Here is a 125,004-nt window from a genome sequence, read left to right as displayed (position 1 = left end):
TGGAAGGTTATACCATGTTCATAAATTGAAAGCCTCAATATTACAAAGCTAACAATGCTCCCCAAATTTAGAAGATAAATACAATTGTAATTAAATCACTAGCAGAATTTTATAGATATGTTGAAATCGACAAATGACTTCTAACATTTATCTGGAAATACAAAAAACCAAAAATCACCAAAGCAATCTTGAACAACAACAAATGCTGGATAATTTGCACTCCTGATATTAAACTTACTGTAAAGCTACATTAATTAAGACAGTATAAATTGCCAGAAAAATAGAGTAGTAGATCAAGAGAACACTATAGAATCCAGAACCTGAAACATACATATGAGGTCATTTGATTTATGACCAAGGGGCCACTCCCTGCAATGCAGTGGGGGAAATTATATAATTTTCTACAAATGATTCTGGGTCAGTTGGATAACCATGGAAAAGTAAATCTTTATTCCTGCCTTATAACATACACACGCAAAAATCTGTCCCAGGGGGACTGTAGATCTAAATGTGAAAGGTAAAACAATAAAGCTTTTAGGAGAAAATATATGAGAATATCTTCATGACCTTGTAGTAAGCAAAAATTTCACAAATAGCACCTAAGAACTAACTATAAAGTTTAAAATAATTTCTATTCATCAAAGGAACAGAGTACAGAAATAGACCCCCACAATAGGGAGTCAACTGATAGGGGGTCAACTGATTTTGGCAAATATGCCAAGATAATTTAATGGGGAAAGGAAAATGTTCTTAATAAATGGTACTTAAATCACTGAATCACCATATGAAGGAAAAAAATGATCTTCTACTCCTACTTCAAATTTTATTAAAACAGCAACAACAGCAACAAAACTAAAACTAAAACAAAGCTAAAACTAAGCGCGGATAATGGCCTAGTTCTTTATATGAATGCTGGTTACAGGGTTGCATGTACATTGTAAAAATTTTCCAAGCTGTACACTATCCTTTTCTACATGTGTCCTATGCTTCTATTTTAAAAAATAGTATATATGTGTGTATGTGGATAGATAGATGATAGAGAGATAAATAGAGAGATGGATTGATTTTTTTTTTTTTCTAACTTCATATACCATCATTACATACTGTCTGGAATCCACACCCTAGTTCCACAAAGTTGGAAGTTATCTAGAAGTTATCCCCTCCCTTAACTTTAGTAGTATTTATTTGTGCCATAGTCTGTTTGGGCTGCTATAACAAATAAACCACAAACTGAGTGGCTAATGAACAAAAATTTCTTTCTCACAGTTCTGGAAGCTGGAAGGTGCTAGCATGGTCTGGTTCTAGTTCAGGTCCTCTTCCAAGCTGCAGGCTGCTGACTTGGGGCTGTGTCCTCCTCACATGGTGGATGGGGTGAGGGAGCCCTCTGGGGCCTCTGTTATAAGGGCACTAATCCCCTTCATGAGCCCCCCACCCTCATGACTTCATCATCTCCCACTCCCCACTTCCTAATATGATCACCCTGGGCATGAGGTTTCCAACATATGACTTTTGGGGGAAGACAAACCATCTGTAACAACTTGTAACAACTTTATGGTATATCCTACTTTTTTCCCTGTAGTAACATTATCAGGGACAGATTTTATTTCCTCTCTAGACTGTAAATGTTTCCATTAAAGAGAGAATAGCGTTTTGGCCAGAGCCACTGCTAGGTGATGTACATGTTGAAGGGTGAATGAAACTTTTATTTTTAAAGCAAGCCCGAAAACCTCAGTTGTATTTTCTTTTTAAGCAGTTGTCATAGCATTGAAACATTTATGATGAAAAGAATTGCTGACAATGCACAGTGTGAATTAATTTCAGGCATAAATTCTATTTTAAAGATTACTTATATGTAGCACATATGCATTTCAATAAAGTGACATACTGGTACAATTTTTTTAACAATTGAATACTGATATATTTTATTTTTTAATTAAAATGTGTATCTGAACCTGAAGCAGTGGTTTCTACTGGTGTGTGGAAGAGAGAGAGGCATTATGATCTAGCACTCAATACATTTACTGGATACATGGACTCCTGTTGCATGTGCACATTAAATTGTGACTATTTTTCTATCTTCCACTTCCCTCACTAGCCTGGGAGCCCCCTGAGGACAGGGACCACATCTTAACCATCTCTGCATGTCCAGTATCAATTCCACATCTTTACGTGGCACATAGTACTCTCAAGTTATATATAAACTCAGAGTTTTGATGGATAAATAAATAAAACTAACTGAATTACCTGAAATCTAGAGATCTTCCTTTTAAGCCCAGACCAGCTTTGAACTCTTGTATGCCTAACAAAGTAAGAAGATATTTCTTTTCCTTCCTTCTTCATCCCCAGCCTTTCTACCCACACCAATAGCAATGATAACATTAATACTGCTATGTAAATTATAATTCCTATGTTTAATCCTCTTCTTATCGATTATTTTCTCTTCTTATCACACAATAGATTACACACTGTAGTGTTACAAAACAAAAATGAGAGCTCTTTTGGGAAACCTTGCATCTTTGGTGTCCTGCACGTCCTGGTATGTTGAACATAAATATTCAAGATTCTCCAGGGTTAACAGACCCCACATCAGTGTCATGCCCATCATGAACCCTGCCCTTTAGATTGTTCATCTCTCTAAATATTTCAGGATTTACAAATACACCTTCTTTCAAGTGAACTCCAGTTGGCTGGTAGGGATATTCTGAGGTCCTGTACTGAGACAGATATGGGGGTTACCTTCAGTCTCAGCAGGACAGAAAGCTATAATCAGTTAGGAAGGAAGGATCACTTGCTATCCCCTTTCCGTGTGTTTTAATTATTTAATCCCAATGTGAAAATTGAAATAGTCATTCATTTATTCATTAGTTTTTCCACTCATTCAAGAGTATTGAGCACTGACTACACCGCACCTCTAATAGCCAAGATTAGAGAACTAGCTAAGTGCTCTAGAACATTTACTCATAGGGCCTTTTGAATCAGATATTCTTTTTGTGGTTTGTACAATCGCTTTAACAGTGTTAATGAGTGATATTTCAGAGTGCATCCCTTTGCTAAAAAAACCCCACTATTGTCTTTTAGACATTATGCTATTTCATTCAAAGCTGTTCTTTCCTTTGCAGGGCAGGGCGGCCACAGGGCACTCAGAAGAGCCAGCCCTGTTGGAAGGCATGCTGGGTAGAGTAAATGCTATGATGTGGGTAGTTTATTTTGAAAACCTGGTACACTTTACCAGCTGAGAGTTGGTTACTGCTCCCTGAAGCCAAATTTATTTTCATTTTCTTGTACTATTTCCCATGCAACTTCCCATTGAAAGAAATAACAAGAAACGATATTTCCCGGGGGCCAAGTCAGGCTCTCAGAAGTGAATATTTGGATAGATAAGTCTGGCCCCACACCCCTCAGATCAAACGACATCCCTGCTCTCATCTAAATTTGGCCAATTTTGACTTGTGAATGTCAGTATTTCAGAGTTTAGGATGTTTTTCTGGGCGCTGTCTTCAGATTCATTCCTCTCAAATTAAGTATCTTTTTTCTCCAAGTGGAGATGTTGAAAATATTGCCCAATTATTTCCTGGGAAGATATGATCCCCTAAGTGTTTCTTAAAGATTTGGTTAACTCTTGAAATGACTGCTCTATCAAACATTTGTCAATGTAATTAATTCATTTTCCTGATTTCATAGGTGTGATATCACACGTACAAATTATAATATACAGATCTTCTTCCTAGCAGGGAGCACCATGTGTTTAGCACGGCAATCTATTACGCCACATACACATTATTCATTAACACTAATGGACATCGTGTGCATAAAGCCGCACTCATTAATTAGGAAATTAAGCCCCCTCGTGTATAAATAAATCACAACCCCAGCTATAGAAAGGCACTTATTCTTATCTTTAAATTTGTACTTTAGCGCTTGTCTAATAAATGCAATTGGACTGTTCTATATCTTTTATTGTAGCAAAGATTTAGCTATGCTGGGTACAAGTTCCATGTCCTAAACTTGTCCATTTCAAGCCCAACACAGTGCAGGCCCACATCAGAGATACTGTGGGTTCAGTTCAAGACCATTGCAATAAAGCAAATATTGCAATAAAGTGAGTGAAATTGTTTTGTTTGTTTGTTTCCCAGTGTGCACAGAAGTTATGTTTACAGTATACTGTGGTCAATTAAGTTTGCAATATCATTATGTCTAAAAAAAGCAATGTATGTACCTTCATTAAAAAAATACATTATTACTAAAAAATGCTAACCATCATCTGATTTTTTAGCAAGTCCTAATCTTTTTGGCTGGGGGAGGGTCTTGTCTTGATGTTGATGGCTGCCGACTGGTCAGGACAGTGGTTGCTGAAGGTGGGGCTGGCTGTGGTCATTTCTTAAAACAAGATACCAATGAAGTCTGCTGCGTTGGTTGACTTTTCCTTTCACGAACAATTTCTCTGCAGCATGTCATGCCATTTGATAGCCTTTTACCCACAGTAGAACTTCTTTCAGAATTGGAACCAATTCTTTCAAACTCTGCCACTGCGTTGTCAACTAAGTTTATGTAATATTCTAAATCCTTTGTTGTCATTTCAACAATCTTCCCAGCATCTTTACCAGGAGTAGATTCCATCTCAAGAAACTACTTTCTTTGTTCATCCATCAGAAGCACCTCCTCGTCCATTCAAGTTTGATCATGAGATGGCAGCAATTCAGTTCCATCTTCAGGCTCCCCTTCTAGCTCTCTTGCTGTTTCCACCACATCTGCAGTGACTTCCTCCACTGGAGTTGTAAACCTCTCAAACTCATCCATGAGGGCTGGAGTCAACTTCTTCCAAACTTCTGTTCATGTCGATATTTTGACCTCTTCCCAGGAATCATGAATGTTCTTAATGGCATCTAGAATGGTGAATCTTTTCCAGAAGGTTTTCAATTGACTTTGCCCAGATCCATCAGAGGAATCACTGTCTATGAAAGCTTTACCCTCACAAAATGTATTTCTTAAATCATAAGGCTTGAAAGTCAAAATTATTCCTTGATCCATGGGCTGCAGAATGGATGTTGTGTCAGCAGGCATGAAAACAACATTCATCTCGGTGTTCATCTCCATCAGAGCTCTTGGGTGACCAGGTGCATTGTCAAAGAGCAGTAATATTTTGAAAGGGATTTTTTTTTTCCTGAGCAATAGGTATCAATAGTGGGCTTAAAATATTCAGGAAACCATGTTGTAAACAGATGTGCTGTCATCCTGGCTTTGTTGTTCCATTTTTAGAGCACAGGCAGAGTAGATCTAGTATCATTCTTAAAGGACCTAGGATTTTCAGAATGGTGAATGAGCATTGGCTTCAACTTCAAGTCAGCAGCTTCGTTAGCCCCTAACAAGAGAGTCAGCCTGTCCTTTGAAGGCAGGCATTGACTTCTCCTCTTTAGCTCTGAAAGTCCAACATGGCATCTTCTTCCAATTGAAGGCTGTTCCATCTACATTAGATATCTGTTGTTTCGTGCAGCCACCTTCATTAACTCTCTCAGCTCGATCTTCTGGATAATTTGCTGTAGCTTCTACAACAGCACTTGCTGCTTCACCTTGTACTTGGTGTTACAGAGATCATTTCTTTCCTTAAACTTCAAGAATCCACCTCTGCTGGCTTCAAACTTTCCTTCTGCAGCTTCCTCACCTCTCAGCCTTCATAGAATTGAAGAGTTAGGGCCTTGCTCTGGATGAGGCTTTGGCCTAAGGGAATATTGTGGCTGGTTTGATCTTCTGTCCAGACCGCTCAAACTATCTCCATACTCCACAATAAGGCTGTTTCACTTTCTTATCATTCATGTGTTCACTCAAGTGGCACTTTTTATTTCCTTCAAAAACTTTTCTTTTGCGGGCGCCTGGGTGGCTCAGTTGGTTAAGCGACTGCCTTCGGCTCAGGTCATGATCCTGGAGTCCCGGGATCGAGTCCCGCATCGGGCTCCCTGCTCAGCAGGGAGTCTGCTTCTCCCTCTGACCCTCCCCTCTCCATGCTCTCTCTATCTCATTCTCTCTCTCAAATAAATAAATAAAATCTTTAAAAAAAAAAAAAAACTTTTCTTTTGCATTCACAACTTGGCCAACTGTTCGGCGTAAGAAGCCTTACTTTCAGCCTATCTTGGCTTTCGACATGCCTTCCTCACTGAGCTTAACCATTTCTAGCTTTTGATTTAAATTGAGAGATAGATGACTATTCCTTTCACTCAAACACTAGAGATCATTATAGGGTTATCAGTTGGGCTAATTTCAGTATTATTGTGTCTCAGGGAAAAGGGAGGCCCAAGGAGGGGGAGAGAGGTAGAGAAACTGCCAATTGGTGTAGCAGTTAAAACACACATAACATTTATCAGTTAAGTTCGCCATCCTATACCGGCCCAGTTCATGGGTTCCCCAAAACAATTACAATAGTAAAATCAAAGCTCACTGATCACAGAGGACGTATAATAATAACACGTATAATAATAATGTAAAGTCTGAAATACGATGAGAATTCCCAAAATATGACACACAGACACAAAATAAACAAATCCTGTTGGAAATATGGTGCCGACAGACCTGCCTGACACAGGATTGCCCTACGCCCCATACAAAAAAAAAAAAAAAAAAAAACGCAACATCTGCAAAGTACAATACAGCAAAGGCAATCAAACAAGCTATGCCTATAGTCTTAGAACTGTTATCCAGCACTTGGTCATTAATGTTTCCTGCCAAAAGACACACGGTTAAATTGGGCAAATGTTTTGCAGGCTGATAGTGATGCACGTAGGTCCTATTAGTAGGGAAAACTTTTGGTTGACTTTCACGGGGGAAAACAAAAGGCTTTTGAACTCAAAATGCCACCCTCACCTGTGTGTTTCTGTCTGAAATGGTGAGTAAATTACCATCCGTCTCTGTGTCCTAATATCCTCAGCTGTAAATGGGACAATAACAGCACCTACTTCACCAGGCTGTTGGGAGGATAAAAGAAATAATGACACGAAGTGCCTGCCACAACCTGGCAAAGCTGGGCAGCAATCAGAAAAGGAAGCTGAGATGTTCCACTGATTAACTGAAGGCACTCCAGTCATGAGAATGAGGCCCTACTATGTGTCAGCCACTCTAAGTGGTGCTTTTCTTACTGGGTCCCAAGCAATCCTCCCAATTCTAACAGACAACTATCATTCTTCCCATTGTATACATAAAACAGCGTTATAGTTTATAGCCCTCCGGCCCAGAGGTTAAGCAGCTCTCTTCAGGCCACACAGATTTTGGCCCCAGGATTCTGTGATTAAGGTCTGTGCTCTTCTTCTGATCAGAAAAAGCTCAAGAACAAAAGCAAGAGAACTTTGGTTCCAGAACAACAGCCCAAACCCCATAAATCGCCACGATCTCTTTTTCGTAGCGTCTCAGAGAGTTTTTATAGATAATAGTTTTCTAAAACTGGATGCCATTTTTAACAATATCACCAAGTATGGATAGATTGGGGGGGGTTGAAACTAGAATATTAAGCATCTTGAGAATGAAATAATAAAAATTCATTATCAGAGCAACTTCAGGACCGCGCATGCAATCTCAGCTCAAACTTGCCTTGCTTCACCCATGAGGGGAAGAGATATCCAGTCAAATTCTTCTATATGTTTGTTGAAATTTCCTGGTAAAATGGCAGAATGCCTAACCTAGTTTAAAAAAAAAAAAAAGGGAAAGAAAAGAGTTGGTTTGGAATACAAACTGCAGAAGAACAAGTATGCTTTTATCCGCATTTATAGAGAGATTTTTAAAATGTTTACTTGTAATATGATTAGTGTTTGAAAAGATTTATCTAGTATAAAAATAGTTTTAAAGTTGTAAAAAAATGTTTTAAATAAATAAGAGGCTCTGAGAACCATCTAGCATTTACAACATTGTTAGTACTGATTGAAGTGTCATTTTAGAAATGCTTCTAAAATTTCCTGCATAAACTAGTGCCCTTATATGTCTATATAAACAGTTTCTCCCTTGCAAACAGTCTGTATTCTTGGCTCTTAACAAAGATGAATACCTTGAACAGGGGATTAGTATTAGCATTTCTTCAGCAAATGGTAAAAATTCATTATGACCTTCTCTTTTAATCTATCCCTACATAATCTACTTTATATTTGGACCCAAGAAAATAGTGTAAGAATTTCCATGGGGAGAAGAAAGTGGCATCTTATTGTAAGTCAGAGAGATTTTTTTTCCATACAGGAATGGCTACCCTTCCTGTATGCAAAAATTAATAGAAATATATTCTTTAAAACTTTACAGTTTTAAAACACGTATCATCTATATGCAAATATATAGAGGACATTAATACTTTCTATTTTTTTCTCAAAATAATTTCTCATATTCTTTGATTTTGTATTTGTTACCACTCAGAATACCTAAGATTCTAAAATGCTGGCATTCTGAAACATAACCATTAGGAGAGTTGTTACATATTTAATTTCATGCTCCACTCAGCATAAAGCAGTTGTGGGATTACAGACCAAAGCAAATTAAGTGGCTTCTTAGATAATTTCCTGCTTAATTGAAAGCAGGTAGCTTTTTAAAAGTAATAATTGACATTTGTTTCAAATGATTGTAAGGTTATTTCTTTTTTTAATACATGGTTGTAGGATAACTTTCTGCTGAGTCCAAGCACAGTGGGTTGGGATCCCTCCCTGCCCAGAGTCTAAGGGACATGAATGCGACTTGGTGCTGACAGCCAATAATTGGGAGCACTCCATGAAGGTACGTGGATGTGGGGACACGGGGGCAAGGTGAGAAAAAAAAATACACACACACATACATATATGTACAGATAAATAGAGAGATGATAGATAGATGATAGATAGATAGATATTTACCATTGACATGTATTAATAGATTGGATTTCCTTTCTATCATGCTGCTTAACTCTTAGCATTGGTTTAATGCTAGCAAGTGGTCTATGATGCGGTTGGTACCCCAGTTCATATCTAACAGGTCTTCCTCATTACAGTATAAAACTGGCCATCAGTTGTGATACATTCTCCCTGCTGGAGACATAGTCCTAGCAGTGAATGTGAGCATACCAATAAGGAAAGATGAAAGCAATCAGTTTGACGTAAATGCCTATATAATGAGTGTAACTACGGAGTTCTGTTTTGTCAGGAGTCAGTTTTCAGATGTTTTCATATATATTGAACCTGCTAAAAAGCTTTTAAATTACAGAAAAGGGAAAATGCTTTCTTATTCCCTAGATTTAATAGAAAAACACAGACAGAGAGAGAGACAAAGACAGAATAGACATGGAGGGGAAAAGGTATTCTTCAGAACCAAACATTTTAAAACACTCAAGGGAAAAATATACACTGAATTTTTACATTCATCAATTGCCATGGTGATTCATGCAAGTAACAACGACATCCATGCCCTGGAGCTATAGGATAAGGGCAAAGAGATGCACTTTGGGTCTTTGCTAAAAGTCTAATTTGCCTGCAGTCTCTTTAGGCCCTGATTCTATTATCAGTGCTACTTTAGATCACTGTGCATAGTCAGCCTGCACTTAGAACCACTAGCTAGGCAGTTAGAATGCAATGTATTAGCAAATCAATTTTTTTCAATACTTGTAACCATCCTGTAGTACTGAATGCTTAGCTTCCCATTTTTGCAGAATTCCCAGGAACGTTTTTCTAGTCATGTGCCAAAGGTCGAAGGAAGGAAGGAAGGGAAGAAAGAAGGAAGGAAGTGGGGGAGAGAGTATGAGACCGTAGGAGGGAAGGAGGGAGAGGGAAATGAAGCAGAAAGAAAGAGAGGGAGAATTGCCAGCAGAAGAGCCTTGAGTGAGTCATTTGAGATGTTCACCAGCTATTCCAGTTTTCCATTTTCTTGGCATAGAGTAAAACTACACTTCCCAACCTACTTGAAGTTGGGCATGGTAACGTGACATGCTTTGGTCATTAGAAGATGAGCTCAATAGAGGCATATCACTGCTAAGCAGAAACCTTTCAGAGAGACGTAAGATATATCTGCTTCCCCACTTCTTTGTGGCACAGCAACAGACAACCCTCCAGAGGGTAGAGGCTCCATCAGCCTTATTCACATTTAGAAGAAAAAGACTTGGAAAAAAAAGACACAGAGCAGTGTCTTTAGCCAACACATGATGGACATTTAGCAGAAGCAAGAAATAAATCTTTGTATCTCTAAGCAACTAAGATTTTACTTTAACATAACCTACACCCCAACTAATACAATGAGTGATGGGAGAGAAATAAGAGCTCCACTTATTACAGTGATTACCATAAAGTTGAAAGGAGAAACAAAAAACCAAAGATGGTATATGAGGATATGGAGTTCTACAAAGAATACGAAACTAAAAATTCAAATACTAGCAGTAACTTACTGGTCTAGATGCTAAGAACAATACTAACAATTCTATCAGGTGCCCCATTATGTAGGCAGATGGTAAGGGGATATGAGTTTTGAAACTGAGGAGGTTATTTTACCTCCTCGCTGCCATATTTTGGCATCCTTCCAACATTCCTTCCCTTAGTGCTCTATAAGTTTTGAGGAATTCCCGAAGGAAAAATCAATAGGAGTTGCTTGTCGCCTAAAAAGATGATACCTGAGTTTCTGAATTAATGGAGGTGCTGTTTAATGAGACAGAGAACACAGATGAGTGGGGGTATCTGGACATGTTGAGATTGAAAAGCCAGTGACACATCCAGAGAGACATCCCAGGATAATCAGAGACCCACTACATGAGTCTAGAGCTTAAGGGAGAGATTTAAGCTGAAGACATAAATTAGGATATTCTAGCTTTTTCAGACTACTTTGAATTGGACAAGATTATCCAGAGTCAGTACACAAACGAAGAGGAGGGCAAAACCTCAAATTACATCAACATTTAAGGAACAGGTAAAGAAAAGGAACTCTCCAAAGAGAATGGGAAAGTAAAGTGAAGTAGGAAGAATTTTACTTAATGAAACTTCTGCCCTTCACCTCTAACTGTTCTCCCAGTCCTTTAATTACCTTCTGTCTTGGATCAATAAAAAATAAAAAACATTTTAAAAATCCACATTTCTATTTTTACAATGGTATCTTCCCCAGAAAGATTACTGAGTCTATTACTGAGTCTGAGGTTAAAAGGCTTCCAGGGTAAGTCCTCTGATTCAAGAACCCAGCCCCAAGTATTTAGCTTCTATAATCACTATATACAAGTACTATATTGAGCATGACCAAGGGAAGAACTACCTAATATTTAAACATACATGTTGGTCTTGCTCTGTGATATATCTTTCACATATAGCATATTTAATCTCAAAAATATGGTGAATTAATTTTTACTGACTTTTAAAAAGCTAAAAAACTTGCCAAAAATCTCATTATAATATAGCTACTCTGCTTCCAAAAGTCTTACCCATGCCACCAGGCTCAGCTGCCTTCCAAAGAATAAGGTGTTGTTCCCTCCTTGAAAGTATTTTCAATGCTGGCCAAGAGAAAAATCCACTTATGTTAGAATTATTTGAAAATAGTCCCAACCCTAACAGAAATAGAAACTGAGACCCCTTCATAATCTACAATGTTAAACAGATAGGCATAGCTCAGTGGTTCTCAACTCTGACTATATTTTTTTAGAATCACCTATGCTGCTTTTAGAAAACACTGGATCTTCTGTTTCCAGAAAGATGGACTAGAAGCACTTCTCTGTATTACTCCCACTAAGGACAACTAAAATCTCTAGGCATTATGTAAAAAAATAAATAAATAAACACAAGAAGACTTAAGACAAGGCAAAGAAAAAGAGGCAAACGAGCTAGGGAAGTTGGCACCTAAGGAACAATATGCAGTACATTCCCTGGGCTTTCTTTTTGCCTCAAATATCCCAGATGAAGTGCTAGAAAGCTGGCAATCCAGAAATGTCAGAAAGCACAGACCAAAAAAAAAACCTCAACAAAAGCCTGCTCTCTCTAGGCAGAGGACAAGGGGGCATTGTAGCCAGACAGAGAAAATGCTTACTCCAAATACCACAGAGAAAACTGTGGCTTCATCCTCATCCCCACCAGCAAAAACTGAGTGGAAGCCTAGACTTCTCCCCTTGCCAGGTACCCCAACACTCTTACCTGAGTGGTGTCAGAGAAGGAACGTAGAGAGCCAAGACTCTCATCCCCGCAAGGCAACAGGGGGACTCCCCAGTGGTGTCCATTGAAACTGTGTGAGGAGCCAGGACATGCACTCCACTCAGAAGTAATAAAGTTTTCCTTCCTTCCCCACTGGAGAGGTGTCAGAGAAGGCTTACTGGAGGGTCAGGACTTTCACCACCACTCAGCAATAACAAGACCACCCCAAGTCTATAATGTCAGTGGAAGCCATGTGGGGAACAGTAATGAAGCCCTCATGCCCAACAGAGGCCTAGTGGGGAGCCAGAACTCCCAATGAAAGGCCCATTCCTTTCAGATGTCAACAGAGGCATGGATTTCCACCAGACAGCAACAAGGCAGCACCTTTCTCCCTCTCCCTCAACCCTACGTCCTCTGCCAGATCTGTGTTAGAGTCCTTCAAACACAGAAGTTCTAAGTAAGATCCAGAGTCTCAACATAATACCCCAAACATCTAAGTTTCAATAGAAAATCACTCTTCATAACAAGAATCAGAAAAATCGGGCACCTGGGTGGCTCAGTCATTAAGCGTCTGCCTTCGGCTCAGGTCATGATCCCAGGGTCCTGGGATTGAGCCCCGCATCAGGCTCCCTGCTCCGTGGGAGGCCTGCTTCTCCCTCTCCCACTCCCCCTGCTTGTGTTCCCTCTCTCGCTGTGTCTCTCTCTGTCAAATAAATAAATAAAATCTTTAAAAAAAAAAAAGGAATCAGGAAAATCTCAGCTTGAATGAGAAAAGAAAATTGATAGACACCAACAGTGATGACAAAGCTGTTGAAGTTATTGACCACAGATTTTGAAGCAGCCATCAAAAAATGTTTTAGTGAGCAATTATGAACATGCTTGAAACAAATAAAATAGGAAGTCTCAGCAAAGATAACAAAGATATAAAAAAGAACCAAAAGAATATTGTAGAAATGGAAAATACAGTAACAAAAAACGAAACAAAACAAAACAAAAAGTCCAGTGGATGACCTCAACAGCAGAATGAAGGGACAAAAGAATCAATGATTTTGAACATAATAACACAAATTACCCAATCTGGAAGATAGAAAATAGACTTTTTAAGAATGAGTTGAGCCTCAGAGACTGGTAGTACAATAACAAGACATCTAACATTCACATCCTTGGAGACCAGGAAGGAGAATAGAAAGAGGATGTAGCTGAAAATGTATTTAAAAAAAATAATGGTTGAAAAATCCCCCAATTTGGCAAAAGGCAATAACTAACAGATTCATAAAGGTAAGTGGACGACAAGAGGGATAAACCCAAGGAAATCCACACCAAGGCCCATTATGGACAAACTTCTGAAAACTAAGGAAAAAAAATAAATCTTTAAAATGTCAAGGAAAAAACAGTATCTTATTTACAGAGGAAAAATAACCAAAATGACAGCAGATTTTTCATGCAGAACCATGGAGGCCAGAAGGAAGTGGTACAATATTTTTCAAGTCTTGAAAGAAAAGAACTGTCAAACGCAGAATTTTATATTCACCAAAAATACCCTTCAGGAATGAAGGGTAAATCCAGGCATTCTCAGATGAAGGTAAACTAAGATCATTTGTCACAGCAGACCAACCCTAAAGTAATGGCTAAAGAATTTTCTAAACAGAAAGGAAATGATAAAAGAAGGAATCTTGGAATGTCAGGAAGGAAGAAAAAACAACAGAAATAATAAAAATATGGATAAATGCATAAAAATATGGATAAGTGCACTTGAGTTTTATAAATAATATTTGACTATTGAGGCAAAAATTATAACACTATCTTTTGCAGTTCTAAATGTATACAGGAAATACTTAAGAAATTATATTGCAAGTGGAGGAAGGTAAAAAGATATACAAGAAATTTCAGCATATCACTTGAATTGGTTAACTATTAATACCAGTAGACTGTGTTATGTATATACAATGCAATTCTAGAGCAACCACTAAAAATGCTATTTGAAGAAATAAACTCAAAAACGCTATACATAAATCAAATTGGCATTTTTTAAAACTCAAGTATCCTGCGGGAAAGCAAGAAAAAGAATGCAGATAAATGAGAGAACAAACGTAAAATAAAAATAAGATTGCAGACTTGTCATAATATGTCAGTAATTACATTTAATGTAAATGGTCTGAATACACCAAGTAAGGAAACAAGATCAACAGAAAGGATAAAAAATAAAAGAGATGACCCAACAATATGCTGTTTACAAGAAGCTCACTTCAAATATACTGATACAGGTAGGATGAAAGTAAGGATGGAAAAAGATATACCATGCAAGCATTAATCAAAAATGAGTAAAAAACTGGCTATATTAACATTAGAAAAAATAGAATTCAAGCAAGAAAAATCGTAAGGGACAGAGAAGGATAGGACATCACATAATAATAAAAGGGTTGATTTATCAAGAAGACATGGTGATTCTAAATGGCATGCACCAAATAACAGAGTTGCAAAATATGTCAACAAAAATTGATATAGGCAAATGCACAATTATATTTGGGACTTCAACACTCCTCTCTCAACCACTGATTGAACAATTAGACAGAAAATCAGTAAAGGTGTAAACGAACTCAACAACACCATCTTCCAACAGAAGCTAATTGACACTCTGCCCAAGAAGAGCAACATTCTTTCAAGTAACCACAGAACATACATGAGGCTAGATCAGATTCTGGGCTGTGAAACAAACCTCAAGGAATTTAAAAGAATTAAATCACACAGAGTGTATTCTTTGATAAGAATGAAGTCAAACTAGACATCATTAGCAGAAAGATAACAGGAAAATAAACCACTTGGAAACTAAACAACAGCCTTCTAAATAACCCAAGGGTCAGAGGAAGTCTCAACAAGAATCGAAAAACACACTGAACTGAGTGAAAGTGAAAATATAACATACTAAAAATTTATGGGAAGCAGCAAGAACAGTGCTGAGAGGAAAACTTTTAGTACTGAAAACATATTAGAAGGCAGGAAAATTCTCAAAAATCCAAGATCATATCTCAAGAACCTAGAAAAGAAAGAGTAAAATACGCCCAAAGCAAGGAGAGGGAAGAAATAATAATAAGAGTAGAAATCCATGAAACTGAAAACAGAAAAATAGAGAAAATTAGTGAAACAAAAAGATAGTTCTTTGAAAAAAATAAAAAATAAAATTGACAAATCTCTGGCAAGACTAACAAAGATAAAAGAGACAGGACACAAATTAATAATATTAGGAATGAAACAGTAATATCTGATATCACTACAGATCCTGTAGACATCAAAAGAATAATAAAAGAATACTACACACATAAATTTGACAACTCAGGTAAAATGAACCATTTCCTCAAAAAGCACCACTAATCCCAACTCCCACAATATAACATAGATATTATGAATAGCCCTATACCTATTAAGGAAATTAGATGTGTAATTTTCAAGTTCTAGGAAAAAAAAAAAATCTCCAGGCCAAGATGGTTTCATAACAAAATTCTACCAAACATTTAAAAAAAAAAAGAATTAACACCAATTACTATGCACTTTCTTCCCTACAATAGAAAAGGCAGAACACTTTCCAGTTAATTTTAGGAAGCCAATATTATCCTGATACCCAAACCAGACAAATACAGCACCCCCCCAAAAAAAAGAAAAAAAGAAAGAAAGAAAAAGAAAAGGACTATAGTCTAATATCGCTTATGAATATAAATGCAGCAATCCTTGACAAAATATTAGCAAATGGATTTTAGCACTATGTCAGCTCAGAATTATATACCGTGACCTAGTGGTATTTATTCCTGGGATACAAGGATGGTTCAAGATTTGCAAATCAATCAGTATAATCTATCAGGTTTACAGGCTAAAGAAGAAAAGTCACATAATCTTACCAACTGATGCAGAAAAAGTTCTTGACAAAATTCAATATCAATTCATGATAAAAACTCTCAGAAAACTAGGAATAAGGGGAATTTCCTCAAATTGATTTTAAAAAATTAAAAAATAAACCTATAACTAACACTGTACTTAATGATGAACAACTGAATGCCTTCCCTCTAACATCATTTCACCATTGCTACTCAACATAGTACTGGAAGTTCTAGCAAGTACAATGAAGCAAGAAAAGGAAATAAAACAAAGAACAAAAACCCCCTATTTGCAGATGACATGATTCTCTATGTAAAAAAAATCCCAAAGAATCCAAAACAAACCAATAAACCAACAAAAAACCTACGAGAACAAATAAGTAAGTATAGCAAGGTCACAGAATACAAGATCAAACATACAAAAATCAAGTAAATCTCTACATACCAGCAGCGAGCACATGTTCAGAAATTAAAAATACAATTAAAATACAGAAATTAAAAAATACAATTAAAATTCAGAAATTAAAAATACAATAATGTTTGCAATTGCCCAACAAGGTGAAACACTTAGGTATAAATCTAATAAACATGTTCAGAACTTGTATGCTGAAAACTACAAAATGCTAATGAAAGAAATCAAACAAGATCTAAATAAGTGGTGACTTATTTATATATTATACTGCATTGTATTATACTGCAGTCTTTTTTTTTTCTTTTTTTTTTAAGATTTTATTTATTTATTTGACAGAGAGAGAGATAGCGAGAGCAGGAACACAAGCAGGGGGAGTGGGAGAGCGAGAAGCAGGCTTCCCGCCGAGCAGGGAGCCCGATGTGGGACTCGATCCCAGGACCCTGGGATCATGACCTGAGCCGAAGGCAGACGCTTAACGACTGAGCCACCCAGGCGCCCCACATACTGCACTCTTAAGCTGGGAGACCTCACATAGTAAAGATATCAATTCTTCCCAAATTGATACGTAGTTTAAACACAATACCTATCAAAATCCAAGCAAGGTTTATTGCAGATATACATAAGATTATTCCAAAATTTGTATAGACAGGGAATGGAACTAGAATATATAGATATATATTCTCTCTATTTGTGTATATATATACATACACACACACACACATACACACACACACACAGACACAAAGGAACCTCAGAGGAACCAGTCTACCCAATTTTAAGGCTTATTACATAGCCACAGTTGTCAAGATAGTGTGGTTATTAATAGAGAGATGGATATACTGATCTATAGAACAAAACAGAGAAACCAGAAATAGACTCCCTATAAATATTACCAACTGATTTTTGCAAAGGTGCAAAAGCAGTTCAGTGGGGAAAGGATAGTCTCTTTCAACAAACTGGATATTCATAAGCAAAAAATGAAACTTAATCTAAACTTCACACTTCATATGAAAATTAAAATGGATCATGGACTCACATGTAAAATGTAAAACCATAAAACTTTTAGAAGAAAACGTAGGAGAAAACCTTCAGGACCTAGGACTTGGTGGAAAATTCTTAGGCTGGACACCAAAAGCATGATCTAGAAAAGGAAAAATCAAAAGATCAGATCTCATCAAAATTAAAAACTTTGCTCTCCAAAAGACCTTTTTAAGAGGATGAAAAGACTAAGACAGACTACTTGTAAACCAAACTTCTGATAAAGGACTCACATCTAGAATTTCTGAACTCTCAAAACAATGGTAACAAAACAAACAATCTAATAAGAACATGGGCAAAAGACATGAGGATACATTTCATTGAGGAGGATATGTGACAGCAAATAAGGACATGGAAAGGTGTTCAACATCACTAATAACTGGGGAAATGCAAATTAATAATACCACAGCGAGACATCACTACATACCTATCAGAATAAACTAAAAAGTACTGACAAGGATGGGAGAAACTGGCTTTCTCGGGCATTGCTGTTGGGAAAGTAAAATAGTACAGCATTCCTGGAAAATAGTTTGGCAGTTACTTAAAAAACTAAACATATACTTACCATATGAGCCAGCAGTCCCACTCCTGGGCATTTATCCCAGAGAAATGAAAACTTATGTCCACACAAAAACCTTACATACATGAATGTTCATAGCAGCTTTATTTGTTAATAGTCCCCAAAAAGGAAATAACCACAGTGTCCTACAATAGGCAGATAATTAAACAAACTGTGGTACATCCATACAATGGAAGACATCTCAGGAATAAAAAGGAATAAACTGTTAATACATGCAGCAACTTGTCTGGATTTCAAGGGCATTGAGTAGGAAAAAAAAAAACTCAGGTCATAAGCTTATAAGAATGAATTTATATAACATTCTCAAAATGACAAAATAATAGAGATGGAGAATAGATTAGTGGTTGCCAGGGGTTAGAGATGGTGTGGGGAGGGAGGTGACTATAAAGGGATAACATGAGGAAGCACCTTGTGGTGTTGGAATAGTTCTGTCTGCATTGTCATAGCAGTTACAGAAATCTACAGGTGATGAGCTGACACAGAATTGCAGGAACACTTTATAACAAAGTCAATTTCCTGATTTTTATTATTGTACTATAGATAGATAAAATGTAACCGACAGTGGAAAAAAAGGAAGTGTAAATAGGACCTCTCTGCACTATCTTGCCAACTTCCTGTGAATCTACATTTCAAAAGAAAACTTAAAAAAAAAAAGTAGATGTTGGGGGACCTGGGTGGCTCAGTCCGTTAAGCATCTGCCTTCAGGTCTCTGGGTCCTGGGATCAAGCCCTGCATCAGGCTCCCTGCTCAGTGGGGAGTCTGCTTCTCCCTTTCCCTCTGTAGCTCCCCCTCCTTGTGCTTGCTTTCTCTGTCAAATAAATAAATAAAATCTTAAAAAAAAAAAAAAAAGTAGATGCTGAGGCCACACCCCAGATCAAGTAAATAAGAATTTCTAGGGAAGGAACCTAGCTGACAGTATTTTTTCAAAGTTCATGGGTTAATTCTAAAGTGTGGCTAGGATTAGGAACCACTGGCAGCTAGTGCCATTCCTGAAACTACAGGTGAGCGGCATACCTGTAAGTCTAGTGGGGGAAATGAAGGGGACAACTAAATATGCGATCTATTTTAAGTCTCTTGAGGGTTTTTTTCCCCCCTAATGATGAAACCTGGCATTTAAGTTGAATCCAAATAATGTGGATGGGATAATCAGTTATCCATTATGTTATAGACCATTTTATACAAAATGCCAAACCTGATAGACTGTTCTTTGGATTCTAAAGCATTTGGTATCAATGTTACAATTTTAAAATGCTAAGGAGCAATTACAATCACATTTAAATATGCAGCAATTTTAGAAAATTAATGTTTCACAGAGTCCTCATTTTTGATGGGTAACAAAATGAGTTCGAGGGTTTTTAAAAAAATTTTTTTTAACAAACTGCTGATGACTACCAACTGTAACCCTGGGGAACATATGACAAGTATTTCCTATCTTGACCATGAATTCTAATATATTAATTATTTTTATTAATGATCGTCAACCATTGCCTGGTGGCTCTTTGTAATGAACTATTTGGGAAGTGTGTTGAAGACATAGAATCCAAGGGTTATTATGAGCCAATAAATGACATCCTGACCAACTAAATGCCTTGTGCCCTTACACCATAATCAAAAGATACTGTGCATCTATTCAGCCAGGCCAGATTTAAAGTTTTTAGGAAAGAGTCCTCTGCCTTCAAAGAGTTTAAAATCTGTTTGAGGACTAGACAAAATATATAAACTTAAATAACAAAGCAAAGAAGGATATGCTGAAATCTGGGGCCACAGTGCTTGTTTTCACTGGAGGTATTTTTAGAAGAGGTGGGAAGGGAGTTTGCATCTTCTGGGCTCATTCATCCTGCAGATAAGCAGCTTCAACAATGCAGATTTATCCTATCTATGGGAGGGTTGCCCTTAGTTCCAAAAATGCAGCTGTTTTGAAGCAAGAAGTTTGGCCTAAAAAGTGAAATGAGGCATAAGGAATCACCTCCCACCCAACTCTGGTCAAGTTATGTCTTCTTTCCCCCCTACCCTCAGGGTTTAAAGATTTTTGGATGGGAATAGGGAGTGACGGTGGGAATGGGTTGCTTGCGGAACTATTTGCCTTACTCCCAAACCACCAATCTCTTCCATCTCTTCTTTTTCCTCCTCCTCCTTGTTCTTTCTCCCTAGCTCCCTCTAAATAGGATCCTCACATACTCTCCATTCTAATTTACAGCACTACAATTTCCCAGATTTGGGAAAGATTTATCCATTTGGAAGAGTTCATTCCCAACTTTAAGTTTCTAACTATCGTGAAGTCCGATTTAAAAGCAAAATAAGAACCACCGCGTTTTAATAGGGGATAGTGTGAATTCTTTTAAAGAAAGTTGTTTTGTGATTGTGGGAGGTAATCAACACCTACTCAGACATTCTTCCCTAAGACAGCTGAGGTTTATCATTTTCGTTATTATGGCAATGAATTTTTCCTCCTTTGCTTTATGCCTTTTGGCATGAGCCTCGACTCTGCAGGTGTTAGCACTGCAAGGGCTGAACCCAACCGCCAGCAGTCTGCCGAGCCTAGCATGGGATGCTGCCCAGCAAAACACAGAGCCCAGGGAGACCGCGACAGAGAAAGGGCGCCTGCAAGCGCGCTTCAGAGGAGACTGGGACCACAGCTCTAGAAAACTACAGCGAGTGCATTTCCCGGCAGGGGGAACCCGCAAGAGTCTGAAAAGAGAGAGAGAAGGAAAGAAAGAAACCCACCCCCGCGCTCTTAAGCCCAGCGCGAGCAGCAAGCGCTCGGGCTGGCTGAGCCGCTCCAGCTGGAAGTCATTGTGCCGGCTGGCGTCTGCGTTGTCAGGACGACCGCCCGGCCGGCGCCAGCGGAGGGGGGAGGCGGGCTCGGTGAATGGGTGACGTCACGCGGCCGGCGCCAGGCAGTCTGGGCGGCCGAGCCAATGAATCAGCTGTCGGGGGGAGGCGGCGAGGCGCGCGGGAGGAGGTGCAGGAATGCGCCGCGAGCCGCGCGGCCTGGGCGGGCGGGAGGCGCCTGCGCCTGCGCCTCGCCCCGCCCCTCCCTGGGCGGCCCGGGCGGCCCGGGCTCGCCTTCCCCGCGCTCCCTGTGCCTCGCGCGGGGGTTTGGCTCGGCGGCTCGGGCCCTGCTCTCCGCCCACGGGCGCGCGCCCTGCCGGGACGCCCGCGAGCTGGGCCTGGCTGGGTTAGGGAACATCGGCTTTCCACTCGTTGCGACTGTGCCACTCACTCCAGAAAAGGGGAAAACCAAATAAAACTTGCCCTTGTCGATAAAGTGAGCTTTGAGAGTGTTGATGAGTTAATTCACTGTAGCCTTAACTCTGTGCTCTGCCTAGTGCTGGTATCACTAGAAAGGAATCAGGTTTGGAAAAGCTCAAAATTGCACGGGGAAGAAAGAAATGTAAAGACTTCACGATTCAGGCTTGGAGCCGATTGCCTTTACTTCCATTATTCCACTGTGCTGTACTATACAGTGCTTTTGAGGGTCTAGAGGACAAGTGCTTGCCTCCAAAGGGTTCCAGTATTTCAGCGCTTCTTTGTTTTGTTTTCCCTCCGTCTTGCTGTCTGTTACAAGACAGTGACCTCCAGAAGACCAAGTACTGCGTCATGGTCATTTATGTATCTCCAATATTTAGTGCTCTCAGATGCAGGACTCTAAATGTGATGGATCATCTACGATGCGAGAGCGAATGATCTCTGAGTAAAGGCTCGGGTAAAATGAATACCCTTGAATTCCTAACCATCTATTTGAGGTGCTTACTTACTGGTTTTTGGCGGTGTCCAACACTGATGATGCGTTGTTACTGAAACTGGTAAACTGGAGAGTGTGCCTGAGTATTACAGAAGATGTTACCTCTGCCCACCCTGCTGTAGTCATTTCTCTTTCTGGGTCTCCCGTTTCTTCGTCTGTAAAAGAAGGTGACCCTGTGAGATGTTCTCTTAAGACCTCTAAAGTTCTATAAGCCCATCATTGTATTTATCAACCTTTAAAACTAAATTTTGAGTTCACTATTCCTCTACTTGCATTTGGTAAACACGATGATTACTCTTTCAACCAAACAGTTCAGGGTGAACTGCTATGTGAATAGAAAGTATTAGAAATTTTAGTTAAATATTTTTAAAGTTGGAAGATAGGATCCCAGACCTGAAAACATTTCTTAAGCAAGTAAGAAATAAACTTGAAAACAAAAAGGGGGCGCCTGGGTAGCTCAGTCAGTTAAGGCTCCAACTCTTGGCTTCAGCTCAAGTCATGACCTCAGGGTCCTGAGATCACTCTCCGAGCTCAGAAGGCAATCTGCTTGAGTTTTTCTCTTCCTCTCGCTCTCTCTGCCCCTCCCCCCTGCACTCTCTCTCTCTCTCTCTCTCTCTCAAATAAATAAATCTTTAAAAAGGTAGAAAGAAAGAAAAAGAAAGAAAGAAGCTAATAAACTGTTATAACAGTTTAGGCCAGTGCATCTCAAAGTTAGATGTGCATTGAATCACCTAGTATCTGGTTGAAATGCAGACTCTGGTGAGGCCTGGGATTCTGGATGTATGTAACAAGCATCCAAGTGATGCTGGCCCATGGATCATACTTTGAGTAAAGAGGGCCTATACTACAAAGTACTAAGGAAATCCTAAAGTAAGAATATGATGGAGATAAAATGCTAACATTTCCCAATGGTGAACTTGAGCCAGGTGACTGAGAATGTGGTAGGGTGAGGGGAATGAAAACACTTCCAGGGGAGCAAACAACATTAAAAAAAAAAAAAAAAAATCATTGGAGGGAAAAGAGCATGAATTAAGTAAGGCAGTGGAGAGGATTTTGTTTGACTTCCGTTAGGAAATACTTTAGGGAACTACAAAAGATGAGATTGGTTATTTACTGGTGGGGTGGGTAGTACGACAATGAACTAGGGAACTTACAGTTTCAGAGCTGAAAAGAACCTCAGACGTTATCAGTCCCAACAATTTGGTGTAGATGAAGAAACTGAGCAACAAAACGATTTCATTAGGTGATGGTACAGTTTAGGGTGGAAACCAAGCTGAAGAATTTAGATTGCATACATTCTGTAGACAGCCAAGTCCTTGATAGAAGGAAAACCATTTTTATTGTGGTGCAAGGTGGAAACAATGAAGGAAAAATGAAAGCAAGAGAGACAGACCAATAGGAAATAATTTAATAATCCAAGCGTGGGTTTTGGGGTAAGGTCTGGTCTAGGGAGATTAGGAAATAAAGGGAAAGGTTTAATCTGAAAAATTTTGTTTGTGCATAAATTAAATGGCTGGAAGCAGCTGATTAAGTCATCTTGTCCTATAAGAGAATTCCCTCCATCCCTCTCCATTCTAACACAATGATTTTCAACCCTGACTCCACATCAGCATCACCCCTAGGAGCTTTAAAAAAAAAAAAAAAAAAATAGGAATGCCTGGGCTCCACCCCACATGAATTTAATCAGAATCTCTGGGAGTAGAGCCCTGGCATCAGTATTTTTAAAAGCTCCCCAGATGATTATAATGTGCAGCCAGTGTTGAGAATCACTAATCTGATACACAGTTACCAGCTCATTTCATAGACCTCATTTCTGTCCCTGAACATTTCCCAAGTGTTAACTATTACACTGGCACTAGATCACTTTTAATACTTGGTGTGTTTTGTGGTGGGTTTTGATGTTTTATAGCACATTCTCTAAGCTCAATGTCTTCTACCCCTCCTTAACTGCCATGACTTAGTTGTGAGCATATCCTGATACCTCTCATTGGCAAGAAAAGGAAAAGTGATTTGGCATATTATTGGATGGAAATGATAGACCCGGTTTATGAACCTATATGGTACCCTAGCATGACAGTGCCTTGCCTTGTAGCCATTTTATTTGATTTTACCATTGCTTTAATAATCTACATTAACAGGATCAATCTTTAGGATTAATCTTTAGGATTAGAGCTGATGAAAGAGGTAAGTACTTAAAATCACTACTTCAACTCTTGGAACTTTTGAGTCTTCTCTCAAAAATGATTTTAGTTTTTGCCGGAAAAAAAAATATTGTGAAAGTGAGACGTTCTTGTGGCTTTTTCCTTGATGACTAACTTAACTTTTAAACCTTCAGTGACTCATTTATTCTTCTAAAATTAACTGAGTACCTACTATGCGTCAGGTACTTTTTCAGGCCTGAGGATGCAAAGAAGGAAAAGCATTTTCCATGCACTCAAAAAGGAACAGATAAGCACAGTTAATTTCAGATATTCTCTTTATTCAGTTTGGACCCTTAACAGGTCCTTGGCTTTTCCACAGGATCTTACAGTTCCATTTTATGAGTACTTTATGAAATTCTTTCAAAAACCAAATTATAGAGAATATTCTCTCTCTCATTCTTTTCCTACATTTGCCTAATTTCCCAATTATACCCCACAAAAGTCACTATTATTAATTTTTGAGATATCCTTCCAGAGTATTTTAATGGGAATATAAGCAGATGCAAATATATTCATATTTTCTCCTTTTTTACACTGTTCTCTATCTTTTTAAATTTTTTTAAAAAGATTTTATTTATTTATTTGATTGAGAGAGAGAGAACGAGAGCAGGAAGACAAGCAGGGTGAGTGGGAGGGGGGAGAAGCAGGTTTCCCGTTGAGCAGGGAGCCCAATGCGGGGCTCGATCCCAGCACCCTGGGACCATGACCTGAGCCAAAGGCAGACACTTAACGACTGAGCCACCCAGGCACCCCTGTATCTTCTTAAATTTAAAAGTACTGGTGGGGGAGTTCTTTTTATATCAACCATATTCTTTTTCATTTTGTTCTTCCTCCATAATATTCTGTTGTCTGGAAGTACCATAATTTATCCTACTGCTATTGACAGTGACCTAGTTTATTCTTTTATTACAAAGCTACATAAATAACCCTGTATCTGTGTCATTTTACACGTATGAGTTTATTTGTTTTTGTTTTGTTTTGTTTTTTTAGCGAGAGAGAGCAAGTGGGAGGGGTAGAGGGAGAGGGAGAGAGAGAACCCCAAGGAGGTTCCAGGCCCAGCATAGAGCCCAAATTGGAGCTCGATTTCATGACCTGGAACCATGACCTGAGCTGCGATCAAGAGTCAAATGTTAAACTGACTGAGCCACCCAGGCACCCCTGTGCGAGTTTATTTGTAGGGTAAATTCCTAAGTGAAATCACTAGGTCTTTAAAGAGTACATGTTAACATTCCCAAGTGTTTCCTTAAGATAAATTCATAGGCATGAGATTGCTAGGTTGAAAGGTATAAATATATTTAAGGTTTTTGATACTTACTGACAAATCATCTTGTACCACTTTATTTTCTCACTCTGAAACCTTGCCTGCACTAGAAACTATTTTTCATCTTTTTTAAAATAAATCTTCGTTCACTTGATAGGTAAAGAATGGTGTGCATTTGTATAAATATATATATAAATAATATGGTATACCATTTAATTATATATATACATTAATATGCATTTCTATAGCTATTAGTTTGACCTTGATTTCTTAAGTTTATTAGCCATCGCATGATCAGGGACTTGTTTGTTCATTTAGTTTGTCCAATTTTGAAGAATTTCTATTTTTCTTGTTGATTTGAAATAAATAGCTTATATTTCTTTCTTTTTTTTCTTTTTAAAGATTTTATTTATTTATTTGACAGAGAGAGAGATAGCGAGAGCAGGAACACAAGCAGGGGGAGTGGAAGCGCGAGAAGCAGGCTTCCTGCCGAGCAGGGAGCCCGATGTGGGACTCGATCCCAGGACCCTGGGATCATGACCTGAGCCGAAGGCAGATGCTTAACGACTGAGCCACCCAGGCGCCCAGCTTATATTTCTTAATATAAATAATAGCTTATATTTATTAGCCCCTTACCTTGTTTAGGTGCTGTGCTAAGCATTTTTAATTGATTTTGTGTATTGTAAATATTTTATCTGAGTTTGATATGTGTCTTTAATCCTTATTTAAACAGCATTTCCACTTAAAAACCTATAGAGGCTTTAAAAATCATGTGATAAAATCAATCGATCTTTTATGGTTTTTGTTTGTTTGCTTTAACACATAAAAAAGCCCATGCCACTCCAAAATCAGAATAGTATTCACCTTTATCTTTTTCTAGTTCCTAAGGATTTTAAGTAATGTTTAAAACCCAAATCAACCATAAATATGAGTACATAACTATGAGTACTTAACAAATGTTTTATGCCTACAATGTAACTATCTTTTCTGTCTTAAGAAAATTTTTGTATCCTTTTTTAAAAAAAATTTTTAAGTACAGATAACTAGAAAAGGGAGCAAAGGGGGACTAAGATCATCTACTGTCCCATAAACCTGAGACAATGCTTATTAACATTTAGAGCAAATCCAGTCGGTTTTCTATACATAAATATATACACGCATACACACATATTAGTTTTCTTTTTTTACAAAAAAATGGCATTACACCATGCGTGTACTTTGTGCCTGCTTCCCCCACCCCGCCCCACCCCACCCCCTTTAGCCACACAGGTGAATATCTTTCTATGTCAGTGACTCTACCTTCTCATTATTAGTAATCCATTGTATGGTGGAGAACTCCCTGATGAGATAATTTCAGGTCCAAGAGAAGGGAGCCTGGGCAGAAGCATTCCAGGGAAAACCTCACCTGTCTATTGGATGTTCATCTGGCCAGAATTTCCCGCAACAGTTTCAACCTACTATTTCTCAAAGACTTCCAGTTTCTTTGAGGGCCTAACTGCCAGCAAAAAAAGAAAAAAGAAAAGAAAGAAAGGGAAGAAAGAATAAAAGGCTAACATAGTGGTCAATCATTAACCCGCCCCCACAAGAGAGACAACTGAGAAAGAAAACACAAATCACTTCCTTTGCGAGGCATGGTTCAAAATATTCTTCTAGACTTGTGTGCCTCCTTTTGCTTTCCCACACCAGTTCTCTTCCCCCTACCAGTCAACACACACATCTCCTTTCAGATAATTTTAAACGTATGCCCCTTATGTATTCCTTAACAAAAATAATGACATGAGTTGCTCTCCCAGAGATCTGACCTGAGGTTTGTTCTAGCTGTAGTACTAGTATAGACCAACCCATCAATTATGAATGTATTCATGTGTGTGGAGGCAATAGTAAGCCAGTGATAATGTTACCTTATTCTGGAGACTTACCCTTATAAATAAATAATGAGATGTTTCTGCGAAGTGCCTTTAGCAAAGGCAGGGGAAAACATTACTTCTCAGACTGAACATTTTAAAGATTAAAAACTGGTATTAAAAAAAACTGATACCAAAGTTTTCTCAATTAGATATAAACAATTTGGGCGCCTGGGTGGCTCAGTTGGTTAAGCGACTGCCTTCGGCTCAGGTCATGATCCTGGAGTCCCTGGATCGAGTCCCGCATCCGGCTTCCTGCTCGGCAGGGAGTCTGCTTCGTCCTCTGACCCTATCCCCTCTCAGGTGTTCTCTCTCTCTCAAATAAATAAAATCTTTAAAAAAGATATAAACAATTTATGTGAAAAAAAAGGAAACAAAATGAACTGGAAATTCTATAAGGCTAAATTGGGTGGCCAAAGTTCTCTAGCTGCGAGAATAAAGTCAAAGTGAACAGATCAGTCTAAAATAGATTCTTGGATACACAGGGAAATTTATCTACCTCCACGTATCTTATGTTGTACATTAAAAATAAATAAATTACACTTAAAAATTTGAGGTAAAGATATCATTTGTGATACAATGCTACATTCTTACCTATTAAATATAATATTGAAAATTACTTTCAATGAGAATGATAAAACCCAGCAATATATATGATAGATTTGTTATTATTAAACCATCATCTTTTTTTTTTCTTTCAACTAACTCCTATTAAGTTTATGTATTAAGCTAGATATTCAAGTCTAGGAACTAATTCAAATAGCTTCATGAAGTAGAACGAGTGCTAGCTTCCCAAGCAGATCTGTTCTCTACTGTATATTCTAGTCCAACTGCTAGCAAAGTAGAAAATGCTCTGTGGTTGCCACTAGAGGGCAAATAGCCTCCTGGACTTCTCTCTGACCAAAGCATCTCTGCAGGCAGCCAAAGTTTCAATGTCTCATAAACCTAGTTTTAAATCTGGCACTGCCAACTTCTAATCAACCCACAGTCTCAGCAAGTGAAGAACTTTTTAAGTCAAGACTTTAAAATGGACTCTTTTACCATTTTACCAAGTGGATAGATCTCTTGCCTGAGTGCACTAACTCCTGACCTTCTTATCCTAACCCTTTCCAATCCAGGTCTTAAACCTCGCTGCTCTGCCACCAAGGTGAGCTAATGCCACAGCATTCAACAGCATTCTTGGACCTTAGAGTGGCATAAGACACCCTTTCCAATCTGTCCGATTTCTGCTTACCTTTCCAATCTCATCTCTTACCGCTCCCTGATATTCCCTCTACTACACTGCACCACTTTATAATTATTGGCAGTTCCTTAAATATACCATGTTACAATTCCATGCCCCCATGTCTTTGTTCAGGCTATTTTTCTATCTGGGATGTTTTCCAAGACTTGGTTCAGCTATCACCTGTGAGAAGCCTTATAGTCTCTGCTGATCCCTTTCTTCCCCTTCTTCTTCTTCCTAAGCAATAGATTTAGTGTCTCCCTCCTCCAGCATCTTGCACACACTCTATGTTAACATTGCTAACTCTACTATTGGGATTATGTCTGGCAGAGTAGGAACATTCATTCTCAACCGTTTTGTCTTTTCTTTGCTGCATTAGAAATTGTTAGGAGTTCTGGAAGGATGAAATACGAACACCCCCTCTCCTGTCCAGGAGGCAGATTCCAGCAACTGTGGTTTTTGAATACTCTGCTCTTTCTGCCCTTCAATAAGGAGGGACAAGATTTCTGCTGATAAAAATCTGGACGTCATTGCTACTTAAAAGAAATGACTAGGGTTTTAGTCATAAAGAAATATTTGGAATCTGGAGAGACTGAGCTAGATTGGAAAAGGTTTTCAGAGGCTAAACATTACTGCCCAGAGTCAGGAGAGGGGTCACAGCCACGGCAGGGAGGTGCCCAGTGAGTGGGCTGGGGGAAGAGCCCCAGGAGGGGCGCGGTGGACATGTGCAGGAGCCGTAATGAACTGATTCTGCACAGCCCCCACCGGGGAACCATCTAGTTGAATGGGAGTCTTGCCTCTACTAGACAAATAATCAGGGGGTGTGATCCTCAGCCTAGGATTAAGTCTTTTTTCCCCCCACGCATAAACAAACCACTCCTCAAAACTATCGAAGATCATTGAACACAAGAAGTGTCTGAGAACCTGTCACCTGACATGGCCACTAAAGGTAATGTGGTAATCTGGGTGGGATCCTGGGACAGAATCAGGGTATTAGATGAAAACTAAGTAAGTGTGAATAAAGTGTAGACTTTTGTTAAGAATAATGATCAGGATTGGTTCATTAATTACAATTCTCTATATATCTTACTAAAGTAAGATGTTAACAACGGGAAACAGTGTGTGGGGTGTATGGAATCTCTGTATTATATTATCCAATGTCTCTGCAAATCTAAAAGTGTTCTAAAACGGAAGTTTATGAAGAAGAAACAAGGAGGAGAAAGAGGAGGAAAAAGAGAAGGGGGAGGAGGAGGAGAAGAAGAAGAAAAAGGAAACACACAAAAAACCAAAAAACCCTAACCTGTCAAAATGTCTCCTTCAAAACTCCCAGGACACTGGAAGAACCCAAAACACCTGTAGCCATGAATTCTATATGTGCAGGACCAATTCATGCTGATATCCCCAGTGCCTGGTTTTATTTATTTATTTATTTTGAAAGATTTTTATTTATTTGAGAGAGAGAGAACACGAGCAAGGGGAGGGGCAGAGGGACAAGCAGACTCCCTGCTGAGTGGGGAGCCAGACGTGATCTCCATCCCAGGACCCTAGGATCATGACCTGAGCTGAGATCAAGGTCAGATGCTTAACCAATTAAGCTACCCAGGCACTCCCACCCCCACCCCAGTGCCTGGTTTTAATATTTAGTCAATGCACAGCTGTTGAGTTAAAATTTCTTTCCAATAAGGAAGTAGCAAAGGGTAGCAAAGAGAATGTTTTTCTTCTGCTGATACATAAAACTATAAAATATATTTTGTTTGCTTAAGTTGATAAAACAATTTTGTAGGGCTACCCAGTTCAACAGAGTTTGCCCTGACATTTAGAAAGAATGTTATAAGACAAACTATTATCTTAGTGCAGAAAAAAAAAAAAATCAAACTCCATTCTTTAAGAATGTTACCATTTTTCCAATGTTCACCTGGAGGAAAACCATCCTTATAATAATGAGATGTTAAAATTGAGGCAGAAACTACATAGAGATCAGGTATAAAATATCTAAATAGTTTTAAGTAAAGAATGAAGGTTCAATTTCTTTTTCATATAAAAGGAAGCAAACATATTAAAATTCTCCTAAGTACTAATATTTGAAGTACATACAGTGAAAATAGAAAGTGCTCATATATTTTTGATATAGAAATTGTTCTCTTGTATGTTTTTTTAGTTTAGTGAAAATCTCTTGGCAAATGATACTTATCACAAATAGCATTTCTTCTATGAGGGATATTTCAAAATAATTTGGAATATAGACATTGTATTTTTAAATTTTGCATATCTCATGATATTTGTCTTTCAATATGGCAATATGGTAGACATTTACACTTAAAAGAAGGTGTAGAAGAGAGGAAAGATGGCCAAAAAATAAAGGTTTCAAATAACAAATTCAAAAGTGTTTCTTCTGCCAGAGTACTGTGCATTGACTGAAACAGTTGGGGTCTTGCTGATGACTCAGGACTCAGCTAAGCTGTCTTGCTTATCACAACGGAGGCTATCAACCACACAAATATAAAGCTGTAACCCTCTCTCCTTGGCAAGTAAAAAAAAAAAATAGATTTTTAGTTTGAACAGACAACCCATACGGATATTTTTGATATTCTGTGAGAAAAGCAAAAAGGTCATTTTTTGGTACTCTCAGAATAAATGTAAATCAATGATGTTTCAAAATACACTTGCTTCCAGGTATAGATTAAAATATATTCCAGGTAATATATTAAACTATATTAATCCCAGAAGATGCTAATTAATTACCTGAGATAGATGTGGTAATTAATCACATGGGATGAATTCTCCATTTCTCTCTTAAAATCACTAAGAGGAATAAGTAAAAGGAGAGAGTGAAGAATGCATGTGATTAGAGGCAACCGAGTGGAAAGAGCTCTAGGTCGTATAGAGATGGAAAAGGATGGAGAGGAAAGAAGAGTGGGTGGAGTCCTTACCTGTACCAACAGCTCTATGAGTGAAATATCATGCCTACTCTATGGGCCTACTGTGTTTGGGAATTTTTTAATGCATTTTCTAATGTTCTAACCAACTTCAACAAATTAATGATTACCCATATTTTAGAAATGAGGACTGTGACATTCAGAGAGTTTAGTAACTGGTCCAAGGTCACCCCTCCCCAGTCCAGTAAGAAGTAGACCCCAGTGTCAAACCTAGATCTATTTGATTCCATAGATTATGGAACCTACTATACCATCCCTCTGCATTTCCCTGTCAGAATGTTTCAGGTATGATTTTAGATTGGAGATTTTGGTAAAATTCATTCATATTTGTTAGGACTATTGAAAGTCTAAACTCATTATTGAAGCTAATTGAACTGTATCAATTCCCTCATCTTTTTTGATCTAAAATCTTTGCTATCCTTTCTGGTCCATAAAGAAAGATTTCATTACTTTTGCCAAATGCTTCCTGCTATATACCATAAGCCAGGGCAGTCTGGTACTATTATGGGTGGAGTGGCTACACCCAGAATGTTCAGAGCATTACTCAAAATCTGATTTCCTGTATCTATTTTTATGGCTCAGATAGTTTTAATTCTGTAAATTTCTTGTGGTTCATTATTATTGTTTCCAGTCTTCTGTAGATATTTTTCATCTTGTCTTTTAACTTCTTAAAATATGAGTGGTTGGGGGCACCTGGATGGCTCAGTCGTTAAGCATCATGCCTTTGGCTCAGGTCATGATCCCAGGGTCCTGGGATCGAGCCCTGCATCGGGCTCCCTGCTCCACGGGAAGCCTGCTTCTCCCTCTCCCACTCCCCCTGCTTGTGTTCCCTCTCTCGCTGTGTTTCTCTGTCAAATAAATAAATAAAATCTTTAAAAAAATATGAGTGGTGGTTGTTTTAATGTCTGTGTATGAAAACCCCATTATGTGGATCACCTGTGGGTCTGTTTCTCTAGTCTTATTTTCTTCTGGATTTTGGTGACATCTTGTCTCCTTGTTTACCTGGTTACAAGGCACTGTATGTGAAATTTGTAGAGAGACTCTTAATGCTGCTGTATTCCTCCAGAGAGAATGTGCATATTCCTCTGAGAATTGATCTATTTCCAGCTCACTGTTGTTTCTAGGGATAGCCTTTCTGGGTCCAAATTGACTTCCTGAGGTATTTACCAAGATCCCTCCTTCTTGGCAAACATTGACCTCTAATTTTTGGTCTCCCACTTCCATGAATCTGTCTAAAGCTTTCTCAGATTGCATCCTCTCAGCCACAGATTTCAAAATCACCTTTAGGGAAAAGTAGACCCAAATATCAGGTTCACCTCTAAGGACTTTCATCCTCTGTCAGATCTTGACCTTACAATTCTTCATGCCTTGCTGGTTCTGCAATGATTTTAGATTTTTTATTTTTGTATTACTTAGTCCAGCTTTTCTAGCTGCTCTTGGTGGGAAAGTAGGTCCAAAACAACCTGGTCTGTCATTCCTGGAAGTGGTTTTAAATACAGTATTGATTGTGGGGTTTTTTTAATTATTTATCGCCAATATAAAAATACAGTTTCCATTAAAAATTGAGATATTTGACTTCTCATAAAAAAAAAGTTATAGCAAACTGACCCCAATTTCCTGCATGTTAGCAATCTGTTGATTGGGGTAAGGGCTGTCACCTTGAGATGGATCAGGCATGATTCTATTTCACAAGGCTTTCCAACATCCTAGTTTATTACACCAGTCACCTTTGTTCATTTCTGCTACTTGCCTGTCCCCTAATGACACTTGCTTTTGTGACCCCTGGTTCCAGCGACTATTTATAAATTTGCAACAGGGATCCAAAAAGGCTAAATCAAGTTCTTTTCCCAGAAAATTAGCACCCAGCAGCAACAGATTTGTTTACCCCCATTGATAACCCTCAGAATTAAAGAAATTTCTGTCCACAGACTATGGTTGAGGTAAATCACACAACATCATTTTTATAATGTATTCTGCAACAAGTTTGCATCCATAAACATCTCTCTTACTTGCTAACTCACAAATTTTGATTATCTCAATCATCACCAAGCAACTCTAATCCATATCAATTGCTTAAAGACTTACAATTTCTTCTTTAATTGAGTCTCATTTCCTTGTTCCCTCAGTTGAACTAATTAAGTGTTTGTGCATTGAATTTTGCAAAAATTAATTTGGGTGATGTGAACGTTTGGTTTGGGGGGAAAGGTCAACTTTCTCATGCATTCTATCCGTGGCTAGCAAATATTCATTCTGTCTCGTATCCATCAAATATATTTGAGCAGACACCCTGTGCCAGACACCGTGCTAAATGCTGAAGGTGCCAAGATGAATAAGACACAGGCCCCGGACCAGAGAAGCTCATTGTAATGGGAAGACAGACACAGAAAACAATTTTTGTAACACTCCAGAGTGACTATGATAATGGAGTTATAAACAAATAGCTATGGGAGTGATTAGGTATGTCTGAAGAGTAGGAAAAAACAAAACAAAACAAAACAAAACAAAAAAAAACAAGGCTTTTCAGAAGAAGTAGCGTTTCAACCTGCCATTAAAATGATGATTTAGGTGTTAGTCAGGTAGAGAAGAGGAAGGTCTTTATGGTTTCTTGCGTAAACCATCCTCCTCCAAAGCTCCCTCTGGTTTCCCTGCCTCAAATTCTTTCCTCTAGCACTCTGTTCTCTAGACTGACCTTTCCAAAGCAAAATCAGAGCATTGGTTTCCCATCCTCTTCATGATTAATTCAGACCCCTCAGCTGACAACCAAGGCCTTTGTCATTTTGACCCCTCTCCCATACATCCAGTCCCAGCTCCCACCATGTGTTCCAGGCAGGCCATGAACACTCAAAAGACCACGCTACCTCATGCTTCCATGTCATCTGCATGAGTTTCCTTTGTCTCATCATGGCTTCCATGCTTTCTTGCACAGTATTCTAGGAATACCTCTATTAGCACCTGCCCACTGTGCTGTGAAGCCTGATTATCTTACCTGGGTTCATTTAAAAGACTCAGAGGTCTATATAGCTCAGCCCAGGGCTTAGCACAGAGAGGTTCCCAATATCTGTTGGGGGTGAATGAATGAATCAAAGAAACATTGTGATGTTTCCTGTAGCTATAGGTCAAGGGAGAATGGATAAATTGGAAGGAGATGAAATACACCAGGTACTATCTATGTATGAAGGTAAATATATCCCAGAGTATTATATACCACATTTTCCTTTAGATGATACTACTACATCTCTGAGATACTGTCCTTCACTTAAATCCATAGTGTTTCATGGTAAACAGATTTTTCAATATTTTGACTTAAAAGAACCCTTGTTATATTCTGATAATAAAGGAAAATACGAGATGACTGACAGCAACATCACAAACATAAATGGCTTGAAATAAAACATAATGATGGTTACATCCTTAAAGTCAAGGTTTCTCCAAGGCTTACATCTGTGCTATTTCTATTTACTCTTCCTCATTCCAAATCTCAGTTACTATCCCTTAGGTCTAAGGTCTTAATAGCTCTAACTCTGGTCCTAATTTTCCTCAACAGTTGGGAGTTTTAGAGACCGTTTAGTATCTTGGATTGGATCCTGGAAAAGGAAAAGAACATTACTGAAAAACCTAGTGGACTCCAAATGAAGTCTGTAGTTAATAGTAAAACAAGGTTAAGTTCTTATTCATCACAAATGTACCATAGTTTTATAAGATGCTATCCCCTGGGGAAACAGCAAAGGTTGCACAGGGACCCTCTGTTCTATCTTTGGAACTTTTCTGTACACCTAAAACTATTCCAAGTAAAAGGTTCATTTTTTAAAAAAAAAAGTTGGTGTGAGAAGAATTATGTTCAGAGCATATAGAGAAATCAAATTCACTGGAAGATTGACCATGGGGTAATCCTACAGGCTGATTGGTCTTAGGCACCTGAAAAATGCAGGGTATTGATGGCTTCCTTTATAAACATCCTTCCGTGCCTCTCTTTGCCTTCCAGACTGACTGGCTTTTAGATTTGTATTTGTTTTTTTGTTTGTTTGGTTGGTTGGTTTTGTTGTTTTGGTTTTGCTGGTTTGTTTGTATTTTTTATTTAAATTTCAGTTAGTGGATATATAGTGTGATATTAGTTTCAGGTGTACAATTCAGTGATTCAACACTCCATACAACACCAGTACTCATCACAGCAAGTGCATTCCTTAATTCACATCACCTACTGTATTTGTATTTCAGGGAAAATTCACATGTATCTTATTTTTTATGCTTATTGTCCTCACCTAGAACTGATACTCCAAGGATCCCTCATTAAGCTAGAAATGTCACTGGGAAGTAATCCATGCTCTTTCAATAATAACACTAAATAAAGAATAGCAAAAAATAAAAACATTTACAGTAGAAATTCTTTGGTAGTGCATTTCTCTTTTTTCCTTTTTTTTCTTTTTTGGTAACAGTAATTCATGTTTCATGTTGTGGAATTCATGTTGTGAAAAATTCAGGAAGTAAAGACAAAAAATTATTTCGTTTTTATTGTTAAAAATGAGTACTTAATTTGATAAATAAGAGGAAAAGGAAACATTTGGTGCATTGTCATTATATGGCATTTAAGGTGACTATGGAAACAGAATGAAATGCTAAATTATGTTATGATAAGCAGATGTTTCTAGGTAACGTCAGGTAAACAGTACACAACTTACTATAGCAGGAAGCACTTTTTTTTTTTTTTTTAAAGATTTTATTTATTTATTTGAGAGAGAGAGAGCATGAGGGGGAGAGGGTCAGAGGGAGAAGCAGACTCCCCGCCGAGCAGGGAGCCCGATGCGGGACTCGATCCCGGGACTCCAGGATCATGACCTGAGCCAAAGGCAGTCGCTTAACCAACTGAGCCACCCAGGCGCCCTGCAGCAGGAAGCACGTTTTAACCAGGTTACTCCCATGGTTTGCTCCTATACAAATACGATCTGCATAACTGATGACCAAGAATTTTAAACATCCAGTGACTTGACAACTCAGATAATTAGCAAAACTAGCTGCATAATTTGCATTGTAGAAAATCTAAGTCTAATGATAAAGTTAGTAAATGATTCATTCTTCCAAAGATCACAGGCCAGTAAAGGGGCCTCTTCTCCCCAAAGCCACCAAGAAGAAGCCTTCTCTCCAAGAATATGAGAAAATACCATGTTCATAAATGGGATTCTGAAATCCACAGGCAAAAAGGATCAAATAAAGGAGGGACAAGAGGGAAAGACTTAAATGGGAAGAATTTCGTTTGACCCCTACAAAGCAGATGGGCAAGTGAGGAGACCAGACCCATCACCCAGAGCTTCCGGGTGGCAGTCAGAGCTGTTTCCTGCTGGTCGTTGGGGAACTGTAAAAATACAAGTGACCTCATGGACCACCTGGCAGACACCTGATGGGGCTAGTCAGGGGTGAAAGGAGAGTGACAGATAAAAGGTGTTCTAAATGACAGATCTCCGAGTCAACGTGGGCTGGCTGCAGACGGTGCTCGGAGATCTGTGGGTATGCCTACCAGGTATCCTTTAATCGACAGTCACTCTCTTAGAGCTCATACACTCATTTCATGTATCCTATTTACAAGGAAATCCTTGTAATGATGAATAAGAACAAGAGGGAATTCTTTTTCTTCGAGATTAAAAAAAATCCTTCTACGATGCCTTCTTCCAGTTGGAAGGTAGGCTCTTTGGATAGTTGCATCAACTCCATCAAAACACAGAAAAACAAAATTTCTCCTTGGAAGAAGTTAGTACACGGTCGGTCCCCTTGCATACTACATTTAGAAGCAGGAGATTTTTTTTTTTTTTTTTTTTAATGCAAACAGATATGTCTCTGTCTGAATACATCAAATTAAAAAGTCTTCCTTTTTTCCTGTGCTTGCTGTCCCAGGGTACAAAAGATAAACTGGAAGATGAGGTAGATAAAGCAGCTCCCATTCCTAGTGGGTTTTTTCCCTGGTGAGGTTTCTTCCAGCTTGTACTGTATTAACCTGCCTAAGGCGCTCCCTGCCCTTTGAAGCTATTTCTTCCCTTGGCTTCCATATTTTCACTGGTCATCCTCCTCGCACTATTTTCTGCTTCTTCCTCATCTCCCCAACCTTTGAGCATTGAAGTGATACAAAAACATGATCCCTGGACCCTCCCCTCTAGTGACACTCTCTCCCTAGATGATGGTATCCAGTCTCGTGGTTTACACACCCTTCCTGTGGAGATGATCACTCCCAAATATGTATCACCAGCACAAACATCTCCCTTGAACTTCAGATTTAGATATTCAGTTACCTAATCAGAATCGCAATTTGGATGTTTAGCAGGCATTTCAATTTCATATGGGTGGAACTAAACTGTTCTTGCCCCAACCCAGCTCCACACGCAGTTCTCCACCAATAAATGTCAACTCTGTCCTTCCACTTGTTGAGATAAAAAATTACAGAAGTTTTTCACTTCTCTTTCTTCTGACAACCCACATTTATTCCATAGGCCATAGTTTCAAAATATATCTAATTACTTCTCACCACTTCTGCTGAATCAGCCGAGTCAAAGCCTGGATTATTAAAGTAGCCTCCTGCCTACCTCTGTCCTTTTGTTCTAGAGAATGGTGTGAACACGGCTGCCTTGGGCTCTCCACTGACCATTGCTTAAAAACCAGCCTTGCTATTATTCTTCAGGAAGGTAAATCACGATGGCTCACAGCCTAACTCTTTTTGAAAACAACACCCCAAACGAACAGATTAATGAATTAATCACAAGGATAGAGTACTGGAGTTGCACAGAACCTTACGGATCCAGCAGTTCTAGCCTCTCATTGCACTGACAGATGGGGAAACTAGGATGAGATAAGCCTATCTTATCCATTGTATAAGCCAGGTATAGCCAGGACTGCGGGTTAGGGTGGAGGTCTTACCACGTCTCCAGAGCTGGGAAGCAAAGGAATGGGTTTTTCAGAATATCTTGCAGATTGTAAATCACACATCCCCCCCATTAGCTGATGTTTTTCTTTTTTGCTGTACATATTTAATGTATAACAACTTGATGAGCTTGGTGATAACTATACATCCATGCAACCATCATCACTATCTACGCCATAAATATATGTATCACCCCCAAGTTTCCTCCTGTCCTCTTGATTATTTTTTTATTACTATTATGTGTGTGTGATAAGAATACTTAATGTAACATTTACTCTCTAAGTAAATTTTTAATTATACAGTACAGTGTTAACTATAGGCACTATGCTTTACTACTATCTGTAAATCTCTAGAATTTATTCATCTTGCATAACTGAAACTTTGTGCCCTTTGATTCTATCTTCAGTAACTTATTAATTATATGTCACATGGTTCTGCTTTATAAAAGGATATTGTTATAGGTAATTTCTGTTTTAAGATAAATACTAGAGTTAGTAATATGTTTTTCATGACTTCTAATTCTGTTGAATTTTGAGATATTTTAGGGAGTGAGCTCATGTTGTTCTCACCAAACTCTGTGAAGCGTTTTCATTGTCAGGAAAAGGGCTCCACCCTCCCTTTTGCTAGCTACTATCAACAGTAATACCAAAGCTGCGATGGTGGTTACTCTGGACTGGGAGTTCTCCTCCAAAGTGAAACTTGGCTGGGGAAATGCTACTCCTCCTTTCACTCCTAAGAGCCTATATTTGGAGAACCAGTTTACCCTGCTCATCTTGGTTTTTTTATATTTATTTTTTGACAATTTCTCTCCCATGGTTAATGCCTGGTTTAGTTCTAAATTTGAAAATGCAGCATGCACAGGAATACTAATATTGACATGATTCGTGTTCAGACCTCTGAAAATGAGTAGATAGGATATTGACATAGTTATAGATACAGATTATTAATCTTTTTGCCCGATTCACCTTTTTTTCTTTTGCTCTTTTAAAGTTGTTAATCTACATTTACTCTGTTGATTGCATCTGCTAACTAATTTCACTCAGTCCTTCATTTTGGGATACCTCTGAGGATGGTGAGAATTATATATCTATATGTGAAGGCATCTCAGAGTGTCTAGTGTGTAGTCACAGTTCAATAGATGGTAGCTACCATGTGCTGTCACATCATCGACCTCTGTCTCCACTTTGTTCCCTCCCCAATTCATTTCCATTCATTTCTGCACATCTAACTCTCGAAAAATTCTGTCTTGAATTATCTACCTTTACCCTACAGGCTCGAGGATATCTCATATGTACAGTGTTTGTTTTGTTTTTGTTTTTTTTAAAGATTTTATTTGTTTATTTGACAGAGAGAGACACAGCGAGAGAGGGAACACAAGCAGGGGGAGTGGGAGAGGGAGAAGCAGGCTTCTGCTGAGCAGGGAGCCCGATGCGGGGCTCGATCCCAGGACCCTGGGATCATGACCTGAGCCGAAGGCAGAGGCTTAATGACTGAGCCACCCAGGCGCCCCTACAGTGTTTGTTTTTTTTTAAATTTATTATTCTACTCACTGTTGACTAGACCAGTTATTTTTCGAAATGTGGTCCTTGAATCACCACATTTGAATCACCTGAAGCAGAATGAGGTAAGGGGTGGTTCTCGGATATCTGTATATAAAACAAGGATGCAGGAGATCATTATGCGCACCATTTGGGAACCAGCATTAATCTTTCAACCCTACTGTTTCATCGATGCCATCACTTTTGCCAGTGATTTTTAAGATAGTGAAAAAGAGATTGATCTTACCACATCCTTAAAGTAACCCATATTTGTAGAGTATAATTCTCTAGAACTTACTGATCAGAATAAAATACATATTATGATTAAAAAGATTTAAATCTCCAGAAGAAATAGAAGGACCTAATACAAATTGGTAGATATTGAATGAATGATAATACAATGGATTCAAGCCCCCCCAGGTTTAAGTGCCTTTGGTATTTGAAGAGATGAAAGAGTGAATGCATGCAGTGCCCTAAATTGTGAACTCCAGGTGACATCATTTATAGGGAAACTGGCTATGATTTCCCTGCTTTAATTAGAAGATGAGTCCAATGATGTGTTGTTGTATATGAGGTGAGTTGTTGCAAATCCTTTCCAACTATATAGACACTCTACTTCCTGAAAAAAAAGTCAATAAAAATGTGGAAGATAACCAGGATTTATCTGTGCAATAGGACTATGGAGTAATGAGACTAGTTTTCTTGGATGACTTATGGAAATCAGAACTGATAATAAAGATTCATACTTTGTATTTCAAAAATGCAGCCACTACATGAATATAAATGTCTTCCACGTTACAGATGAGACTCTTGTGCTACATGGTAATGTACAAGGCTTGCACAAAGCAAACAGGATGCTTTAAAATAAGTGCTGAATCTCTTGCAAGATGAAATATTTCTATTATTGACATAGGTCAAGTACCTTCATCACCAAGGTACCTGTTTAGCTCTTTGCTGTCTGTACTAAAGCGGTGTTAGGCATTAGAAAGTGAAGACCAGTGAAGCATTTTACTAAAACTATAATTGCAAAGCTAATTGGAGATTGCAAATTAAGAAGGAATAGCATGCACAGTGACAGAAGAATGTCATGAAATCACAGAAATTTACATTTGGAAGGGACCTAGATAATTTCCACTCCAACCTTCCACCCAAATCATTTTATTCTGCTTTAAATATGTGAATACAGGGAAAATTCTACGGGTTTACCTAGTAAATATTTGTATCACATTCTAGCAACTCTCATTAAAATAGCTCATTCATTCAAAATACCATCTCTAATGTTTTTTGCCTTTTTGTATTTACTTTCCTAAATGTCAGACCTGGATTCTTGCCCCACCCCTCATATTTTCTTTTCTATGTGATCTCTGAAAAGTTTGATCTGAGGTATTATTTGCTCTGTTAGTGTCCAGATACTTCCCAATCACTAATCCAAATTCTTCTGCTGATTATAAGTAGCCCTTAGTTAGCATGTTACAATCATTGGTAGAAATATAAAAATTAAATATCCAAGAGGAAAAGCCATATTGATTTAGATGTGTGATTTTTATTCATGACAAGGGAATGAGAACTAACAGGGAGACCTTCAGCCAGTTTCCCTCCTCTGCCATATACGATCCCATAAGCAAGTTGATGGTCTATTTAGGAATGGTCTTTGGAGCTGGCTCTCATACCTGCTCCACTTGCCTACTCACCTCTAAAATCTGGAGATAGAGCTGTGGCCAACACTTCTTCACATTTTTTGAAACAAGTCTAAGTTTGATCAAGACCTAGAACAGATAACACTCTATTTTTTTAGGTTACCCAAGGCAGAAGGAAGGAAGAGATCCCTTATTACGCCTGCAGTAAAGACCTTAGCACCACCATTTTAGTAAAATGATAACCACACTTCCTCAGTTCAGCAGGACAGATATAAAGATGCATTGGGAACCTGGTGGCTCAGCAAATATACTATGACAGGATGAAAAAGAGTGCTTTGCTTTTGTGATTTTATGTCCTTTCAGAAATTAAATAATGGATTTCTGACCACCCAGATTATAAAACTGCTGTCTCATCAACATGTTAAACATTAATCATATTACAATCGAGACAATAAAGAATCATCCTTATACTAAAGACATTTCTATCCCAAGACAATTTTGCCCAAATAAATGATTATATTAGTGACATTGTTATAATAGGCATTTCTAAACTCATATCGTTGAAGGGGACCTTTATACCTACTTGACTTACATAGTTCTGTGCTTGGTTGTTCAATAAAATAAATGAATACCTGAATTTCCAAAAAGAAACTTGATAAAAATTGTCTTCTCTACTTCCTTATTCCTCGTTTACATTTTACCAATAGGACAGGCAGTTTATCATTTGCTATTGGATTACAGTAGGGTGGTGACTACGGAATTCAAAAGAAAATTGGAATAAAAGGGTTTGGGTCAATGTGGGTGAATATAATGATTAGTTGGTGTGCAGAGAGGACATAAACTTCATTGTCAAAATTGTTTGCAACTGCATTTAAATTCAGGTTGTAGGAGATGATTGAGCAAGAAAATAAAGAATTGAAAGAAAGGACTGAGAGGCTCAGCCTAGAAATGAACCCTTAGTAGAGAGAGAACCAACAGAACCAACATGTCAGTAGCAGAAGTACTGACATGATCCTACTCATGGTACCCATAACAGTTCCGGGGCTCACTCATGCAGCCCACATGCTCTGCTTTCTATCCCATGATGTCTCCTTTCCACCATTTCCCTCCCTTGAGAAATCTCCAACAAATTCATAATTTAAAGTCTTAGCAACTTTTCTAGAGCTTTTTTTGTTAAGTAGACCAGAACCTTCCTGGGATGTCAGCTGCTCCAGTGGATCCACCATTACTTGGCTCCAACACTTCCTCTTCTCATTTCAACAAGCCAACCACTCTCTGAATATGTGGGAAATCTGCAGGTCACCTCTGAACAGTTCTTCATTAGGATGTCATCCTGAGAGATGGTGCCGAGCCACCTGAGTAGCCACTTGAGCACTTCCCAATAAATCTCCTTATTGAGCCATAAAAAGTAGCAAAAAGAACTGGCCTTGCCTTAAGATGTTTTGGTAGTTGAAGATCCATCCCGACACAGCTTGAAGAGAACTGCGCAGTAGCATGCCAACAAATGCAAACCACTGTATAATACTGAGTTAAAAGAAGTGCATCAGATGTGATGAGAATACACAGCCAAAAGTTGGAAACAATACAAATATTTATAATAGTTTGTTAAATGAGTTATGGCATGTCCACATAATAGACTACCATGCAACCATAAAAATGATGACAAAGACAAGTAACTATTGATAGGAAAATGTATCCATGCCATATAAAGTGAAAATTAGGTTTCCAAGAAGTATGCATTGCATGTCAAAAATCTTTGCTCGAGAAATAATATCTATATTCACAGTGTGGTTATTTCTAGGTGTGGGTTATTTTCATCTTTATGTTTTTCTGTAGTTTCTCAATTACCTTGCAATTTTTATATCCTTCATTATAAAATGGAAAGTCAATAAAGTGACTTGTAAATAATTATAGCAAGGGAATTCATGATCAATAGCTTCGTGGATGCAGAAGCCATGGTTTTTGAAGGAACTGGTGGTTGCAGATTGGGAGAAAAGAAAGTGAAAAATGGTTTTGAAGGGAAGAGTATGAAGAGATGAGGAAGAAAAGTACTAGTCAAATGTAAAGCAATGGATGTTGAGTGTTTGGACTGAGGCAGGAAGAATGACAAGGGAGACCCTTGCTTTTCACTCCTCCGAGCTTCTGCTTCTGCATTGCCACTACCTGGAAAGCCTTCACCACTGAAGAAGTCATCTTTCAGGATCGAGCTCAAGTCACTCTTCCTCTTTCAAGCTTCCTTTGACCCAGGCTTTGGTTTTTGCCTCCACAGTAGCCCATACATGCCTGTATTATGGCACAGAATGCGTTGTATTTCATTAATGAATTTTTAATTTGTGTAAGCCATCATCTCAACAGTAAGTTCCATGGGGGCAAGAGACTTAACTTTTCTTGAATGCAGTCTTGTCATATAACAAATGTACAATACATATGTTGTAGGCTTGACTCGAGTTGACTTGAATCGAAACCGTTTTGGAGAAGGATCAGTTGACAGAGAGCCTTAAAAGTAAGGCTGAAAAGATCGGTTTTATATAATTCATAATGTAGAAATTTTAAGCATATATCTCTTTGGGATATTAGGATGCTTTTCCTAGAAGTTGGATAAAAAGAAAGCTTTATGAGTCTTCCAACTGTGTTCACCAGAGATCAAGAGTCGGCGGCTCTGGGAAGACTGTTGATGGACAATGTGGGAAGGTGCCAGACTTGCCCACTTAATAATCTGCTAAAGGGCAAACTCATTTTATGTAGTACAAGTTGTAGATTCCTGATAAAGACAGCACAGTGGGTTGATGACCAATGTTAAAGCATTTTTAACAAGTTACTTGGATATCCTAAAATTCCAACCTAATTATTCCCCAAAGCCTCAAAGACAATATATGTAGCATGTTTACAATGTCACAGGAATTGTCTTATTTTCCCTTATAATGTGTCTTGGCCATTTTTAGAACATAATGCAAACAAAGAGAATCATACATTGATGTTGACCTAATGAACAAGTTGTTTTGAACATGGTAAATAGGGTTCCCTTAGACCAGGTAGTATTATCTAATGTTTTATCAAATTTTTAGATTATTCTGTCAAATAGACTTTTAAGAAAATATATTCCATCCAAGATTTTAGTCTTTAAAGATTATAAATATCATTTAATTCTATTCAAGGAAAAGTAGTAACTATAATCCCTCCCAAAGGGATGGTTTTATTTAAACTGGACAATTTTCACATACAATCACCAATGTTGATAAAGCTCAGAGTTAACTCAGTCCCTTTTTCCTTTAATCCTGCATCTTGAATTCCTTTAGTGTTTTGTTGCATGTGTTTTGCTAGTAGAAAAATGTAGGAGTTTAATTATTTCTCATACAAGTGGGTTTTCATGCTGTTCATCTACTTTCCAGGGCCATCTTGCACTGCAGGTACACAGTTCACGGACATCATGAGCCATCCAATGACAATGACAACCGTGTGAGATCTGCAAAAAAGGTCTCAAAAATTCCTCTTCAGGGAAAAAATTGCAACCATTTCTTGAACATTGTATCCATTCTTAGGAACCATGACCTAGATACCAACAAAAGGGGAAAGTTCTCCGCAGCAAAGGCAGATTTACTGTGTGACCAGCTCACGTCCAGCATTCAGATCCAAGATATGAAGCAAATTACTGTTTAGTTAGCATCTTTCCTTTAAGTAGTTAAAATACATCTCATTGTGCTTTTTCTAGACTGGGGGATTATTTTGCATTCACCATACAAGAAAGGGAAATGTAGCTGAAATCTTTCATCAGTGGAAGGTTAGCACCAGTTTGTGCTGTGACTAGAAGAGATCTTAGCAGTGACTTTACTTGTGGTATTGCCTGCTCAAAGAAAGGATGCAGCAGATACAAATCAGTAATTATTAGGACGAAAGTTTTTGTAGATTTTATCTATTTGAGAGAGAGAGAGCAGAGCAGGGAAAGGGGCAAAGGAAGAGGGAGAGGGAGAATCTCAAGTAGACTCCCCGCTGAGCATGGAGTCAAAGGCAGGGCTAGATCTCCTGATCCTGGAGATCATGACCTGAGCCAAAATCAAGAGTCGGATGCTTAACTGACTGAGCCACCCAGGCGCCCCTAATAGGATGAATTTTAAATAGTACACACATACATGCATATATTCTTGTCTTGAATTTCTCCTCTAATGGATAATGATGAGCTAACACAATAACTTGTTTTCTTTGGCATCTTTATAACCATTTACCTATTACAAGCCCCTTTCAATAATGGTGCAGACTTCAGGGGACATTGAGTATCTTTTATACGCAAGTCTACTGCCTCCTATTGTTTACTTACTGCCCTTCTCCTAGGGTGTTCAATGCAGCTACTCCTCACTCCATCCTTATAAATCCCTCCTCTTGCCAGATGAAGAAGCTGAGGCTACAGACTGAGCCATAGGATTTTAGAGGCAAAACTAGGATACCAGCTGGGATTTTTTACTCCCTGTTCTGGAAGTGAATGCATTTAATCCTGTTACATTGTTTACTTTCTTGAGACAGAAAGGGTAAAGAGGGGAAATGGCAAGTCATCCTGAATATAGAATGATGGAGCTTCTTATCGTCCCCATCCAGGGTGTGTGTGCCCCCAGGCAGCTGTTAATGTGGGGTACCTGAGGCAGCAGATGCTGCAGCTGGGGTGAAGCACTGAGATGAGAGTCCAGAGCATAGCTTTCATTCTGCACAAGGGAAGAGTATTTCCAATAATCAGGTTGAGTCCTCCTCAGAGCCTCAAATCCATGTCACATTAGAACAACACAAAACAGGGAGGAGTGGATGTGGTTTTAGCAAAGCCCATTTCTAGCAGGTGATTGACTATGTTAATGGATCCCCATGACAGCTGACATATTCAAGCATACATGTCTCATGTCTGCTTTGGAGGGCATCTCACCAGCATTCAGCTAATGCTATAATCCCTGACGGATAGCACTATGATACAGAGTTTAAGAGAGAGAGAGAGAGAGAGAGAGACGATAAAATACCCATCTACAGAAGTTAAAGAACAAACTGGTGGATTCATGGAAGAAGCTCTTCTGAGATCGAAATATTAATTTTAAAAATTAATACTTTTTAAAATCTTCATGGAGATATAATTGTCATACCATATAAAATGATATACTATATATATATATATACCTATATATAGATATATATATTGCACAACTTGATACATTTTGACATTACCATTACCACAATACTGATAGTAAATGTACCTGTCATTCTTGTGTCCCCTCATGGCCCTTGGATATATTATTTTACTCCTCTTGGATAGATGCCTAGCAGTAGAATTATGGTATGCTATGTGGTGTGCGTATGTTTAACGTTTTAAGAAACTGCCAAACTGTTTTCCAAAGCGGTTTTTCTCAGTTTACATTCCCACCAGCAGTGTGGAGAGCTCCAGGTATTGTGCATCCTCTCCAATATTTAGTGTGGTTAGTCTTTTTAATTTTAGCTGTTCTGACAGGTGTGTAGTAATATCTCATAGTAGCTTTGAAGTGTACTTATACCCCAAATGACGAGTGATATTGAGCATCTTTCCTGTGCTTATTTGTCACTTGTATATTTTATTTAGTGGACTGTCTGGTCAGATCTTTTGTCCACATTTTAATTGGGTTGTTTGTTCTTTTCTTATTGAGTTTGAGAGATCTTTATATGTTCTTGGTAGATGCTCTTGATATATTTTGGATACAGGCCCTTTTTTGAAGACATTCACAAACTGCTTTTAACATCCGTATGGAAATGCAACATATATCCAGAATAGCCAAGCAACTTTGTAATGAAGAACAACAAAGCTGGAGGATGAGTCAATCAATACTACCTGATTTCAAGACTTACTCTAAAGCTATAGTAATCAAGACAGTATGGTGTAAAAACAGACAAATAGACCCATGAAACAAAATTCAGAGGCCAGAAATAGAACCATACATATATACACAACCAATTTTTGACAAAGGTGCAAACCCAGTCCAATGGAAAAAGGAGTCTTTTCAACAGAGGGTGATGGAACTATCAGACATGCGTATGCAAAAAATAGAAACTTCAATTCATATCTTGACCCACATACAAAATAACCACAAAACGGATCACAGACCTAAACCTAAAACCTAAAGCCAGAACTGGCTACATAATTTGTGGGCCCAGTGCAAAATGAAAACATGGGCCCTCTTGTCAAAAATTACTGAGAATTTCAAGATAGTAACATCAGAGCATTAAACCAACGAGACCCTTCTAAGCTTGGGACCCTGTTTGGCTGCATAAGTTGTGTGCCCATAAAACCAACCCAGCCTAAAAATTATAAAACGTCTAGAAGAAAACACAGGAGAAAACTTTCATTACCTTGGGTTATGCAAAGATTTCTTAGATATACCAAAAGCATGCTCCATTAAAGAACAAATTGATAAAATGAACATCATCAAAATTAAAAACTTGTGCTCTCCTAGATTGTTAAGTGAATGAGAAGACAAGCCACAGACTGAGAAATAATATGTGCCAAAAATAATAATAAAGTTTAACATAACACTCATTAAGTGCCAGATACTGTTCTAAGAATTTTATATAAGTTTAAATATATATATGAACACATTATAAAGCAGATATAATTTCTATCCTCATTTCATGTAAGAAAAGGCAGAGGAATTTAAAAATCCAGCTTAATGATATAAAATTACTAAACCAAGGAGCCAAAATTGGAGCCCAGGCATTCTGACTTAAAAAAAAAAAAAAAAGATTTTATTTATTTATTAGAGTGAGAGAGAGCATGAGCAGGGGGAGGGGCAGCGGGAGAAGGAGAAGCAGACTCCCCACTGAGCAGGGAGCCCAACGTGGGGCTCAATCCCAGGACCCTGGGTTCATGACCTGAGCCGAAGGCAGACGCCTAACCGACTGAGCCACCCAGAGGTGTTCTGACTTTTAAGCCCACATTCTTGGGGTGCCTGGGTGGCTCAGTCGGTTAAGCATCTGCCTTTGGCTGGGTCATGATCCCAGGGTCCTGGGATCGAGCCCCATGTTGGCGGGGGGGGTGCTTCTCAGCAGGGAGGCTGCTTCTCCTTCTACCACTGCCCCTCACCCCACTCATGTGCTCTCTCTCTCTCTGTCTCTCTCTAATAAACAAATAGAATCATTAAAAAAAAAAAAAAGCCTTACACTCTTACTCTTCTAAGGTAAAAACAAAGGACACCTCTTTCTTCTTCACATCAGCTCCTTCTTATTTCAACAGACTACCTTTCAAAATTCCTGAAGTAGGCATTTTTGCTGGCCACGTCTGCTTGGCTATGTTCAATATATAACGTCCCCTTCTTATAAGGCTTTCCCAAGACTGGGCAAATCAAAAAGGTTATCAGTGCTTCCGGGACTGGTATCAGCAATCCAAGGGTAGCACAAGTAAGTCTGTAACACTCAGTGCCAGATAAAGCAGCCTTGAGCATGAACTGCCACATTGCCCAATGTACTCTTTTGGAGCAAGGGACGCTCCTGCAACAGAGTACATACTGGTTCCTTGTGCCTGGAAAGAATGCATGTGCCTCCTTCCAGTGACCATTTACATGTAGAGAGGCACCAAGGCATGGGAATGCTCCTGTTTATCTGTCTGAGCCCACCCACTGCTTCCCTGCAAGCCATGGGGAAAGAAGTATCAAGTCCTAAAAAGGCATTTGGACTGAATAGCACAATATGCTTGGATACCCTTGCTTCATGTAAACACAGGGTGCTTGTGAATTCTAAGAGCCTGGGTGTTGCAGTTCAGCAAGGCTCTGATTAGCGTCTAGAAAGCATCCCAAGAAAGGGCTGCAGAACTCTTTGTCTGGAGGAAGGGTGTACACATGACTCTGGGCACCAGGGCTCCCTGGCAATTTTCCCAAGACTATTTCATCCCAGGGTCCCTCTAAGGAACATTTTGGGAGCCTCTAGCACTTTCATGGCAAAGGGCTTTTGGCTAGCTAGCCCATCTTACTTTTACAAGTGCCAGCGAAGCATTTTGATGTAAAAGGAAGAGTCGTGGGAAACTAAGTTTCCCTCTCCTTTGCGTTACAGATCATGTAGCTTGCAAGGTTTTCCCAAAATCTAGTCATTGCTGAGTAAACTCCGGTTTGAACGATCAGTGCTGGGAGTCTTTTATGACTTCAGCTTTGACGTCATGCAAGTGACTGTGTCTAAGAATCAAAAACATACATTGGTTAGCCCCTGGTGCTCTCAGGTTTCGGAGGCCAAAAAGCACAGGATTTGATACTTTATTTCCATCGTATAATGTTTTCCTAGCTTTTAATTGATTAATGTCTTCCAACCTGGCAGGATTTGGGGGAATCACATTTTTCCTGGGTGTTCTTGATCATGTGGCCAGGGTACATTCCTTTGAACTTAGGCTCCACAGTAACCCAGCTATTCTGACTTTGAGCCAGTCACACAGAGCAACTCCAACAAAACCTGAAACTCTGGCATTTGGCACTTGTCACACCCAGGGTACGGCTCTCTGAGATTTAGCAAAGTCCAACAAGATGGATAGGTTTGTTCCTTTGTGTCACGTATTTAAAACTTACATTTTAAATCGAATCAACTCAGGATCTGTAAAGTTTTGAAATGAGTGTGCCCCGGGTATAGTAGCATTGTTCAATTTTGCCAGAGAAAAATCTTAGGTTTTAAATGTTGAAGCAGCTTTTAAACTCTAACAAAGAAAAAAAATCAGTGGAACAGAAACTTCTGTACATATTTCCACTTATTATTATCATCTGTGATGATATGACAAACTCCACGGTAGTAGCTTAATGCCCTCGAGTGCCCCTTGGCCCACCTTTGTCTCTAAAACGAAAATATTCTCTGTGTTTATTCATTCTAATTTAAGAATATATAAAACTACGCCTGTAGTTAGAAGAAAGTCTTCTTGGAGGTTTTACAATTCTCCTTTTCTTGTTAAGTGTGTATGTAGACCACCTAAGTATGCATGTAAGTAAGTGAGAATGTCCCTCGTTTCCAAACAATTAGTAGAGATAGTAATGTGTAAGTATTAGGGGAGAGGAGGGATGTTGCATCTTCCTGTGAAACCAGCATTACATCGTTACTCCTCATTTCATCAGGAAAAAGGAATGTGCTCTGGGGAGCTAGTAGTTTAATAGTTATAAAATACCCACGTGGCTAAACAAAGTACCTACCTGCCTGATGCAGGTATTTCAGTTCTGGGCAGGGAGGGAGAGCTTCCTTGAAGAGGGTAGACAGGAAGAGGTGAGGTCCACAGCTCTTTCTCTTAATGATCTATAAAAATGAAGGCACCAATCTATATCAGGTACACAAAAGAAAATTCCTGAGTTAACTCCTCTCTTAGCTTGTCTAAAGGTGGGAGGTTTGCAGGGTGAAGGCACTCAAAATTTATATCCTCAATGACCAGAGAGTCTTAATGCTCATTTCTCAACCAAAGGGCTCAATTTTTCCTTGAAGAGTACACACAGGGTCCTATCAAAGTTCATTGTGCAATTTTGTTTGAACCCTTCCAGGACAGCTTTTCTATTAGTAACCTCAGAAACGTCCTTAATGAACAGACTTTTCTGCAGGGTGTGGCCCAAGCAGGACTCCAGGAACTGGAAGTGTGAATTTTAATGCTTTGCTGCAAAAGGAGACTGGCCATTCTTAGCATCTTATTTAAAGCGGGGTACGCTTAACACGTGAGGCGGTGCGTTAATGGCCTACATCAAGTCACAGGTATGAATTTTACATAAAACGGATTAATATTATATGTCATGGTGGAATTTTAAATACTCCGTGCCCATGCATTTTTAATATTTACGTGCCCTCATTTAATGCTTTGAGGAAATTGCATTTCTTGAGCCCACTTGTGCATCTAGATGGGTGAAAGAAAAATCCTACAACGTTTTGATTTGCATGTCCCTTCACCAAATATCTGCGTTCGGCACTCTTTTCCTTTTTTTTTTTTTTTTTTTTGCTAAGCTTTAACCTTTTTTAAAAAAAGAAAACGGAACGGCTGCACATTCCATTCCGTTCCATCATTATGGTTTCGGAGATTGTGAAAAGGCGAATAATGAAACGGAGAGGGAAAATACAGAAGAGAACGAACGTGCCTTCTTGAACAGCGTCCTTCTTAAGGCACTGGAATCCCAGGGCTGGAGTGATGGGTGGCGGAGGGTCCCTGGTCGCCGCGCTAGGATCCTCGAGCAGGGCCCAGCGCTCCCTCAGCAGCCTAAGCCGGGGGACAGTGAATTCCAGCCGCACATTCCCGCAGTTCTTCACAGGAACTTCTCCCTCTCTTTTCCCCTCCCTAGGGCACACACCAGCCTGGCCCGACTCCCACTCAGCTCTCTCTTCTCAGAACCCCGACCCACAGCGTTGACGGAATGGAGTGTCCTTCCCATTGGCCCGAGCGTCATTCCCTGAGGTGGCTCCGTCCGCCCGATTGGCTGGCCACTCCCGACCCCCCGCCCACCCGGCCGCTCGGGTTGCCCGGCTCCCCGCCCCCCAGCGCCGCCCGGAGCCTCCGCCCTCGCCGCCTCCCTCCGCGCACCCGCCCGCGCGCCCAGCCCGGCTCCGCTCGGCTCGCGCGGCGACCCCGCCAGCGTGCTGGCCCCGCCCCCGGGGCGCGCGGCTCTATAAATACAGCTGCGCGGCTGGCGGGGCGAGAGCGTAGAGGAGGCGCGCTTGTGAGTGTGTCTGGCAGTGGGGAAGCCTCCGGGTAGGGGAGCGCGGCGGCGGCGGCGGCGGCGGCAGCAGCAGCGGCCGGGCTGTAGTCGGAGCTCCGAAGGGAGTGACGAGGGAACCCGGCGGGCTGCTTTCCTTCCGCTGCGCTTGATTTTTCTTGCCTTTTGGTCCCGGCCGAGTGTCGCCCACTGAGCAGAGATCCCCTCGCAAAACCCGGAGCGACCCTGCCGTCAATTCTTGGGCGCGGGATCGCCGGGAGCTTCGCGGTGCCCCGAGCGCGGACCGAGCGCGCCGGGCGCGAAGGCAAGGGGAGCGGAGCCGGCCGCGGGCGGGGGCCCGGAGCTTGCCTGCCTCCCTCGCTCGCCCCAGCGGGTCCGCTCGCGCAGGGCGCAGGGCGCAGGGCGCGCGCGATGAAGGCGGTGAGCCCGGTGCGCCCCTCGGGCCGCAAGGCGCCGTCGGGCTGCGGCGGTGGGGAGCTGGCTCTGCGCTGCCTGGCCGAGCACGGCCACAGCCTGGGTGGCTCGGCGGCCGCGGCGGCCGCGGCGGCGGCAGCGCGCTGCAAGGCGGCGGAGGCGGCGGCCGACGAGCCGGCGCTGTGCCTGCAGTGCGATATGAACGACTGCTACAGCCGCCTGCGGAGGCTGGTGCCCACCATCCCGCCCAACAAGAAAGTCAGCAAAGTGGAGATCCTGCAGCACGTTATCGACTACATCCTGGACCTGCAGCTGGCGCTGGAGACGCACCCGGCTCTGCTGAGGCAGCCGCCACCGCCGGCGGCACCGCACCACCCGGCCGGGACCTGTCCGGCAGCGCCGCCGCGGACCCCGCTCACGGCGCTCAACACCGACCCGGTGAGAGAGGCCAGACGCCGGCCCGGAGCGGACGCGGCGGGGGGCGGGAGGGCGGTGGCGGGGGGGCCGGACGCGGGCGCTCCCCTTCCAACGGGCAGGGGCGGCGGGGAAATGACAGCACCCCCCTCCCTCCTCCGGGCGCCCGGGGCCATCAGCGGCGGGCTCCGCGCGGCGAGCGCAGGTCCGGGTGAACGCGCCGGGGGGACTGGGGCTCTGCGCATCCTGGGCTGTCAAGTCCAGCCTGCGCCTGGGGTGGGGTTGGGGGAGTCCCCCCAGGGCTGCAGGCGGGGGTGGGGGTGCCGGCGTGCCTGCCTGGTTTCCGAGAACGAATCCAGGGCCGTGCCGAGTGCGACGTTTGTGCCTGCTAACCTTTGCCTTGGTGTTCCGTTGCTGTTCCAGGCCGGCGCGGTGAACAAGCAGGGCGACAGCATTCTGTGCCGCTGAGCCGCGCTGTCCAGGTGAGCGCGCGTTTCCCCGCTCCAGTGACGCCCGTCCCCAGGGGCTTCCGGTGCCAGGCACCGCAGTGTTCTGTGCTCCTAAGCATTTCTGAGGGCAAATCCCAATGAAGGGGACAACCCCCGTCCGTGCCACCGTACTTCGCTTTGGTAATTGGGGGTTCACTCTAAATGGAGACGGGTTAGCAGCTCCTGTCCCGTCGTCCCCGCCACGCCACCCCCGTGCCTCTCCCACGACCAGCGGGCTCTAACTGCCTTCCTCCCCGCCGAGGGAGGGCACCCTCGCGGGCGTGGAAACTGCCCGATGCGCACCCCCCCCCACCCTCCCACCTCCCCCCCACGCTGTCTGACGCTCACAAAGTGGGATGCGGGCAGGGCCTGGGAGTGGATCCCCAATCCGGGCTTCCCGGGGGCCAGCAGCTGCCTGCCGCTCTCCTGGCCGGCTGCGGGCTGCGGGTGTTGTCTGACCTGGTGGTTTGTTTTGGGTTGTTGATCAAGCATGTCTTGAGTTTGGTCGGTGGCGCCAGTTAGTCTGCAGCGGGAAGGTTCACACACCCCCTCTATTCATTCCTCTTCCACAGGTGTGCGGCCGCCTGAGCCCGAGCCAGGAGCACTAGAAAGGGAGGGGGAAAGAGCAGAAGTTAGAGAAAAAGCCACCCGAGGAAAGGAGGGAAAAAAAAATATCAGCAAATCCTAGAAACGATTCATTCGTCATTCCAAGAGAGAGAGAGAGAGAGAGGGAAAAGAAAAATACAACTTTCATCCTTTTTTTTTTTTTTTGCACGTTCATAAACATTCTGCATATGTATTCTCTTTTGTCTCTTCATTTATAACCGCTGTGAAATGTACATTTCTGTGTTTTTGGAGGTGCAGTTAAACTTTTAAGCTTAAGTGTGACAGGACTGATAAATAGAAGATCAAGAGTAAATCAACTTTAGAAGCCTACTTTGTGACCAAGGAGCTCAATTTTTGTTTTGAAGCTTTACTAATATAAAAGAGCATTGTAGATATTTTTTTTTTGACATCTATTGTTTAAAATAGATGATTATAACGGGGCAGGGAACTTTCTTTTCCCTGCAAGAATGTTACATATTGTATAGATAACTGAGTGACATTTCATACCATGTATATATAGAGATGTTCTATAAGTGTGAGAAAGTATATGCTTTAATAGACTACTGTAATTATAAGATATTTTTAATTAAATATTTTTTTGTAAATATTATGTGTGTGTTTTTTTTAATCTATGGGAATATTTCTTTTGGAAAATTATTTTTCAGCTCCATTGCAGAGCTCTTGATATCTTGAATGTCTTTTCTGTTAGGCCTAGCTTTTAATTTGTTTTTGTTTTATGCAGTGTCGTGTAGACTTGGAAGTAATAGTTATAGCTAGTAGTCCTGCATGACTGCATGAGATGTTTAATCACAAAATAAACTTGTTCTGAGTCCATTCAAATGTGTTTTCTTTAACCTAGATTGAAATCTTTGTATTTGAAGCATACATGTTAGAAATATACTTTATCAGTTTTTAAGTACAGGGTTTGATAGTGTAATATATAAAGAGTAAGTGTTTGCTTTTTTGTTTTTTAACTGAGGTCAAAATGGATTCTGAATGGTTTTGCATATGGGATGGGGAAATGCTTGGATCCTTAAGGAGTTTATGAAATCTGCTGTTTTATGAAAGTGAAAAAAATGCTTATCATTCTTCATTTTACACTAAAGCTTAATGTCGCTACGTTTCATGTCTGTACAGATTATTTAAATCATAGAAATGAAAAATGTTCTCTGCTTGCTACCAAAGGACAAACTCTTGGAAATGAACACTTTCTGCTTTCCTTCCTCCAAAGAATATTAATAGGCAACAGTGGGAGAAAAAAACAAGGCATAATGGCAAATCCTTCAAGCAGGGATAAAAGTCGATCTTCAAACATTAACTTAAGTAGACCAAAAATTCTGATGACCGCATCTAGATTATTTTTTTATAAAAATGATTTTCACTATAGCTATGTTAGTTACTGCTAAACTACTGTCCAATCTCTTGTGATGTGTAACTTTTACATGTGAATATTAAAGTAGATTTATCTGTCTTGTACTGTGATTTCTGGTCTCGTTTCTTCAAAACCCTTTACTTATTTTTTAAGATTTTCTTTTCTCTTTAACGAAGTCAATATTTTCTAGGTTGGATAGGACCATTAGGGCCTGTGAACATTATGCATTTAATGTGATCAGTACTTTGCACACCAGTTAGATGGAATTTTTAGAGTGAGAGAGAATTAAGTAGGATTTAATTGGGTGCTTTGTAAATAGTTAGTCAACTGTGTGTGTAACGTGGTCTGTTTGATTTTTAAAAGGAAAGGATTTGTTTCCGATTATACAAGAATAAAAGTATTATAGACCCAAGGGACTTTTTATGAGGTCAGAGTCAAATATTTATATGAATATGAAATCTCGTGGTCCCTAGTAGTCCACTTAAGTGGCAACTATGAACATAACAAAGTTAATACTAGTAGGTTCCAATAAATCAAAAAGCTTAAGAATCTGTCCTATCCCCAGCATGTTATCCTCCCAGCTTTGACATTTCACTGGTCTTTGGTATTTTTAGAATTTGATATATTTGATGTTGAGCCTTATAAAGTCAAAGGACTGCTTGTTTAGATGAGGCTTATTTTTATTTTTGATATTATTCATTCTCATCACACATCAAGAGGAAAACAGAAAAACACTGCCGGAATTCCAAATCTGAAGAATTCGAACGATAGTGTTCTTTGTTATTAAATAAAGGGGACAATTCCTTCTTTTTCCTTGGCAGTTTAATTTCAGTAGGAAGCAAGTCACATGTGTACTGTTGGTTGGACTTAGGCATCCACCAGGCCTGACTGCCAAATCCTACCTAAGCTGTTAGGTGCCCTTTAAATATAGAGTGGGAGGTGACGGACCTTAAAACAAAAGGTTAAATATTTTTGTTTCTGCAGATAGATGTTGCTCCTTAGTTAATTTTAGATTTGGGGCATGAAAAACCACCGAAAGGGAAGAAAAGTGTTATGGATGTTGCCTTTTAGAGACTTGGCATTTTCCCCTTGGGCACTTGCATAGTTTGGGTATCTTTAAAGACACTGCCACTATTTTTTTTTTTTAATTATATAAAGTTGTATAAGATACTACATTCTATCATATTGGCTGTGATCTAACCAAGCAACCAGACAACAAAAACATTTCGAGTCATTTATCTAGTCCTAATTATTCAGACCTTTGGTTTAACAGATGAGATGTCCTGCCTTCTCTCTTAGTTTACCTACTTTTCATTGTATAGGGACAAGCAGAGAGTATGAAGCATTTAAAAACTTCAAAGGAAAAAAAAAAGGTATCCCACAGTAGGATGTCATTTCTAATTTTGGTTATAAAATCCTGTACATCTCAGACGTTTTATGTTAAAGGAATAAAAAAAAAAACCTTTTAGTTTCAAAGAACTATTACACTATGATACTGTATAAATCTTATGTTGATTGTCAAGTTCTAACTGAATTTTTAGAACTTTAAAAAATTTTGACCCCCATAATCTATCATATTAAATGCCTCCTTTAAAAATAAATCTTCACTGAGCAAAGAGGTCTGAAGTTTGTGGTTTTTAATTGACTTCTACTGAGTTATGCAATTTTTCATTATCAAGAATGGGTCTCTTGATGGATCACCTCAATTATTTACAGTGTTTCTTACCCTGTGATGAAAAATGTGGCTTAAAAATGGTGATATGAACGGAAAGAAAAATCTAGTTTGAATGCTAGGCAAAGCTTGTCTACTCTTTACCGTCTGCCAGGATAGGAAGCAATAATCCTAAACAAGGTAGGAGGAGGATGTCCAGGGAAACCAGACCACCTCCCACAAGCACGCGTACACAGAAGGTAAATAATGTAGAGAGAAAGAAATTATTCATAGTAGTACAGAGCCAAATAAAACTGATTCTGCCTTTCTAGCTGGTGCACTTTAATTACATATATGTTAATCAGCCCAGATAGCCCTTGGGTCTCAACAGGGCCAAACACCAAACCCTCCAGGCTTATAAGGAAGGAAAACCTTCCCTTTCCTGCTTTGCAAGTCCAGGAAATTAATCTACACACCTCTGAGTTCATCTTAACAGGGCTGCCCTCAGTAGGCATTCTTCAGACCCAGATGATTTCTTTCAATTACGACCCATGATGTTTTGCTAAAATATTAATTATATTAATTAGAAGAACCATTGCCCAAAAGGTGTTAGGATTGTAATGTTACCTAGTTCTACCTTGAGCACTGACCCAGTCGATACTTTAAAAGAGAACTAATTTGTTCAAGGGAGACAAACTGCAGTCATATCTACTTCATTGATAATGCTCTCAAATTTTCAGTGGATTTTTAAAAGTGTGTGTCATGTTTAAGTGCCTTCGGATCCTGGCTTGCTCTACGTGCTAAAGCTCAGGCCTGAGCCACACTGCCAAAGGTTTTCTACACTCACCTAAGCAAAGCAATTCGCTAGTAGGCTACTGAAGGCAGTTCCATCATTCATAAGCCTCCACAGTAAATTCACACACGGGATATGAAAAAAAGGGCTGTAAAAATTTGAAGTTAATTTGAAAAGCCCCTCTGAGTCCATAAAAGTAAACACACCAGTTTCTGTGGAAAGAACAAAACGTGTTACCTGTATTCGAGTAGCTAAAATGTAACTAAAGAAAAATTGAGCTTAAAATGTTTAAATAAAGAGATGCAAGACCAATTTTCTATGCCAATCCACTTGATTCTGAATTTTTTTCCCAATAAGAAATCTCATACTTTAGAAAGGAATTTTCTAAGAGATTAATCCCATAAGCATTGGCAAAATAGGTAAATTCCTGGTGAAACTAAACATCTTTATTTGCTTTAAATTAAGGTTTCTCAATTTTTTATGATATAAAGTGTATATTAGCACTTTAAGTGTGTGTATTCAGTTCACACTGTGAAATTTTCCCTTATTGTGAAGTTTAATTTCCAATGGAAATATTGGAGTCCACATACAGTTCTCCTGAAAATTCATATTTTAGAATGTTTCTTAAATTTTATTTAAATATTTGCTTAAATTTTTTTAATGTTTTCTTAAATATTTTAAGCATTTTCTTAAACATTTACTATTTCTTCCATAAACTGTGGCAGTCAATTGAGAGACTCTAGTTGTGTTTATATCTGTGTGTGTGTTTTCCTAAAAATAGTTAATGAACATACAGAAAACTGTATTTCAAAAAGGAGTTGCACTTTAAAAAAATAAGTAAACCGTGTTAACCTTCGTCCATTTTCTCTCCACTTTAATTCCTAAGATTGAAGAGTTCCATAAAAATACACTCCCCATTTTTTTGGACAGCTATAAGTCAATCCTATTATGTTTAAGCATAAAGCAGGACGGAAAATAACAAGTAAATCAAATGTCATGTTTATCATATCCTAGAATTTGGTTGAAATTCATAAGTAATCTGAAGAAAAAAAGAAAGAAAAAAAAAAAAGAGGGACGTACCTCTATGTCCAAATCACAGAAAGCCCAGGAAACAGACCTAAACTTGTAGACATGAATTTGACACCTTATTTCAGCAAGAATTCTAAGAAACACTTTTCATAGATGCCGAACCTGAGTCCATGGCTGTACTTAAAACTAGGTAGACTCCTTGAAGTAGAAGGCTCTGTGGGATTCTTATTTGCCTGTCTTTCAGGGCCTAACTGGGGCCTGGCAAAGTATTTGTGGACTTGAATAAAGAATGTCCCCCAAAGGGAGTCTCTTGGGAGTGCCCTCGGTTATTCCTTCTTGACCTTTTATCTACACTGAGTCTCAGCTGAGCTTCAGACCATTACATCTAACTCCCTTCTGGTCCTCTCTACATCTGAAGCACAGTAGATTTGAAACAAGCTTTTATGGTGTCCCCCCAAAACCTGCCACTCTTTCCACATTCCTTATTGTCTCAGTCAGCCATAAACCTGGTGGCTTAAACAACAAATATTTATTTCTCACAGTTCCGGAGGCTAGGAAGTCCAAGACCAAGGTGCCAGCCAATTAAGTTCCCAGAAGTCACTGCCGATGCTGGATGAGCAACAGCAAGCCCCATGCTCCCTTCACATCCCCATAGTCACACCTGGCACGTGGCCTCCTCCTTGGAGCTGCGCCGTAAGATGCAAAAAGAACCTGGGGCTAAGCAAGGTCCTCTTCCTGCCCCAGGCCCTGGATGTAAGGATCTTCCAATGTCATGCCCAGCTGTCCTTTCTCTCCTCCACTTGTGGCTGTCCTCAAGTACACCTTCTATGCCTCCGCCATAACTAAGGTTTTCTCCTATACATGCTACACAGCAAAGCATGCTTATCTCCCTAGTCTTGACAGTGTAAGATTGATTTCCTGAGAGTTAAGAAGAGAGCAGACTCAGGAAGGGTATACACGGAACACGGGATGGGGGCTTGGGGGAGGGGCACCTGCCCAGCCAGCCAAACCGGCTAACTTGCCCATCTGTGGGTAAGGGCTAATCTGTCCACTTCCAAAATGATGTGCTCTTTCATGCTTCCCTTCCTTTGCAAATGGTGTTACCCCTGCCTGGATCCCTTGAGCCCCCACTCTCAGTCTGGGTTGCTGTTAAACTCCTCACCATCCTTCGACTGTCACCATTTCTGCAAAAATTATATGATGCTTCTCTTCCTCACCCCCAAAACAGCCACCCCCCGCAACACACACACTATAGCGTAATTATTTTCACATGTCTGTGTTCCCTGTAGATCCCTGACCCTCCAGGAATTCCAGACCACAAAGTACCAGAAGAACATTCCTATAATTCTCTGCGCCAGCAAATCTAGCAAATTCTTTGCAACTCAAAATTGTGGTTGAGGGGTTTTCATTATCTTTTAAAAGGCTTTGGCTGCCTTAAACATGAAAAATAGATAAGCTGTGTGTTCTTGAGCATGAGGGACTGTGGTCAGCCTTGGGCCAAGAAAGTTGGAAGGAGAGACTGAGAAGGAGAGGAGAGAGGCAGAGCGATCCTGTATCCCGAAGAAAGAAATATGACTGACCCACGTTGGGGTGAGTCAACAAAGACCCCTCAGCGCCAGAGATGAAAACATGGGGCAAGGAGGATGACTCCTTGGGTATAGGCTGGGATGGGTCTGCAGTGGAAGCAGCGGGCAGGGGGCACTCAGGAAGATTGTATGATCAGGTCTCCGCAGATGTGCCTTAGGTCTCTGTTCTCTTAGCCCAGGGAAGAGGCATGGGATAGATCAGCCGCAGTAAATGCAATGAATCCTCATGAGTCAGTTCTGAAAGGGCGAGGCTTGCCGCATGAATGGGAAAATCTTCTAGGGACGAAAGTTTCATTTCCACTCCTATGATCTGGGGCCCTGGAAGTAGAATCGGATGATTAGTCACCTGGAATACATCTGGTTAACATGTGTCTCATTTTCCAGGGAAGAAGACAGAAGCCTGAAAGGTGGAGTGGTGGAGTCAGACCTAGAACCTGATTTCTCTCTCTCTAATCCATGGCCACAAACTCAATATTGATGGATTCTATTCCAGTTTTCTCTTACTTAGGTGGTTTATCTCAGTCTATATTCTAATCTACAACTTGCTCGTGTTCTGTCCTAAGAAGCTGCGGTTCAAATCTTAAGCAAGTAACTATTAAATATAGCACCAATCTGGCTGCCTTTTAAAATAAAAAAAACAGAGGTAATGTACTTTTTATTTTTTAAGACTTTATTTATTTACTTGAGAGAGAGAGAGAGAGAGAGAGCACACGCATGCACACAAGCATGGGGGGAGGGCAAAGGGAGAGCAAAGGGAGAAGCAGATTCCCTGCTAAGCGGGGAGCCGGACACGGGACTCGATCCCAGCACCTGGAGATCCTGACCCGAGCCGAAGGCAGACACTTCACTGACTGCGCCCCCCAGGCGCCCTGGTAATGTACTTTTATAACAAGTATCAAGTATTTCAAAGCATGTTGACAAAGGGGCTCAGGCCATTCCATGGAGAAGGGATAGTCTTTTCTACAGAAGATGCTGGAATGATTAGATGTCTACACGCAAAATCTTAACTTTGACCAAGACCTTGAACCTTTCAAAGAGATTGACTCAGAATGGATCTTAGACCCAAATGTAAGTTCAAAAGTGTAAAACTTCTAAAGGAAAACATAGGAGAAAATCTATGTGACTTTGAGTCTGGTGATGAATGTTTAGATCCAGCACCAAAAGCATGAAAGAATTTCAACCCTGTGTTATTCTCCCACATCTGTGAGAGCAGAGCCCCCCACGTTCTAAGGAGACAGTGCCGAGTGAGGACGGACTCCGAGCTCCACAGCCTGCTGTGTCCACCCAGGCAAGTCACTTCTCCAAGTTCCAATGGCCTCATCCCTAAAATGACTGTGTATTAATAATTACCGAACACACAGAGGGCTCCTGAAAGACAATGAAAGTAACATAGATGAAAATATTTTATATAACACTGGTTATAATTTGGAGATATAGACCCATTATCTCAAGAGATTTTTTTTTTAATTTTCGATTCCTGACTTCCACCCATCCCTCCTCTTACCACTGAGATTCTGATTGAGCAGGTGGAGGGTAGGATGCAAGCATCTGCATTTTAGCTTTTTCCTGGCAAATCTGAGGCAAGTCTCCCAGGAACCCCACTTTGAGAAACAGTGTTGTAAGATAATCCGACGTTACAGAGGCTTGGACTGCTGTTGTTAGGCCACACGTGGTGTATTTCTCCTGCTTTTTTTTTTTTTTTTTATTTGAGACAGAGAGAACAAGAGAGAGAGCACATGAGAGGGGGGAGGGTCAGAGGGAGAAGCAGACTCCCTGCCGAGCAGGGAGCCCGATGCGGGACTCGATCCCGGGACTCCAGGATCATGACCTGAGCCGAAGGCAGTCGCTTAACCGACTGAGCCACCCAGGCGCCCTTCTCCTGCTTTTTGACATCGCCTTCCAATGTTGCAGGAGCTCTGATCAAGTGAAGAGGAGAGGTCAATATAATATCAACAGAAGGTTATGGCAAAAATATCCAGTGGGAGAAAGGAAGTCGGTACTGGTAGGGGATGCCTAGGAGGGAGCTGCTTGAAACACGAGACTGTGGCATGGTCCCTGAGACTTGTCTGCCATCAAGATGCTGAGGCCTCCACCCTCTCAGTCCAGGTCTTTCTTTGAGTCAAAATATTCACCATAACCTTGGCTTTACCTATCGCGCTAAACCTTAAATTTTCTAAAGAAAGGCGCAAAAGAAGGAGGATGTTTTCTACCCTCTTCTGTGTCCTTCTAAATCATTACGTCTCTCATTACATCTATGTGATGGCCTAGAAAATATCTGGAGAAGGTCTGCCTGTGCAGGAAGCAATGAGCAATAATGTTTTATCTTATTTTATTTATTTTTTAAAGATTTTATTTATTTATTTGATAAAAAGCACAAGCAGGGGGAGTGGCAGGCAGATGAGAGGGAGAAGCAGACTCCCCACTGAGCAGGGAGCCCGATGCGATGCGATGCGGGGCTTGATCCCAGGACCCTGGGGTCATGACCTGAGCCAAAGGCAGGCGCTTAACCGACTGAGCCACCCTGAGCAATATTATTTTAATGGTCAAGAGAGTTTTCTGGAGGGGCGCCTGGGTGGCTCAGTCGTTAAGCGTCTGCCTTTGGCTCAGGTCATGATCCCAGAGTCCTGGGATCGAGCCCCGCATCGGGCTCCCTGCTCCACGGGAAACCTGCTTCTCCCTCTCCCACTCCCCCTGCTTGTGTTCCCTCTCTCGCTGTGTCTCTCTCTGTCAAATAAATAAATAAAATCTTAAAAAAAAAAAAAAGAGTCTTCCGGATAAACAAATTCAGAAAAGAATAAGTCCTTTCCCCCAGTGTATCATATGATCCTAAAGGATGACCTATAACATGGTGTAGAAAAATAGTCCAGTCTTGCACCAACTATTGTCCCTGCTTTTGAGCTGTCCTCCTTAATGCTTATCAAATGTTAAAATACCATGAGTGTGTAAAATTGGGATAGAGTACAACTGTGCCTTAATTTCATGTAATAGTTTTCTCCTTGGTAAAACTGGATATGATTTTTTTATGAATTTAAAAGGAGTGGAAAGAATAGCTTCAGTTCTTCAGAAATTGAATAAGAACTCTAGAAAAGGAAACATCAGTAAATCTGTGGAATTTGATTCTGAGCTCTGCCACTTACCGTGTGCCCTTGGGGAAGGTACTTTGCCTCTCTGAGCCTCATTTAAACTTCCTTTTATAACGGGTCACAATACTTAGCAAGAGGAGTCTTTATGTGAATCATGCGTGCAAAGCTCTTAATGCAGTGGGAGGTATAGGAGCCATTCATTCAGTATTATTTAGTTCCTTTACTCATTCCTGCCCCTACTCATCTTGTAAGACCTAAATATATGGGTTCCCTCTAACGGTATGAGAATGGGGTTCACAGGGATGAAGGAGCAAGGGGTGTACGTGCACCTGGGTCCTCAGTGTGGAGGACAAAGAATTCCGTAAATGCACCAACATGTCTGGGAGACCCCGATTTTCAACCCTCTGTGTCATTTGTTTCTCTCTAGAATAAACCAGAGGTACTCTGCCTGCAGAAGACATAAATGACATAAATGTTAATAGAAGACGAACGGTTTGAAGGAAGATGGGAGTCTGAGGAGCAAGAAGGAACTGCAGGGGCCAGAAGGCAGAAGAAAATAGATGATTATGGGAAATTAAAGCAGGGGGCCTTGATAGCTGTTGATTTTTCTGTTAACATGGTCAGGTGCAATGCTTGTTTGCTTTTTGGTCTATGTTCTAATGCATAGCTAAGTGCTGCAGGATGGAGACAGATGCTGAGGATGGGGTCAGGGGAGGAACCCTACCTACTCCCATACTCAGGGCTAAGTAATCCGGGATCCTCGTAATACTCTCCCAGGAGAGAAACAATTTTGAAACCAAAGACATCACACACAGCACAGTACACGGCATCCCAAGTCGTATGTGAGAGACAGACTAAGGTTGAAAAGAGCATAAAATTTGTGCATTTCTGCATGGCTTAGCAAAGTATGCCCTTTATAATATATGTTTAACATAATTTCTGGTAGCTATGTTCTGCCTTCAATAAAGCCAAGATGAATTCTACAAGGTAGAGAGACCAATGTTTGGGAGTTTGTTGTTGTCAATTGCAACACTTCAGTGAATCATAAAATAAGAATTTTGAAGTGAAATCAAATACCCTCATTTTACTGCTAAGGAAACCGAGGCTCAGAAATGTAAAAATGTGCCTTTTGTAAGAAGACCTGAGGTAGGGACAGAGCTGCCAGCAAAACTCAGGTTTTCCAAATTGTCTCCTTAACTTTATTAAGTTCAATTGAGAATACAGTTATTTATATTATCAGGCTCCCATTTATCCCGACGCATGTATTTTGTATTTTTTTTTCTTTCTTGCAGATCAGTTTCCTCTTTAAAAAAATCTGTAAACACAGCCTTTTGTTTTTTTGCATTTGTAATTTGAGGACTGAGGTCATTCCCAAGAGGGCTATATTCCTAAGAGAACAAAACTTTTTTTTTTTTCTTAAGCTCTAGAGATGATGCTCTAGAAAAGAGAAATGTATTTTTTCGTCCAGAGTTATTTTCAAGTGAAAGGTCTCATGATCATTCTAGACTATTCTACAAGCAGGCTCCAAGGATACCTACAAAAGCCCCATAAGTCCTTAGTGATCCTGCAGGACACTGGGGACATTCTGAATTTGTTCGTCAATTTGCAGTTCTAAATTCATGACATGTGAAACACCAGTAAAAAATCACCTCCTGCCTCATTTATTTTAGGGAATACAAAGAAATGCACAATCACTGCAGACCTGTGCATCTTGCCAAGTCTGGTTTTTATTATTATACATATAAAGAGAATCCTCTGTTCACCAGCATCTATAAAGGGGCTGATTTTCTCAGCTCCGTAGTAATTATTTAATATTAAATCAGCCCAAAGTTTTAGGGCATGTTTCTCAGAAACCCTTTGTTTGGCATCAGGTATGCAACCAGCTGTTAATTTTTAGGTGAAAAAAAAAGATAATGTGCATTTTCTCAAGTCTTAATGGAAACTCTTCACAATTTGAGCAGTCTAACTTGTTGATGGAGTAAAAAAAAAACTTCAATTCTTTCTAGAAATCACAAACATGCTAAAAATAAACAGAGTTTAACTTTTCAGAGGCAACATCTTCCAGATTTCTGATGCAGTTTGGTGCCCTCCTGGTAGATTGAAATGATTTTTAAATGCTTTAAAAAAAAAAAATCAAGGGTGGAAATAATTACTTAAAACCAGGTCAAATAAAAGAAGACTCTCATAGATCTCAGAAGCCTTGCAATCTCATTTCAGGGTTTATTTTAAAAATAAGATTTCCTTTTTGTTCACTGTTACACCCTGCCAAAAGACACAGGAGAACTTCTCTGTGAAGCTGTGTTTGGGGTCGACACCGGATCACCCCTCTTTTTTTTAGGAAATAGGATCGTGAACAGTCAGTCCACTGCGTGATCCCAGGGATGAAATCCTACTACTTGCATTCTGCAGGATTGAGTTGAAGACTGTGATTTCAACTGAGAACTTCAGCCCTCTTCCCCTTCAGCAATTTTCTCCTCTTTTCCATTCCATGTGCCCCCAGCCTCTCCGAAATCCCGATCTCCAGACTGGGGTCCAGAGTGGGCCTGTCCTCCCTATGACGAACTTTCTGTCTTCTGGAAGCCCTAGCAACGTCAAAGAGAATTGCCTTCTCCCACCTCCTGCGAGTCTCACACTCTGTGGAATTTACCAGTTCAGAAGTGACCGCACATGCTTGTGTGGGGAGGGTCCTGCTCATTTCAGAGAATCAGGAAAAGCACGGACAGCAAAGCACCAAGCACACAGGTGGTCTCTCCACCCACAGGGCGTGGCCATTTCTCTCATCCTGGGGCCCTGACCTCCGGACATTGCCATTACAGATTTTTACAGCCCTAAATCCGTGGCAGAGGCTGCTGAGGTGGGCACTAGGCCTACGCTTGCCCTCACCAGCACCAAAGCTCATCAGAGTCCATTAATCAAATACCTGCTTTTACATTAAGTACACGGTGCTGGAAACATTTCTGGCATGGCTAACCCTTGCATGACGCGAATTTTGATAAAGCAGCAAATTTTCCTGCTGACGTTCCTCAGGTTGCATGCCTTCCTGGTGCGACAAGCTGTTTCAGTTATCTGCTGCCCTCTTTTGAATTTTAGGGCACACTGCACTCGTAAACAGGGTCCGCCGCCTGAAGGAGCCTCTTCTCCCTGTCCTGGGGCAGGTGGAATCTTCTGGCTCAGTGTTCTGATGTCCAGCAAAGGCTAGTCTGGAGCTGTTAGAATAGTACTTCAACCTCCCCACCCCTAATGAATACAATCTCTCTGCTGGTGTTCTTCTAGGGGCCAAAGCAAAACCCATTTCCCACAACAACAAAGCCGTACCTGAGTTACAAGACAGGCTGTTGTGTTTTGGGTTTTTTCATTTTCCTATCTTAACCAAATTTATCACCCAGACCAGTGCCCCCTCCGGGCTGGTCTATTCAGTCCCTGAAATGACATGTGTACAATTTTGGTGATCAAGAATCTGGAAGAAGACATTCCGTAGGCCTGCCCAGCTACACACATCTGTCCTTTGAGGACGACAGTGAGTGCTGGAGGTCCTCCCAGAGGTGGCAGGGTCACAGAGAAATCCAAAGGCTTTGCAGGAAGTTGAGACGCAGAGACGTCATCCCTCCACGGCTCCTAGTGGGGAAGAGTGGGTAGGACTCACTGTCTTTTCCCGGGCAGAAGAAATGCTGTAAGTATCTGATGGCCCAGTTTAGCCACTCGAAGATGAAAACGCACCAAAAATACAGAAGCCTTCCCCCCACCCCCAACCGTTGGGCAAATGTCCCTCTGGTGGAGGGTCGGCTTCCTGGGTGTGCGACCTGCGCTGTTGTATGGGGCCTGCACTCAGGAAAATGCTCTGCTATCACAGTCTTGAAATTCTTCACAGTTGTTGAATCAAGGGGCCCATGTTGTGTTTTTGCACTGTGCCCCACAAATTACCTGAATGCTGGTCCTTCACAGCATTCAGGGGCAGCCCAGTTTGGAGGCATCCTATTCCCTCCTGAAATGGTGGGTTTATAAACGTTTATGTTTGGAGGCGGGCAGAGGGTGTGTGTGTGTGTGTGTGTGTGTGTGTGTAATGACGTGTGGTTTGCCTCATACCTGTTCCTAATTCTCTTAGCTAGAATGGCTGCTTGTAAGGATAGTGATGCATGGCTGGCAGGCACTTACATTCCCAGGGACGGCAGGCTTGGTCAATTATGGAAAGAGAAAGTTTCCCTGGAGAACTGTGCAGAGTGCCTGGAAGGAATCATCGTGGCAGGTAGGAAGCTACGGAGAAATTCTGCATGGGGGAGATAGTTTGGTAAAAAGAGAGGCTCACAAGCAAATCCCAAGGGTGATTCTGTTGTGTCTGGAAGGAAGAGACAAGAAAAACCGTTTCTTCCAGATTTTTTTTTCCAGCTGAAGCCACGAGACCCCTGACACATCCTCAGCCGATATGTTGTATGTGTCCTACTGTTTACTCTGAATTCTTCCTGAGCCGCTGTAGAGAAGCACTACATCAACACAATTTATTTGACTATGATGCCATGTCATCCAATCCATCTCCTGCTCACATTAGGTTGACACGGCCCCGTGTTTGTGTATGAGCATATATGGATGCACATTATTACCATCACTGCAGAAGAGCATTTACCCCGTGATGCTACACACAGAACTGGGAGGGCGCATGTAACAATTTAATAAGAGAGGGGGGAAAAAAGATACTCTTTCTATTTAATTCAACTTGCAGAAAAACAAAACAAAACGCAAAACTACTTGATATTTCCTCTCCATGCCTGCTGCATGGTGGCAAGAAAGACCTCTAAAGCACATAAAGCTCTTATCTTTGTTCATTCCCCGAAGAATAATAGATCACTCAGAGCTCTGATGCTGTTTTAATAATGCACAATTTACAATTCATTGGTTACCAAGCACTCACAGTATAATTAATTTTACAGACCTGTTCAGCAAATCCACATGGTTTTGTACAATATGGGGGGAAGGAGGAGGGAGGGGAGGGCAAAGGGAGAAAGGCATCTTCTCTCCTTTTTTATATCAAAATAGCCGAGCCCTGCACCAGCTGGACAGATTGGCAGGCAATGGTTATGACTGTAGGAGGGACAGAGTTTGACGTACAGTCTCCCCACCAAAAAGTTTTGGACCAGCTAAAACTACGATCCTTATGGGTACCCTGTTCAGTCCCCTGGGAACATCTCACTAAGCATGGTGACTAAGCCACAGAGCTATGTCAAGAATCACTCTTTTAGAAAAAAAAAAAAGCTATCTCCCTCTCCTTCTTCTATACTCTTGCAAACAAAATTTAAGCTGCATGTGATCACTCCCTCCCTCTCGAAAGTGTGTAGCAAGAGCAGGGGTACCAACTGGGGCAGGGGTGGGGGGAGCAGAGACAGAGATTCCCTGCCTGCTTTCACGACCCTCCAGAGGACCATCATTGACTTAAAGGGGTCTCTGGAAATTCACAGAGAATTCTCAAAACCAAATAAAATTCATTTGCAATGTGTCTAAGTATATATATATTTTTTATCAATGGCCTGCTTTGTTTTTTAAATCTCTGTTCTAACCTTTCGGATTTCCCAAATATATACATAATGTCTTAGCTTAGAATCAGATTGTCCAAAAAAGGAGACTGCCTGATGGTTTATCGCCATCCTTAAAAATGGGACATAAAAAAGAAGGTGCCAATGAGCTCCGCATACCTCCGTTTATTCCTAAAGTCTGTTTTTCTCTTTGTGGTGGTTTCTAAGATCCTCAGAATGGGGCTCACACACATGTAAGCTAGAGATTCTACACAGCCACCAAGTAGTTGCCATTTGGGTTCTCCTGTCCCATGCAGTGCAGAAGTCAAGAGCTTGGGCTTCCCAGGCACACAGACCTGGGTTCCGATCCTGGCTTTGTCACTTGTTCACTGTTCAGTTTGGAAACGTCGGTGAACCTCTTGAGGCCTTAGCTTCCCCATCAATAAAAATAAAATTGAAAATATTTACCTCAAAGACTTGTGGAAGGACTAAAGGAAATAATTTGTATAAAGCAGTCAGCAGGATGCCTTGTTTTGGGGGTTATATATAGTAAATGGTCATTATTATTTCGTTGATGTTAATCAGTCATGGTTAGTCATTTTATGTTTAGCTTTTTGCTCTTTTTAGTAGCCCAGATAGTAACCAGAGGATACACGGATCAGCATCACTTCATTCTGAGCTACGATGTTGACACAATGGCCATGCTTTATGGTCTACCATTAGGTGAAATGGGGGAAGGGAGGGTCTATGATCATTTCAAGGGTAGAATTGCCTAAAATAATCCTACTTTGAGTAGCCTGAACTCCCTCTCATTGGAATTCCAAATGGGTTGGTCAACAAATGTGGGGTATCGTTTCCAGAAAATCAAAGATAAAATGGACTCCTCTGCAAAAGCACATGAAGTGCCTTCCAGACATATACAAAATAAGTTTGGCAATGGAAGGAGAAGGCACTCAGCATAATGAGGGTGTCAGGTCAAGGACATCAGGCATACCATAAAGGGACACCGTCACCTCTAACAGGGATCCAAGTTAGGGGGGTGGGTGGGTGCCTTTACGAAAAGAACGGAAGTCCCTGAGAGTAGAGGGGGGCATGCAACACAATCGCTCCTGTGTGTTAAGGGTTTAATATTCGCTGGATACTCTTCTAAATGCTTCACATGCGTGAATTCATTTAATTCTTCATAGTTATGGTTATGATCACCATTTTACAGATAAGGAATGTGAGGCACAGAAAGGGTAAGCCCAAGGTGACATGAACTTCTTTTCTCCTGGAAACCCAAGCGTTAGCTCTGCAACGATTTGAGTTACTGCTCAAGAGCATCTGGATAGGTGTTCTACTTGGGACTGGGGCTGAAATTAACAATGGCTTAAAATATTATTGCGAGATTATAAATTACAGCAACCTATAGTTGGAAAGCTGGGACAGCTGGTAGAATATTCACAAGCCAGGAGGCTAGTGTGGGGCGGGGGGAGACTCCAAAGAACCAGAGAACAAACAGCACCAAGAAGATGCCCAGAGCACTGCTATGGCACTCCAGACCTGTCACTATGGTGACCCACTAATGGTGTTGAGAAGAGGGGGGATTTTTCTCAAGTGTCCATTTACTAGGAGCCTGTCCCACTGGGAACCACAGACCGCTTTGTGCCCTTCTGTTTTCGTTGGATGCTTGTGGTTAGGGCAACAGAGATCCATTCAGAATACAAGAAAAGGGGACAGAGTGTTGTTGTAAGGATCCTCACAGGCTGGAACTGGACCACAAACTGCAAAACTCTAGAAATTAACAGCTCCAGGGATCAGCTACGCTCCCTCTCAAAGTCAGCATTATCTCTTTTCTTTCCATGTCTCCTCATTTCTTGGCACATCTCCGTCATTTTATTTTCAATCATCAGCTGCCTTTGTGTCATCAAGGTTTCCAACCCCCCGCTAAACACAACCCACCATGGCCTCTCTTGCCCCTGCTTTACCCTGAGCACCCCCTTCCCACCATCTGAATATATTTGTTATAAGAGAGAAATCTGATGGGCTCTGTTTCTCTTTTTCTGAACAGAGTTATAGGTAGGGGCCAGCCCAAGGGCTTTCTGTCTTATAGTAGGATACCCTCTCCTATCCCAATCAGCTGTGAGATGGGCAGTGTGGGGTCACCTGGTGCAAAACATGGGCCTGGGGGCTGCTCCTTCTGCAGTGGCCCTGGGCAAGGTGGCCTCAGTCCCTACAGACTCTGCCCGAGGCTGGTGCACCTGCAGATCCAAGTCTGGATCAGGCCACAGTACGACGCTCTCAGAGGAGGGTCACAGGGTCCTGGAAGGAGGCTCTGACTCAGCAGAAAGCTGTCCAGCCACTTCCTCTGTAATTTTAGCGTGTATTTCCAAGTTTTTCTTGTTTTACCTACTCCTCAACTCCTGCTGCCCCTCACCTGGGATCATCCTCAACACATATACACACGCATGCACACGGGGGGGCTCAGCATCTCCTATTTTCTATCAGACCCTGACTCTAGCCCAGCTGCGAATCTGCTCCTACTCTTCTTCCTACGGAGCTTTGGCACCTGCTCTATGTTCTCCCCAGCATATGACCTCTGCCAAAACCGTTCTTAGCTTAGTCACTCTCTCCTCAGGGCTAGTATTTTAAGAGGTTCTCATTTTTTGGACCACACAATCTATGACAAATAAACAAATAGGTCTTGCTGTAAGGCCACATTGGGTAACAATGTGGGTCACGAATGAGACAGAGCTGATATCTATCAACTGTCCATTGTTGGTTTACTCAACAGCATTTGTCAGTTTGATTTCAGCCAACTTTGCTCAGACGTGCTAGTCCCTCCCAGTTACCGCTTGTCACTCAGACATATCAAATTCTTAAGTTTTGTTTTGGTTTGTGGCCAAAAAAAAAAAAAAAAAAATCCCTTCTCCCAAGCTAAGCTTAATTTGGTTCATTGGTTGCTTCTTAATAGTTTCATTCCCATCCCGCTCAATCTTTTTGTGGAATTTTTCTCTCCTTTGACCAATTTTTTTAGCCTCTTTCTCCTCTTGGTTTTCCAGATCTCCTAATAATCATTTCTTTCACGGCAACCCCCTGATCTACCATTCTGGCTCAGCAGGATATAGTTTAATTTACTCCTTTTTTAAAAAAAATGCTTTCGGGGGACCTGGGTGGCTCAGCCATTAAGCGTCTGCCTTCGGCTCAGGTCATGATCCCGGGGTCCTGGGATCAAGCCCCGCGTCGGGCTCCCTGCTCAGCGGGAAGCCTGCTTCTCCCTCTCCCACTCCCCCTGCTTGTGTTCCCTCTCTCGCTATGTCTCTCCCTGTCAAATAAATAAATAAAATCTTAAAAAAATAAAAATAAATAAAAATAAAAAAATGCTTTCAATACTGCACAGTCACATCTGATTTCTTTCCCCCAAGGCAACTGTCAGGGGCATCCTAAGTGTCGCTGAAATATAAAACCCTGATTTATATCGAGCAATAGACAAATTTGATGCCACGGAGGGGGAAGATGGACTCTTTTTTCATAGAAACCAAGCATCGCGGATAGCTTTCTATGTGGGCACAGTAGCACCCCTTTGTGATTTACAGAGTGTTGGGATGACCCACTGCTCCTCAAGACACACTTTTGCACATCTTCTAACTCAGTGGTTCTCTATCACCCAGGGAGGTTTAAAAATTATGGATGCCAGACTCCCACCCAGACCAATTAAGTCAGAACCTCTGGGGTTGGGGTCCAGACATGAGTACTTTTTTTTTTTTAATTCTCTAGGTGGTTCTGATGTGCAGCCATGGTTGAGAACCCTTCCTTAGCTCAGTGGTTTATAATCTTGGCTGTACTTTGGAATCACTAGGGAGCTTTAAACAATACTGATGCCTGGATCCCACCCTCAGAGATTTTGATCTAATTAGTCTGGGTTTTGGCCTGGCCATTGTGATTTTAAAAGCTCCCCAGGTGATTATAATATGCAGCTAAGATCGAGAACCAGTGCCTTAATGGATGCCTGAAATTTCAACATTAGGCTCCCTACTTCTCACCTAAATTCCTAACTGATAACAAAAATACACATGCCCTTGGGTTAAAGATGAGGCTTTTCTCAATTATGTATACCTAAGTGTGACCGTGCTCCAGAAGGAGGGTGCCAAACTGAATACAGGACACCAGTTAAATTTGAATTTCCGATAAACAACAAATAATTTTTGGTGTAAGTATATTCATGTAATAGACATGCTTGTTATACTAAAACGTTATTCACTGCTTAAGCAAAATTCAAAATTAACTGGGCAGCCTATATTTTTATTTGCTAAGTTTGGTTAAGCCTATCCTGAAGGCTTTCTGAGAGCAGGCTGGGGGGGTGGGGTGGCGCGCAGAGAAGGCAGAAAAAGCACAGAGACATAGGGACCCTGAGGGGAGTCAGAGGACTAATGTAGGAAGACCACCAAACAAAGAAGGGCTGTGCCAAACAGGAAATTATTTGACTTCTCAAACTCATTCACGTACCATACTGCCACATCCTTGTAAAAAAAAAAAAAAATCAAGAGAATCTCCCCTCCCTTAGCAGCTTGGACGGCAGGCACGCCGTCCTTCCAGACCCACCAGCAGCGACCCACAGGAGCTAACAGCCTCACTCTAGAATCCCGTTCCTGCCAGGGTAAGTGCGAGGTACAGATGTAATCCATGGCGAACATCTTCACTAATGTTCTGAGTTGTTTTTGTTTTTTTTTTTCATTTAAAATTCACTACATTTAGAATTACAAATTTATGAAAATTCTAAATATAGAATTTAATTAAGAATTTAATTAAATCTCAATATAAAATTTAATTATACTCAAAGGTTTCAAAATAGCTGGCTTTGACTTAGGATAATTGTAACCTGCTTCCAGAAAGTTAGGCAGACAAAGACACCTTCAAAATTAGGGAGAGAAGGGAGATATGTAAATAAATATGATAAAGGCCTCCCTAAACTAAATTCCCAATAAGCCTATTACAAGGTCTTGTATTCCTGTGTGCGCTAATCCCATCCTCCACATGAATTCACCTGTCATTTTCTCAAGGACATTTTTTATTCCACTTTTCTTTTGAACCCTTTTATACATCTGTGGATACCCAGGGGATTGTCTTCTCACTGGTTTCCAAGTTATCCAAACAGAACGTACTTACATCTGGTAACGTGAAATGTCGGTGCACCTAGGAGAAATGGATCTACATCCTTAAGCCCCTCCTTAGATTCCCGAATTCAACATATTTCAATATATTGGGTTGCCAGGGTCTAGAAAAACAAGTTTATTTATTTATGAGAATTTTTTCCTTTCCCAGTTAAGATGATGTTTGGATTGTTAAATCTGAGCATGACGTCAATACCTCAGAAGAAAATGGGAGACATTCCTCTGACCCAAACAAGTTCCACAGAATACCGGGGTATGTAGAAAGTTCTTCCTAGTCCATCTTCTGACTCCCCCAAGCCCCTTCCTCTCCATCCCCACCAATGTTTATGTACCTCAGTACATAAAAAATCTCTTACCATTACCTCATTGTTTCATCTGACAACTCCGAGGAATGACACTTCCCAGGTATCTTTGAGGTCATTCAACCCTGGGTCTGACTGCTGCCTGAGACACACAGGGCCCCGTGGCCCCTCCACAGCCCTTCTCTTAAAATAGAAGTATTGTTTTCCAAAGATGATCCAGAAAAAAGTGAGGAACATAGCCTTTGCTTTCCAGCAAAGCTAAAGAGAGTGGTTCTCTATTCTGTGGCAGGGCGATGCAAATTAAGTGTTTAAAATATAAGAGACATTCCTGCTTCCTTTTGCACTGGGCACGCCAAACCTCCCACTGACCTTGTCCTGTCCCCAGGATATAGCTACATAGACAGGAGCAGTCGGTTTGCAATGAGAATACCAGGTAACGTTGCTGTTCAGCTTATCGATCCTTACCAAATCAGTTTCCTGCAGGATCTCTTTCCGTCTCGCCCTCTGCATAAAATTTAAACCACTGGAACTCAGAGGAACTGAGCGAACCACCAGGGAGGGCACATTTGGTCAAGAAAGGAGCTGCCAATCATTTTAAGACCTGTTGGATGAGCTTATCAGGTTCCCGATTTCTCCAGTATAAAATGCCTGGCGGTTTCAATGATCGAGATAAGCACAGCTGTAATCTACCATGATCCAGAGCTTATTCACAGATCACAGCTGTGTAATTTCAGGTAACATGCTTCCCTTGTTTGGATTTGTTTAACATTGTTAAATATATAGTCAGACCATCTGCACAGTATTTTTTTTAAATTGGAAATTACAACCATAACTTCCTTTTTATATATCAATAAACTAAACAGCAAAATTTCAAAGGGATCCTTCTGCACCAAGCAGTGAAGCAGAATGCCTGTCCCACGCCACACCACTGCCTAATTGCACACTAATTGGACAAACGTGATTAAATATTTCAAGATCTTTACTAATTGCCTCTATTTTAGCTTTAAAATTTGCTTGCCACCAACAAATTTAATGACACTGGTGTCTAGTCATCAGCAAAAAGCCCAAGAGTTGCTCTTTAAAATGTACCTAGTCAGAGTATTTACTGATTGTGCATTGTTTCCAATGTAGCTTAATTAGAAATCCAATCAGTTCGCTAAGTCTAATTATACTTGATTTGTAGATTCAGACTATGATACATAATGAAGCCAAGCAGCTAACAGTAAACGTGCCTGAAATGTAACAATAAGAGAAATATTTTTTAATATACGTCTTGTCACTTTAGAAAATCAAGTAATACACATGATCTTTCATGATGGGGATTTTGGAGGTTTGAGCTTTTCAAAGTTTCCACGAGCTGGGTTCCAATTCTATCAGTAAAACCTGCTTTGAAAGATGATGGTCAGAAAATATTTGTGTCTCCGTAGTGAAGAGTAGAAAGAAAAGAGAAACAATTGCTTCCTTCACTGCGACTCTGTGAGAAACTTTGTGGCATTATTTCACAGAGGTTGCCTTGATGAAGCTGATAGAGTTAGAATGGACACATTCATGTAATTCTTATTAGAAAAAAATGTCATCTTCCCAGAAGTTTGATTTTACTATTTCAGAAAATGCTTACCCAGTGCCTAAAAACCAGTGTTTATAGAAGCTTGTAGTCAAATATGTGAAGTTATAATTTTGTATCTGCACAGAATTTTATTAAAGGGAAATATTTCTAAACATATGGCAAATACGTAATAATTTGCAGTCGATTCTTGGTCTGTGAAAATAGGCTAGGTGAAGTAGAGAAGAGAAGCTTTAAAAAAAAAAATAAGGCAGACCAAGATGACAATGACCACAGCTTCAAGCATCCGAACAATTTCAGACGGAATTTAGAGGGCCCTGAATACCCACCATGCTATACCCCAGAATCCCAGCATTTCCGTATCATTGTGCACGATGCATACGTACCACATTCACAGAATAGGCCTGTGTCGAGAAGGGTCCCTCTCGCTTTGTCACTGTCATCCACTGAAAACTGCAGTGTTTTGGAACTATAAACCTGCTAGTGGTGATGTCGGTTCAAAACTAACCTCAAGAGTTAGGATCATTTCACTTCCATTTTGAACACAGTGGGGAAAAAAAATCAATACATGAATCAGAGTGGAGAGGAATGGGTAGAAAAGAAATGTGATTTTGAAGCATAAACATAATGCAGGGTGACTCAAAACATCCGGAAACTCTAGATTAATTACTGTTGACTGTGTAACAATAGACTGTTACTTCAGCACAGTTATCTTCCCTTGAATGCAAAACTTATCTTTTTTATAACAACTAAGCCTAAAAGGAACATTGAAATATTCGAGGCTGAAAGACTCTGCAGAAGTGCAAAGTGTGAGCAGTTTTCATTTTTGCATTAAAAACCCATTATTTACATTTATTCTTGTGTTGCTTTTAAAAAGCTTTGCAATAAAATTGCTCCTTGTGAGGGTGTGTATGTGTGTGTGTATAAAATATATACACATTTTAAAAACCCTGTAACAAATATCTTATTTTTCTCTCTCTCTCCTTTTCTCAAAAGCATCTCATCGTGTGTAGTGAGCCTCGGGGGTTTTCCTTTGCTTTCCGTTCTTTGCCTTTTGACACAGTTCTGAATCAACACAGCCTCTAGCCAAGACCCTCGTTTCTACTCTTCTGTGTGTTGTCTTATTTCACCTGTTCTCTGGAGTCAGCCTTTATTGATGAATTTCTCAAAATTGAAGCAAAATGCTACTCATAGAGCTGGTTTTCCCCAAGCAGAATTCATCACAATGACCTTGGGGTTGACAGAAAGTCCTTATCACCCTTGTTTGGATGGCAACACCATGGAAAGGCTCTTCTTTCCTTTCCAAGGAAGGATTGCTTTTTGAATATTGCCGCTCAGATTTTGTAATGCAAGGAGGTGGGGAAGCTGGGAGGAGACACAGATCCTTTTATTTCTGTAGGTTGCGGGGAAGGTTATTTCCCACCTTCATTAACAGAGTGGGAGAAGGAAGACAAGATTGAAATGCGAAACCTGAGCTCAACTCTAAACAGCTATCCAAAAGCAAAAGTGGACAACTGTATCCCATTTAAAATAACACCGTTTCTAAAAAATATAAAATAAAATACATAAAATAACATAGTTTCTGTACGTATTTGACATTCACTGCAACAATATATATATATATTTTTTTACCTATTGCAAAAAAAAATAGTAACTTAATAAGGGAAAATACCCATCTTTACAAATATCTAGGAAATCAGAAAGGAAAAGAATCGCCCCATTGCAGCCTTTCCCTTTTAAATGCTGGAGAATTTTTAAAGGCATGTCCTGCTCCTTTATTTTCCTCGAAGCTGAGTTTTTATCTTTTCCTCGTCTTATTAATAAGGCCTGGCCCCTCGTTAACATGGAGCCAGCGCCTAATGAGCCTTGCAGACTCCTGTAATTTCTTCACTGTTGAAAATGCCTGACACTAATCTATGCCATTTATACTAATAAGAGGTGGATCAGCTGATATTTGGTGCAATGAAAATATGCTAAATATACTTTATTGAATTGCACGTACTTAGTTCTTCCCAGTTCACTGTATTATGGCAACAGATGCACAATCATTACCTCTGTGCTCTATGTGAAGCAAAACCTTTGGTTTGAATAAATGAGGGAAGGAGTCAGACATTTCGTATGTTAGCTTCCCTCCGTTTTTTGTTTGTTTTTTTTAACACTGACAATATTGACTTTCAAACTTCCACCTCAGAAAAACCATTCCCCCCCCATGATTTTCAAAACACAAATACAGGGCTTCCCACGGAAATGGCAATGAACTGACGATCTGACCTAAACGATGACGTTCGATATTAAGTGGACCTTAACGAATGCGAAATTTGGTTGGATTTGGCGTAGAGCTTATTAATTATATCCGTAAGGATTCCCAAAGAGCTCTTGGTGAATAGTCATCGTCTATGACTACCAAAGAAATTTTCACCTGTCTGAATATACGTTGACCATCGCATTATTATTATATTAGGCAAAAGCAACGGTTTTCATTTTTGCATTGCCAGTCTAATTTTTTGATGACTCTGTTGTGCTTGCCTTTCTCCTCTTACTTGCAGAGAGACACATGACTGAGGAGCCTGACTGCAGGTGTTAGCAAATGTTTCCAAACCTTGTGTCAATACCTGTTTTTGGCTCAGGCATCACAAGCCAGAGGGTGCTTTTAAAAACCTTATTTAAAGTCTACATATTTATTCAAAACAGCCAGCTCTCACTGCATCCTTGGAGATGCACTGCGGATTGTGGTGGAAACTTAAACATTTATACCTGGGGACCCCGATGCCTGATGCCCCGGGAGCGGAAGGGCAGCCAGGAAGTGAGTTCAGCAGGGGAAGATCAGCCCTTGGAGGGAAGTGGATTACAGCACTGAAATTCCTCATTAGCGTTGCTCGTATTTGACCAAAGATTTAGGAGGAGGAGAGCATAGTGACTTGGAAGACAGAGGTGAGGGGGGAAGTGTCAACTATCATTCAGAACCTCAGCTCCCCACCCCACCTAGTTATTTTTCTCCCAGCGGGACTCTCACAGTTGACAATATGCCCAAGCCATTCAGTGATGAAGAGAGAAGACTAAAAATTTGTAGGGTTGCTTAAACATATTTCATGTGCGTTTGACTATCGTTCATTGGTTAGCAAGCACTCGTGACTGCCTCCTGACCAATATTTTCTTGGAACGAGTTTTGTGTGTGTTTGGGTGGTATATCTAGCACTTATCTATGAGCACATTTTTCAGATTTTGAAATGTCCTTTGATTTATCCCCTAAGAGAGTTATGGGTCCCTTCTATCTCTACCCCTTCCCCTGGACAATTTGCTCTATCTGTGCCTTCTAGAATCTCTCGCCTCTTAACCTTTGCCAGCACAGGTGTAGTAACTCCCCAAAGATTAACAGTCTGGTTGTAGGTGTGATTGAAATTGGTTTGGCTTGCCTTCAGAATCCAGTGCCCTGGCCTACTAAATCACCTCCTATAATCTTGTGCACTTAGGCAAAGCAAACAAAATAATCTGCCAGGAAATACTAATGGGGCAGTGTCAACACAGACACTGTTTGTATTAACTGTCCCATTATTATTACCTTGCTCCTTAAATCCAATCAAACTTCGGTTCCCACTCTGCAGGGGTTGGATGTTAATTAGAAAGGATGTGTGTTTGTATGTACCTACGAGTACACAGACATGCCCCTTCACACACCCACATACCCCTCGTGCATGCTCGCCCGCGCCGGTGCAGACACGGGTCCCATTGCTAATTAATTTAACTTGCAAGTGCTGCCCCACATTTCCGGTGGGTCGTTCCAACTCGTGAGAGCTTACATTCTGCGTGCAAGTCTTCAGCCCTGCATCTCGACATTTTCCAACAGATGTTAGCTAATGTGGTTGCGGAAGGTTCACAGTGGATGCTGCGAATCCAATAAATCTTCCTCTTAAATGCAGGCACTCCACCATCCCAGCATCTTCTACCTATAATACATTTTAATTACTTGGCTATTCAAATTACACTAAACTAGATTTGCGCAGAGCAGCACCACGGATCCCTCCATTTACACTGAATCCGCCGCGAACCGCATAAAATCGGCAAGTGCGCTTTTATTAGAACTTGCAGGAGACACGGAAGTCAGATACCCTTAAAATTATTAAGTGACAAAGATTACTGGCACGAAGGTTCTCCTTTGCTTCGCCATTAGCCATTTAGGAGACAGCTGCTGTATTACACATAAAGAGGAGCCGTTCCTGGAGGGGTGACCCCCACCACCGGCGGAAAGCGTTATCAGACCATGGCTGCTCTTGGAGCCGTCACAGCCTCCTAGGTCCCTATCAGCACCCTCATTATCTGCATCACGGAGTGCCGGGAACGAACGCGGCCAGGCCTCCCGGCTTTGCAGCTCATTTGAGAAGCGGAAATTAAATGTCCCAGGAGAGAAAACAAGCACACTGTTAACAGCAAGGGTGCGGTACACCAATAACGAGCCGACCGCGGGAGCACGGACTTCTCTCTCATTAATTTAATAGGCTCCTGGAATGAGGATGGGAAGGCGGAGAGGCAGGCTTGACAAGTGGCTCGCTGCGCCGCCCGGGCATTGTGCGTCTTGCGAGCTCCTCGCAGAATGCGGACTTGCTGTACTGTACATAGCGCTGCTCTTCAGATGTTTGTGGGGGCTTTTGCGAAGCCCTGAGCAGCAGATAGAGATGAGACGTGGGAGGGAGAAAAACGGGGGGGGGGGGGGCGGGGAGAGAGAGAGAGCGCGCCGAACAGGGGCAATCCCTAATTGTGCATGTGAAGCCTATTCCGCAGAAGTCCTTGCCCGGCTGAAGATTGCTTTTTTTTTTATAGCGCTGTTGTCCCCCGCCCCGACACACACACAAGATTTGTACATGGTTTTGCTGCAAAAATATCAGCTCCTGTATGATCAGAGCGACACCAAGCAAAACCAAGCTGAGAAAGGGGATTAGCCAGATAAGCCAGACCAAAGAAAGCTTCTCTTAAGAAAAACAAAATGCCTGGAGTCTGCAGGTAATAGAAGCAATAGTGTTTTTTCACCTTGAATAATCTGATTAATGGCCTCAATTCCCAGCGGGGTAGGCTGCCCGTTTGGATCTCTGCAAAGCCTAAAGAGATGCAAGACAGTCAACTCTGAGATTATCAAGACAGATTTTTGTACACTGGATTTTTACTTTTAATAACTGTTCTCCATCATTGTCATTTGTTTAAAGGCCTCGGGAGAAAGAAACAAAGATGGAGAAATCCATTCTGCTGCACTTTTTGACATTGCTGACGATGGCTCTTCTTGGCCTCAGTTTCTGTCCAGATTAAAGGCAACTATAGTAAGATGCAGGGTCTTTGGTGATTATGAGACGTTACCTATCTGGTTTAAAAGACCCGGTAAGCCTCTGGGCACCGTGACCTTGGTCTTGCTCCAGCCTGGCAGGATTACAGGGGCAGTGGAAAGACAACCTGCTCTTCCCAGCATCAGAGGGAAGCGTGTGCATTTCGGCACAATATTGACTTGCTGTGTGTCTTTGGGCAAGCCACTTGACCTCTCTGAGTCTCAGTGTCTTTGTCAGAATAACCATCAGCTCTTAGGAGAGTTGTGAGAATGAAGATAAGGTAAATGAACATCACTGGTATGGTGTGCTAGTGCCCCATGTTGTCGGAATCAAATCAGACTCTCTATTCCTGATTTATACTCCCCTGCGTTCTAAAATGGATTTGTGAGAGAATCCCCACCCGCAGGAGCACGTCGGGGGAGGGGAGCTTTTAAAAAGGAGGAATGTGAAGAAGAGAGCGACAGGAATAGAGAGGCCTCTCCCTGTCACACATCAGCTTCCCAGAGTCCTGTCTCCCCACGGCTGTTCTCTAGCCGCGTAGGTCACAGACCGCACTGGGGATCTGAAGAAAGCGGAGGGCCTCCTTGCTAAGGGGAAAAAAAAAAAAAATTCACTAGTGCTTATCATTTTAGAGAGTCACAGACTTCCTGAAGCCCACACGCACCCCAAGTCAAGGACACTTGCTCCAGAGAATGGAAAACAAATCACTCCAGCGCTTCCTTCTCACACTCATGCACGCACACACACGCACGCACACGCACACAGGATAATCCAGTAATCACATGTAAGGGCACAGGTGAGCTAGAAAGCAGAGTTTTGAGAATCACAAGCCATCGGTGTTCTTTCTCTTTCCCATTTTGTTCAACACTATTTTCCTCTTCTACTCAAACGCTGCGTTCCTGAAGGCTCGAGGCCAGTCCTGTTCCTGAACCATAAGAAGGGGAGCATAGGTCAGGAGCCGACGGAGCTCAGTATGAATCAGCCTTAACGGTGGCTAATGAGCGGTAGCAGAAACGACAGGCGTTTACCCCTGATCAGGGTGCTCCCACCCTGGGCGAGGAGCTGGGCACTGGCCCCATCCAGTCCTGGTCCCTGGGTTCTGGTTTGTTCTTCTCAGTCTTTTTATGGCTAAGTTGCCTAGGGCCCCAGTTATTTTAGGAGAGGTCCCTGTCAGGTCCTTTTCCCAAGAGGGGGCTGGATTCTTGATCCCAGTTCAGACTGAAGAACTGAGGTTGGGGTTTCTGCCCATGTCCAGGTACCAACCTCTTCTGCACATCTCAACTCCCTCTCCTGCTGTTGCCACCTGCCCAGGTGGCCTGGGGGAAGCACAGAATGTTTAGGTACTGTCCCTTCTTGGTCTGACAGGTTCTGCATGTAATAGAAAATCATTATCTCTTGAATAAAAAATATGACAATAATAAAGGAGATAGGGAACAGGAAGAAGAAAGGAATAAAAGGTGGACAGAGGTCAGTGGGAGTTGGGGGTGGGTAGGCGATACCATAGTTATTACCTGCTAAGAATCAGAATAAATTGAAAATTCTTCCCCACATCTCCAAATGTCCTGCTACTTTTTCATACTCCACTGTGTATCCAGACAGGTGTTCTGGATATTGACGGGGGTAAAGGAAGACAAGATGATAACTTGCAAGAGAAAGCCCTTGGAGGGATCCTGTGGCCGCGGCTCCATTTAAATGTCCCATCCTGAGCTCCACGTGGGTGACTTCCTCATTCATGAGAGCATGATAATCACAGTGTCAAAGGATAAGCATTTCCCTAAAATGTGTCCGTCACCTATTCCAAATCTGCTTGTTAGATGCAAATATGAGCATTTTCCTCCTGGACCTAACGGATTACAGTTTGTCCTCCTTGAAGACGCGGAGAATGCTTTTCAGGAAGCTCCTCACCCCCAAGTAAAGACCTGCTTTGCCAGGACTTGTCTCCAATCCTCCACCACACCCACAACGCAGCCAGGAGCTATCCCTTCCAAGGAGAAAAATAACGAGAGGTGCTGTGACTACTCGGCATTAGCATGGGGCAGCTGCAAGCTCGAGGCGGGAGACCTCACTGCTCTTTATACTGGTCCTACCTAGAAAAACAAGAATGCAAGCAATCAACTAAGAGTATAGGATTAAAACTACTGAGGCAAGACACACCTGCCTGAGCAGGCTATTTTGTCAGGATACTACCTCCACATTATCCACAGAACAAATAGACAAACACCCATGGTGACAACAGCCTGATCCTCTAACCCAGTGCTTCTCATGGGGACATTTGGCAATATCTGGAGACATTTCCGGTTGTCACAAGTTGGAGGGTGAGTGGGCAGAGGCTAGGGATGCCGCTACAATGCACAAGACAGCCCCCGCCACAAAGAATTATCCAGCCGGAAACGTCAGTAGTGCTGAGGTTGAGAAAGCCTCCTCTGGATGAGTCCCGTTCACTAATTGTTCATGTTTCCAGTCACTTCCTCCCCCTGTTCTCTTCCTCACTCCCTGGCTTCCGGCTATCATTAAACATTCTGCTTCTCTATTCTCCGATCCAGGCTTCAGCCAAGCCACATAAATATACATTTGGTCCCTGCACCCAATCTTTGTCCTTTGGCTATACCACAGTGACTGAAATTTCTGCTTCAATCACTCTTTGAGGTAAAAACAAAACAAAACAAAACAAAAACCACTTAAATAATGTGCTCTCTGTGAAGCATAGTAACCCACTCTCACGCATTTACAATGAAGGTTAGATTGTATAAGATCATACGTTAGTAAGTGATAGATTGGGCTGATTTCAATCCTTGGTAAATACCCCAAAGATAAGAAATTTGCATCAATTACTTCCGGCTTCTTGTGCCGTTACATTGTGGATCTATCACTTAGTAACCTAACTAAATACTTCTAGAGTCTATTTATATATTTTAAATATCCTTTTAATTTTGGAATAATTTTAGATTTATGGAATAGTTGTAAAGATGGTATAGTACAGCCTATATGACCATCACTCAGCTTCCTTTAATTTTAACATCTTATATAACCAAAGTACATTTGTCTAGACTAAGAAATTAACATTGCTACAGAACAGATATCGGAACTCCAGACTTACTTGTATTACACTGGTTTTCCTACTGATGCCCTTCTTCTGTTCCAAGATGCCATTTGAGATACCATATTGCATTTAGTTGTCATATACTCTTTTTTTTTTAAGATTTTATTTATTTATTTGTCACAGAGAGAGAGCACAAGCTGGGGGCATGGCAGGCAGAGGGAGAAGCCGGCTCCACTGAGCAAGGGGCCTGACATGGGACTCGATCCCAGGACCCTGGGATCATGACCTGATCTGAAGGCACTCAGCCAACTGAGCGTCCCAAGTTGTCATATACTCTTAGTCTCCTCTGAGCTGTGAGTCTCTCAGATTTGCCTGTTTTCCATGACTTTGACAGTTTTGAAGAATACGGGTCAGGTACTTTGTAGAATGACCCTCAGTTTGGGTTTCTCTGATGTTTTTCTCATGTTTAGACTAGAGTTAGGAGTTTCTGGAAAGAGTACCAAAGGGTAAGGTGCCCACCTCATCACATCATATTAGAGGTGCATGATGTGGACATGGCTTGTCACTGGTGCTGTTGACCTTGATCACTTAGTTAAGGTTGTGTCTGCCAACTTTCTCCACTATAAAGTTTTTCTTTTTCATCTGTCATGTTTTATTCTTTATTTAATAATAAAGATATCTAATATCTTTATTCAAGGCACACTTCCGAGCAGAATTAATAAGCCCCCCTTTCTGGAGGGGGAAAGTATCAACATATAGTACTTGGAATTCCTCTGTAAGGAAGATTTGTCTCTTCTTTCCCGTTTATTTATCTAGACCATCATTTATTATTATCATTGTAGACTCATGGGTGTTTATTTTATTCTTTGGGCTATCCTCCAAGGCAATCATTATTTATTTTGTGCTATTTATATTTTCAGTCTGTGCAATTTTTTCAGAAATGGAGATCTAGGATTTTCTTATCAGCTCTGTTAGAAATTATTTCATTTATCTTAAATTTATATTTTCTCAGCTTCAACGGTTGCCTCACAGTTCCCGGATTCTGAGATTAGTGACACAAATGTCCACCATCTCCACGGCTACCACACTGCAGAGCCCAGGAAGTACTGATCACAATGTAAATGATGCTCAGCATCCCTGGAGTCATGCAACATGGAAACACAGGCTAACTTGGTTTTCCGTGATTTTTATAAAATTTAACCAAAATCACCTCTTTAAATCTTCCTTTTAAAAACTCCAGATTAAGAGCAGTCTGAATTTCTTTTTATTCTATCACAACGTCATAAGATGTAAGGTATATTTATTTATTTTTAAAGATTTTATTTATTTATTTGACAGAGAGAGAGACACAGCGAGAGAGGGAACACAAGCAGGGGGAGTGGGGGAGGGAGAAGCAGGCTTCCCGCCGAGCAGGGAGCCCGATGTGGGGCTCCATCCCAGGACCCTGGGATCATGACCTGAGCCGAAGGCAGATGCTTAACCTACTGAGCCACCCAGGTGCCCCAAGACGTAAGGAATATTTAAATAAACATATGTTCTCCAACCTGAAAATTCAGATTTTAGCCTCTATTCACCATGCAGACTGACATCCGTCTTGCCACTAAGACCTGACCCATGAATGATTCTTCCAGAACATTGTTTAAACAAAGTTGCCACTAGCCTGATGTTTACCCATCAGTAACTGAAGCAGCAACAGTTGGTGATCGGGGTGGGGGTTGGGAGGAAGTGATGAGGAGGGGTCAAATATCAACAGATGGAGTCCATGAGATTGACTCATACATTAAAATATGCAGTGTCCCCAAAAGGGAGTTAATCTTTTTATTATTTGAAGTCCTCTTCTCTGAAATGTCTCCAACTTTTCTATATCTTTCTTGAACCGACTGGAACGGCACACAGGGGACTCTGCTGGTTTTGAGGGCTTGCTGCTTTCTGATAGACTGTGTGCCCGCAGAGTCACTTGGCCTCTGCTCTGGTATTCTGAGGGAACAGTCTGCAATTAACCTCAGATCTCTCGCTGGGCCAAGGCTCATGTCAGGTGCCATCACCCCCAACAGGCTTCTCAAGACCTCTCTCCCAGCTTAGTTCAGAGGCCCAAGGAGCTCTCAGGACATGCTGCCCTGTCATAGCACATATCATAACCCACTGCTATTATTGGTCTGGTGACTCACCTTCCCCAAAGACTACGAGTCTGTGGACCAGGAATCCCAGTACTTTCTATAACAATTGACGTATACTGTGTATTTTTATATATTAAATGAATGAATAAAGAGTTAATGGCTCCATCATGGCTCATCCTCCATCAAAATTCACCCACAGTAAAATCTCCTTCATTTTCCCCACCAGCTTTTACAAACAGGTCTGAAAATTTCCTGGCATTTCACTACTCATAAGAGCTCAGGATCATGTGCATATCTGGTGATTTCCCTGTCTACCTTCTCTTCCAGGTAATTTAAAACGATGTTAAATAGTTACAAAACAAACAAAAATATGGGGATTCTGTCACCAAGAATTCATACCGAGATGTGTCAATTTGACCCAACCTTTTGCTTGCTGCTCTGAACGATAAATATTCATAAGTAATTCAATAGTAAAATCATGCTTATTTTAAAGGACGTCTATTCACTTCTAACAGGTCAGCCCTTCAAAAAGAGGAAAGGATTGGGTTGAAGAGCCCCTTCTTTTCTCCCTGTCCCCATTGCCCTAGCAACACTTGCACAGCATGGCTTAGGTGTCTGGGAGATGGGGAGCAGGCAATTCTATTTAAGATAAAAAAGAAAGCCTCTCTTTTAAAAGTAAAACGTATGTGTGTGTGTGTGCATGATTAAAAAAATAGATTTTGTATTTGGAGCAGCTTTAGGTTCACAGCAAATTTGAATAGAAAGTACAGAGATTTCCCACATATGCTCTGCCCCCTCCAAATCGTCCCCATTGTCAACATCCCCCACTGGAGTGGAACTTCTTTTATGATAGATGACCCTACACTGACACATCGTTATCACTCAAAGTCCACAGCTTGCATTAGGGTTCACTCCTGAGGAGGTGCATCCTATGGTTCTGGACAAATGCATAATGAACGTATCCTCCCTTGCGGTATCTGTGAAACAGAATAGTTTCACTGCCTTAAAAATCCTCTGTGCTCTACCTGTTCATCCCTCCCTGCCCCCTCACTCCTGGCAACAACTGATCTTTTTATGACTTCCAGGGCTTTCTTGGCCTTTCCCAGAATGTCATATAGCTAAAATCATACAACATATAGCCTTTTCAGGTTGGCCTCTTTCCCTAAATAACACGCATTTAAGTCTCTGCCATGGCTTTTCATGGCTTGATAGGTCATTTCTTTTTAGTGCTGAACAATATTCCATTGGCTGGATGTGCCACAAAAGTAAATTCTTTCATCAAGTGTAACTTACCTACAGTAGAGCACACTAATAATTAGCCCACAGCTTGATGAATTTTCACATGAACACGTACGCACAATGAACACACACGTCCAGAAACAAACCGTGTCAGCACAGAAGGCCGCTGCTGTCCTGCTCCGGTCTATGCCCCCCAAAGGCTCACCACTCTCTTGACCTCTAATACCATATATTAGTTTTGGCTATTTAAGCCAGTTTGGTGTAGACTTTGGAAATGTTTCTTTCAGTCAGTAACCTAGAAGGCAACTAGCCATTTTCCTCCTAGAATCTGGCGTCCTACATCTAGATTAAAGAGAAAATCTGAAAGATAACGAATGGAACAGTGTTTCTTTGTTTTCTCAAAGGACACCCACAGTGCCCTCCTAGAAGTGAAGAATGGATTCGAAGTGCTTGTTTCCTCTCGAGACTACATAGCCGAGCTTGTACAACACCAAAATGAGCTGTTGACAAGCGGCAAGTTCAAGCATGTAATTTATTTGACATTGTCTAGGCCAGAGTGCAGTTGTCTCTTTGAATCTAACATTTTAAAGTAAAACACTTTCAGATGGAATGTGGATTGGATAGCTGCTCAATGAATTCATTTGCTCTCAGGATTTAAAGCATGTTTAGTGTGGATAAGAGCCGGCCCGAGCAGACCTACCTGAGGACATTGCATATCTCTCAGACCTGTCACCCCTACCATATCAGCCAATCTTCCTAAGGCAAAAAAAAAAAAAGTGGAAAGGTTTTAAGAGTGGACTATAAAATGTTGAAACACAGAAACACACACACCCATGCTTACACTTGTATACACCACAGCATATAAAGAGACAAAAATAACTCACCAACATTCTAGATGCAATGGGAAAAAAAGCAACAGATACTTCTTTTTGTTTATTACCATAGTGAGTTACAATCCTATAACAGAGGAAAACCCTTAGAGCCTTACCTATCATAAACGTTAGAACTGCAGCAGCTCAAAATAATCATCTAGAAAACTCCCACCCATCTCCATCTCTGGACATTATTGCTGTGGAAGAATGGACTGAATTTTTAAGCATAGCCACATGATATTTTGAAGGATATAAAGTAACTCATCATGAAGGGTCAGTAGACATTTTCTGCCTAAAATTCAAGTTTGATATTTGACTTATTAGAGGACTCGTGGCTCCTCTCAACAAAAAGGGGCAGAGGATATCAGAAAATCCACCCAAAGGTCCAGAGTCTCCACCTCATCTGCCCATGAGGGAGTGAGCACTACTCTCTAACATCTGCTTAGGAAGCACAAAGGGCAGGAACCCGGGAGACCAAACTGACACACCTTATAATATCATGCAGTCCCCTAAATTAGAAAGAAAAATACATTTAACCTTAATAATTACAATAATTACAGCTATAAAAGTTGGTTTTATTGAGTATTTACTATGTGCCTGATATTTTACTAAGCACTTATAAACATTCTCTAATTTAATCCCCAAAACAATTCTATAAGTTAAATATTGTCGTGATCTTTTTTTACAGGTAGGGTATCTGGGGATTTAAGGGAAGTAATTTGCCCAAGTTCACACACCTAGCAAGTTGCAGAGCCTGCTTTGTCCCCTTAGACACTAAGCAATGTGGTCTCCCAAGTCATAGGCCAACAGATACATTATGCTACTGTGACATGCTGGATGATTCAGAGACTTGCTCAAGACAAAGAACACACTCACAGTAGAGCTAAAATGAGGATAACTTGCTCTTTACTATTAAACTGATTCTTTGTCTTACGCACCTGATCCTAATGAAAAATAACTGATAATTTAATATAGACTAAAAACTAAAACCTTAATTGATTAGTTTCCCTGGGCAAGCCTAGAATTGCCTGTAAATATCCCCACAGCAGTGATGAGGGCCAGCCCTATCTAAAAAAGGAAATATGCATGAAGGCTATAAGTGTCAACCCTGCTGTCCCCATGGAAAATACCTTTTCTCCACGGGCCTTGGTTACTCCACTTCCTCTCCCACTGAGGCCCAGGATTCTCATACTCTTCCCCTTCTGTCCTATTAACCTATGCTCTCTAGGTAATAAAACAATTCATCACAGAAAACATAAATAATGATTATTATCCCAAGTACAACCAAGAAGATGTTATTCGATGCAAACTGGTGAAATCAAAATTACTTTGAACTTGGCTATCTTGATGTTTGTGTAATTTAAAAAATCTAAGAAAACATTTTATTTTGTGTAACTTTGTCCTGTGTGTTTTAAAAATGTATTGGTTGATGCACCCAGCACCCATATCTTAGTTTCTAAATACCAGTCTCCAGTGAAAGGAACCAAGTCTCCTTAGCTAAATGGCTGATTCTAGGACTGGGTCAAGGAAAATACAAGGTGGGCTTGGAGCAGGGTCTAGTGCCAAAAAATGAGGGAGTGCCCAAAAAACAAATCAAAACAAAACAAAATGGTGGAACCATGTCAAAGGAAGATAGGAGCCAACCTGAAAAAGCTCCCAAGGCCAAAGCAGGAATAATTTGAGCAACAACATATTGATACAAATGGATAACCTAATAAATAAAGAAATAAATGGGGGAGAGGTGATAAATCTTCCCTAGAGAAATTTCCGAATGATAATTACCAAATAACATATATACATACCTCCTCTCTAGGTGGCAGTAGGCTGGACTTAGTACTTGCTTTCAAAGGGTAGAATTTGGAAAGGAGAAAATAGAGGGGTGCCTGGGTGGCTCAGTCGTTAAGCGTTTGCCTTCGGCTCAGGTCATGATCCCAGGGTCCTGGGATCGAGCCCCACATCGGGCTCCCTGCTCGGTGGGAAGCCTGCTTCTCCCTCTTGCACTCCCCCTGCTTGTGTTCCCTCTCTCGCTGTCTCTCTCTCTGTCAAATAAATAAATAAAATCTTTAAAAAAAAAAAAAGAAGAAAATAGTCACTGTACAATGGAGAAAACTGACAAACACTACCTTAACTAATTAACCAATTTTAACCCCACCACTGATGAGTCATGTTGATATCATATGCTTCCTGATATAATGTGATGACAAGGGCATCTCACCCTGTGGCATTCTTTCTAAAACTCACAACTCTGGTCTAATCATGAGGAAAATATCAAACAAACCCAAAATGATGCACATTCTACAACATGTGACCATCGAGATCATGAAAATAAGGACAGACTAACAGATTGTCACAGATCAGAGGAAACATGATGTATAAATATGATGTGACATCCCAGATGGGATCCTGAAACAGAAAAAGGGTGTTAGTGGAAAAACTCATGAAATCCAAATAAAGCTGGGAAATCAGTTAATAGCAATATAACAACTTTGTTTTGACAAACTATGATTATATAAAATGATAACAGGAGAAGTTGAAAATAGATGATATTGATAACTTAGTGAAAAATCATATGGACAATATAATAACATAGATAAGGAAAATAATATAGATGAAAAATTACTTGTTCCAGGTATTAAAAAATGTGTCCCAGAAGCAAAATCTGTTCTTTTTTGAATGTACAAGGAAGTCCTTTGTCACCCCAGACATGAATGAAGATTTAAAAGGAACACTTAACAAAGCTGTTACAATCGTTAATCAATTAAGGACAACTTACTGGCCTCTTGAATTTTTTCCTCAGCTGGGTGAAGAGATGAGCAGGGTCTGTAAAAACATGGTCTCCTACTGATGCTCACTGGCAAAGAAAATTTATCATTCACCTTACTGAGTTACTGAGAACTTCAAGTGTTTCTGAATAAAACCTTCAATCTGGGGATTGTATGCATGACTGAAAATGGCTTTGCAAATTAGCATCTTTTACCTATCTTTACAAAGCCAGCTCACTTTAGTATTCCAGGTGTAAGTCAAAGTAAACACAGCAATTCTAACCTGGAGCTGTAGAGTATATACCCTAGGGAGGTGAGTTGGATTCTCTCCATGGTCTGAACCACCTGGTTATGTACTCATCTGTCATATTTGCTGAAAATGTGTTCAACCTTGTTTAGAAACTCTTGAGAGATCTGATGAAAGATCTTCATATGTGTTTTCCCAATCCAACAGCAGAGTAGATGAGATAAGCAACACTTTCCCACCACTTCATAGACATTACCAAATAATTTGATATCTTCCATAGAAGAATAGATGACTGGAGATGACTTTGAATAGCTTCTTGAAACAGAAGTCACCTGGAAAAATGTGATTAGTGGTGTAAACATTTGTCATTTTTGGCTGCCAACATTTTTGAGCACCCTTCTCATATTTTGTTAATTTTCTACATGGGTGGAAGCTATGTAGAATTCACATTCTCAGAATGTCTTGTAGTTAGTATATAAATGATTAACCTGCCTTTCAGCCAGTTAGAACAGCCATGACAGACTTGGGTTCAGAACTAACGATCATGAAGTGGTGGTTGGGCAAGGATATTGATTCAGGGGCAAGGAATATTTTTTATTTTGGAGTAACAGTGCTCAGTGCTGAGTCATGTTTGCTTAGCAGTGAGTAGGCATATTTCACAAGAGCTACTTCAGTGTGGTTGGCATTACTCATGGCTGGACAGCCTCAAAATCTGGCTTTTTCGACCAAATGAACCTTCTGTGAGTTACTCAAAACCCTTCAATAAATTCCTTGTTGGCTTAACGTAGCTTCAGTGAATTAAAGTGATTTCAGTGAATTCAGTTGTTTGCAACTAAGAACCCCCACCTACACAAAACATAGTAATTAAATATTTTTTTCTCTCCTCCAGTTTTATACACACAATCTTTGCAGGATTGGGTCAGCACAACACTTTCTTTGCTCCAACTATTTTATCCAAAGCCAAATGGAGCTGCTAGATTTATCCAGACATCTTGGGCTGCTTGAGAGAGGTAAGTAGACAATTTTAACTGCTGTCTATCCAACTGTCTGTCCTTCCCTTTTTCTAATTCTCTCCTGTATCTTCAAATGCTGGCTGAACAGTGAAATAGTCAATTAATCAGTTGTTTTATCTACATGGTACCAAGCAACTACTGAGACAAATCTTTTCTACTAAATTGACTTTAATGTTATATGGATAGATAGATGATAGATAGATGATAGATAGATAGATAGATAGATAGATAGATAGATAGATAGATAGATGATAGATACAGAGATACATAGATACAGATGTAGATGTACATTACATATGGATAGCTAGAGACATACAGAAATGAATGAATTAGCTGGCTTTAGCACTGCAGTGATACATTACTGACACCAAAGGTGTGATACTGGTAACTACCACCCAGGCTTTCCATTCTGCTTTTGTCTAATATAAGCTCTTGAAGGAAGTCCAAGTGACTGAGTCATCTTCTCTTCTACTTATTCCCATTAATTTTGAAACAGTCATATTAAATATCTATACCAATTGACACTTAAAAACTTCAAAGCCAGATGTTCTTAGCCTATTCATTTACTTTCAGTGGGCCTGAAATATTTAACTAAGATCCCAAGTGTTTACAAAGGACCAAAGAGAAGCTCAACTAAGGGGAGAGCTGGATCCGTGTGCAATTGCCCAATTGCCACCTGATAATCGTAGATAGCTATGGGTCTTCTGCCATGTATTTAGTTAATCTTCACTTTTCTGGGGCTTGGGTCCTATCCCAGTTGGAGAGAAAATCATTGATCTTTGATCAGCTTGTCTAACTTTTGTTTTTTAACTTCACAATGTTCACCGTCACAATGTGCTCTCAGTCTGGATTATGCACATACCCTAGCAAGCACTTGAAGATCTGTAACCCAACTCCCCTTCCCAGTTCCCAGTGTGCCATCTTATAATTGGGCTATATTTCTGTCATATTTGATGATCAATGCTAATTTTTCCCTTCTTTGTTGAAATGATTGAGTTGACTCGGTCTCTTTGCAGACACAATTATGTGTTCAAAATCAACTGGATTCACAATCAGCAGAGACAATATAGAGTAACAGAAAGAAAATGATAAAGCTTTAGGTGAAACTGGGCTACATTTTAACCATAGGCAATGTGAATAACCCCCATAATATCTCATCATAAATCTCTTAGAAATAAAAAAGGTATTTGCATAATTTAAATTCAAATATACCATATATAAAGTAAATATATAGAGTCATTGTTTACAATTATTTTAATTTATTCCACTAACTTTAATTTTTTTAGAATTTTTTTATTAAAAATTACCATTCTTTTTTTTTATAGATTTTATTCATTTATTTGAGAGAGAGAGAGAGAGCATGAGCAGGTTGGGGGGCAGAGGCAGAAGCAGACTCCCCGCCAAGCAGGAAGCCTGATGTGGGGCTCTATGTGGAGCTCAATCCCAGGACTCGGGGATCATGACCTGAGCCGAAAGCAGATGCTTAACCAACGGAGTCAAAATTACCCTTCTTTTAAAAGATTATGCATGCTTGTTTTTAAAAAGCAAACAACACTGAAAAGTACAATAAAAAAAAATTAACAAAAGACCTCAAATCCAACCACCCAGAAAGAGCTAACATTTTGTGCCCTTCCTACCATCTCTCTTGCATGTAACACACAATTGGTTAACTGATAAAACAGAAATAATTTCATAACAATTGGAGCATACTGTAATTGTTATTCATTTGTTTTATTTTTCTACTTCAGGGTATTCCTTAATTGCTCTAAACATCATTTTGTAGTTTTCAGCGTACAGGTATTTTCCATCTTTTGTCAGATTTATCCTTAAGTATTATTTAATTTCCTTTTGGTGGTGTTTATTTAAGTATTATTTGATTTTCTTTCTTTTTAATGGTTGGTGGTGTTTTTAAGTTCAACTTCAGATTGTTCATTTCTAGTATATAGATACACAATTGATTTTTGTATATTGACTGTATATTGTATATTGATCTTGTTTCCTTCAACCTTGTTAAATTCACTTATCAGTTCTAATAACATTTTTCTGTAGGTCCCTAGACAATCATGTCTCTATGAATAAGATAGTTTTACTTCTTCCTTCCCAACAAGGATGATTTAATTCCTTTTCTTGCCTGTTGCCTTGGATAAAATAGAAAAATACTCTATTCTATAGTGGTGAGTAGAGGGGGTAAAGCAAGCATCCTTGCGCTGGGCCTAATGTTAGTGGGAAAGCATTCAGTATTTTACCAGTAAGTATTGATGTCTGTAAGTTTTTTGTAGATGTCCTTTGAAAAGTTGAGAAAGTTACTTTCTATTCCTAGTTTGCTGGGAGTCTTTATCAGAAATGAATGTTGGATTTGGTCAAATGTTTTTTCAATGTCTATTGACATTGGTTTTTTCTTTTTCAGTTTCCTAATACGGAGAATTACACTGAGTTTTGAATGTTAATGTATCCTTGCTTTCCTGGGATAAACTCCACTTTATCCTAATGCTTTTTATATATTGGTGGGTTCAGTTTGCTAAAACTTTGTTTATAATATTTGCATCTATGTTTATGAGTGATATTGATCTGTGGTTGGGGTTGGTTTTTCTCATATATCCATCTGATTTTAGTATCCGGTAATGCTGGTCTCATAGAATGAGTTGGGAAGTAGTCACTTCTTCTCCTAACTTTTCTGGAACATTTTGTTAGGTTTGGTGTTATTTCCTTCTTAAATGTTTGGTAAATTCACCAGCAAAATCATAGGGACCTGAAATTTTCTCTGGAACATGGTTTTTATTTACAAATTCTCTTTATGTAATAGATATAGGGCTAGTCAAGTTATCTATTTTTTCTTCAGTGAGCTTCAATAGTTTGTGTCTTTTAAGAAATCTGTCCATTTTATCTAAGTTGTGAAGTTTATTGGCATAAAGTAGTTCATAATATTCACTCCTTATTCTTTTAATATCTGTAGATTCTGTATTGATGTCAACTCTCTCATTCCTATTACTGGTAATTTGTGACATCAGCCTTTTTTTCCCCCCAATAAATCTGGTTAGAGTTTTCTCAATTTTTTAAAAAATCATTCAAAGACCTAGCTTTTGGGTTAAGTAATTTTTCCCTGTTTTCTATTTCTTTATTTCTGCTGTGATCTGTATTATTTCCTTTCTTTTACTTTGGGTTTCATGGACTCATCTTTTCTTTTTCTTTTTTTTCTTTTTTTTTTTTTAGTTTTTAAAGATAGAAGCTAAGGTCATTTCTTTGAGACCTTTCTTCTTTCTCTAGTGCAGGCATTTGGATCTATAAATGTCTGCTTAAATGCTGTTTTAGTGGCATCTCACAAATTTTGATATGTTCTATATTTGCTTCATTCAGTTCAAAATGTTTTCTACTTCCCCTTTTGATTTCTCCTTTGACTCATTAGATTATTTAGAGATACATTACTTAATTTTAAATATTAAATGTCTAAATTGAAGTTAAATATTTGGGGATTTTCTAGAGATCTTTCTGTTAATGATCTCTAATTTAATTCCATTGCAATTAGAAAACCAACAGTATGACTTGAATTCTTTTAAATTTATTGAGATTTGACTTATGGCCCAGAATACAGTCTATTTTGGTAAATGTTCCATGTGTGCTTTAAAAAGAATGTTTATTCTGCGGTTGTTGAGGGGAGTTTTCCATAAATGTCAATTAGATCAAGGTGGATGATAGTGTTATTCAAATAGTCAATATCCTTACTGATTTTTCTGTCTAATTATTTTATCAATTCTTGACACACAGATATCGATATTTCTGACTCTTTTGAAATAAATTCATCCAAAGACACTTGGAGTCACACTGAATAACCGAATCAAAGAAGGGGACCACATAATGATATTTTTAAAGAAAGAATTCGGGGAAGGGGGTAGCAATTAACACCATGAAATGAATGACTAGGTACAGAACTGAGGGCATGGGAGGAGATCATTGCTGAGTCCTGAAGAATACTCAGTTAGGTAGCCAACTATTCTGCTTCTGCATTAAGATGGACCCTTCTATTAGTGCCAGCGATGAATTTCCTAAGGAAATAAGTTGAAAATACACGAGACTAACCCACTTGAAAAGGGAAGAATTTGCCCAGTAATGGCAATCTTTAGGGACACCCTTAGCTGCAATCACAGCAGCAATGCTGTAATGTCATTAACCTTCTTCCTCTCCCACTGTAAAAGGTCACTTCATTCGTGAATTGTGCATCCACACACTCACACAGATAAGGAGCCATTAACAAAGCATGTGTGTTGGCGGCCCCACCAACTCCATCTAACCCCGTTAGCACATTTTCTAGCATTCTGTCATGAAGTCATTGGCAGTGCTGGTGTTCGAAAACTGCATGGCTCAGATGTTTCTAAACCCTTTTAATCCATGACAAAGGCCTCCCTTTATTGCTGTTTTGTTTTCCTTTGCTGCCCTACAGCATGGCAGCCAGTGTGCGCTCCTGATAAGCAGTGAGCCACGCAGATGCGGTTCAGTTTCCTTGTGTACGCTACCATGCAACCTGCCAATGCCCAAATGTGGGATGCAGCATGGCTTCCCCTCCCCCCACCCAGAACCCATGCCAACGACGGCACCCTGCGCCATGCTTAGCAGGCCACATATCTTCAGAAGAACACAAAATTAATTTATTGTGTCACAAACAGCACTCAGTCTCGTCTGATTTTTTTTTTTTTAAGATTTTATTTATTTATTCATGAAAGACAGAGAGAGAGAGGCAGAGGGAGAAGCAGGCTCCCAAGGAGCAGAGAGCCCGATGTGGGACTCGATCCCAGGACCCCGGGATCATGACCTGAGCCGAAGGCAGACGCTTAACCATCTGAGCCACCCAGGCGCCCAGTCTCGTCTGATTTGGAGGATGCAGTAGAGCTAACGTAAATCATGTTATCCTAAGTGAGATGTGATCTAAGTGAGGTAGCGGGAAGCGTCCCACTTGGAGCAAAGAGGAAAAGAAATGGCTTCTATGGTGGTAATGGATTCTTCTGAGGGGTGATTTTCTCTTTCCCCTCCTGGGTTTGTCCAGCAGGGATGAAGAGAGGACACTATGCCATTTTACCACTTCAGGACACAATGCTGATATTTGCTACTGTTAATAAAAGAGGCCCCTGTGTGTCCAGGGGAGTGTGACAAAGGATGCAAGAGCAGACGCTATAAATGGTGGCTGCCTGAACAAACTGGGTTGGGAAAGAAATGCGGGAAGGGATTGACAGTCAGTTGGCTATGTGGCCTAAATGACTATCCCGACTGCTGAGTATAGACGAAGAGCCAAGTCAGAGTGCACATGGGGGAGAGTCTCAGGGAGAGCCCCAAGCTGCTGGTAGCTGAATGATGGGCCATGTAGAGTCTTGTTCGAGATAAGCTAGAAAATTGGTGGGACACAAGAGTCCATGTACAAGGCAATTCAGAATCCAATGGAGAAGACCAGTTGCCACGAGAGTATTAAGCATCAAGAAGATTAAGACATGGAGGCCTATTTCTTGGGGAAGAGGTTAATTGCTAAGTCTGGATTAGAAGATGAGAATCAGCGGGATCCGTGGGATATTGGAGGTGGGGGATCACTTGTTAAAAACCCACCCAGCTGTCGCTCACACCTTTTAACTGCAATAGCAAGTCCCTACCACCACCTTGGTTCCTAAAGGAGCTGAGGAGATTTTGAAAGCTATTGCAAGTTCTGTGTACACTGCAGACCAATATCCTTGAGCAGGTTGTGACAAGAGCTGCAGTGCTTTTCCCATTCTCCTTGGTTTCAGACGATCCAGAGATACTGCCTTCCTTTCTTTGGAAATGTACACTAAAGATCAGGGAGCTGGAGAGAGCAGAACTACAGCATGGACCTTTTATTTTCCCGTGAACATCCTTTTACCAAAACATAGTCCCGATTTCCAGTTCTCAAGCTTCCTACCACCTTTTGCCCCTCAGCTTTGTCCATGCTGCACCTCCCCTGGCACTTGCTACAATCCAAAGAGCAAGGGCAGGGATGGCTATCCCATCATTTTAACAACAAGAAAGCAGTCTTTTCTCAGTCTGGGAGGTGAGAGCCCATTTTCCACCAGATCTGCAGTTGATGACTCCAAGTTTCTGTCCATCTGCCAATCAGCTTTGCAACATGGTGTCAGGCAAATGATTGAGAGACACCTCCAATGCTCTTGAGATCCAGGTGTCACCCACTGTGTCCCTCCTTCAGCTTGCTTCCTAATCCTTCCCTCTCCTTATTGAAAGCCGATCCCTTCAATTTCACACAAACCTTGAGTTCCTTTCCCCAGGGCCCCCTGACCTGCCACTTCCTTAGGTCCGCTGCAGGAAGCATGCCTTCTGAACCTGGGGTTACACCAATGAGTATGTGCTTTCCAGGATACTCAACTCATTGTTCAGAGTTTCTGACTAGAAAACCTGCCTCTCTTCCACCAGCTGTGAAACTACACCTCTGCCATCTTTTTTTTTTTTTAAGATTTATTTATTTTAGAGAGAGAGAGAGAGAGAGAGTGTGTGTCTGTGTGTGTATGTGTGTGTGTGATCGGAGGAAGGGGCAGAGGGAGAGGGAGGGGAGAGAATCTTATGCAGACTCCCCACTGAGCATGGAACACCACATGCAGCTGGATCCCAAGACCCTGAGATCATGACCTGAGCTGAAATCAAGAATTGGACACTCAATTGACTGAGCCACCCAGGTGCCCCACTGCCACCTTTTAAGCTATAACTCAGGTCACAGCTTTTAGTTTTTCCTGATTGCGCAAGGTAACATCTAATCCCTAGGATCACTCTCAGCATCCTCATCCCTCCCTCCCTCCCTTCTCCCTCCCTCCCTCTTCCCCTTTTTCCCTCCTTCCCATCCTTCTCTTTCTTACAGTAAATATTTAATGAACTTCCTTTATACCCCAGGCACTCATTCTTTAAGGAACTGGGCTCATAGGAGTGAATAAGACATAAAAGATTTCAGTTCTTATGGGATTTACATTCTAGAAAGGTGGAGATAAAAGATTAAATAAAGAAGACTGTCAAGTGTAGGATAATGGATGTGTGGACAATGAATATGATGAGTGCTTGTAGGTACTTTAACTGGGTCATAGGAAAGGCTTCTCTGAGGAGATAACGTTGAACGTATGATCTAAATGACAGAAGGAGGAATCCATGCTCCATGCTTCCTTAGAGAGAAGAGCATTTCATTGAGGGGAAATTACCAAGGCAAAGGCACTAAGATAAAGACAAATAGGGAAGGTGCAATCTTTTTCCTTATTGCTTCAGTGTCATAACTATACATGTCAATGTAATGTAATAGATAAAGGATATATTCAATAAGCTTTATATAATCCTATGAGGAATATCTGCCTTGATTACATGTTTATAATTTTTTTTCCCTACTGGATTCTCTCCGGGGCATCCAACAAACTTACCTAACCTAGTAAATTCTCAATCTATATTTGAGGATACTGACTAAGAAGCAGATCCAAACCTCTCATCTTTAGGAGGAAAGTGGCCATTTTGAGGGGTCATAGTAACTGAATTTATTCCACAGCTGCTTTCTGGACTGAATGACACTTAAACCCAAGAGAGAAATTAATATACAGTTCATCAAGATTTACATTTAAGCACACACCTAACTCTTGACTTTTCCTCATTAACTTTTATGACACAAGTTCTTTTAACTGCCCCCTTTCACAGAATGACCCCATGCTCCACATCATCCATTAACCAGCTTCCCCTGACTCAAATGAGCACATCATAAAATTATTTTCAGTATGAGTGGGAACCCACCTTTACATTTTATGACTTATACAATAAAGCAATAAGAAAAATATACAATTTATAAAATGATAATATGCAGTAATATGGAACTTTTAAGTTAATGGGACATATAGGGAATTGTGTCATTAACAGAAGAAGAAGAAGGAGGAGGAGGAGGGGGAGGAGGAGGAGGAAGAAGAGGAGGAGGAGAAGAGGAGGAGGAAGGAAAGAAACACATTATCATATACTCGACTGCTGTTGGCTGTGATTGGGTCCACAGTGCAAAGAATGGAGCAAAACCTCCTAAAACAAGGAATGTGCATATGTTGTCACTTTGCTCCTCACAACTCCAAAGTTTTCTGAATTAAAAAAAAAAAAAAGTAACAGCACCTCTTCCATCCGTGAGCAGAGGTGTGTGAACCCGCTTGCCTCGGCTTTCCAGCTCGAGACGACCAGAGCAATGCAACCAGAGGAACCGGATTCAGTAAGGCTGAGTCACCCGAGCAGCCGCCCTGGGATGGATGGAACACAGTGGGACCCGGGGCCTCTGAAACAGGTGTGAGCTGTGGGGTGGGTTGCAGCGAGCAGATCAGCTGTTCCACGGTCTGGTTCAGGTTTCACACAGAAACAGGAAAGTGGTGATAAATGGGCAACTACCCAGGCCCAAAAGGTTCTCACCCACAGCTGGTGTGTCTCCTCCTCTGCGCAAAATCAAGGGCAACACTGGTCGTTATAGAGCCTTGTGATTTGCATCCACCGAGAAGAGCTAAGAGTAACTAAGATATCAAAAAAGCGACGATAAATTGTGGATTTGTTACCAGCGTTTTATTACAAACATGAACTACTGATTACATGAGAGAAATTTCTAGTAATAAAGAATGCAGGTTCAGGAGCCAAAGTGCCTGAGTTCTAATCCTGCCTCTGTCATTTACTGGGTAACTTCAGTGAAGTCATTTAAGTGGGGCGTTTCTCAGTTTCCTCAGCTGTAAAATGAGAATATGAGCCGTATCTACCAGACAGAGTTGCTGTGGGGACAACTGGGGGGATTAATGAAAATGCTTGGAGGCATGCACAGCCCACAGCAAATACTCAGTACCTCCTTGCTAGTGTCCTAACAGGAAACAGGGCTGCATAAAACACTAAGCCCTGAGGAAGCCCCAGTTCCCACCAGCCGGTTTATTCTAGAACAAGAAAATCACAGGCCCACAAACACACACACTCGATTATAAACCTGGGGTGATACCTGCTCTCTGAAAAGAAATGGATTTTTTTTTTTAAGGTTTTATTTATTTATTTGACAGAGAGAGACACAGTGAGAGAGGGAACACAAGCAGGGGGAGTGGGAGAGGGAGAAGCAGGCTTCCTGCGGAGCAGGGAGCCCGATGCGGGGCTCGATGGGGGGCTTGATGCAGGGCTTGATGGGGGGCTCGATGCGGGCCTCCATCCCAGGACCCTAGGATCATGACCTGAGCCGAAGGCAGTCTCTTAACCAAATGAGCCACCCAGGCGCCACTTTACACCAACTTTTTTAAAAAAGATTTTATTTATTTACTTGAGAGAGAGAGAGATACAAGAGTACATAAGTGGGGAGGGGGGAGGCAGAGGGAGAAGCAGAGGACCCTAGGATCATGACCTGAGCCAAAGGCAGATGCTTAACGACTGAGCCACCCAGGCGCCCCAAAGAAATGGATTTAGAATCAAAATATGACTTCACTGTCCTGTGAGAAATGTTCTGGGAAAAGCTACACGGCTTGTGGATCTTTAATGTATTAAAGGGGATCAGAAAGCTCCAGGCAGCCCCTAATGGCTGCATCATCCCTCACCAGGTAAAGCAAATCTGCAGTTCCTTGTTAATGTTAACTTCTCAAGTGGTACCTGACTCCTCTTTCACGTGGCCTTTCTTCTCCTTTAAAAAAAAAAAAAAAGATTTGTATTTATTTATTTGAGAGAGAGTGAGCATGAGTAGGGGAGGGGCAGAGGCAGAGGGAGAAGCAGGCTCCCTGCTGAGCAGGGAGCCCGACACGGGACTCAATCCCGGGACCCTGGGATCATGACCTGAGCCGAAGGCAGACGCTTAACCGACTGAGCCACCCAGGCGCCCCTCACGTGGTCTTTAGAGCAGACGTGTGGACATGTCATGTGGAGGGCTGCTCATCATTTGTGGAGGGCCCCAGATGAGAAGTGAGCGCTTTAGTCACACAACTTCAGAGCCACGCCCACAACAGCATCACCTGGGGAGCTTGAAATACCCAAAGCCAGGGCCCCATGCCAGGCACCAGGTCAGACTCTCTGTGGATGGGGGCCAGCACCTGTGGGTTATAAAGCCTCCCCGGGGGGTCCTGATGCCCAGTGATGGTTGACAACCACTGAACCGACTAACGCTCTTATTTTAGAAATAGGGACATCCAGGCCAATACAGTGATGTCAAGGCCACGGGAGCTTATGAGTGGCAGAGCCAGGATTAGTCCAAGGCATTTTGAATCCAAACAAAGTCCCAGTGTTCTCAAATGGGGAGAGGGAATTGCAGAAGAAAAGATCATATGAGAATCACATGGAATTCTTTTTGGAAGAGCCACCTCTGTGCCGTTCTATCTCCCAGCCCTCACTCTGCCTCCAGATCGGATCTAATTCTGACGGATCTCCTGCTCCTCTGTGAAAGTCCCCAGATATCTGCGCCATCTGAGATGGGCTGGTCCTACCCCATCCTAAGGGCTCAGCCCAGAATCTTTGCCTTTGAAAAGCTCCTCAGCTAATTCTTACACGAATCCCGGTTCGAGCAACACCCCTTGGATGCTCAGAGAGTCAGCTGTTGAAACAGTAGCACGTCATCCATGATTAATACAACCTGGGGTAAGAAGAGGCAATGATGAGGTGTCTTGAAAGGAGGTGAACAAATGGGGGGTGAAGGAGCCCAGGGGCAAAAGTCTGTGGCTATAATCTCAGATCGGCCTCCCAGGATTTGATAGGACTTCCTGCAATTCCTTTTTTATCTCTCAGAGTTTAACTGGAGTTAAGATTCTTTACTTCCCCCTTATTTGCTCTGTCTATGCAATCTTGGTGTTTGCTTGATCTTTGATGTATTGACATTGGGCATGGAGGGGGGGTTGCTGACATGGACATTTTTGAGCAGAGTCCCCGCCACCAAGGCTTTGGAAGAATCTTGACACACAAGGACTTTTTGTTCAGCTTGGGGCACCTGGGTGGCTCAGTCGGTGAAGTGTCTGCTTTCAGCTCAGGTCATGATCCCCAGGTCCTGGGATCGAGTCCCGTGTCAGGCTTCCTGCCCAGTGGGGAGCCTGCTTCTCCCTCTCCTTCCCACTTGGGCTCTCTGTTGCTCTCTCTCAAATAAATAAATAAAATCCTTAAAAAAAATCAATTCAGCTTGTTACAGGGTGCTGATTATTTGGGTGATGGTGTATTTGGCTGAGGATGCTGCTACACTTGGGGACACCATGAGGGATGTTGTCAGAGGGAAGAGGCTTGGCATATCTATGTTGTGAATCCGGCTTGCGTCTTTTGAATGCCCATTTCCACAATGCAGGTGGGCTCATGGTAAAGGTTTCCTAGGATTCTTCCAGCCAGACCGTGGGAAAATTTATCTTCCTAGCAGCCTGATCAATAGGGTGAAATCTATTTCACCAACGGTGACATCTTTCTAGAGCGATGGACCGGACCGGCAGCAGCCACAGCTCGCTGCCCTGCACAACGCCCTTCTGTTTGTTGCTGGGGTCTGCGGGAGACAACGGCCTGGATGGGGCTTCTCCCCAGGAGTCGGATTCCTGCCGCTCAGGGCAGTAGCCTTACGTTCCAAGCGCGCTGCAATATAAAAAATCGGGCTTTTGCTGAAAGCCTTCCTTTGTTTTCTAACCTCGTTTGCCATGCGAAAGATTCCACAGAGTTGATGTTTCCGTTCCTTTAATTCAGTGTTTGGGATGACCCAGCCCCAGCCCAGCTGTCTCCCCAGCAAAGGGGGGTGTGTAAATGTTGCCCACTGTTCTCGGCCTCTCTTCTTTCTTTGGGTCGGAAGCAAGGCTGTCACGCTGTATGTTGTTATTTAAGGGATATGCTGAGATGTTTCCTTTCTGTGGTGGAAAAGATCTTTTCAAGGGAGCCTCTTTATTCCTCTGACATTTCCACTCTTGAAAAGCTGACCCAGTTCCCGCAGAATAACAAAAGAAGCACACAGAGAAAACAGATTCCCCTGGGGGACTGATAAACCCAGGTGAACTCTGGCCAACTGAGTTTCCCTCCGAGAACTGGGCAAGCTGCCAGAGAGCTGAGGAAGATAGTCACATCTCAAAGATATATGGACAAATTAGGATCTGCTCAGCTTTAAGCTGTCTTTGACTCCTTTGATAGGAGTCCACGGGGGGATGCAGTTCAATCCCACACCCAGTCTGTGTGTGTGTGTGTGTGTGTGTGTGTGTGTGCTAATGTCTGGACATCTGGTCTACTATTTGTCTTCCTGCAGGTCTAGAGGGGCCTCCTTGGCCCCAGGGCTCAGCCTTAGGTCAATGTTCCCAACTCGGTGTGAATGAACCATAGCAGCTTCCAAGGGTCCCAGGACTTGAGCTGGCTCACATTCACTGTAGGTATTGGCCTCTGTAGAAATTAGCACGATTTTGAGTTGTATAATCTGGGAAGAGGGAGGGGATAAATGGATGTGGTGCCAAGTCCTATACACCTCACACAGCTTTAGACATTAGTATTATTTGTCTAATCATTGCTCAGAAACTTCTGAATAGAAGTTGGTTCCTCAATTTAACTCTATCTTTTCTCTGATAGTCTCTCTTTACTAACAGTTTGGCCTTTTCCTTCTGATAACAGAACTAGGGAGAGGCTCACGGTCTAATCTCACTCTCCTCTGTCCTCCTCTGTTTAGGGTGGGTCTGAGTTATAAAGCCATGACTCGCTTTTGTGACTGGCCCATAATTAGCTTTCCTAAACCATAAGTTGTTTGTTTGGCCTTATTATGTACAGAGCAAAGAGGAATTCCTTCGAGTATATGTTCTTTTCATCAGAGTTTGTGAACAAAGAAGACCAACAGAGGTAGCCACTGACTTATGTAATTTGTTTCATATGTTCTCTTCGATAATATCCCCTGTTCGTTACATTTTCAACCTAACTCATTGCCTTTTGGTGGCTGTTTTTCATTTACTCATTCAACAGTTTCCTTACGTATCTGTAGCTATTGCCTGAGGGAATGGAAAAACAAAGAGGCTCCCAGCCCTCTGAGAGGTGATGGTCAAGTGGAAGAAACCAACAGAAGATCATCACAGCATCATCAGTAACAGAACCGAGCACTGGGAGAGAAGGAGATACAAAGTGCCTCAGGGGCAGAGGAAATAGGAATCCCTTAGTCTATGAGGGTAGGACTGGGAAAATTCCACAAATGAGGCCGCATTGGTACTGGGCCCTTAAGAATAAATAAGAATTTAGGGGCACCTGGGTGGCAGTCAGTTAAGCATCCGACCCTTGATTTTGGCTCAGGTCCTGATCTCAGGGTCCTGGGATGGAGCCCCGTGTAGGGCTCTGCTCTCAGTGGGGAGTCTGCTTGGGCTTCTCTCTCTCCCTCTGCCCCTCCCCCACACTCTCCCTCTTTCTTTAAAATAAATAAATAAATCTTTTTTTTTTTTAAGATTTTATTTATTTATTTGACAGAAAGAGACACAGCGAGAGAGCGAACACAAGCAGGGGGAGTGGGAGAGGGAGAAGCAGGCTCCCCGCAGAGCAGGGAGCCCGATGTGGGACTCGATCCCAGGACCCTGGGATCATGACCTGAGCCGAAGGCAGTCGCTCAACCGACTGAGCCACCCAGGCGCCCAATAAATCTTTTTTAAAAAGAATAAATAGGGGTTTGGTAAGTGGACGGTGGTGAGGGCATCTGAGGAAGAAAGAACAGCTCACGTCCAGTCTCATAGTCAAGATAGTGTGTGGGTTTTGGGAAAGCTGCTAGTGATTGAGTGAGGCATGAGCCCGGACATGCATCAGTGGTAGATGTGTTCTCGAAAGGGGATTCTAATGACAATGTGGGAAAGGGGCCCGGCTGTTGCTCTGAGCCTCAGATTCATTACACAAGCAGGTGCTTGGGTGTGGGGGGGGTGGGCTGCTATAGGCAGGGTGCTGTTCTAGGTGATAACAGCACAGCTTGGAGCAAAACAGTGGGTTAACGTGTCCTGTCTACTCCTTCCCAGTCCCTGGGTGAGGGGGAAAGTGAAATCAGGAGTTTCCTCTGTTTGAACTTGAATTAATTTTTTTTAATTTATGCAGAATTCATGTCTAGCAGAAAGTAATGAGTTCAGTGACATCAAAGCTATCAAATGTCCCCAATGAGGGAATCTTGCTGATGATGATGGAAAAATGTGGTGTACACACGCGTGCGCGTGCGCACACACACGCACGTGCATGCACGGTTATTTACACACACCTATCCATTCCACCCTAACGGCAGATTTGTGAGTGGGAGAAGCAGGTGGGCAGCGATGGTTGTATAGTCAATGGGCCATCATCAAATCACTCCCGAGCAGCCTGCAGACCCTCTGACCCACACGTGTGTGCGCCTCCCCCCACCAACGCCTCCCAAATGTCAGGAAAAGCCATCTCCAGGCCCATTCCGGCTCCACAGCAGCCCAGCAGAGTCCTGCCGCCTCCGTCCACCCCTCCCCGCCAGACGATTTATCGCTCAGTCAGTTTCCCGAGTGCCTAAGGCATAGTCAGCTCTAAGGAGGTGAAAAAGCATTTGTATTTAATGCCTCCCGTGCGCCAGGATCATGCTTCTGCTGTTCCTGCTTTCATACGTCACCTCGTTTAAGCCTCCTGAGGATCCTGTGACTAGGTTTTGCCATTCCTAAATTTCGTTCCAGTCAGCTGAGGCTCAGAGAAGTTAAATGGCCTGGCCGACATCATGTAGCTTATCAGTAGCCATCCTTTGCCATAAAGGGGATGCGGGTCAGGCGTGAAAGCACCTGTGTCGGGGTTCATCCTCAGACCTGGATCCTAGCTCTGGGATAGAAATATCATACTGCGTCACCTTGGAGAAGTTTCTTACTCTCCCTTCGCCTCAGTTTATATGCAAAAAAAGGGAAGAAATGGTGATTTCAGAGGTTTGTCAGGATTCAATGAGACCGTGTTCTAATGGGATTCACCGTCGGCTGGCACATAGCCAGCACTCGGTCCGTACGAGTTATCCAAAAAAAAAAAAAACCCCACAGTTAAGTGGGGAGTCCAGGGCTCTCTCTGATATATTACCTTCTCTTTTCCATTTTTTCAGTTCCACCCTTAATATCAAAGAGATGCCACCAGTTCAAGGTCAGAGCCTAATGGACCCTGAAAGAACAGTTTTCAGGTAGGAGCTCTCAGCTGGGATGCTTGTCGTTCATAATCTGACCCTCTCTCTCTCTCTCTGCTGCTCAGTCCCTACGGGCCCTCGAGGAAGAAGAGAGCAGCTATTCTGGGACTCAGAGAACAGGAGGGTGTTTTCTCTTCATTGAGGGGCACAGGCAATAATCCAATCCCAAATAATACATAAAGCTAAATGATGGAGCTGGCCAAGTATGCTTGGAGAGGCCAACATTCAACAAATGATGAGTAAGTACCTACCTAGGACAAGCATTAGACATACAAAGAACTGACAGCCCAGTCTACAAAGGGCTCAGGGTCATCAGGAAGACCAACAAGTGCACAGGCCTCACTCAGGGTGTAGAGCACTGGGAGAACACGGCGAAGCGGTGTCCAGAATAGTCTGGGGTCTAGGGAAGGTGCAGGGAAGATGGTCCTCTCGGCCACCACACCTCTCTGGCACTACCTTTACCCCAGAGAGGGGCAAATGATCCAGAAAGGGCCTGAAGCCCATCGGCCTTGCAGACGGAGGGGAATCATAATTCCCCTCAAATCATAATCGGGGGTGTGAGTGTCCCATCCGGCTTCCTGGGCAAACCAGGCTGGCATGGGGATGACACAGGAATGGTATTGAGGACACCTGGCCGAGCCTGTCTACAAGCTCCGAAAGCATCCTATAATTGAGCTCTGTGCGTACAAAAGAGTGAATATTTCCCCAAAACGTCCTTGATTGTTTGTCTTGATCTATTTGTATAATTTCCTACCACTTAAATACTCAAGCGAAATTCAAAGACGAAATCGATGCTGTTGGTAATTTCCCACCAAGTTCCAATATATGATCCTCGGCAGAATTATGAGGCTTTCTCTGTTCATCCTGGTGGAGGAACGGGAGGTGAGGATCAGATGGAGAGGCTCAGAGAGGGCTGCCATGGCAGGACCTGCCAACATTGCCAAAAACACGAACCGAGTTCACCTGGCTGTGGGGGCGGCTGAGGGCAGAAGGCACATTCCAGCAGAGCCGGGGAGATCTGAGCTTTACAGTGGGACTTAAGAACACTGACCTCAAATTACTTAAATTAAAAAAAAAAAATGTCTCCTTATAAAGCTTTGGTCATGTCTAAAGCAGTTTCATTGTGTGTGTGAGTGTTTTTCTTCTGGAAACTGTGAAATACCAAAATGCTTGATAATACAATGCAGGAAGCCCCTGGGATCATACTCGGCTGCTCTGCTCTCACCTTTGCAAGGACGATGAATATTTCGGAGATAGTTCCTTGTGGCTACTCCTCTGCCTGGTTTTGTGCCGGGCACTGCAGGGCTGTGGGAGACAAGCGGTGTTTTCCAAGCCGCATATGTGCAGAGACTGACACGGAGATCCCACCTACAACTGGAAAAACTTGGAGCAAGTATATAAATCAATGATGAAAAAGAATAACACTCTGAACCAGCATGGGGTAAATGCTGCATATAAATCTTTGCATTACTGCAAACCTCAGAGGTACTGTGACTGTCCTCAGGTGCTTTGGAACCATTCCAAAATGCATAGTTTAGTTAAATGCGCCTATCCAGATGTCAAGATAAAAGTAAGGCCTCTCTTCGACTCCATACCAGAAAACTCCATGCATATCTCCACATGACTCAGTCACCTCCTAAAGTATTTAGTGTCACGGGAAGAGCCTGCAAGAGGATTTCAGAGAAGCTGGAAATGGCTGAAAAGTGAAAAAAAGAGGAATTGCAAGGAAACACAGCTAGTGGAGACCATCCTACTTACAGAAGGGAGGTAATTGGAAATGAACTCTCCTCTAGGGTGGATTTAAATAAAACCTCCCAGGTCCCTGGAAACCAGAGGGAAGCGAGACGGACCCCAAGTGTAGGAATAAGAACTTGAAGGGGGCCAGTGGGAAGAACCAGAGCATGAATGCAATTTTGTACTTAATCTGCAGGTAAATTGGAATGGATCCACATTTCCCTAGTACTTGTCTCCAGAAATGTGCGGAATTCGACCAGTGTTTGCTCCATGTGGCCTCCAGGCAGATAAGATATTGGAAGATACGGGGTCTCTCCCAGTGTGCTAAAGTTTTGGGGGGATGCAGGTAATAAAAACCACTTTAGCTCAAAGGGAATTTACTTGAAGAGACTGGAGTAACTCACTGAATGCAAATGAAAGCTGAACCAAACAAATGAAATAAAACAAGTGTCAGGAAGGGCAAAACCATAAACCTCGTCTCTCAGGCCCTGGCATTAAGGAGATCCAGTCTATCATTATCATCCCGAGGCTTGTCTCTCTTGCACCCGGGAGAGAGGATCTGGTGGGTCTATGAGCAGACCTGCATCAATTGTGAGGCCACAGTGGGGACAGGGACACAGGATGGGCATGCTAGCTGGGCATCAACTCCTCTGTTTTAAGAGCGGTGCCAGACAAGGAGGGTATCCTTGTGAGCATCCCCAGAGATCACCACTGTTCTCCCAGATGAGCTCTTTGTTATAACAGCGTATGGCAAGGAGTTGTTTCCAAATTTCACAGGTCGGAGGGGCAGGAAGTGCAGAGAGAGAGAGAGAGAGAGAGAGATAGAAAATGTACACATCAGAGGAAGAAGCATTTAGGCTTATGCTAAGGAAGAATATTGTGATGTAGAAAATTGTTAAATATGGATTGTATTACCAAGGAAAAAAAAAAAACACCTGTGAAATTAGGAACTGGTCATGCTTGAAAGTAGGATATGTTCTCCTCTGTCAACAAATGGCTAAGTTGTGCTCCATCCAAAACACAGGAGGCCCTCCAGAGCTTCCTTTTAGGACTAAGATTCTGTGATTCTGTGGTCAAATGTCCACTCTATTGTAGATCAGCATTTCTCAAATTGTGACCATTAGATGTTAACTGATGTTCTATGAATAACGGAATTTATGAATAACAGAATTCCATTCTCAATCAAGTTTGAGAACTACTAAGTTAAAGTTTGTGTCTGCAGTTGTCACTTATGTTTGTGTGTTTTGCTATATTAATATAGAACATAACTTTCCAAAAGGGGAATGCGATTATGGATGCAAGTTTTCCCAGATTCATTTGACACTGAATCCTTCCATTGAGGAGCAATTTGAAACCCTTTTTTTTGAGCATCACCCAGTGACGTATTTAGGGATGCTTGTGTTCCACACAGCACACTTTGGGAAACATTACTGTAGACTGTATCTTTATATACCCATAGTCTTCTAGTCTGCTCTATACAAGGAATGATCAACACATAAAGCTGCCTGCTTTCTTGATAATATTTCATTGTAGATTTATTTTATACAGCTTTTTTTCCTGTTATTTTTTATAAAATAAAATTCACTCCTTGTGGTGTATGGGTTTTGATAAGTGCATAGAGGTGTGTATCCATCACCACAGTCATGATATGGAATAGTGTCATTACCCCCCAGATTCCCTTATGCTGCTTCATTATAGTCAATCCCTTCCCCAGACCCAGTCCCTGGCAACCACAGACCTGTTTTCCATCCCTATAGTTTTGCCTTTCCAGAATGTCATCTAAATGGACTCATGCATTATGTAGCCTTTGGTTCTGGCTTCTTTCACTTTAGCAAAATACATTTGACATTCATCCATGTGATTGTGTGAATTAATAGTTTGCCCCTTTTAATTTCTGAGTTGTGTTCCTTTGTATGTATGGATCACAATTTGTTAGTTCATTCAACCAATGACGATGATACAACTTTCTTATTAAAAATGATAAATCAAAAAGAGCATTTGTTCATAGTTAACAAATGAAGTGAAATTATGTCTCAAGCGAATATTATGTCTCAGTAAAAGAAAATGTCTGACAAATTGGGACAAGATTGTATTTTTCTTTTGCCTGAGAGTAAGAGGCCAGGAGAAGAGACTGAATTTATCTATATCATTATCAAACATAAAAAAAAAAATCCCCAGTAAATTCCCATGCAGCTCAAGAGACTTCCCACAGAAGCAATCCCTGCCAGCTAGGGAAACTGCCTATAAACTCCAATAGCTGCCAGAGGTATTGGAGGGTTTGTTGGTTATTTGGTCATATACCATGATCTTATTTGCAGGGCTGATAAAACAGCTCTCTTAGAAGCAGGAGGTGATAGGCAGAGATGAAGTTCTTTTCAGAAGAAAAATAAAAGCAACAGAATATTACTTATGAAGATCAGAATAATGAATTACATTCATTTATCTACTTGTTATCTCATTCCATCCTGAATATTATCTAGGCTCCAATAATTCCTGTAGAAATCTGTTAGGATTGGATTTATAGACCAGGTGTGTCTCTTGCTGCAAGATGAGACAGGTCACCCTCAGATGACTCAATTCAAGACAACTTGTCAATTCAAACTCTCCATTCTGCTGCAGCCTCTAAACCCACCATGGTCAAGGGAGTCTGCTTCTACTCCTACTGACCATGGTGCATTTCCCCCATGGCTTTAAAAAGAGATATGAATCCTTGATGCTGTCTTCCTAAAGAAGAAATCTTTGGGGTCTCAAAGCATCTCTGAAGACAAAGAGCTACATAGATACCTTTTATTTCTGCGGATGTTTTGCTTTGCCTTTTTTTTTCTAATGTACTTTCTGGAGGTCGAGTGTACTTCTCTAAATATCTGTGACAGTTTCTCCTGAAACTCTCAGGGCCCCAGAAGTAATTCCATTTAGGAGGTGTAAGATTCTTAGAACTTGACAAAGATATCCTAGTTAAAGAGAAATATGGTCTAATTTTACTGGCTTGATACTCAGTACTGAACAATTGCTGTTGTTCATTCAAGACATAATTGAATAAGTTGCTAGGACAGAGAGGACAGAGCAGTGAACTGGACATATAACGGTCTCTGCCTTCATATACTTTATAGGTACATAACTGACCTATTTTAAGACAATTTAGTAGGGCTAAATGTGTTTAAAACTATCTTCATTGATTTATGAGAGTATCATCAAATTGTCTTCTAGCAAATTTTCCAAAAGAAATTGTTAGGATTTTAAAATAAAAATGGCCGCAGACTTCCACTTCTTTCAGAACTATACTTTATTGATTAGATTTGCCACAAAATTAGAAGTATCAGAAAACTGTTTGGATTTATAAAATTAAAGAGGAATTAATTTACAATAGTAAGGAAGAATGCTTTTCACTTGAAATTATCGAATAATATATGTACCCAGGATGGCCTTTGCATACTAAGAGAATTTCCTTAGACATAGCTAAGAACTCAGAGGTAAAAAATGAAAAAACCGAGTTTTAAAAATTTGGATAATAGGTTAGATGTCATTTGTTTAAGGTGTTCCAGATCCTATTTATTAAAAGGGAACAGTGAGAATTCTGGTAGGTTATTAATAAGCAGAGGGAGATTTTAGTGTGAGCCAAGCTCTGCTGAGTTTCCAGATGGATATTAACTGCCCTCGCCTCTAGCCTAGAGAAGGGGCCAATCCCCACATCACTGCATGCAAAGATGCCAACTTTAGCCACACTCTGGAGGAGGAGATGGTAAACCAAAAGTACCAAGCAAGAGGTGATCCTGGGAATGGGGAGCAGTCACAGAATCTGAGAGCCTCAGAGATACCACCACCCTGTGCCCAGCACAGACCATGGTCTGCAGCAAGCTTTACATGAAATGCAATCACGTCTCAGCACCTTGCTCTGAATCATGATCCTCGTTTACTGTATCACCCCAGAGAGGCTGAACTGCCAGATGTAGGGATCAGTCCGTGGCTTTCCCTCAGCCTGCAACTCTCTAAATAGGTTGGCCAAGCTAGCTTTTAGAATAGCTCACTTTCTCTGCAAAGAGTCCAGAAATGAATTTAGAGATTATTGAAACCATGAGATCACAAGATCTATGAAGAGAAGGGAAAAGATTAACAGAATAAGACTCAGAGGACCTAGGTAACTCTCATGATGAAAACCCACTAATGGTTTCCCATTAGCTTTAGGAAGCACTCAAAACTACTTACTTTGTTCTCAAAGTCCTTTATGACCCCTTTTTACCTCCCTTGATACACTCTGGCTATCCTGGCCTTCTTTCAACCGTTCTAATGCCTAAAGCTCTACCTGCACTGGGACCCTTCCAAAGGGCTGTCGCCAGTACATGCAATGTTTTTTCCTCCAGACCTGTGTCCCTTCACCTAATCATCTCAAGCTCCTCCACAATCTTCCAATGTCAGCTGAACTCAAGTCTTAGGGAAGTCAACCATAGCTGCCAGACTAGGTTAGGATCTTGAGGCAGTACACTGGATTGGCTGCCTAACACCCACCTCAAGCCTCACCCAGTGGCCTTTCCCATAGACAAATGCTAGAAAGCTAAACAAACAAACATCTATTTCCTAAACTCCCTTGCAGTGAGGTCTGGATAAGGCCTATGTTCTGTGGAGTAGATGCATCTACTGCTGTAATAGTTCCTGGCAGCCCCATCCTAGCTGGTTTACTAGTCCGCCCAGAAGTCTCTATAAAATCATTACCCTCTAACAGATCTCTTTCCTTTTAAGCTAGCTAGAACAGATTCAGTTTCTTGCAATTAACTGGTGAATATAGGCTTCCTACTCTATACCCTTATTGTTCACTGTGCTTTTCCTTCACAGTTTATATGATGACTACAAGTAAATATTTGGTTTTTAGCATATATTTGTCATCTCCCCTGGATAATAAACTCTTGAAGGACAGGGGTTGGGTTGTATTTTCAGCACCTAACATCACACCCGTCATGTAATAGGTACTCCATAGATATTGGTGAATGAATGAATGAGTGGCTATGTGTCCCAGCTCTATCCCTTATTAGCAGTTTTGAATAACTTGAGTAACTTAGCTCACCTACCAGAACCTCAGTGTTCTGAGGAGATCGTGCTCTAATGCACATGACATTGGATAGCTCAAATGGGAGAACATATTTGCAAATACTTTATAAACATTTTATTCAAATGTTAAAGGTTATTATTCTAGGCTACTAAGAAACAAAGAGTAAAGAAGACAAACATAGTCAATAATTTTTTCTGAGTCTAACTGTAGTAGATCTTTTATTTTCTTAATATTGCAAGTCTATTCAAGTCCACATATATGGGACTAAGTTGCAAATTCCAGTGTCATCTTATGAGCTCCTAGATGTGCAGAATTCATAATATAAACATTAGAGAGCAATATTAAATTATAGTAAGGACATAGCACTGCTCTTTATAGCAACCCAAGGTCAAATAAACATCTATTGGGACACATGGAGATTCTTCTCTTGGATGATTCCAAAAAGGGTTTGGGGACATGAATGTTTGTACAAAATGTAATAAGGACTCAAAATATATAAGTAAAATTATACCACAACTTTGGAGCCCAGGTTCCATAATTCAAATGGTACTTATTCTCTAATTAAGTGCAATAAAAACACTCCCATTCCTTTGGTCTGCCTGTCGTGTGCACCAAGTTGAAATACGTAGGGCAAAGTGCAAGCAGTCATCAACCTACATGCCTGGGGAATGGAGCTGGGCTTGCTGATTTTTCTCTCCTATTTTTTCAGGATCTGCTTTGACTCTAATCCTCTGTTGACCTGCTCCGATGGCTGGGTGAAGGAACTGAGGATTGAGGAGAAATGATGGCAGAGCATCTTCCTTTGCAAGAGGGAAAGAAAAAATTAGTAGCAAAGGAAAATTGAATAGGCTTGTAAGGTAATTAGCAATTTTCAAATGCAGCAATGGGCAAAGGAAACAAAACGTGGAACATGTATTAAAAGTCAAGCGGATGGTTTAGAAAATACAGCTGTAGGATCACACAGATTTTGACCATCCAAACCAAATTCAATTATCATGTCTGTGCTGCTTTTCTATTTCCGCCACTGAAAGGCTATTATTAGGTGCTCTCTCTCTTTTTTACATCTCCAAGTAATGCCTTCATAAAACATTCCAAAAAGTAAACATTAGCTTTAGGCCATTTGATTACTGGTTTCCCAGAACGCTATGTTCTGTCCTGTTTCTCTCCATATTCCTTTAATATTAAAAATAGGAAATGACTGAAGGCAGTTGAATGGCTCTGCCTTGGAGGCTGTTCCCCCAGCCAGCCTCTCAAGCATTGTTGGGGCCTCATCCCTCTAAAACCCATTTCATCCTTATTACACAGACAGCCCGATGCCAAGCAGGAAAAAACAAAAACCAAAAAGCAAAAAACAATAAAAAAATATAGTCACCGAACATTTCTTTCCTCTCTACCAATTATTAATTTTTTTTTAAAAAGCGTCTATGCTTGGTTTCCCACACCTCCTTAGCTGTGACTCTTTTTAGGTGACAGTCCTTTTATTTTTTGGGCTAGACTATCATCGGGATTGGGAGGAGAATTGGCTATCAAAGTGTCTTTAAACAGGTGAGGGGAACAGAACCTGGGATAAGAAGGAGGCGCGTGCGCATTCGCGCGCGCGCGCACACACACACACACACCCGGTGGACATCACCCAGGAAGTGGTCTGGGCTGATGGAGGTACGGGTTATGCGTACTGCAGGTGGCGCTCTTACTCACATGCTACTTCCGCCAAGCTCTGCGCCGACCTGGCGGAAATGACGGAAGTGACGGAAATGACGTGTGACGGGCCCTGGGAACCCGAGCCATCACTCCTGGGAGTCTCAAGAGAGAATCAGCAAAGAAGCCAGACGCACATCTTCCTTGGCCAATGGAGATGAGCAGGAGTCGGATATATGCACCTGGACAGGAATTTCTCCTGAATGCCTCAAAAGCACCATGAAGCAAAGTTTGCCCAGTTAGTTTTCCCTCAATAGGCACCTCTAAAGCAAAATAAAAAGGGAAAATATGAAGAAGAGCAATGGTCACTACAGTTCTGAGAAAGAACCTAATCCTGAAACCAAATCCGTTTTTACATAATAGGCTTCCGTAACATTTCAGGAAACCTTAAATTAGACATGGCTTCCCATTCTCTTCAGGCCTCCAGCAACATTCAAAACTCCATTCATGCCTAGCTGTAACTGTTAGGTGCAAATATTTTGTCTTTTCCTCTGGAAATGTAACATAATTTTGCACATTCCCATGCATGTGTCACAACTATTTGTGAACTTGTCATTTGTCATAGAGATTCAGAGCCCATTCTTTCATCTACTTAATCATTCCACAAATATTTATGAGCGCCTCCAGATACTAGAGACCTGCCTATATAACCACAAAGAAGATGCTGAAAGATAACGTGTGGGGGTTGCTTTTCAAGTGTCTTAAAACCAACCTCTTTTCATTTTATTTATTTGGCAAAGTCAGACTTCTACATCACTAAAATGAGGCATTTCTCCTAAAGAACAAGTGAGCATCAAGTACAAGATCCCATTTCACTTCTCTGGGCCTTAATTTTTTCTATGTAAAAGGAAGAAAAGGTAAATTTGATACTAAGCTCCCTTCCTTCCTGGAATTCTGTGGCCTAGGTTTAAGGAAATAGTAGCAACATAGCATACATTGTCTCACCAGACATCTTACAATTGCCCTTGAGTCCTGATGCTTTCTGGAATCCTGTTATTCGCCAGGGACACACAATGAAGGAAGAATGTAGAACGTGTGTCTTCGAGCCCCACTGAGTGCTTAGCTTCATTGTGTGCCTCCCCAGCAGCTGAGGCCAGGGATTTGAGAAGTGGGAACACACCCACAGACAGAAGCCGTACAGTTTTCTTTTCTGTTTCTTTCACTATGTTAAGGGAAGACCAAGGAGGGCTTTGGGAAAACTTAAAAACAACAACAACAAAAAAATCCCTTCTGTGATTCAAGAGAGGAATGAAACATGTTCCCTCTTTAATAAATATGATTTTATTTTTATTCCAGCCACCTATTAATCCAAAAAAATTTTTTTAAATGTTCTTGGCACTGGTGATTCCTGTCTGAGCCTTGCTGTTCTGATTTCCCACTGAGATCCACAAGTGATCAGGAGATCAATAATTCCAAATGGTGTTTTCACAGGAGCATTTCCTTCCGTAGTACGTAAAATGTTCTTTCATGAAGACAGATGGACACAGTCTGCAGGACCCTGCTTACTCGAGAGAAACCATCTTTGAAAACTTTTGACAACCAGCGGGATAGCACGTCTGTTTCTATTTAAATGAGCTCATTATAGTTAATATTTTTGTGACTTCCAACCAGTTGTTCAATCATTTCTCAAGTGCAATACATTTTAATCAAAAGTGAAACACTTTACGGCACAGATAATTGTTAAAACCCCATTTTGGCTACATCCCTTTTGGAACAAATTTTCTGGAGCAAGGTACTTTTTACAAAAAAGGTGGGGGTACAGTGCTGATGATATTTCTTTGTTTGCTGAAATAGATATAAATGGAATAATAAACAGACCCAAGTTACCTTAAGAATGACCTGCTGCCCCTTTTTCCTTTTGTAGGTCTGTACAGTGTTTCTGGTGTGACTTAGAGGATTTTATCTTATTGACTAGTTTAAAAGATACAGTAAATCTATAGCCTATCTGACATTTTATTGACCAAAATTACGTAGTAAATGGCATTTTTAAGTTTACCAACAGAATGATAGTTGACACAACGGTGATAAGGAGAGTGCATTGAGCTATAAGCCAAAAGTCAGATGACATCCAGAACAGCCACCCCAGGACAGGAAATGTCAGAAAGTGACATTCTTTGAAGAGAAAAAAGCACTCCTCTCCTGTTGTAGGATTCCAGAGTGTGATTCTGGGTCATTTTAATACTGGAACTAAGGGCCCTCCTTTAGATGTTATTAGGAAGTGACGTTTTAGTCAGAGTACAACTTGCAATAAAAACCTATTTGAGAGAACAGCCCTGTGGGGTGACATGTGATGGGGTATTGCCATGGCAAACAGACCTGAGGGGCATGGAGCTAAATGGAATCCAGAAAAGACAGAGGTGGAGAGTAAGAAACCCTTATTGCTTCTTTTCCAGTGTAAGGATAAAGCTCACTAGAACCTGGAAAGTGTTGTGGTATGTGGCAGGTGCATGCAAATAATTCTGTAGGTCACCACCACTCCAAGAAATGCCCTAGAGATCACTCAACTCCCTATGGTCAAAAACCAGCCATAGCATCTTAATTTGGTTTCCACATAAAAGAAGGGAATGAATTGATTGAACCAAGCAAACATATCCATTCAATTTAGTGGTAGATTATGACTCATAAACTAGTAAATTGATGTTCAGGTACAAATTTACCTCATACAAGTTGGATGACCATTGGGTGAGGTGTGGACTTGCAGTCTCGATTCCCGCTGTGTGGTGAGGATCTGCTTAAATGGATGTTGACTCCCTAACTAACAGAATTGCAGTGATGGAACCAAAGTATTGCATGTCTCTCAATTCATTACCCAAGAAAAATTCACTAGTGTTAAATGGAAATTGTGTTATATTTTAATTCTTTAAAAAGCATGAGTAAAATAATAATAATACAAGTACCTGATCATTATTAAGTATTTGCTAAGTGCCATGCACTCTTTTAAGGTTTTTTTAAGGTATATCATTTGTTGAAATCCTTATCACATCCCTAAGAGAATCCCCATTTTCCATGAGACACTGGAGGCACAGAGAGGTTAAATAAATTGCCCAGGATCACACAGCTAGTAAAAGGTATAGTCAAGATTTGAACCCTGGTGATTAGGTCTGCAGTCCATCCTCTTAATCACTAGGCAAAATCTCTATTAAATAAGTATTTTATTGAGTAGCATGTACCATTCTCCAACTAAGCCAGACAAAAACTGTATTAAATTAAACAAGTTTTCTCTGTTCATAATAGCATTCCCTGGCATTTCTGCAGCCTGCTTTGACTTTGGTCATCGGGAATACATCTTTCTTCCTGACCCCAATGTGTCTGAGGTCAGGATTTTCACATGTAGTACAAGCACTCTTTCCCAACTCCTTGACTTCCAACCACAAGTTTACTGTGAGTAATCTAATACTGTGCAATGCAGAGATCATCTGGGCTGGGCTGGAGAAATTGGGGGAACAGTGGAACCAGGCTGCAATTCTTGTTTGTTTTTCAGCATGGACACTGAGACTACACAACGGGCAACTCCAGCATCATTTTTCTCCTTTGCCAATTATTGACCCTGGGAGCATTAAACAAAAACTTTTCTCCCTTGCCGTTCTTGAAGCAAACACACAATTAAAACACAGGTGTGTTTATCTCATTGGAGTCTTTGCCACGGAAATTCTAAGATATTACCCAGGGAGAGTAATGTAACCTCACTGTGTCACCAAATGAGAAAGATGGGGAGCTCTAAAGAGAGACACTAATCTCAGAGCGTGCCCTTCACATCGCATTCTGCAGGGTTCTCGAGGGTCACCTGCACAGCGGAGGGTGCAAAACAGGTGTTCAGACCACAGCCATTGCCCAAAGGGATGATCTTTCCAATGCGAAAGACGGAAGCAGCCAGACCAAGTCTAAACAGGGGAGACCTCAATTTGTTTCTAATCGGCATCTCTCAAGGGTCCAGGCAGTAATAACCCCAGGTGGGTGAGGCAGGGATGGCGAGCAGGAGATCAGCTAGCCTGGAGGGATGGGATATCTTCCACAGTGCAATCTTTATCTAATCATGTATTCATTCCTATAAACACACTTTTATTGAAGGCCATCTAGGTCCAAGCACTGAACAAGACGAGAGCTATCCCCTGCTCAGGATGAATGTGTAGCCTAGCTCAGGAAACTGGGTTGGCAGAAAAACCAAATTGCAAACAGCAGGCCCACCTGAGAGAAGTGCAAAGAGAGTAATAGTGATATGGCCAGGCGAGTGGTATTGGGGGGCGGGCGGGAAGAGAGGTCAGAGCATGTCCCGTCTAGGAACTGTGTTTGTAGGAACACCTGCAAGGACACAAAGATTACTGATAAGGTTCAGAGTCTGCGAGGTCAAAGAGAGTCAGTTAAGTTTAGAATAGCCAGCGTGTCGCCCAATAGCAGAGGCTGAGCTCAAACAGGCTGTGTGCTCTCCACCCAAGCTCAGCTTCCTGCTGCAAAGCAGCCACGGCTCCTCAGACCTCGAGCCTAGATTAGAACGGGCCCCCCACTTGCAGGTGAATGGCCCTACCTACCGCTGCAGGGCCAGTGGGCTGGGCTTGGCAGGTGGTGTGGATGGTGCATTTGAAATTCATGGTATGATATGTATTTTTGGCTCCAGATTAACTTTTCTTTAAATACTCATCTCCTACTGATGTGAAGATAAGCTTGTATATACTCAGGGAGCACATGAAGTCATAGCAAAGAAAGGTGGTCTGGATGAATGCTGCGTGGTAAGAAAAATAGATAAACAGATTAAAACCCTTAACACTCAGCTAATAATGATTAACAGAAAATTAAAGGCCAGTGATGCTAACCACAAATTCATTTTTGTATATGATAGATAGATAGATGGTGATATACCTACATGTATATATGATGTACAGAAAGAAATAAAGATACAGATATGGATATATAGCTCCAAATATATCTGGCTTCTTCTCTGAGCCTGACCACTCATCCTGGCATGCAACTGACTATAGAAAATTATGTAACCTCTCAAACTAAATTTTTTGCCCATTTTACAGATGAAGCAATTTGATTTTTTTTTTTTTTAATAATGTTGACTTGCCCCTCAGAGCTTCACAGTGAAGATTAGGTAGATAGATGCCATGTGTTAAGCAGAGTGATGCTTGGCACATAGTAAGTACTCAATAAACACAAGGCATCTTTCTAATTACTCAGTCCTATCAGCTGGTAACAATGAACTTGGAGAGGGTTAGCCACCCGGGATCCCTGATGCCACAACTTGCAGTTAATTAGAGAATGTGAAACCCAGCCCGCGAGCAGGAAGAGGACCTTGCTTAGCCCCAGGTTCTTTTTGCATCTTACGGCGCAGCTCCAAGGAGGAGGCCACGTGCCAGGTGTGACTACGGGGATCTGAAGGAAGCATGGGGCTTGCTGTTGCTCATCTAGCATCAGCAGTGACTTCCAGGACCCACGATCCATACCCAGGCAAATGGAATTAAACTGAGCGCTTGAATTATCCTGACACAGGAGACTGGGGGCAGAAGTATCTCATATCCTATTGTAAGCGGTGCTTGGATTTCCATCCTCACCTTAGCTGAACTGTATGGAAAGCTTGCCCGTAAGGGGAAGGCCAGCTACGGAACGAGCTCCTGGTGGCTGCAAATAAGAATCTCAGCTCTGGCGTTCTACAGAGAGGGCTGCAAAAAACGCCGAGACCCAGGATTCAGGTTCGTTCACGTCAGAATTATTACCCCCCCTCCGCCGCCGAGGTTGGTTGCAATTACCCTTTCTTCCAGGCCTTCTTTCCCCCATGAAAGAGCAATGACTGGCTCTCACAGTTGCTCAGGCTGGTATCAGTCCTCCTAAGTTGGAATGTCACGGACGCTGCTTGTTCTTCCTCGTATAGCACAACCCCGCTGCCCTGCATTGCAGGCTCTTTATTTCTTCCATTGTGCTAATCAGAAACACTTCGCTGCTTTCCTGCTCTGATGCTGAATTAATAAATTACAAACGCCTGGGATCAAAGATTTGGAGGTTCTGACAAGCGATGTAGTGGATCACAAATGCAAGGTTGTGTCAGGGAGAACCTGTGTTTTCAGGATGTAGAAGGTGGATCAGCCCTGAATTTGAAAAATAAACAGGCGAGTTTGATGAGCTGAAATTCATGGCGGAGCTTCTTAATATTTCCTGAGGTTTCTAATCAAAGGAGCATCTTAACTGGTCCCAGAGGGAAATGGGAGATGAAAGGTATTGACATTGATACCCACTCTACCTTGCCTCATCCCAATGTTTGTTCCCTCCTTCCTTTTTTTGCCCGTTTCTATAAATATCCTGCCAGGTAAGAATTAGTGATAGGATGTTATTTAGTCAAAAACAAAAACCCACTGCATAATGCACCATACCTATAAAATTTTTAACATCTATTAAATTAAAATCAAGGAAATTGACATAGATAGGATGAAAGAAGATACAGCACCTCTAGCTTATGCCAACTAAAAATAAGAATTATTAATGAAGCTCGGCTTTCTTCTGCTGTGCGCATTAATTATTTATGATAATAATACTCTGCACTGCCATATTAAAGAATTTTCTTCACCCAGCTTCTCAGAAAACTCTATCTTCTTGGGAAAAAAAAAAGGAACCTCAACATGTTAAGCCCACAAAAGAATACATTCCTCTCGGTGTATTTATTATACTGGAAGATGAATATAGTCTTGGGTTATTAAACTGGAATGAAAAACACATCTTATTAGAACTTACATGGTGATTTTTATTCTCACTAGTTGCATATAAACTTAATGATGCAGGCTGCATTTTTATGCTCATCTATTTTAAAATGGTGCCTGGAGCAAAAAAAGCTTCCATTAATGCCAGTTTGGTATTTCAAATACAATTTGATGTAATTTACTTCAAATATATGTGAACAGAGAAGGATAATGCCAAGCGCATTTTCCAGATTCAAATGTGGGTTAGCTCATGGCCATGATTTATTAAACCTAAGTTTTCTGCAAAAAAAAAAAAAAAAATTCTTTTAGTTATAAAATTTTTAAAAAATGAATACTAGGTTTTATTTTGGGGGAGAGGAACGGGAGAAAGGAAATGGTGGGTTTTCTGATAAAAGACTGGCTTTAACTTTATTCTGGGTTTTAATATTTATCAACTATAAATGAATAGTAATGCGTTTCCCTGCAGTGATACACTGAAGCTATCGAAACCCATTGTTTTCTTAAATTCATACACTGTAGAATTATATTCATGGATATGTCAACATAAAATCATCCAGTTTAGAGAGGTTTGGTATGTTTCAAGCTTGGCAGATTGATGTTAAATAAATGCTTAGATTTCCCATCTTTAAATTGTCTCTCGATGATTTTTAGAAGAACTATATTTGAAAAGAACTTTTAAAAAATAAGTTTAAATATTATTGCCCTAACGGTGGCTTCTGGACGTAAGTCGAGCCGGATTTTCATGTGTGAATCTCCAAAGGGGAAGCGATGGCACCTTTCTCCCTTTTCTCGTGCTCGATCTGCTTCTCGTGTGTTCTCTGCTGTTCCAGGAGGATGCTGGGTCAGCGTCCCGGCGCGGATGTGGCTGGACTGGCTGCTGGCTGGGCTCACTAAGGCATCTGGAAGCGCCCTTACTGTGCGGGCTTCGTCCCTACGGTAATATTCTCTAATAACATTGCAGAGCCTTTGCTGTCCTGAAGCCTCGAATCTTCTGCGGTGGCGCTCCAAAACCCAATAAGGGGCCTTGGTTTCTTCTTTACTCTGCTTCCTGTTTGAAATCAGCTTTTTTAGGGTCCACCAATCATTGCCTCTGAGCTCTAAAGTGTCTCTTCTCCTGAAAGAGCAGGGGTCCCAATGTTAGAGTCTCTGTTTATTTTTCAGCCTTGTGGTGCATCCCCGCGACACAGAGAAGTTGAGTATTTTTAACGTAGGTGGCATGGTCCTTGTTCTCATGGCTTAAGTTTGGGGATGGGCACAGTGAGGAGGACCGGGGCGGGGGGACACCATCAGACTTGGGATGGGCACAGGGTGTGGGTCCTCACTCTCCCCTTCCTGGTTTCTGTGCACAAGCCGCCTCGCTGTGGTGTGGAGGGGATTGCCAGGGGGAGAGGGAGAAGAGCCCTGCTTCTCCCCAGGGGCTAGGTGAATGGCTGGAGGCGAGGCACCTGCTAGGGATGAAGGAAACCCAGAAACTCCTGTGCTTGTGCCCCTGGGGGCCTCTCTCTCAGCACCTCTGAAACACAGCCCCTGTGGTTGGGGTGCTTCTCTGGCAGCAGCCTAAGGAGTAAGGTTCTCACGGACAATGATCAGGCTCTCCAAGAGTGGGTATAATCTTCCAGTAGCTAAGAGTCAGGGAGGGAGAAAGATAAGGATTTCCAAATACTGTCCCTGGCTTAGGGGTGCCTGGGTTTAACCCAGTCAGTCCCATGGGATGTCTAGGTTCAGTTTCCCAGTTTCCCAGGCTGGAGTGGGGGGAAGGGTGTGGAGAGCAGAGGAGATGGACAGAAAGAGACAGGAGAAGAGTTGGCTTTTGCTTTTCATAGGTGTGCTGGCAGCCAATAAATGTTCCTCCTTTGCTGCCCTTAATGAAGGCAGTTTGGAAGAAAAATAAACAAGCCTATATTCCAGGAAGATTACTACGTTTCCAGGGGTCCTGGCTGTGTGTGGCTATGCCCACAAGCACCTCCTTCAGATATGCAATGGGCTGTGTTCCCCTTTGTCCTTGGACTGAAAAAAGAATATATATATATTTTTTTATGAGAATTTTTTTTTATTCTTATGTTAATCCCCTACATTACATCATTAGTTTTAGATGTAGTGTTCCATGATTCGTTGTTTGTGCATAACACCCAGTGCTCCATGCAGAATGTGCCCTCCTCAATACCCACCACCAGGCTAACCCATCCTCCCACCCCCCTCCCCTCTAGAACCCTCAGTTTGTTTTTCAGAGTCCATCGTCTC

The 125,004-nt window shown here is 41.3% G+C and overlaps 1 protein-coding gene and 1 long non-coding RNA gene across 3 annotated transcripts; one reads left to right on the top strand and one right to left on the bottom strand.

Moving 5' to 3' along the window:
* Positions 1-7,507: 7,507 nt before the first annotated feature.
* Positions 7,508-51,648, bottom strand: LOC145722924 (uncharacterized). 2 transcript variants are annotated; one of them, XR_014147486.1, is made up of 5 exons: positions 51,398-51,648; positions 50,477-50,576; positions 21,738-21,879; positions 17,398-17,502; positions 7,508-7,661 (listed from the first exon to the last, which is right to left on the bottom strand). It is a non-coding gene; the product is annotated as an uncharacterized LOC145722924 (long non-coding RNA). The 2 variants fall into 2 exon arrangements; XR_014147485.1 differs by lacking the exons at positions 7,508-7,661; positions 17,398-17,502; positions 21,738-21,879 and adding an exon at positions 44,749-44,873.
* Positions 51,649-51,937: 289 nt separating this feature from the next.
* On the top strand, positions 51,938-55,374 carry ID4 (inhibitor of DNA binding 4). Its single transcript, XM_031038132.2, has 3 exons — positions 51,938-52,822; positions 53,222-53,280; positions 53,859-55,374. Exons 1-2 carry the CDS (start codon positions 52,382-52,384, stop codon positions 53,264-53,266), a joined length of 486 nt encoding a protein of 161 aa, XP_030893992.2. The 5' UTR covers positions 51,938-52,381; the 3' UTR covers positions 53,267-53,280; positions 53,859-55,374.
* Positions 55,375-125,004: the final 69,630 nt, after the last annotated feature.

This window comes from Leptonychotes weddellii, chromosome 8 (genome assembly GCF_054177405.1).
Source record: "Leptonychotes weddellii isolate Sample4059 chromosome 8, ASM5417740v2, whole genome shotgun sequence".
NCBI classification, from domain to species: Eukaryota; Metazoa; Chordata; class Mammalia; order Carnivora; family Phocidae; genus Leptonychotes; species Leptonychotes weddellii.
This window is presented reverse-complemented; position numbering and strand designations above follow the sequence as displayed.

What these genes read in the sequence shown, in the direction of transcription:
- ID4 (XM_031038132.2), top strand. Translation starts at nt 52,382, where the DNA reads ATGAAGGCGGTGAGCCCGGTGCGCCCCTCGGGCCGCAAGGCGCCGTCG. An exon ending in CGGCGCTCAACACCGACCCG is followed by an intron (nt 52,823 to 53,221) that starts GTGAGAGAGGCC and finishes TTGCTGTTCCAG; the next exon opens with GCCGGCGCGGTGAACAAGCA.